This window comes from Ranitomeya imitator, chromosome 1, assembly GCF_032444005.1.
Source record: "Ranitomeya imitator isolate aRanImi1 chromosome 1, aRanImi1.pri, whole genome shotgun sequence".
Classification (NCBI taxonomy): Eukaryota; Metazoa; Chordata; class Amphibia; order Anura; family Dendrobatidae; genus Ranitomeya; species Ranitomeya imitator.
In genome coordinates, this window is record NC_091282.1 from 394041474 (window position 1) to 394185652 (window position 144179).

At 44.5% G+C, this 144179-nt stretch overlaps 1 protein-coding gene across 4 annotated transcripts; it reads right to left on the minus strand.

Moving 5' to 3' along the window:
- Window positions 1-7289: 7289 nt before the first annotated feature.
- On the minus strand, window positions 7290-116222 carry SPIN1 (spindlin 1). 4 transcript variants are annotated; one of them, XM_069762149.1, is made up of 7 exons: window positions 115853-116145; window positions 22406-22616; window positions 19937-19985; window positions 16163-16416; window positions 12435-12668; window positions 10989-11021; window positions 7829-9159 (listed from the first exon to the last, which is right to left on the minus strand). In XM_069762149.1, exons 2-7 carry the CDS (start codon window positions 22455-22457, stop codon window positions 8960-8962), a joined length of 822 nt encoding a protein of 273 aa, XP_069618250.1. In that variant the 5' UTR covers window positions 22458-22616; window positions 115853-116145; the 3' UTR covers window positions 7829-8959. The 4 variants fall into 4 exon arrangements, with proteins under 4 accessions (XP_069618252.1, XP_069618250.1, XP_069618259.1 ...); XM_069762151.1 differs by lacking the exon at window positions 10989-11021 and having other exon boundaries at window positions 7290-9159; window positions 115853-116222; XM_069762158.1 differs by lacking the exons at window positions 10989-11021; window positions 115853-116145 and adding an exon at window positions 115580-115722.
- Window positions 116223-144179: the final 27957 nt, after the last annotated feature.

A 144179-nucleotide genomic window follows, 5' to 3' on the forward strand; every position in this document is an offset into this window, starting at 1 on the left:
TCCACAATTTGTGCACATGCTTTTTTTTTCCCGCGAAAAAAACCGCATTGCGGTAAAAACCGCAGCATGTTTATTAATTTTACGGATTTTTCGCGTTTTTCCTGCTATTTAATGCATTGGGAAGCTCCGGAAAAAAAAAAGTCAAAAACGTGAAAAAGAAACGCATGCAAGTTTCTTGCAGAAAATGTCAGGTTTTGCTCAGGAAATTTCTGCAAGAAATCCTGAACGTGTGCACATAGCCTTAGTGCTCGGAGATTTAGTTTTCCTCACCTCAGCTGAATGATTTACATCTGTCAGCCAGATTGATTACATGTGGGGATTCCTTAGCAAACAGGCAACCGCCACATGTACTAATGCTGGCTAACAGATGTAAATGAGGACCCCGAAGCATGCTCAAGAAATCTCGAGTAACGAGTATATTTGCTCATCACTAGAGGTTATACAAAGTACTGACAAATAGTTATGCACACTGAAGTTTTCAGATATTTTGTCCCATATTGTTTTCTTCACAATAAAAATCAAATGTTAAAACAGTTGTAGGCATGTTCTTTACACGAACTGATACAAACCCTCACAAAAAAAAAAAAAAAAAAAAGAAGTGAAATTCAAGGTTGTGAGGTAGCAAAACAAAGAACGCCAAGGAGAGTAAATACTTTTGCAAGCCAATGTAGCTGCATAGTTCCTGTCCAACCCCCGTCACATGCAAAGGAATTTCCCAGCAGACAAGTAATTAGACCTTATAGCAGAATGGCGTGCCAATATTCTCAATGTTGTATCTGTGGTTGTCAGCCATCTCTCTCATATGTTTTCATATTCATAGACATTTTTCTACAGACATACAGAATTACAGATTGTAACATTAACCTATTAAATCAAACTAGATACATTCAGATTGTCAGCAGATTTCCACACCTTAACATTTTTTGCAGGGAAAATTAAGAATCTGAAAGTTTCTTATAAGACCAAGGTGAATGCTTAATTGATAAACACAAAGTAAGCATATTTGGGGGAATTGCATTCCTAGAAACTCGAATTGCTCAAAACTGTTCAAAAATGTAAATGAAACCCCATTGCAAAATGTTTATTCAAAAAAATGCATGCCTTTAACAAATGTCTTTTAAAGTATTAAAATGCTTTAAAGTAAACTGCATCTTACATAAGTGTTTAGATCAGAGTTCCCCAAACTCCAGTCCTCACAGCCCCCCAACATGTCATTTTCAGGATTTCCTTAGTATTGCACACATGGAGGAAGTATCAAGGTATCAGGAATTCTCTCACCTGTGCAATACTATGGAAATCCTGAAAACATGACCTGGGGGCAGCCGTGAGGACTGGAGATTGGGAAGTATTCGTTTAGACTAATTGTTTCAAAGATAATTGCACTCAACCTTCCACATACTACAAATTAAGGCTACTTAATTCATCAAACAGCTTTATCTCTAACGTGTTCCAGAACTTTATAAAAATGTTTTTCTGGGATTATACATACTGTACGTATATATGTACATATAGTGCATTATTTTTAATCACTGGGCAAAATGCAAAGTGAATGAACAAGAGAGAAATCTCAACCAAGTCAATACTTGGTGTGACCACACTTTACCTTCAAAACAGCACCGTCTCTTTAACCCTGCTGTTCTGTTGGTCAAAAATGACCGACTTTGAACTTCAATATTCTTTAAAATATTCAAGATGCGGCTCTGAAACCCGTGGCCGACCGACCCATCCTCATTTAAGTCAATCAACCACAAGTTTCAGAACCGCATCTTGAACACCCCAAAAAATACCAAAGTTCAAAATCGGTCTCCCCAGACCGAACAGAACAGCAGGGTTAATGCACCTGGGCACAGTTTAAGAAACCTATCAGGGAGGTTGTTCCAAACATCTTGGAGAACTAACCACAGCTCTTCTGTGGATGCAGGCTTGTACATATTCTTTTGTTTCTTTGTGTAATCCCAGACAAACTTTATGTTGAGATAAGGGCTCACAGATTACTAATCATTTCCATAGTAATCACTACCAAGAATTCTTCTTTTTTACGCTTAAGATGGTTATTACTTTGGCTGTATGTTTAAGGTTGTTTCCTGCAGAATAAGTTTGGAGTCAATCAGATGCCTCCCCTGATGGCATTACATGATTTTTGGCCACAAAACATACATCTGACATGGAAACAAGGCCAATCAACTTAACTATGCACGAAAACATAGGAACCAGTGTGCAGAAAATTGGTAGCAGGTGCTGAGGATTGACAAGTCAATATGTGAAATATTTAGCTGTAACAGAAGGTAGTATTTTTTTGCCAAAGCTGTACAATAATGAGTGCCTGCAAGCAACAGTGACACATAGTGGAGGCTCATTGAAAGTTTGTGGCTGCATTTCAGCAAATAAAGTTGGAAATTTGGTCATAATTAATGATGTCCTCAATGCTGAGAAATAAGGGTCGATACTTCGCCATCAAGCAATGCCATAGGGGAGATGTTTAGTTTGGCTCCAAATTTATTCTGCACAAAACTAAAATGATCACAAACATACAGGCAGTTGTTAAAGGGAACCTGTCAGCAGGATTGTGTACTGTCAGACACAGACAGCTTGGGGCCCTTGTTCGGAAAATGTGTCTGGGCCCCCTCCTTTTAAGGCGACAAAGCGATAGAGAATATATATATATATATATATATATATATATATATATATATATATATATATATATATATATATATATATATATATATATATATACACACATACATATACATACACACATATTACAGCCTCTTATGTATATTGCCATCCCTGATGGCTGATGGAGCATGGGAAAGCTTCCTTTCTTAAGGAGGAGCTGATGGACTGGTAGTCTGGTCACTGGCTCCTCCATCAGTAGTCATTTTACATCTAACAAGAGAAGGGACTATGCAATAAAAGAGGGCGCTGTGAATAACAAAAACAACAAGAATACACCATGTAAGAGACAGCACTGTATGTAACAGCAGAGGAAGCTCTATAATAAGGGAAGGCACCATATATAACTAGAGTGGTATGTAATAAGGGATGGTTTTATACATAACAAAAGAGGAAACTATAAGGATGGTGTTATACATAATAAGTGAGTACACTATACACTAAGAGACTGTGTTAGACATAATAAATGAATATACATTTTAGAATGCTGTAAAAGACCCCAACCCGACCCTTTAAGAGAAGAAAAAGAACTGTTATTATCCTCCTCGTTTCGTGTGGATGATGCATCCCTGCATCATCAGCATAGTCTCCCTGGCATCGCGCTCCTGCACAGACGTACTTCTCTGCCCTGTTGAGGGCAAAGCAAAGTACTGCACTGTGAAGGCGCCAGGAAGGTTAAAGAGGTACAGGACTTACGAACTGCAGTACTTTACTCTGCCCTCAGGGCCGTGAAGTACACAAACAAGGACTAGCGTCTATATTGTTCATAAAATTTTAATTCATTTTGAATAAAAATAAAAGTTTTATTAGCAATAGACTAGTTCTCCTTGTTTGCAGAACATGTCGAGTTGCTATATATATATATATATATATGGGTGCGTTATAACAAGATGTTGAACTGGTATTTGTTTAACAAGGCAGAAAAGTACACTTGTGCAGGAGCACGATGAAACCGAGTGTATGACGTAAGGACGCTTCAGCGACACGAGGAGGATGAGTGATTGTAAGAAGAAGGGAAGCGCCGGACTGGACCGCCCAACAAGAGAGAATAAAAAGTAATTTTTCTTCTCTTACACGTTGTTTTGGGGCAGATAAACAGCATTATAGAATGCTCTGAAAGGCGGTCGTCTTATCTCATATCAGCCAAACTTGGTGACAGGTTCACTTTAAATGAATAGAGTAGGCAATCAGTAAAAATGCAGCCGCCAACCACCAAGTCATTTTAACTTCTCAGAATTTGAATGCTCACAACAGAAAACGTTCTTGCAGTCTTCTTGATCTAAGTGTTAAAATAACAAAGCTAGCCATACTCTCATTAAAAGGCATTATTTTGGGTATGTGCACATAATTTTTTATTTTTATTTTTTAAGGGGGTTCATTTCAGGATAAACAAATGAAAAAAAAAAAGCTGAAAATAAAGTGAATGTCACTTTGACAGATGGACAATGCGCTAAACTAGGCACTATACAATCAGAAGGATGAAACTAATTAAAAATTATAAAAAATAAAAAACACTTAAAGAGAACCTGTCACCCCAAAAATCAAAGATGAGCTGCAGCCACCGGCTTCAGGGGCTTATCTACAGCATTCTGTAATGCTGTAGATAAGCCCCCGATGTATTTTAAAAGATGAGAAAAAGAGGTTAGATTATACTCACCTAGGGGCGGTCCGATCCGATGGGTGTCGCGGTCCGGGACCTCCCATCTCCTTACGAGGACGTCCTCTTTTTGTCTTCACGCTGCAGCTCCGACGCAGGCATACTTTGTCTGCCCTGTTGAGGGCAGAGCAAATTACTGCAGTGCGCATGCGCTGGGCCTCTCTGACCTTTCCCAGAGACCTTTCCCGGCGCCTGCGCACTGCAGTACTTGCTCTGCCCTCAACAGGGCAGACAAAGTACGCCTGCGCCGGAGCTGCAGCGTGACTACAAGAAGAGGACGTCATCGTAAGAAGATGGGAGGCCCCGGACCGGACCGCGACACCCATCAGACTGGACCGCAGCTGGGTGAGTATAATCTAACCTCTTTTTCTCATCTTTCAGGATACATCGGGGGCTTATCTACAGCATTACAGAATGCTGTAGATAAGCCCCTGATGCCAGTGGCCGCAGATCATCTTCGATTTTTGGGGTGACAGGTTTCCTTTAAATCTCTTTAAAACCACTTCAAGAAACTAAAAATCTCCCCATAGAGGTGTTTACTGAAGTGGTTTCTATTAGAAAATCCGTTTCAGACAGCCTAAAAATAAAAAATAAAAATTACACAAACTGGGTGCATATAAACATACCTGGTAGTACTAAAGTTAGTATTTTGCATCAGTATTTGTAGACTCCATTCCAGGTTTTTTCTTATAAAGTATAGTGGAAAGATTTTCACTTTTTATGCATTTTGTATTAACTCCTGGTTTTTGCTTACTAATACTGAAGCAAAACACTGACTTAAATACTGATGTGGGCTTAGCTCACCTTCGATTTTGGGGGTGAGAGTCCCTTTAACTCGCAAACTGAGCTTTTGACATAATTAAACCTCACAACAGGCTAGATGCTTGAAAATGGATTGAGAATTTTGATACAGAAGAAAAAGTAATAAATGAAAACTTTCAATATAAATGTAATTAATTTGTCACAGCCATTTAGAGATTGACACCATTTACAAGAATTTGATGACGTGTGATCTGTGGATTTTAAAATCTACATTTACTGAAAGCAAAACAACCTGGCAAGCTAGAAATATCGAAAATATTAGGGGGGCATTTGTTAAAAAAAAAAAAAAAACACAAATTTTGAACAAAATTATATATACGGTATATATATATATATATATATATATATATAAAAAAAAAACTTAACACAAGCACCTTTATTTTGCAACAGTACGCATGCAAAAAAAGAATGGTCTGGTCAACTATATTCTTCATATATATTTTTATGTAATATTACATGGCAGCCTGACATCACGCACACAAAATACAATTATACATCAGGAAAAAAAAGGCTGAAAAATCGGATTACAAACAAAACACAGCTGGTAGTTCAGTCCTGTGAAATATCTGGACAAGACCTTCAAACCACTTGTATCCAGGTATTGAGATGTTTATTAACATTAAATGCAAGCACTGCATGCACATCTAAAACGTGAGCCCTAACAAAAACCTGAAAAGAGAGGCTTGATGAAAGTTCTTTAATGTACATGTACCTGACTTAAAACAGGTGAAATCCAATATAACAGAAACAAAAAGGGGGATACAGGGGGAAAAAAAAAAAAAAAAAAGTATATAAAACCGTAAGTATACATGTAATCAAAAAGGACAAAAGTCATATAGCATCCTAAAAGAAAGGAAAAAAAAAGGCCCAATGTGACAACATACACACGCACATTTACAATGTGTTACAAATAGTGATGAGTGGGCATGCTCGGGCGTTATCAGAGGCTATTAGACAGCCGCAACACACTATCTGCAGCTGTCTAACAGCCGCGAATCATGCAGCTGCGGGGACTCGAGCCCCCGTGATACTCTGATAACGCTATATCCGAGCGCGCTCGCTCACTACTAGTTACAAACTATAGTGGTGGGCTCACGGAGCCAGGCTCTGCTTTGAGATTTACATGCAGGACTCTCCAGAGTCAATAAGTCACTTTAGAGATCTGCAGGATAGAAAGCACTGTTGCAAATCCATGTACTTTGCTGAATGCACAAAAACAAAAATTCAAGACCTTTTTAGTGTGTAACACGAAAAGACTAATGGATAATCTATTCATTGAATACCCTTCTGCCTTTGCTTGCCCAAAAGAACAGTCAAGAAAGTTCTGAAATGGCAATGGACAACTACACTGACATTGAGGAATAAAAATAAAAATAAACTATTACAAGGCATTTGCCAAAAGGCTAAATCGGAAACATGGCAATATAGTATAAAGAACGCCACAAGGTTTTAGGTAACAGTTCAGCACTCTCGTGCGTTTACAGGAGGCAAGTGCGAAAACTTAGCAGCAAAGGGGGACAAAGAAAAAAAAAACTCTTAAGAATCATGACTACGATCTCATTTAAAATAAAAATAAAAAAATTCAACAGAGGACATGATATTGGCGGACATGCGGTTTTTCTGTATATACTTCACATAATGCACACCTTTCCCAATATCTTCTACTATGAGAAATGGCCAACTCGCCTCCAGTAAATGGGGTGCCGAGACGTCAAGTCACATGGAATACTGGAAAGTAAGTCTTCAAACCTTTATTACGGGCGTCTTATTGAGGACTGTGGAGGAATCCAACTATAAAGTGCCTGTGCACAGGATGTTTCTCCCACCAGTGGAGCCAAGTTGTTCTAGGCCCTGACAGTATTTCCTGAAGCGGATTCACATTAGGTTATTTTTGTCATCCTTTCTCTACATTGTAAATTGTGGAGAAGATCAGCTTCCTCTAAAGGAGAACGTTACTTTAAACCACTTCACCGTTTCCAAACCCTGAAGTGGATAGAAGTAGTGACAGAAGACCAAACACGTGCACAGCAATCCCATTTCGATATTGCGGTGCACAATGTCCATTTCTTGAGGCAGTTTGGTGGAGCCTTTTCAGGGAGAACCAGCCTAAAAACACATGGGCATGTACCATAACTCCACTTTAAACATTTTTATTCTATACATTGGGATGCAGGATTAATCAGTGTCAGCGATCCATGGTACACTAGGTTGACAATCTAAGTATACCAGCTTTCAAAAGCTTGAAGTTTATACGTTGACACCAAACACAATGGTTACATGTCATAAGATGATCACAAGCGCAAGAATCTTAGTGCATTGCCTTTTAGATGGTCAAAAGAAACATTTGGGGAGTGTAACTTCAACTCTACAGCTTATACTGACTAAAAATAATCATACAGAAAAATAGATATAAAAAACCTGTGCAAAACAAAGCAGAAGGGAGAAATCAGGTAAAAAAGGCATTAGTAACAGAAGTAAATTTTTTCCATATAAACCTGCTATTATATTACCCCTGTCTGTTAGAGCAGAACACATTCTACACAGTGTGTCAGATCGATTTCTCTAGCCATTTCTTCATAGGAGAAAAAACAAAAAAGGTTTCATAAAGTAATTTGCATCTAACAACTTGGCATCAATATTTTTTCTTTTTTAGTACCACCAAAATGTATTTAGTTTTTTTTTTTTTTTTTCGATTTTACTACTAATTTCAAGAAAGTCACATGCTTGTCTGAGGCTGTAGATTGAAATTCTGTTTTAGGAGTGTGAAAAAAAGAATGAAGTGGTAACTGGAATAATGTCATGTTGTAAGAGCCGTTTATTTTAGATTTTAAAGTATTTTTCTCCACTTTTAGGATCAGAGAATTAAAAAAAAAATAAAATATGAGAAAGTCACAATTATCATAGCACTCGTGATGCAAGTCACACAGCAGCAAGTGACTGAACAATAAAAAAAATCTATAGCCAAACAGATAAAGTGGAGGTCAAATACAAAAAACCCTTGAGTAAAAAAAAAAAAAAAATTATTGTGGGAAGCCGTGACACTTCTCACTCACAAGACAGACGTAACACTGGAAATATATTTTCAACGCACTTGAACTTGGTGCAGAATTGCCCCACAACCTAAGACAACATGTCCAGGGTAAAGCCAAAAGTTAGGAAAGGTTATGCCTTTATTTTGATATCAATACATTTTTCTCTCGTATACACAGCTGCACTAGTGTTGCCATATTCGATGTGGCGTTTCAGGCCAACTTCCAGCCAATGAACATCCCACAGATACTCAACTGAATTGCGCCAAATGTTTGGCAAAATGTTGGTGTGAACCGCAAGTCAATACTTCACAGTGCAATGTTTTGCTGAAACGCACAGCACGAGTATCAATTACCCCTACTGCCTTTAACAAAGACGCTGGAAGCTAAAATAATGGACACCTACTTTACAGAAGTTAGACATACCAAACAGTTCTCTGTAGAATAAGGAATGGGGGCTTAAGAAATACAATTGTCCCAATATTTCTAAATCCGCATGGCTGGCCTCATCTTTGCGCTACGATACCTCCTGCTTTAAAAGATTTGTGTTCAAAAACTTAGTTTGCCCAAATCCAAACGGGCCAATAATGGAGAGTGGTTTGTTCCTCTGTCAGAGAGATGGATGAGAAGGTTGTTCAGACAAAACTTTTCCCTTTCTTTTGGATGCAACGCCAGGGATTGTGGGTTCGCAGGAATATCTGAAAGCAGTGAGTCTTTCTACAAATTTTACATATATTTAGATCCACAAGTTTGGCAAGGGTGTCCACAATCCCACTTAGGATGTCTTCACCAAATCGTAGACATAAATGTGGAAATCGTCATCAAACTTTATGAAGTAAACGGATGGTTTGGCCTCAACTTGATGGATAACCATGCCAGTCCTTTTTGAGCCATCTTCTTTGGCATATTCCACTTGTTTCCCAACCAGACTGTCAACAACCTCGCCTGGTTCTCTTTCAGCTGGAGGAGAATCATCTAAGGGCAAGTATAAATGGAGAAAAAGAACATCACACAAAATTAGTGCAACAAGATTTTTGCTTTCTGAATGTACATTAAAACCTTTTAAGTCATACCTAAACTTCCCATCACCAATTAAAGCAGGGGTGTACAACCTCATTCAATGGTTTCTAAAGGCCTCAAGAAAATTTAAAGGGCATTACCTTATGAAATGTTTTTGGAATATCCGCAGTACAGTGGGGAAAAAAGTATTTCGTCAGCCACCAATTGTGCAAGTTCTCCCACGTAAAAAGATGACAGAGGCCTGTAATTGACATCATAGGTAGACCACAACTATGAGAGTCAAAAGGTGAAAACAAATCCAGAAAATCACCTTGTCTGATTTGGCAATATTTATTTTGCAAATAATGGTGGAAACTAAGCATTTGGTAATTAACAAACATCTCAATACTTTGTAATATATCCTTTGTTGGCAATGACAGTGGTCAAACGTTTTCTGTAAGTCTTGACAACGTTGGCACACACTGTTGGTGGTATGTTGGTCCATTCCTCCATGCAGATCTCCTCTAGAGCAGTGATGTTTTGGGCCTGTCGCTCATAGTGGCAGTCTACCTATGATGTCAATTACAGGCCTCTCTCATCATTTTAAGTGGAAGAACTTGCACAATTGGTGGCTGTCAATACTTTTTCCCCACTGTATAGGCCATAAATGTATACAAGATACAGATTCCAAGACTGTCACATCTGGAGAATGGGGATAGTCTGCCCACAATTAGCCCCCATATAACCCTCTCCATTAATGGTGCATGGGTGTTGTAGTTGGCTGCATTTCACGTTTCCCTCAATATACAGCAGTGTGAGCTACTGCTGTAACTCCTATATGACTTTCTGGAGTATTAAACAGCAGCAAGAGACCCTAGTCTTGAAGTATGCAGGACTCAGGTCTAGTTACAGAGTTTGTGCTTTTCCATCCATGCACATGAACAGTATGTTAAGGGCCATTTTACAAAGTTTTCTCCTACGTTGATTGGCCCCATCGGGACTTGTGTCAAAGCCCTCGCAAAATGGGATTGGGGCGTATGAGTCAACAGGCCATTGACTAGAATGGTGAACATGGTGTCACGTGTGTGCCCTGCTGTGCAGAATTTTCAGCTGTATAGGGCAAATTCTCCTCTTCCCTTGGACATTGAAACTACTGTATACAGAAGGTCGGGGGGGACACACAAAAATGGCATAATGGGACTCATGTGGCCACCCAGCTGTATGTTGTACATCCCTGATCTACAGAATAAGCCTTAGATCCATTTCGTTATCTAGAAAACGCATTACATGACTAAATCTGGAGAGAGAAAAAAAGTGTTTTTTTTGTTGCATTGACTTAAAACCAAATCAAATTCTTACGCAAATCAAAATTCAGACTTATTAAAGAATCACTGACAGATGGAGAGGAAGAGGTTAATAAAAGCACAAAGTTGAAAAAAATGGCAATCTGTGTAAATATAAGGCATAATGCACCCCAAGGAGAGAAGTTCTAGAAAAGCATGAAATAAAGGCCATCATCCATTTCCTTGCAGTAGAGCTGCATACACCTGAAGTGCACAATTCCTTATAATACATGAGTAGTAGTTTTAGGACAAAGAAATAACAGCATCAAGTGTGGTGTATATTTTCCTCTCAAATGAGGTGTTATATTGTAAGAAATATAATAAAGTGGACACCCAGCTTTTCCGCAGATGGGACGCTGCTGACTCTGGGTGCATTTCTCAGTGTAGCACAAATACACGAAATATATCTTAGAATGAGCCTTAATAATGTATATAAATAGGAACAAATGGAAAACGTATTACCTTTGTTATTCTTTGTCATGGATGAAGACTGTCCTAATAGGTATAATAATATAATTAATATATATTTGGAAAGGAGAACAATGAAATAAGATTGTCATCCAGTGATGGTGACAGACTGAAGCAAGGGTGCAGTTCATGGCTGCTTATGTATTTGGACCACTCATGTATTATACCAGGAATAAAAGGATATCCAGACATACGAATGAAATGACAAAATTAAAATAGGTGATTTATTCCCTTTTGAAGTGAACAAAAATGATATACACACACACAAATAGGTTAGATTTTCTGTACTGTTACAGTGCAACAAATGTCTCAGGAGAACTTTCAGCCTCTAGCTCTTCCGCTCTCCATAGACAATGAGGAGCAACAACGGTCATCTATCCCAGTATGGGGAAAGTCTGGATTCACTAAGTTTTGCTCTTGAATTGAAATATCAGGCCACGAGGAGTCAAGCAAAATTCCCTGATAAGAAAATATCAACTGTGGCATCTTATATACTATTGATTTATGCAACAGATCACATAGGCAGCAATCCTATTAAAGTTTTTATCCTCCTAAAATATTGCAATCATGTTATATAGCACTGCGAGAGCAGAATTATGAAGGATCGGGGACCCGGATTACAGTGATGTGTCACTTACTGGGCTGTGTTTTGCCATTTCAAGTGTTTTATGAGAAGACCACCACTATAGGACAACTGGCCTCATGCCAAAGATTTGAACTATGAATTCGATTTTATTCACATGACTTGGGCCAATTTCTTTAAAAGAAAGAAAAATATTGATTTCCAATTAACTAATCCTGATTTGCACTATTAAGAATAGATATTACCTTTTTTTTTTTTTTTCCTTTACAGTGCTAATCCTTTGTAGCCAACGTTTCAGTGGTGAAGAACAGTCTTCAACCAATGATCTCTTTAGTCAATTGCTGGCCTCAGTAGTAATGTGTTATAGACAGAACTTTACAGCTGCTGCCACATCAAGAAAGTGCTCAATAGGCGTTTGGGTAAACTGTGCTTATATGAAGTTTTCGAGTTGTGGCTAGTCCCCCTTTTTCATTTGGACAACCTCTAGGCCCATTCAGAAAATATGCTTACATTAGCCACCTAGGCATATGGAACACTAGATTTGAGAGAGGTTTTCGGAGAGTGTTTTAAAGCTGTTCTATGCCCTATATGTAGTGACAACATCTGCGGCATTCCCAAAGACCGCTTTACTATAATTGATGGCAGAACTTTGTAAATGGAAAGCCAGGCACAGATTTCAATTGCTGAGAGCTGTGCACATATTACTCAAGGGGTACTCAGTCTAAGGATGGCTCATAAGACAACAGGGTTCATAAATTCCCACCGCTCTCCTCTATACAGCCAATAGATTAAGTTAAAACAGGTCTGTTATGCTTACAAAAAAAAAAAAAAAAAAAAAAAGAATACATAGGACTTACTTGAATCCGGCATAATGCGAAGATCCCCTTCTTTGTAGTCATCTAAAAGTTGATACATGTATAAGACAGGGTCCTTTTCATAGGTTATATAAAACCACGTGTTCATTATGGGCGCCCGTGCCAAAACCATCCCTCTCCATTCATCCTTGGAGCCATCTTCTGTTTCAAACATATGCTCTACAGCTTTACCAATCATTGTGTCTGCTAAATGAGCATCGCTGATTCGGGTTGATGCTTTAGTAGAAAAAAAAAATACAAAAAGTCATTTCACAGAGCAGTTTTAGCCATAAGACTACAAGTAAAAATATAAAACCTGTTTTTGTAAATAAAGCCAAAACCAGAAAACGTAATTGAAAGATTTTCAAAATTTGTAGATGGGAGTCACACCACTTACAGCAATAAGGCCGGAGTCACACTACCGTAGAATTCAGCTGAGTGCTATGCAAGAAAACATCACATCAGCCCAGTGTTAATCTATGGGGCAGCTCACATCAGCATTTTTCTCTCAGGCGTATTCGGCCGAGACTCGCCAATGCAAGCCTATGAGTGTGAGGAAAAAAAAAAAACGCACAGCACTAAGACCATGCCAGTGCTGTCCGATTTCTACGCACTGATGTCCTTTGAAAAGCTGGCAATTCATCTTCCGCATACAGTAAAATCACAGAATGAATATAAAAGTGTGGTGTGCTCATTGTCTCCCAATGAACACCTATTCCCTGTCCGACGTCGCCATGAGCGTGAGAAAGTTCTCCTGCTAATGGTGACATTAGGCAGGTCCTGGGAGTTCACAGCCAATTAACTCACTTTACCTATCTAAGGTCATTTGGAGCGCTGTGGGAAATTAGAACTTTCTCACACTCATGATGCTGTCAGACAGGTAATAGGAGTTCACAGGGGGACACTGAGCACATGCTGCTCAGTGCGTCTGCTGGATGGCAGGTTGTATGGTCACATCATGCAACCATGCAGCCTGCCACCTAGATGTAGCAGAGCTAGACCAGTTGTGGGACAAATGGATTATTTTTTCTGCAAAAACATGAGGAATATTGTTTTTTGTATTTTAATTCTCTTGCAGGAGACAATGGCGTCTCTTGAATGAGTGATATTGTAAGTATGTTTAATTAAGATTTATTAAAGGAGTCTATTTTTTCAATTAAAGGACTTTTACTGGGTGTCTGTTTTAAAACAATATGACTATAGGGTTAGTAATGGGGGTGCGTCTCTATTACTATCCTCGGGACTTGATGTCACCTGACAATACAAAGGTGACAATGTGAGCCCTCGTGGGCAGGGTCCTCTCCTCCTGTACCAGTCATGACTTGTATTGTTTAAGATTACATATGTGGAAAGGGGTATATATAAAGTACAGTAAAGCACCATGGAATAAATGGCGCTATAATAATAACCCTACCAACTGTCACCCCACTTGCCACCACTACAGGGAACGTAGGAAAAGCGGGGCTAGGTGCCAGAATTGGCATATCTCATAGATGCGTTTTTTCAGGGGTGGCTGAGAGCTGATGTTTTTTAGTCTGGGAAAGAAGGGGGGGGGGGGCAGTATCCATAGCTCCTTCCTAGGCTATTAATATCAGCCCACAACTGTCTGCCTAGCGTTTGCTGGCTTTTAGTTATACGGGTGAACCCCAAAATTTTTTTTTTCACTTTTTTTTTTTTCATTTTAATAACCGGTAAAGGTTAAGTATACAACTGTGAGCTGGTATTAAATAGACAGGTAGACAGGGAAGCTCCATCTACCCTTAGCAGTCTGCTTTCCCTCTGCTGGTTAAGAAAAAAAAATTTAAGCGGGAGCCCACTCCTTTACTCCAGAAAAATAATCTTTTAATAATTAAACACATGTACAGTAAGCTGCACACGCACTAAGTGTATACATCACTGACATCTATATATCTATCTATTCTATGTGTATATACAGTATGTAATCTCTCTCTGCTACCCTGTCGGGGTCCCGATGTGATTGTACTGTAAGCGGCTGCTGAATTCCCGGCTTCTATTCTAGGCCCACGCCGTATATATACCGTACTTTTTGGATTATAAGACGCACCTTTTCTTTCCCCAAATTTTGGGGGAAATGGGGATGAGTCTTCTAATGCGGATATACTTTACCAGTACCATCGCTGCAGGTCGCAGGTGGTGCTGCAGGGGTGTGCGGCAGTGTGCAGGGGCTCTGATGTAATTTTATGAAACTCCAGAGCCCTTGCAGTTCCATGGTTTCCTATGCGGTTGACTGCGGGAAAATGGCTGCCGGGGGCAGCGCATGTGCAGATGCAGATCTCGGTACCAAGATCTCGAGAGATGAAATCTCATCTCACGAAAACTCCATCTGCGCACGCGCCGGCCATTTTCCCGGAGTCCACCGCATAGGAAACCATGGAACTGCTGGGTCCCTAGCCTTTTCACAAAATGGCGTCAGAGCCCTTGCAGCACCGCCGGATGCCCCTGCAGCACCGCCGGATGCCCCACAGCGGCACACCACATTTATTTGGACTACAACCCAAGACTCACACTCAGTTTACTTTTTGGAGTGAGGGGAGAGCTTGTGCTCATTTAGATTCACATTATGTAAAGGAGAAAAACTATTTATTGAGGCGATACAGGCAACCTTAAACTCTATGCACAAAAGCTATAATTGCCCTCCAACCCCCATTTGGGAAGTAAAAAGTTAGCTCACCTCAAATTATTCAACATTTTCAGACTAAAAAGAGATACACCATAAAAAACAATAATTAGTAGCATAATAAAAAGAAAGCATATGGGAAAGTTCAGTTGCTTACTGCGATTCCAGCCACAAAGTCATATTTTACAGCAATCTAAAAAGTGGCTAATCATGGAGCAGACGTGTCACACAAAACAATAATTCTGCTGTCCGACAACTTCACAAAGATCTTTGATCACAGAAGCTCAGATTCACCTGCTTGTTAACCTCGGCAGCTACCCCTGCTATTGAACGATTAGGTGAACTCCAACACTGCTGGACCGTTTATAAGGAGAAAGCACCTACTAGTATTTAAAATAATATACACTGTTCGGCTTATACATGCAGCGCTGAGATTGCAAGTGTCTTGTGGCAAGAGCCACCATCTCAGTTTTCTATTATATTTAGACATGCTTTTTTCATTATTGGAATATATCACATACAAGGTCATTATCTGGTAACTTCAAGCTGTCATATTCAAATAGAGTTAGTAAAAAAACAAAACTCGCTAGTGGAGTTGGTGGAAACTGACTCAGAAGCCGGTCCAACAGCAATCTATGGCAGCTGGATGGGAGCCCCGATTAATGCCTCTTACCCGACATCCAAGGCTCTGCTTTTGACTAGTCGGCCTGGGGCAGTCACATGTGGGTCATGCTGCAAACAATTATGTAACACCAAGCTGGCTAATCAAATGAGTCGGTGATGCCAGCTAAAGGGAACTTGCGACTTCGGATAACTTAACTTGCATATTCATGGTGAATGAAGTTGGGAAAATACAAATCAGTGCGAGTGGTCAGTCAAAGTGCCATAGAGAGCTTTCAGCTACTGCTTTCAGTGCTGTGAGCGGGGACTGTAGCAGCGTCGACCCTGTATGACCAAAAGCCAGCAGCTCCTGGCAGGAATAAAGTGAGTTTTCTCCCAGGTGATCCACTTTCCTTTCCGATGTGGCAGGTGGAGCAGAACCTGCAGATCGATTCACACCAACTCTATTCACCAGACATTTTACTGCACTTACCAACTCTATCCGGTAGAACTTCGAGAGCAGACACCCTTTCATCTTTGTGAAGCTCAAGTCCATACACACAGTCAAATCCATCATATTTTATAAGATAAAGTGAAGGGTTGACCGGTACTTGATCCAAAACAGTTCCTTTCCATTGAGTTATTGGACCACTGCCCTCTTTCCAGCCATGCTGTATCCTGCATCCTACAATATTTCTTCTTGGTTGAGAGATTGGTTTACTGGGTCCCATATTGCTTCGATGTTTCCTAGAAATGATACAGTCTATTACAACATGACAATATTCTGTGAGACACCATGCATATACCCATCATGGCCAATTTTTGTGTTGGCGCTTTCATTATTTTCCACAAAATCTTCCAAGTTAACTTTTTTTCATGACAACATAGTTGCATGAAGGCTGCTTGTTTGTGGAATGATCAGTAGCCTTGAAGGACACCATGCACTATTATATTATGTACGGGCGGAAAAATAAAATTCACCGAGTATGGTTAGTGTCGCCAATTTTCAAGACTAGTAAATTTATTTTGCCATTGATAGGGACGCATGAGGGCTTATTTTTCCACAGGGCACTTGTGAAGGATGACACCCTAGGCTGCCGTCACACGCTCAGTATTTGGTCAGTATTTTACATCAGTATTTGTAAGCCAAAACCAGGAGTGGGTGATAAATACAGAAGTGGTGCATATGTTTCTATTATACTTTTCCTCTAATTGTTCCACTCCAGGCTTTGTCTTCCAAATACTGATGTAAAATACTGACCAAATACTGCTAGTGTGAAGGCAGCCTTAGAGATCCCGTAGAACCACTCCGCTGCCACTACATGTGACGAACCTGCACCTCGCCTAACGTCACTATTACATCAACAAGATCACATGCTAGGGTCTTCACTTGCACCAAGATGTTCTGCATGTCCTGGGGACATGCAAGGTCAGCTTGGCACAGTTTTACACACACACACACACACACACACACACACACACACACATACACACACACGGGTCCAAGGAGGCTCGGGGAGAGAAAGGATGCGGCCCATGCAGTCACCGACGTGGCACCACACTAGATTACAACCCTGACAGGATTCCTTCACTAGCACTGCCAGCCCGGCAGAACTGCCAACAGTTCCTCAGAAGCCCAGTCATAACAGAATTATATTGGGTCAGAAACCAGTCCTTGTAGCATGGAAAGTTAAACCGAAAAATGGACCTGTGGATTCGGGGATTGAGATGAAAGAGCAGCCCAAGGTTAACCTATATACTTAAGTTACCTTAAGGGCACACTAGACAAACTATATACACAATAGTTACACATATACAATAGTAAGATATGCAATACAGATCGTGGTAGGAAAAAGTATATAAGCAGAATATATTCCAATTACTGGGTTATATTAAAGCATGAATGCACAGGCAGACAGAGGACATGGGCTGCCAACTGTCTCCTCGGTCCCTTCTCACGTCACTCAACGTGGTCCACACTTCCAAAGTGGACCGCATGCATCACAGAGGGACCACATGACTGTAAACTAGCCTTCATCCCCTTTGGGTCTCCTCCTGACCTTTAGGCCAAACATAAATCCCCTCGTCTCTGCAGCTGCAAACTACAAACCTATGAAATTTCACAACTCCTTTCTGGACAGTCCTAGGGCGGCGGTTCTGGCTGCATCGGTTCTAGCCAGGCCCCTGCTACATGACCAAACTAAGCTTTGTTATATGGTTTCTACTGGCTGTTCTATGCAACTCTATACCAGTTTGTTGGGATTTCCATGCATGTGTTGTGACAGTGAAAAAGCTGCAACACATGCAGCTGCTGTGTCGGAAAGCTGATCGGCAGGAGCGCTCCATGTATCCGGGTTCCATCTGCAGCTTACTCGGTAAGCACTATAGCTTGCCGAATATGGAGGGAGCAGAACATATTCGCTAGTCTCTAGTCGAGACCCAGCCGGGCGCTCGCCATGTTCTGGGGATATCAGAAATATACGTGATATATAGCTAGGACAGAGTATCTCCATTCCTTATGGAATCATAGCTGACAAAGCAGTTTAGACTGTGTGGTATCCACATGGCCAGCAAGACTTTTGTTCTGCTCTGACTCAAGGTGTGAGATCTGTCACTAAGGGTACCGTCACACTATACGATTTACCTACGATCACGACCAGCGATATGACCTGGCCGTGATCGTAGGTAAATCGTAGTGTGGTCGCTGGGGAGCTGTCACACAGACAGCTCTCCAGCGACCAACGATGCCGAGGTCCCTGGGTAACCAGGGTAAACATCGGGTTACTAAGCGCAGGACCGCACTTAGTAACCCGATGTTTACCCTGGTTACAAGCGTAAAACTAAAAAAAAACAAACAGCACATACTTACATTCTGGTGTCCGTCAGGTCCCTTGCCGTCTCTGCTTCCCGCACTGTGACTGCCGGCCGTAAAGTGAAAGCACAGCCGCTGTGCTCTGCTTTCACTTTACGGCCGGCAGTCACAGTGCGGGAAGCAGACGGCAAGGGACCTGACGGACACCAGAATGTAAGTATGTGCTGTTTGTTTTTTTTTAGTTTTACGCTTGTAACCAGGGTAAACATCGGGTTACTAAGCGCGGTCCTGCGCTTAGTTACCCGATGTTTACCCTGGTTACAAGCGAACGCATCGCTGGATCGCATCGCTAGATCGCTAGATCGGTGTCACACACACACCGATCTAGCGATGACAGCGGGAGATCCAGCGATGAAAGAAAGTTCTAAACGATCTGCTACGACGTACGATTCTCGGCAGGATCCCTGATCGCTGCTGCGTGTCAGACACAGCGATATCGTAACGATATCGCTGGAACGTCACGAATCGTACCGTCGTAGCGATCGAAATGGTATAGTGTGACGGTACCCTAAGCCTTTGAGGCTTGAGCCCCCTGCTGAGCTAGCTGCACACTGAAAGAGGTTTTATAATCCCATGCCACCAAGGATACAAACTATTGGCATAAAATCTCTCTAATATTATTCACAGCACTATTAATAGTTTTATTCAGATTTTTCATTACTCTTTTTTTATGTTTTTTTCAGTCTCCCTAAAGTACTTGACTTGCAGAACACACTCATATGAAGTCATGATTTCAGTAAGGCTCCTTTCACACATCAGGTTTTTGGCGTCAGGCACAATCAGGCGAATTTGGGAAAAAACGGATGTTGCAAAAGTTGCCACCGGATCCATTTCTTTCTCATAGGCTTGTATTAGCACTGGATGGCCTCAAGTTTTATCCATTTTTTGCTGGATCCGTCCAAAATCCTTTTTTTCTGTCCGGCGGAAAAAACTGATGAAACATGAAGTGAAATGATGTAATCCGGCGATTCTGTTTTCTTTTTACAAAAATCATGGATTATACAGAAATCATGGATTTTACAGCCTGAAATCTCTCGCCCTCAGAGAAAAAAGGAAAAAAAAAAAAAAAAAAAAAAACACAGATCAGTGGCATCACTTTTTCCCCAATTTGCAACGGATCCTTTTTTCCCCAAAATTAGCCGGATTCTGTCTGACTGCTACAAACTAATGTGTGAAAGAGGCCTTATAGGGCAACCACAAAGCCTACAGTAGGCCACCAGTGTTCATGACCATACGATTGCACTCGGTGGTCGATTTTTATAATGTGTCAGTCCATGGACCTCTCACCCATTCCTCAAATCTCATCAACCTGTCACCAGTTAGGTTGCATTAAATTTGAAGCTCTGTAAATAAAGAAAAAGAACCACAAATATTCCACTCTTATTGTATACTCACTTGTGAGAGGTCCTTTTCTTCATCATATTTGCAGAGACGCCTGCATGTGCTGGCAGACAAGAAAAACACGGATGAAGTTTGGAGCAATGAAAAAGAAATAAGTACATTTGCAATTCATCGAATCATACTGAAACAAAACAAATCATTAGAGAAGCAAAAATAAACCCTGCGTGTACAATGGTTAGTCAAGGTTGAAGGGTGTTTGTGGGATTTAACAAAAAAAAAAAGTGTCCAGAATGAAAGAACAGAACTTCAAGATCCCACTGACACAACAATAACTCACATAAGCACGTGCCCAAACTTACAGGCCACTGTAGAGATCTACCAAACCGATGTCACTACAGATCAATGTATAAACAAGGGAATGGCTAACCATAAGGCAAGGACATACATATTATGTATTATTTATTGTATATTTGTTTAGTATTTAACATGCTTAAGATTTTTATCATTTTCTGGGCTCAACATAAATATTTATGCTCCGTGTATAATAAGCACACAGTTAGGATTTCCCTCTCCAGCACCAGCGGGCTGCCATGCGACTGCAATGCGAATAGCATACCTACAGTCATGTGTCAACTAGCAACTGTTTGTGCATCTCTCAATGGTCTATTGAGAAGCCGATGCGAAGGCAGTTGTCACGTCCCTGCAAGTAGGAGAATAGTATACTTTCGGTCTCGTGATCACCTGTCGAGCTGGAAATAAGAGAAACTCCCGAGAGTGTGAATAAGGCACAGAGACTGCAGAAATGTATTTTGAGCCCAGAAAGCACATTTAAAAACTGAACTTGAAGCCTACCAACTCCATCCACAACTATCTCCACAGTTCTGGCTAGTAGACAAATAGAATTGGCAAACAAGTTTTGATTTTCAGTCTACATTTTTTCCTGGTCCTCATCATTTATTTTGTTGACAAACCCATGAGATGCTTGTTTTTCATGTGACGTGTTGCAGTTTTCTATGTCACCATTTATTCTACCTTGTACCACCCAGAAAAACAAGGAAGGGGAGGTTAAGTGTGGACAAAAAAAATAAATACGGTAAGCGGGCAAAAATGTTTCTCCAAGTCAGTATTAGGTCTCGCCCACCCTGGCGTGTAACACAGCTGAGAGCTACGCGATGTTTTATCAGATAGCACTCGGCCCAGCGTTGTTCTATGGGACAGTGCAGATCGGATTGTTTTCTTATGCTGAATGTGCAGAGAAAACAATCGCTGCGTGCTACAACTGCACCAGAGAATCGGGTCGCACGCACCAAGTCTTTGGATGCATGTGAAACATCGGACTGCACTCTGATGTCATCCCAGTGCTGTCAGATTACCGCAGATGCCAGCAATAGAGAAATTACTTTCTCAGTCTCCTCCGCACCTGTGCTGCGATTTGCTCATGCAAGAGAACTGGATCACACTTATGACATGCTGACAGTTTGAACCGAATGGAATTTGCAGAATCGACCCGATCCTCTAGCATAAGAGAACCGATGGTCGTGTGTCCACGGCCTTACAGTGACACCAAAACTATTTTTATTTTTCTTAAATTATTTTAGCTCTGAACAATGCATAAAACTAAAAAAAAGTTTGTCACTAATTTTTAGATAAAATTTTTTTTATTTATCTACTAGTGGAGCTGCATGAGTTTGTGTTTTGGCGCCAGCTGAGGTTTTTATTTGTATTATTTTGGGTTACATACAAGGTTTAAATCACTTCAGACAACATTTTTGGGGGAAGCAGTTTACCCTATTGGTTAAATTTAATATTTTACATTTCTTAACTTTTGGATAACTGGTTTAAGGGGAATCTGTCACCACAATTGACCTATTAATATGGGCATACGGGTTATAGACTGTTGAGGGGAGCAATGGATGTGGATAAATCACCACTTTATATAAATGACTTCTTCTCGGCTCTGGGCAGGACGTTGCCTCCAGAGACCATTTTACATGAAGGAGGAGTTACCAGTGCGATGTGTAAAGGCCGCTCTCCTGATCGCACTGCAGAGCTGTGTGTGATTATACCTGACATCTGCAGGTTCCTCTCAGCTTCCAATACAATACAGAGCTCAGGGAGATGCAAGATGACAAAGTTCATTTCTCCTGTTCTGTGTTAGTTCCTTGTCTCACACTGGTAACTCCACCATGTACATACAAGCGGAAGGAGCGAGGCTGTGTCCACTACAAGGGCTCAGCCCGGGAGTATGTATGTTGCATACATACCCTCCGATACTGGCTCAGAAACGGTCGAAAACCGCAGCACACAACACGCATGTGGGATTCCAAAGTCTGCAGTCACAAATTGACTGCAGACTTATTGATTTGGACCAGACAATCCCATTAATAGATGGAAGTCTAATTGTTACACAGCCGCCTTATGACTCAGAATCTTCTAGCATTACTACAGCTCCAAAGGAAGCAAAGGTGTGAAGGCTGATCAAGAAAAGGGATACTGAAACTTAATCTACAGCCCAACTTTTACCTGCATCAGCTCTTGATCGCTGAGCGGCGGCCTTTCCAAATGGAGTCTTCATTCATCTGTGTGTGCAAGGGCAGCAATGCTGCCAAACTAGGGTGAAAATTAGTCACTCCAAGTTTGATGATGTAGTTGCAGTCTACATGAAAAGATACCCTTCCTTTCCACCTCACGCACAAAGATATTTTCAACCGTGAAGTGCCAAACGGCAGGTTTTCTACAAAACAAAACCAACATTTTCATAAGTTGGCTGAGAATAGAGGGAAACAAAGCACAATATAAAAACACACAACACGTGAGGAAGAGTGAGGGGAGATGATGGAACAACTATCCAGTGATTAACATAATAGGATGCCATTATAATTAATAATTATAGAACTATAATAATTATAGGTGTCTGACACCTTGAGGACATGGGATAAAATACCATACTCACAAGTAAAACATTTTAAGAGCATCTCTGTTAGATGGCTTAGAGGATTGATCCTACAATCTATACAGACATGCAGCGGAATATAATGATATTTCTGATCTGAGGTTTTTCTTATATTTAAGCGAGCTTTTCATGACTATGGGTCAGACACTGATCTGCATGAGAAGATGCCGCCAGAGATCATTTTAACCCCTTCATGACCCAGCCTATTTTGACCTTAAAGGGAACCCGTCACCTGAATTTGGCGGGACTGGTTTTGGGTCATATGGGTGGAGTTTTCGGGTGTTTGATACACCCTTTCCTTACTCGCTGGCTGCATGCTGGCTGCAATATTGGATTGAAGTTCATTCTCTGTCCTCCGTAGTACATGCCTGCACAAGGCAAGATTGCTTTGCGCAGGCATGTACTACGGAGGACATAGAATGAACTTCAATCCAATAATGCAGCCAGCATGCAGCCAGCAGGTAAGGAAAGGGTGAATCAAACACCCGAAAACTCCGCCCATATGACCCAAAACCAGTCCCGCCAAATTCAGGTGACATTGTCCCTTTAAAGACCTTGCCGTTTTTTGTAATTCTGACCAGTGTCCCTTTATGAGGTAATAACTCAGGAACGCTTCAACGGATCCTAGCGGTTCTGAGATTGTTTTTTCGTGACATATTGGGCTTCATGTTAGTGGTAAATTTAGGTCAATAAATTCTGCGTTTATTTGTGATAAAAACGGAAATTTGGCGAAAATTTCGCAATTTTCACATTTTGAATTTTTATTCTGTTAAACCAGAGAGATATGTGACACAAAATAGTTAATAAATAACATTTCCCACATGTTTACTTTACATCAGCACAATTTTGGAAACAAAATTTTTTTTTGCTAGGAAGTTATAAGGGTTAAAATTTGACCAGCGATTTGTCATTTTTACAACGAAATTTACAAAACCATTTTTTTTTAGGGACCACCTCACATTTGAAGTCAGTTTGAGGGGTCTATATGGCTGAAAATACCCAAAAGTGACACCATTCTAAAAACTGCACCCCTCAAGGTACTCAAAACCACATTCAAGAAGTTTATTAACCCTTCAGGTGCTTCACAGCAGCAGAAGCAACATGGAAGGAAAAAATGAACATTTAACTTTTTAGTCACAAAAATTATCTTTTAGCAACAATTTTTTTATTTTCCCAATGGTAAAAGGAGAAACTGAACCACGAAAGTTGTTGTCCAATTTGTCCTGAGTACGCTGATACCTCATATGTGGGGGTAAACCACTGTTTGGGCGCACGGCAGGGCTTGGAAGGGAAGGAGCGCCATTTGACTTTTTGAATCAAAAATTGGCTCCACTCTTTAGCGGACACCATGTCACGTTTGGAGAGCCCCCGTGTGCCTAAAAATTGGAGCTCCCCCACAAGTGACCCCATTTTGGAAACTAGACCCCCCAAGGAACTTATTTAGATGCCTAGTGAGCACTTTAAACCCTCAGGTGCTTCACAAATTGATCTGTAAAAATGAAAAAGTACTTTTTTTTCACAAAAAAATTCTTTTCGCCTCAATTTTTTCATTTTCACATGGGCAGTAGGGTAAAATGGATCCTAAAATGTGTTGGGCAATTTCTCCCGAGTACGTCGATACCTCATATGTGTGGGTAAACCACTGTTTGGGCACTCGGCAGGGCTCGGAAGGGAAGGCGCGCCATTTGACTTTTTGAATGGAAAATTAGCTCCAATTGTTAGCGGACACCATGTCGCGTTTGGAGAGCCCCTGTGTGCCTAAACATTGGAGCTCCCCCACAAGTGACCCCATTTTGGAAACTAGACCCCCCAAGGAACTTATCTAGATGCATATTGAGCACTTTAAACCCCCAGGTGCTTCACAGAAGTTTATAACGCAGAGCCATGAAAATAAAAAATAATTTTTCTTTCCTCAAAAATGATTTTTTTAGCCTGGAATTTCCTATTTTGCCAAGGATAATAGGAGAAATTGGACCCCAAATATTGTTGTCCTGTTTGTCCTGAGTACGCAGATACCCCATATGTGGGGGTAAACCACTGTTTGGGCGCACGGCAGGGCTCGGAAGGGATGGCACGCCATTTGGCTTTTTAAATGGAAAATTAGCTCCAATCATTAGCGGACACCATGTCACGTTTGGAGAGCCCCTGTGTGCCTAAACATTGGAGATCCCCCAGAAATGACACCATTTTGGAAACTAGACCCCCAAAGGAACTAATCTAGATGTGTGGTGAGGACTTTGAACCCCCAAGTGCTTCACAGAAGTTTATAACGCAGAGCCATGAAAAAAAAAAAAAATTATTTTCTCAAAAATGATCTTTTAGCCTGCAATTTTTTATTTTCCCAAGGGTAACAGGAGAAATTTGACCCCAAAAGTTGTTGTCCAGTTTCTCCTGAGTACGATGATACCCCATATGTGGGGGTAAATCACTGTTTGGGCACATGCCGGGGCTCGGAAGTGAAGTAGTGACATTTTGAAATGCAGACTTTGATGGAATGCTCTGTGGGCGTCACGTTGCGTTTGCAGAGCCCCTGATGTGGCTTAACAGTAGAAACCCCCCACAAGTGACCCCATTTTGGAAACTAGACCCCCAAAGGAACTTATCTAGATGTGTGGTGAGCACTTTGAACCCCCAAGTGCTTCATAGAAGTTTATAATGCAGAGCCGTGAAAATAATAAATACGTTTTCTTTCCTCAAAAATAATTATTTAGCCCAGAATTTTTTATTTTCCCAAGGGTTACAGAAGAAATTGGACCCCAAAAGTTGTTGTCCAGTTTCTCCTGAGTACGCTGATACCCCATATGTGGGGGTAAACTACTGTTTGGGCACATGCCGGGGCTTGGAATTGAAGTAGTGACGTTTTGAAATGCAGACTTTGATGGAATGGTCTGCGGGTGTCACGTTGCGTTTGCAGAGCCCCTGGTGTGCCTAAACAGTAGAAACCCCCACAAGTGACCCCATTTTAGAAATTAGACCCCCCAAGGAACTTATCTAGATATGTGGTGAGCACTTTGAACCCCCAAGTGCTTCACAGACGTTTACAACGCAGAGACGTGAAAATAAAAAATCATTTTTCTTTCCTCAAAAATTATGTTTTAGCAAGCATTTTTTTTGATTCACAAGGGTAACAGGAGAAATTGGACCCCAGTAATTGTTGCGCAGTTTGTCCTGAGTATGCTGGTACTCCATATGTGGGGGTAAACCACTGTTTGGGCACACGTCAGGGCTCGGAAGTGAGGGAGCACCATTTGACTTTTTGAATACGAGATTGGCTGGAATCAATGGTGGCGCCATGTTGCGTTTGGAGACCCCTGATGTGCCTAAACAGTGGTAACCCCTCAATTCTACCTCCAACACTAACCCCAACACACCCCTAACCCTAATCCCAACTGTAGCCATAACCCTAAACACAACCCTAACCGCAACACACCCCTAACCACAACCCTAACCCCAACACACCCCTAACCATAACCACAACCCTAATTCCAACCCTAACCCTAAGGCTATGTGCCCACGTTGCGGATTCGTGTGAGATATTTTCGCACCATTTTTGAAAAATCCGCGGGTAAAAGGCACTGCGTTTTACCTGCGGATTTTCCGCGGATTTCCAGTGTTTTTTGTGCGGATTTCACCTGCGGATTCCTATTGAGGAACAGGTGTAAAACGCTGCGGAATCCGCACAAAGAATTGACATGCTGCGGAAAATACAACGCAGCATTTCCACGCGGTATTTTCCGCACCATGGGCACAGCGGATTTGGTTTTTCATATGTTTACATGGTACTGTAAACCTGATTGAACACTGCTGCGGATCCGCAGCCAAATCCGCACCGTGTGCACATAGCCTAATTCTAAAGGTATGTGCAAACGCTGCGGAAAACGCTGCGGATCCGCAGCAGTTTCCCATGAGTTTACAGTTCAATGTAAACCTACGGGAAACAAAAATCGCTGTGCCCATGCTGCGGAAAAACTGCACGGAAACGCAGCGGTTTACATTCCGCAGCATGTCCCTTCTTTGTGCGGATTCCGCAGCGGTTTTACAACTGCTCAAATAGAAAATCGCAGTTGTAAAACCGCAGTGAAATGCGCAGAAAAAAACGCGGTAAATCCGCCATAAATCCGCAGCGGTTTAGCACTGCGGATTTATCAAATCCGCAGAGGACCAGAATACGTGTGCACATACCGAAACCCTAACCCTAGCCCTAACCCTAACCCTACCCCTAGCCCTAACCCTAACCCTACCCCTAACCCTATTCTAACATTAGTGGAAAAAAAAAATTTCTTTATTTTTTTATTGTCCCTACCTATGGGGGTGACAAAGGGGGGGTCATTTATTATTTTTTTTATTTTGATCACTGAGATATAATCTATCTCAGTGATCAAAATGCACTTTGGAACGAATCTGCCGGCCGATTCGGCGGGCGCACTGCGCATGCGCCCGCCATTTTGGAAGATGGCGGCGCCCAGGGAGAAGACGGACGGGACCCCGGCTGGATCGGTAAGTATGATGGGGTGGGGGGAACCACGGGGGGGATCGGAGCACGGGGGGGGGAATCGGAGTGCGGGAGGGGTGGAACGGAGCACGGGGGGCGTGGAACGGAGCACGGGGGGGTAGAACGGAACACCGGGGGGGGGGGGGTGGATCGGAGTGCAGGGGGGGGTGATTGGAGCACGGGGGGAGCGGACAAGAGCACGGGGGGGAGCGGAGCACTGGACGGAGGGGAGCCGGAGCAGTGTACCGGCCAGATCGGAGGGCTGGGGGGGCGATCGGTGGGGTGGGGGCACACTAGTATTTCCAGCCATGGCCGATGATATTTTAGCATCGGCCATGGCTGGATTGTAATAGTTCACCCGTTATAATAGGTGAAATATTACAAATCGCTCTGATTGGCAGTTTCACTTTCAACAGCCAATCAGAGCGATCGTAGCCACGAGGGGGTGAAGCCACCCCCCCTGGGCTAAACTACCACTCCCCCTGTCCCTGCAGATCGGGTGAAATGGGAGTTAACCCTTTCACCCGATCTGCAGGGACGCGATCTTTCCATGACACCGCATAGGCGTCATGGGTCGGAATGGCACCGACTTTCATGACGCCTACGTGGCGTCATGGGTCGGGAAGGGGTTAAATACAAGGGGGTATTAGCAGTGTAACATATAATGACGGACACTTTGCTCTCAGTCACACGCAGCTCTGCAATGAGATCTGAACACAGACCAGCAGAAGTGAAATTTATCACAAAACATTTGCAGTTGTACTCTCCTAGTACTGGCAGTTCTGCTGCACGGCTGTGCCCGATTAGAAGAGTACAGCAGAGTTTATCCTTGTCTCATTATAAACACTCCACTGCCCACGAGATGGAAGATTATACACTAGGAGAGGACAATTGTAGGTGATTACATGTCTCACACTGGTAATGACCCCTTCACATAATATAAGCTATAGAGAGGCTGATTCTCATGCAGATCAGTGTTAGGTCCACAGAAGGTGGTTTACTCTGGAACACCACATTAAATTACAGATATCAAGGTATCATTTTATTCAGCTTCATATGGCTAGTGTGACCATCTGGACGGCTTAGCAGGGTTGATCCTACTGACCGATTCTCTTTAACCCCTTAATGACCAGAGGTATTTTTAGTTTTGCATCTTCATTTCTTGCTCCTTTTTTCCCCCAGAGCCATAACTTATTATTTTTTGATCAAATGGGCATGTGAGGGCTTGTTTTATGCGGGACGAGTTGTACTTTTGAACGACACCATTGATTTTACCATGTCGTGTACTAGAAAACGGGGAAACAATTCCAAGTGTGGTGAATTTGCAAAAAAAAAAAAAAAAGTGCTGCACTCCCACACTTGTATTTGTTTGGCTTTTTTTTTACTAGTTTCACTAACTGCTGAAACTGACCTGCCATTATGATTCTCCAGGTCATTACGAGTTCATAGATAAAAAAGAACCTAGACATATTTGGTGTCTAAGTGGTGAAAAAAAATTCCAAACTTCATAAAACAAAAATGCGCCATTTTCCGATACCTGTAGCTTCTCCATTTTTCATGATCTCAGGTTGGGTGAGGGCTTATTTTTTGCACGCCGAGCTGACTTTTTATTGATCTCATTTTGGTGCATATACGATCTTTTGATCGCCCCCATTATTGCATTTTAATGCAATGTCCCGACGACTTAAAAAAAAAAAGTTATTCTGGTGTTTTGACTAATTCTCACCATGTCGTTTAGAGATCAAGTTAATTTTTTAAATTGATAGATTGGGAGATTCTAAACGCAGCGATCCCAAATGTATGTTTAATTTTTTTTTTTTTTTTAATTGTTTTATTTTGAACTAGATGGAGGCCTGATGCTATTGCATCGGGAGGGAGGTAATATCACGATGGTGGCAGGCTTTGCAGCGTTGAGAATCTCTCCCATCCAAGCGCTCACCCACCTATCTGTGCTCTCTTCTTTGACCTGTCTACCCCATGTGCTATCCCCCTTGTCTGCTGTCTCTCTCCTTCCTGTGCTGTGTTCTCCCCTCATGTGCTGTCCCATTTGAGCTGTCTCCCCCTGTGCTCCGTCTCTCTCCCCATGTCATCTCTTCTTTGACCCGTGTACCACACAGTGGTGGGGTGTAGTGTGTGTGTTGTGACGGTGTTCCGCTGGCGGTACCACGCAAGAGACTGGTACCACCAGCAGTTTCCATATTGAGACATCCAATGAACGGCAGAAAAAAAGGGGTCAAAACGCATAAAAAAAACGCAACGTAGGCACACAGCCTTACTGATGTCATGAGTGGCAGCCTGTTCTCAAAATACAGGGGGGAGTGATTGGAGCACGCTCACTGTAACTGCAACCTGATTGTGAGCCCTCGCGGGCAGGGTCCTCTCTCCTCCTGTACCAGTTGTGACTTGTATTGTTTAAGATTATTGTACCTGTTTTTATTATGTATACCCCTCCTCACATGTAAAGCGCCATGGAATAAATGGCGCTATAATAATAAATAATAATAATAATAATAACCTGCACTGCCTGGATATGTGGAAGTGAGTGACTGCAGGAAGAATAAGGCTATGTGCACACGTAGGAAAAGAGGTGCAGAATTTTCTGCTCAAAATCCGCATCTGATTTTTCTGCACCGTCTGCACAGCTTTTTTTCCCCCCCATCGAATAACATACTGTACATCACAGTGCAGATCTGCAGTGTTTCTGCACGGAAAAATCCGCTGCGAATCCACAGCAAATCCGCATCGTGTGCACATAGGCTAACACTTCCCTCTAGCCACGCTTGCAGTAACAAAGCCTGGTTAAAATGCCTATTACCTGCAGATTACTAGTATACTGTGAGCCTTCGCAGGCAGGGTCCTCTCTCCTCCTGTACCGGTTATGACTTGTATTGTTTAAGATTATTGTACTTGTTTTTATTATGTATACCCCTCCTCACATGTAAAGCGCCATGGAATAAATGGCGCTATAACAATAAATAATAATAATAATACTGCAGATGAATTACATTTTTCTTTTCAAATTGTAACAATCCCTTTGTTTTTTTCTGGCTAGAGATTCTATGAAAAGTTAAACATTTAGCAAACTGTGGATCAGTACGCTTTTTTTTTTTTTTTTTTTTTTTTTTTGAGTGCAGTACATTTAAGTACGGTAATTAGGGATTCATTTGGAAACTTTACATTTGTAGGTTCTTACAAGGGAATGCATATTGTACTAACAAAAATGCCAAAATGCTCTTCCTTTTGAAAAGCTATCCTGCATACTTTGCTGCCCATCAAAATGTAATCTTTTACTTTAGGCTTTTCTTAGCAATGTGGTCCACTGTAGTATATTAACCTGAATTACTGGTTCTTTCTTGAAACGTTTAGGCTGTGTGCACACGTTGCATTTTTTTCACGGTTTTTCCCGATAAAAACGCTACAAAACCGCAAAAAAACGCATACAATAAGCATCCCATCATTAAGGCCATGTTCACACCATCCTTTTTTTAATGCGGAATCGCCGCAATTTTCCCGCTGTGGGTCCGCAGCTGTTTTCCATGCAGGGTACATTACAATGTACCCTATGGAAAACAGGAACTGCTGTGCCCACATTGCGAAAAATCGCGAAAAAAGCCGCGCTGAATAGCCGCGGTAAAAAAGAAGTACCATGTCACTTCTTTTTGCGGAACTGCAGCGGTTCTGCACCCATAGACCTCCATTGTGAGGTCAAACCCGCAGTAAAACCCGCAGATGAAAAAAATATCTGCGGGTTTTCTGCGGTTTGTGGTGCAGAACCGCTGCAGTGTGGCTGCCCCCCCCCCCCCCCCCGTGCCCCAATCCCGCCCTCCCATGCCACCACTCCCCCCTCCCCCGTGCTCCGACGCCCCCCCCCCCCCCCCCCCCCCGTGCCCTCATCTTCCCCCCTTATACTTACCCCGGCCTCCCGGTGTCCGTCCGGCTGTCTTCTCCCTGGGCGCCGCCATCTTGCAAAATGGCGGGCGCATGCGCAGTGCGCCCGCCGAATCTGCCGGCCGGCAGATTCGTTCCAAAGTGCATTTTGATCACTGAGATATAACCTATCTCAGTGATCAAAATAAAAAAAATAGTAAATGACCCCCCCCCTTTGTCACCCCCATAGGTAGGGACAATAAAAAAATTAAGAACTTTTTTTTTCCACTAAGGTTAGAATAGGGGTAGGGTTAGGGGTAGGGTATTTTCAGCCATTTTAACCCTAAAAAACTTCCTAGAAAACACACAGACTCTGCATAGAAAACTGCACCAAAAAACTAACCTGCGTTTTCTGCCAAGAGCTGCGGTTTTTAGTCCTGAAAAAAAAAAGGAGGGAAATCAGGAACGTGTGAACATAGCCTTAGAATGAATTCCGCATGTTTTGTGCACATGATGCGTTTTTTTTCTGCGAAAAAAAAAATGCATTGCGGTAAAAACCGCAGCATGTTCATTAATTTTGCGGATTTCCCACTACAAAATGCATTGGGAAGTGTCTGGAAAAAAACGCGGCAAAAACGCATCAAAACCGCGGCAAAACCGAATGCAGATTCCTTGTAGAAAATGTCCATTTTTTCTCAGGAGTTTTCTGCGAGAAATCCTGAACGTGTGCACATAGCCTTAAATACATTTTCAGAGCTGACTCCAAAGTCGCCATATGCAACATGTACCAAAGTAAAGCATCAGATGTGCAAAAAGGAGTCTCTCAATAGATACTTGGTACACAAAATAAAGAGATCATATTTCAGTTTAATTTGAAACATTATAATGTGGAATATGGCAGATTTTTTTCCGTGACAACGGAAACAGCAATGACAACACTCACAGCTATGGAAGCGAGAGTACGTAAGGCTATTACATGTACACTGCTAGTTATCAATAGAAACTCAACTTTCATTTTTAAAATCCAAATTTGATTTTGAAAGTTTAAAAAAAACAAAACAACAAACAACCGCAACTAATCACCAACGTGGCTGCAACTGGACAAAAAGCCAGATTCTAAATTAAAAGGTGTTGTCCACTACTCGGACAACCCCCTTCTCAATGTTTTTCCCCAATAAAACACCACCTACACTCGCCTCCGGTGCCATTCCAGCGAGGTCGCCATTATCTCTCCAGGGTTGTTGTCACTGGCTCTTCCGGGGCTTGTGCGACATGTCACAAGAGCCCCTCCGGCCAATAAGTGATGCTTCAGAAAAATCAGACATCTGGATGAAGAAAGAGCAGCAGCAGCTCTCAATTCTTTCAGAAGTCAACTAAGGTACATCCAAAGAAGAGTGAAGCAATCAGCCACAGAGCTCATGTGACAATGTGGACCCGGGAAAGCCAGTGCAGACACCTCCGGAACGGTGCCAGCCCCATATGAGTATAGGCATTATTTTACATGAGGACTGAGAAAGGGGTTGTCAGTAGTGGACCTCCCCATTAAAGGTACACATTTATAATACTGGCCAGCGTCCCCAGGATCAAAAACCAGTCTCATTTTTCCTGGAGATCAGCAGTATCAAGAAAATATTGAAAATGTTGGAAACATTTATCATGATTAGTCAAGTTTAATGTATGAAGTTATCCAATCATAACTGCGTTTTTCACTCCCACAGCAAAAGTATGCTTCAATCAAATTTCTCACCCATTCTAGTGTTCGACCTAAACCTTTCTACAGTATGACCATGTATAATTGTTTCTACATGATCAGTTTATAACTCCTTTAACCCCTTTACCCCCAAGGGTGGTTTGCACATTAATGACCGGGCCAATTTTTACAATTCTGACCACTGTCCGTTTAGGAGGTTATAACTCTGGAACGCTTCAACGGATCCCGGTGATTCTGACATTGTTTTCTCGTGACATATTGTACTTCATGATAGTGGTAACATTTATTTGATATTACCTCATTTGAAGTCACTTTGAGGGGTCTATATGACAGAAAATAGCCAAGTGTGACACCATTCTAAAAACTGCACCCTTCAAGGTGCTCAAAACCACATTCAAGAAGTTTATTAACCCTTCAGGTGTTTCACAGGAATTTTTGGAATGTTTAAATAAAAATGAACATTAACTTTTTTTCACAAAAAATTTACTTCAGCTCCAATTTGTTTTATTTTACCAACGGTAACAGGAGAAATTGGACCCAAAAGTTGTTGTGCAATTTGTCCTGAGTACGCCAATACCCCATATGTGGGGGTAAACCACTGTTTGGGCGCATGGCAGAGCTCGGAAGGGAAGAAGCGCCATTTGACTTTTCAATGCAAAATTGACTGGAATTGAGATGGGACGCCATGTTGCGTTTGGAGAGCCCCTGATGTGCCTAAACATTGAAACCCCCCACAAGTGACACCATTTTGGAAAGTAGACCCCCTAAGGAACTCATCTAGATGTGCTGTAAGAGCTTTGAACCCCCAAGTGTATATGTTGGGGTCAACCCCTGTTTGGGCGCACGGGAGAGCTCGGAAGGGAAGGAGCACTGTTTTACTTTTTCAACGCAGAATTGGCTGGAATTGAGATCGGATGCCATGTCACGTTTGGAGAGCCCTGATGTGCCTAAACAGTGTAAACCCCCCAATTGTAACTGAAACCCTAATCCAAACACACCCCTAACCCTAATCTCAACGGTAACCCTAACCACACCCCTAACCCTGACACACCCTTAACCCTAATCCCAACCCTATTCCCAACCGTAAGTGTAATCCAAACCCTAACCCCAACTGTAGCCCTAACCCTAATGGGAAAATGGAAATAAATACATTTTTTAAATTTTTTTTATTTTTCCCTAACAAGATTGCCTTGCGCAGGCATGTACTACGGAGGACAGAGAATGAACTTCAATCCAATATTGCGGCCAGCATGCAGCCAGCGGGTAAGGAAAGAGTGAATCAAACACCCGAAAACTCCGCCCGTATGACCGAAAATCGGTCCCGCCAAATTCAGGTGCCCCTATATGGCACAGCTATGGGGCAATAATGAACGGTGCAGAGCACTATATGGCACAGCTATGGGGCAATAATGAACGGTGCAGAGCACTATATGGCACAGCTATGGGGCAATAATGAACGGTGCAGAGCACTATATGGCACAGCTATGGGGCAATAATGAACGGTGCAGAGCACTATATGGCACAGCTATAGGGCAATAATGAACGGTGCAGAGCACTATATGGCACAGCTATGGGGGCAATAATGAACGGTGCAGAGCACTATATGGCACAGCTATGGGGCAATAATGAACGGTGCAGAGCACTATATGGCACAGCTATGGGGGCCATAATGAACAGTATGGAGCATCTATTTTTATTTTTGAAATTCACCGGTAGCTGCTGCATTTTCCATCTTAGGCTTATACTCGAGTCAATAAGTTTTCCCAGTTTTTTTGTGGCAAAATTAGGGGGGTCGGCTTATACTCGGGTCAGCTTATACTCGAGTATATACGGTAACAGTTTTTAGTAAGTGTCAGGTATTACATGGCAAAGACAAAAGGATTTGTGCAAGCATACATCCACAGAAGATGTGTGGTTAGTTAGCCAAGATGTTTTTGAACAAGCTCCCTTCCAAGTTCCTTCAAAACTGAAAAATTGTGTGCATGTGCACCCAAGTGAATTGGCGCTTTAATGGTTTTGAAGACAGAAGGTAGTTCCAAGTATTGTAAATTTTGCTTTTGTTCACTAATCCATTAACAAAACGGAAAATATTACTATTTTTATTTTTTAAAGCATGCGGTTTTAGGAGGTTTGAAAAAAAAAAAAAAAAAAAAAAGCTGAAAACATTTATTATACATACACACTCAAATGTACCACTTTATATGCTAGTTGTATTTCACAGTATCTGCCTTTATTTTGGATGTCTTAGGCTGCTTTCACACATCAGTTATTCGCCGTCAGACACAATCTGGCAAATTTGGGGAAAAAAAAAAAACAAAAACGGATCCGGCAAAAGTTGCCGCCGGATCAGTTTTTTTCTCATAGACTTGTATTAGTGATGGGTGGCCTTAAGTTTCCGTCGAAAAAAAGTTTCCCAGCGGCCGGAGAAAACGGACAAAGTAAAGTTTTTGTGTCCGTAAAAAAAAAAAAAAAAAAAAAAAAAAATGAATAGCAATGGATCCGTCGCAGTCCGTCGTTAGCTAGAATGGAACCCTATGGCGCCGGATGCGTCAAATGGCTTCCGTTTTTTCAACGGAGCATGCTCCGATTGTTTTAGGATTTAATTAGCTGTATCAGCACGGTGACGCAGTGGTTAGCATTGCAGCGCTGGAGTCCTGGGTTCAAATCCCCCCCAAGGACAACATCTGCAAAGAGTTTGTATGTTCTCTCCGTGTTTGTGTGGGTTTCCTCCAGGTTCTCTGGTTTCCTCCCACATTCCAAAGACATACTGATAGGGAATTTAGATTGTGAGCCCCATTGGGGACAGAGATGATAATGTATGTAAAGTGCTGCGGAATATGTTAGCACTATATAAAAATAAAGATTATTATAAAGACTATTATCAGCCAGTCGGGTCCGTCGAAAAAAACGGATCAGTCACATCAATTTTTCACAATCTGCAACGGATCAGTTTTTGGGGGGTTTTTTTTCCCAATAGTCGACGGATTGTGCCTGACGGCAAAAAACTGATGTGGAAGCAGCCTTAGGCAGCAAGATTTTTATTAAGGGGGAGTTGCAAATGTCAACATTTTGGACTGAATTTTGATCCAGTTCAGAATTTTATTTTTATTTTTTTAAATGAAATGGGATATTGGAAACCCTGGCTGCGATGTAGGATCTTTCATCCAGCTATTTAGACTACAAAACAGACTCCTGCATTTGCACAAAGTCTTGAAATAATATATCCAACACATACAAAGTAAAAAAACACAATATATTAAACCAAAATTCTTTCTCCCCCTTGAGTAGAAGCTGGGTATTATTGGCAACTAAGGTAAGGACATGCTGGTGAGAAAAGGGCATAGAGATGCTTGGTCGTTCCCATTATGCGCAGCAAGTTAGTCCAGTTGCACACCTCTGCACACTGTAGCTTTGAAAGAACAGGCGCCTTAGGGTATGTTCCATGGTCAGTAAACGTTGCGGGTTGGGCGCTGCGTACATCCATACCATCCAGATATTACAGCATGGTGCATGGAATTTCACGAAATCCCATCTCCACCATGCATGCAGGGACGCGTCCGGCTTCCCTGTGGAGACGGACATGCGGTGTGTCTTTCCAGACCGCAGCATGTCAATTTATCTTGAGGAGACGCTCAGTCTCCGCAAGATAAATATCACCGTTCAATGTATAGGATGCGGTGATTCCGCACGGTTCCATGACCACATGCGGAATCACCTGCATTCAAAAGCCGGCAGTGCTTTGGACGGAGTGGATATGTGCTGCGTCCAAAGCGCTGCCGATTTCTGCCTGTGGAAACATACCCTTAGGGTACCGTCACACAGTGGCATTTTGATCGCTACGACGGCACGATCCGTGACGCTCCAGCATCGTAACAATATCGCTCCAGCGTCGTAGACTGCTGTCAAACTTTGCAATGTACGACGCTGGAGCGATAATTTCATGACGTATGTGCGATGTAGAAGCCGTTGGTTACTATGCGCACATCGTATACAATATCGTGCACACCTTTGTTACACCATGCGATCATGCCGCCACAGCGGGACACTAGACGACGAAAGAAAGTTTCAAACGATCTGCTACGACGTACGATTCTCAGCGGGGTCCCTGATCGCAGGAGCGTGTCAGACACAGCGAGATCGCTGGAACGTCACAAATCGTGCCGTCGTAGCGCTCAAAATGCCACTGTGTGACGGTACCCTAACTTACTGCCTAGCAGTGGCTGCAAGTAGAGAGTATTATTGGATACTGATACAGACTACTAGGCAGCAGCACTTTACTGATACTAAATCAGTGTGCAAAGCTAAAATGGCATACAAAGGTATTTGTACAATGTAAATATGGCCATGATTCATCAAAGCGATATAGCCAGAATATGGTATAAAACGCTTAATGAATCAAATGGCAATCCCAACATGCCTAATCAAGACCAGTGTGAACAGCAGCCTTTGTTAATCGGGGCCTATTACAAATAGACCTGTTTTTGTCAAGATACTTGGGGAAAAAATAACGCCCAGGGAAATGCAGTTAGGGAATACCTGACTGTTCCTCCAGTATCATATTTCACATGATAGTTATAAATGTTTTTCCAGCATACAATTCTAGATATCTGCCTCAGGGATTTCAGAAAAAGAAAGGACGAAGGAAATAGAAGAAAAAAAGTCACTGACTACCTATATGGTTTAATTTAAAAAAAAAAAAAAAAAAAAAAAAAAACACATGAAAAGAAAAACTGCGGTCCTAAATGATTGTTTTATTTATTTTTTCATTTGCCATTCATTCCACAATTGCAGATACATTGGCCTTTGTATGTTACACCCCTAGGAAATCCTGTGAGCCACATCCCCAGAGAAAAGACCATAAAAATGACCACTATCTAAAAAGGGCAATATCTCTGGAACAGTATGGTGGATTATTATAAACCAGGATACTCACGGGAGCAGCGGGAATAAAATAAGACAGCAAATATGTTGTTTTACTGAACTGAGATACAAGCGAATAGCATCCACCCCAACTCCCCGACGGGAGAAAATGCAGCACCTGTCCATTCTAGCTGACACCTTACTGCATCTGCCACAATCTGTTTTGGCACCGGCAATGGCCTTTTAACCCGTTACATGCTGCTGCTAATAATGACTGGCATCTAGATGGTTAATGCCCACTTTAACCCCATTGGCATCCTGAGATCACGATTGTGGTCCTGATGGTAGTCATGGCAATTCACAGCCTAAGAATATGTTCAGAAGTTACCACCATTTAGGTTGCGTCCGCATACGATGATTTGACGTGTGCAGCAACTGCATAGAAACACCAAATTTTGTGTTCCCGTGCGGTCGCCGCACATGTCAAATCATCGCATGTGGACGCATGCGCTTACAACGCAAGTCCCTGCGTACCCAATGTTAAAAATAGGTACGCAGGACGCATGGAGAAGTAGGCGGAGCGTAGGCAGGGCTTCAAGGAGGAAGTACGCTGCCATCCACAGCACTCCCGACTGCAAACATGAAACCAACCTAAGTGGTTTATTAGTCAATGAATTTCAAAGCATACAGCTTCTTCATCAGGACAACTACGATCAAGCTTTGGAACGCATTGACTAATAAACCACTTACTACTGGATTGGAGTCCTCCATTCTTTCACAGCATCACACCCATTTGCTCCTTCTTTTACATTATTTAAAGCTGAACACATTAATAAGTCAGATGAAGGCCAGTGTACTCAAAATTATAAATCCATGTTTGGTTCCAAGAGTGCATCTAGAGAGTTGTGGTGAATGATTGCTACTCAGAATGGTCTGAGGTTGTAAAAGTCAGTGCTGGGTCTGCTATTACCGTATTCAACTTGTTTACAGGTGCTTCTTACAAAATTAGATCATCAAAAAGTTAATTTGTTTTCAGTGCAATAAAAAAAGGAAAAAAAAAAAAAAGTGAAACTCGTTCTATAAAGTCTTTAGAGTGATTTAATTTAAGTGTTTATTTCTGTTGATTGTGTCTTACAGCCAATGAAAACCCAAAAGTCACTATCTCAGTAAATTAGAATACTTTTTAACATCAGCCTGAAAAAATATTTTAAAATCCGGAAGATTGGCCTACTGAAATGTATGTTCAGTAATTGCACTCAATACTTGGTCGGGGCTCCTTTTGCATCAATTACTGCATCAATGCGGCGTGGCGTGTAGGTGATCAGCCTGTGGCACTGCTGAGGTGTTATGGAAGCCCAGGCTGCTTTCATAGCAGCCTTCAGCTCATCTGCATTGTTAGGTCTGGTGTCTCATCTTCCTCTTGACAAGATCTCAGATTCTTTATGGGTTGAAGGTCAGGCGAGTTTGCTGGCCAGTCAATCACAGTGATACTGTTGTTTTCAAACCAGGTATTGATACTTTTGGCAGTGTGGACAGGTGTCAAGTCCTCCTGGAGAATTAAAATTTCCATCTCCAAAAAGCTTGTCGGCATGAAGTGCTCTAAAAATTTCCTGGTAGACGGCAGCGCTGACTTTGGTCTTGACAAAAACACAGTGGACCTACACCAGCAGATGACATGGCTCCCGAAACCATCACGGATTGTGGAAACTTGACTCAAGCAGCTTGGTTTGTGTGCCTCTCCACTCTTCCTTCAGAATCTAGGACCTTGATTTCCAAATTAAATACAAAATTTACTTTCATCTGAACCTTGGACCACTGAGAAACAATCTAGTTCTTTTTCTCCTTGGCCCAGGTAAGACACCTCTTGCTTTGTCTATTGGTCATGAGTGGCTTGACACAAGGAATGCGTCAATTGTAGCCCATGCCCTGAATATCTGTGTGTGGTGGCTATTGAAGCAATGACTTTAGCAGCAGTCCCCTCCTTGTGAATTGCCCCCAAATTTTTTAATGGCCTTTTCTTAATCCTTTCAAGGCTGCAGTTATCCCGGCTGCTTCCGCACCTTTTTCTATCACTTTTTCCTTCCACTCAACTTTCCATTAATATGCCAGCACTCTGAACAGTCAGCTTATTTAGCAATGACCTTTTGTAGCTTACCCTTCTTATGTAGTGTCAATGACTGCCTTCTGACATGTCAAGTTATCAGTCTTCCCCATGATTGTGGAGCCTACTGAAACAAACTAAGGGACCTTTTTAAATGCTTAGGAAGCCTTTACAGGTGTTTAGTTAAAGGGCCACTGTCACCCCCCTCCAGCCGTTATAAACTAAAAGAGCCACCTTGTGCAGCATTAATGCTGCATTCTAACAAGGTGGCTCTTTTAGTTTTAGGTTCAAGTATACCCCAAATAAAGCGTTTTTATACTTAGCCACAATTCCTGTCTCTAGCCAGGGAGGCGGGTCCTCACTCCCCAGCCGTCACTCACATCTTCCTGCGCTTTCGGCATGGCCCCCTCAGCGCTGTGTACGTTTCAAAACCGGCGCCTGCGCAGTGTACTGCTGTGCTGCGCAGACGCAGTAAGCTCTGGCCGTCTGACGTCCCAGCCAGGCTTGCAGACTGCGCCTGCATTGCGGCCAGCCACCTTTGGAATCCCCGCCCCGCACTGTGCATAATGCATAACAGTGTGGGGCGGGGATTTCAAAGGTGGCTAGCCGCAATGCCCGCGCAGGCTGCAAGCCTGGCTGCGACGTCAGACGGCCAGAGCTTACTGCGTCTGCGCAGCACAGCAGTACACTGCGCAGGCGCCGGTTTTGAAACGTACACAGCGCTGAGGGGGTGGCGCCGAAAGCGCAGGAAGATGTGAGTGACGGCAGAGGAGCGGTTAGAGCTGGGGAGTGAGGACCCACCTCCCTGGCTAGAGACAGGAATTGTGGCTAGTAGGGTTGAGCGAAACGGATCGTTCATTTTCAAAAGTCGCCGACTTTTGGCAAAGTCGAGTTTCATGAAACCCGACCCCTGTGTGGGGTCGGCCATGCGGTACGCTACTTTCGCGCCAAAGTCGCGTTTCGTATGACGCGCTTGGCGCCATTTTTTCAGCCAATGAAGGAGTGTGGGCAGAGTGATGACATAGGTCTTAGGGGCGTGGACGCCTATCGTCATCTTGTCGCTTGTGCGCTGTAGCGATTTGAAATGTGTAACACCAGCTTTTCTGTTCAGGGACGGAGGGGGAGAGGGAGAGGGAGACGAGAGAGGGAGGGGGAGGGGGAGAGGGAAGGGGGACAGGGAGAGGGAGAAAAAAAAAATCCCATTGACTTTGCATTGGGTTTCGTGCTTCGGTCGATCCCCGACTTTACGCCATAATCGGCCGATTTCACTCGACTTTAGAGATCGTCGGGTTTCGCGAAACCTGACTCGACCCTAAAAAAGTCAAAGTCGCTCAACCCTAGTGGCTAAGTATAAAAACACTTTATTTGGGGTATACTTGAACCTAAAACTAAAAGAGCCACCTTGTTAGAATGCAGCATTACTGCTGCACAAGGTGGCTCTTTTAGTTTATAACGGCTGGAGGGGGGTGACAGTGGCCCTTTAATTATTCTCTAGTTTACGGAGATAATGACTTGGGATTTCATTGGCTGTAAGCCATTATCAACATTTTTGTATTGAAGAACTGACAAATTAACTTGTTAATGATATTCTAATTTAGTGAGAGGGCGTGTTAAAATGGAAAGAGGGCTGACTGGTCTGGGGCAACCAACGTCCCATCGACTAGTCAAAGCTCTCATTAGCATATGAAACTGGAACATTATAAATGCTTTTTTATATAATTTATTTAACTGAATTACGTTATACAAGGCTAGTTCGACAGGGGTTTAACTATACACAGGTGAATGCTGCTGGATTTAAGGGCATGGAGGGGACCTGACATGTGAATGAGCTATTCAGGGCTATGTGCCCACACAGATGTCCTTGAGAATCTGCCTCCAGAGATTATTGTAAATGAAAGAGGTGTCTACCAGTGTGACATGTAGATCATAAGCGTGGGCTCATGTATATCTGTATACAGTGTGTCTATAAAGTCAGGGTGCACTTTTTCACTGGAAAGCAACCAAAACGACAAATGTGAAATCTGCTCCAAATAAAAGAAAAACTCTCCCAGTTTCATACCTATTCAGTGCAGTTTGATGTGGGCTCCATTTGTTGCTCTACACACTTTAAAACGATCATGAAGTTCTTGACACACACGGGTAAGGACTAGTCATGAGCGAATATACTGGTTACTCGAGATTTCCAAAGCACGCTCGGGGGTCCTCCGAGTATTTTTTAGTACTAGGAGATTTAGTTTTCCTCACCGCAGCTGAATGATTTACATCTGTTAGCCAGCTTGATTACATGTGGGGATTCCCTAGCAACCAGGCAACCCCCACTTGTACTTATGCGGGCTAACAGATGTAAATCATTCAGCTGCGGCAAGAAAAACTCAATCTCCTAGTACTAAAAAATACTCGGAGGACCCCAGAGCATGCTCGAGAAATCTTGAGTAACCAGTATATTAGCTCATCACTAGTAAGGACGTCCGGTGTAACAGTGAATAACGTCTGTGATTCTCTGTTTTAAAGAGAGGAGAGGGAGAGAGAGAGAGAGAGACACTTTTCCGGAAATGAAAATCCCTCCGGGCATGCTCAGATATGGAAAACTTGATCCGATTTTCCACCATGCAGAATAAACGTTCCTATGAATGATTTTTTTTTTTTTTGAACGACGTGCACTGGATCAGTCGGGAAATAGCGGTCCGACGGACGCGACAGATGGCCATCGTCACTAATACAAGTCTATGGGAAAATGCAGGATCCTGCATTCTCAAAAAAAACAACGGATTGTGCTGTATGAAAAAAAACGCAAGTGTGAAAGTAGCCTAAGGCGTCCGTCGCTATCCGTCGAGCCGACGCACGTTGTGAAATTTCTGCACGACGTGGGCAGCGGATGCAGTTTTCCAACGCATCCGCTGCCCATTCTGAAGTCCGGGGAGGAGGAGGCGGAGTTTCGTCCGTGCATACGCGGTAGAAAATGAAATGGCGGACGCGACGGACAAAAAAATACGTTACATTGTGACGACGGTCCGCCAAAACACGACGGATCCGTCGCACGACGGACGTGACGTGTGACCATCCGTCGCTAATACAAGTCTATGGGCAAAAAACGCATCCTGCGAGCACATTTGCAGGATCCGTTTTTTGCCCAAAACGACAGATTGCAAAAAACGCAAGTGCGAAAGTAGCCTTAGACGACAAAAAACAGGTGATTGTTTTAACCTCCATCCACGCTGAGGAGAGCAGCTCTCTACCCACCATATCAAGCCAAAGTGCATATACCAATATACGGTAATAGAAAATATGAGAGGCATACACCTAGCTGACCAAATGTTGCAACCTTGTAGCACAGTCACAAAGTAGGGTCTTGCACAAAAAGTTAAGAAATTTGGTCCAATCGGCACAGCATAATAATGAAAATAGAAAAACAATTGGAGTCTGGCTCAACAGGACTGGATTTTCCTTTTCTATTTTTCAAAAGAAAATATAGTGCATACAAAAGAAAAAAATGTATTTACATGGTCAACATGACCCAGTCAACGCGTTTCGATTGCACTAGGCACTCTTACTCATGAGCAAGATTAAAAAATTTTAACCCCTTCACCCCGAATCCTGTTTTTCAACTTCCTGACCAGGCCATTTTTTTCAATTCGGACCACTGTCCCTTTAGGAGGTCATAGCTCTGAAACGCTTCAACGGAGGAGTGTTTTCTCGTGACATATTGTACTTTATGATAGCGGTAAAATTTCTTCGATTTGAATTGCGTTTGTGAAAAAAAAACATGGAAATTTCGTGAAAATTTTGCGATTTTTAAACTTTTAGTTTTTATGCCCTTAAATTAGAGAGTCATATCATACAAAATAGTTAATAAATAACATTACCCACATGTCTGCTTTACATTAGCACAATTTTGGAAACAATTTTTTTTTGTCAGGATGTTATAAGGCTTAAAATTGACCAGCGATTTCTCATTTTTACAACAAAATTTGCAAAAAAATTTTTTTTTTTTTTTTTTTTTAGTAACCACATTACACGAAGTGACTGAGGGGTCTATATGACAGAAAATGCCCTAAAGTGACACCATTCTAAAAACTGCACCCCTCAAGGTACTCAAAACCACATTCAAAAAGTTTATTAACCCTTCAGGTGCTTCACAGGAATTTTTGGAACGTTTTAAAAAAATTGAACATTTAACTTTGTTTCACAAAAGTTTTACTTCAGATCCAATTTGTTTTATTTTCCCAAGGGTGTGTCAATTTGTCCTGAGTACGCCGATACCCCATATGTGGGGGTAAACCACTGTTTGGGCGCATGGCAGAGCTCGGAAGGGAGGGAGTGCTGTTTGACTTTTCAATGTAAAATTTGCTGGAATTGAGATCAGACACCATGTTGCGTTTGGAGAGCCCCTGATGTGCCTAAACATTGAAACCCCCCACAAGTGACACCATTTTGGAAAGTAGACCCCCTAGGGAACAAATCTAGATGTGTGGTGAGCACTTTTAACCCCCAATTGTTTCACTAAAGTTTAGAATGTAGAGCCGTGAAATTTAAAAAAATCATTTTTTCTTTCCACAAAATGATCTTTTAGCCCGCAATTTTTTTTCCCCAAGGGTAAAGGAGAAACTGGACAGCTAAAGTTGTTGTTCAATTTCTTCTGATTACGCCGATACCCTATATGTGTGTGTGTGTGTGGGGGGGGGGGAACCACTGTTTGGGCACACGGCAGAGCTCGGAAGGGAAGGAGCGCCGTTTGGAATGCAGACTGCAGGAGTCACGTTGCATTTGCAGAGCCCCTGACGTACCTAAACAGTAGAAACCCCCCCCACAAGTGACCCCATATTGGAAACTAGACCCCCCGAGGAACTTCTCTTAATGTGTTGTGAGTAGTGTTGAGCATTCCGATACCGCAAGTATCGGGTATCGGCCGATATTTGCGGTATCGGAATTCCGATACCGAATTCCGATACTTCCCGCGTATCGGATACCGGAATCGGAAGTTCCCAGAATTCAAACTGAACGCAGCAGCCAATGAGGAATGATTGGAAGTGTGGGCACATCCTGTTTAGCATGGTGGGCATGTAAGTACTGGCAAGGCTGTGATTGGCTGCTGAAATGATGTCACTCTGCACTATAAAAAACGCTGCCGCCATTTTGCGCTCACTCTGCTGTGCTTTCAGTTAGGGACAGGACGCTGTGTTCTAACTAAGGGCCAGTTGAGCTAGCTAATTGCTTTATTTTCCTTTCCAAAGGCTAATTTAGCAAAACGCTGTGTGTTCTTCACTGTTCACCTTGCTCTTGCCTTGCAGCGCTGTTTTAACAGCGTTCTGCAAGGTGTGTGTGTGTGTGTGTGTGTGTGTGTGTGTGTGTGTGTGTGTGTGTGTGTGTGTGCAGCTCACTCTGTAGTCTGTGTGCAGCCATATACCCGGTTGTATTCAGCTCAGGGGGGGGTTCACACTGCCTCACACAGTTGTCCTTTTTAGCTCATAGTGCAGCCTGCTGCACATTTTTTCTCAAATTTCCTATTAGTGTTTTTCCACCAGTCTCCAGCTAAATTGTGGAAAAACACTACATAGGATAACCTAGAGGGGGGTTTTTGGGCCTTGCAGCGCCGTTTACGGCTGTCTGCACGGTCTCTGTGTGAGCGCAGCTCGCCCTGTAGTCTGTGTGCAGCCATAGCCGATTGGATTCAGCTCAGGGTGTGTTACTGCCTAATACCTTGAAAAAAAATTTCCTTTTTTCAAATAGTGCAGCCTGTTTAAAATTTAACAAAAAAAATCCCTATTAGTGTCTTTCCACCCGTCTCCAGCTAAATAGTGGAAAAACACTAAATAGGATAACCTAGAGGAGGTTTTTTGGGCCTTGCAGCGCCGTTTACGGCTGTCTGCACGGTCTCCGTGTGATTTAAACTAGCTCTGTAGCCCGATCTGCAAAAAAAAAAAAAAGTAAAGTTCACCAAACACAACTTAACACTTGTGTAGGCCACATTTGAAAAATAATAAAGTTTAGTCCACAATTTACAACATTAGTGTTTCTTACACCTGTTAGGAGGAGCATTACAGGAATAAGCACACTAAGGCCTTAGTACTTTTCTGCTTATCTTTATCTGTCAACCAAGATGAAGAGGGCAGGGAGTAAGGCACGTGGGCGTGGGCGCGGAGCAGGGAGAGGAGCAGGGAGAGGACGTGGTGATTCTGTGCCTGCTGCGGGCGCCGGTGACTCGTCGTCACTCAGTTTCAGCAGGGAACAGTCCTTCATGCGCAGCTTTGTCGGAGAGCGCCGTGCACCGCTGCTGCGTGAAGACCAAATTGAAGCCGTTGTCGGGTGGATGGCAGCTAACGCCTCGGCATCGACTTCAGTTAGTGCCACATCCTCTCAGGCACAGAGCACTGGAGAGCAGCCATCTGTCTCTTCACCACCTGCCAAATTGGCCAGGCAGTCAGAGCCCAGGACAGGAGCCGTCTCTACTTCTGTTCTCTGAATCTCTTGGCTTGGAAACAGGGGGCCAGCCAAGCAGCATTGGAGAAATGGAAGAAGAGGCAGTGTGCAGTGATGCCCAACAGCTTTGTCTCTCTGACTCTGAAGAGGCGGGTGGGCCAGTGCCTGCGGTGACCACAGCGCAGTACGCATCTGATGATGAAACTCAGGTGCTGCTTTCTGGTGCGTACTGTGCTGCCGAGACTACCCAGGAGGAGCAGTTGGTGGCAGAGGGTAGAGGAGATGATGAGGTCCTTGACCCATCGTGGCGTGAAGAACAGGAAGGTGGTGGGAGCAGCTCTGAGGAAGAGCTTCCCCTTACGGGCCAAAGAGGGAGAGGGAGGGGGAAGACTGTGGAGCCTGTAGCCTCCACTTTGGCACCCGTTAGAAGCCTGTCTCTTTCCAAAGCCAAAAAGGGCGCTCCCAAGACTTGCAGTGCCTGGTCCTTTTTTGACACAGTTGCAGATGACATTTGTTTTGTCAAATGCAAGCTGTGTCATCAGAAAGTAAAAAGAGGGAAAAATGTCAGCAACCTCAATACCACAAATATGTGGAAACATGTGCGGACCAGGCACGCGGTGGAGTTACAGAAACAGACTGAAGATGTAGGCCAACCAACAGCGGCAGCTACCACCTCTTCAGCTCGTGTTGCCTCTTCCTCCAGCTCACACACAGCTGGTTTGGCTTCCTCCCAGGATCGCCATGGAAGAACCTCTGGCACTGTTGTCCAGAGACCTTGTGTAATTCCACCCACAGCACCACCTTCCCAGTCATCCTCACACTCCCAGTCTACTCTACAGCCATCGGTAGTACAGGCATGGGAGAAAAGGCGGGCATTGTCGGCCAACCACCCCCGAGCACAGGCTCTGAATGCAGGCATTGCCAAACTGTTGTCCCTGGAAATGCTCTCGTTCAGGCTGGTGGAGACTGACAGCTTCCGTGACTTGATGGCATTGGCAGTCCCACAGTACAAGGTGCCCAGCCGCTTTTACTTCAGCAGGCAGGCTGTCCCTGCCCTGCACAGGCATGTTGAGGCAAACATAAAACATGCGCTACTGAACGCCGTCAGTAGCAAGGTCCACATCACCACCGATGCGTGGACCAGTCAGCATGGACAGGGGCGATACGTTTCCCTCACTGCCCATTGGGTTAATGTTGTTGAGCCAGGCACAGATCGTGCGAGTGGCGCAGGACGTGTCCTGCCCACTCCAAGGATTGCAGGAATCCAGTCTGTACGCATCGACTCCTCCTCTTACACCAGTTCCTCAGATTCCTCTCTGCAGGATCCGTCACAGTCCACCTCCACATGGACCCGTGAACGTTTACCTATGACCGACATGAGCACAGCCGTGGCCAAACGTCAGCAGGCCGTCTTGAAACTAGTTTCATTGGGGCATCGAAGCCACACAGCGCAGGAGCTCTGGAATGCCATCAAGCAGGAGAGCAATGTGTGGTTACTGCCAGCGAACCTCCAGCCAGGCATGGTAGTGTGTGACAATGGCCGAAATCTGGTGGCAGCTTTGGCCCTTGGCAACCTCACTCACATCCCATGTCTGGCACATGTGCTCAATTTGGTTGTGCAGAGTTTTCTGAGGGACTATCCGGATCTTGATGCCCTGCTGCACAAGGTCCGCCTAGAGTGTGCTCACTTGCGGCGTTCCAGCTTGGCCAGATCCCGCATTGCTGCTCTGCAGCGCCGATTCCGCCTTCCGGAACACCGCATCATATGTGACCTACCTACCCGGTGGAATTCCACGTTACATATGTTGGAGCGGTTGTGTGAGCAGCAGCAAGCAGTTATGGAGTACCAGCTGCATCAGGCGCAAATAAGTCGCAGTCAGCGCCGATCAGACTTCACAACCACAGAGTGGGCCACTATGAAGGACGTCTGCCAGGTTTTGCGTCCTTTTGATTATTCCACGCGGATGGCAAGTGCAGATGATGCACTAGTCAGCATGACTGTCCCCCTTATCTGCCTGCTTCAGCAAACTTTGCAAGGGTTAAGGGATGATGTTGTGGAAGAGGTGGAGGATGAGGAGTCACCTTTTCCATCAGCTTCTGGAGAGTCAGCGCCACGTGGTTCCTCACAAAGGGGTACGCAGGGGCCAATTTGTGAGGAGGATGAGGAGGAGTCAATGGAGGAGGAAGAGCTCCGTCCAGAGGAGGGAGCGACAATTGTCCAGTGGTCAGTGTGTACAGCGAGGGTGGGGTGATGACGAGCGGGCAGAGATCATGTCTCAAGCAGGGGACAGCGTTTCTGGGCCAGTTGGCACTCTGCAGCACATGGTGGATTTCATGCTGCAGTGCCTGAGAAACGACCGCCGCATCGACCACATTCTCAACATGCCTGATTATTGGGTGTTCACCCTCCTCGATCCTCGCTACCGGGACAACGTCCAAAACCTCATCCCAGCGTTGACCCGGGAGCGTAAATTGCGGGAGTACCACGACACACTGGTGAATTCCATCATCTTCTCCTGTCCAACTGAGAGGAGTGCTGCTAGTGCTTTACAAAGCAGCTCAGTGCGTCGAGGCAGTGGGGGAGGCTCTGCCCAAAGAGGGAGCAGAAGCAGTGCCTCTGCCCAAGGCAAGCCCAGTATGGCACAACTCTGGCACACTTGTGTGCCCGCCCCAAATGTCTACACCATCACCGGCGGCTCCAGTCAGCAGGAGGCAACGGTTCCGTCAGATGGTGACAGACTACATGGCTTGCCCTCTTACTGTACTCCCAGACGGCTCTTCCCCGTTCAAGTTTTGGGTCTCTAAGCTGGATACATGGCCAGAGCTAAGCCAGTATGCATTGGAGGTGCTGGCTTGCCCTGCGGCTAGTGTCTTATCGGAACGTGTCTTTAGTGCCGCAGGTGGTGTACTAACAGACCGTCGCATGCGACTGTCCTCCGATAACGTTGACCGGCTTACTTTCCTGAAAATGAACCAGGCCTGGATCTCGCAGGAATTTGCCACTCCTCTGCCTGATTAAGTAATTGGGTGTCATCCAGGTCTCCTGCTGTGTTCATCTTTCTACGACCTGAACTGTTATTCCTGGGCTCCAACACCGCCAGTTGCGGCTCAGAAGTGCAGGCTGCACAGTAAAAACATACGACCCAGTGTTATTGGGTTTCAGTAACGTCAGCTGATCCCCAGCTGTGTAGCCGGCAATGTGTCCTGCGAACCGCCACGCTGGCACAACAACCTAAATGTAAGGGAACCTGTCCCCCCCGTCGTTTGTTACTGAAAGAGCCATCTTGTGCAGCAGTAATGCTGCACAAGGAAAAGGTAGCTCTTTTGGTTTAGCTCCTTGCACACGCAGAACTTAACACTTATAAAATGTGTTCACTGATACCGTTATACCGTCCCGGAGCTGGGACTTTCCTTCGTAATGTGACGCAGCACAGCCGTCATTCCTACCCCCTTGGTGCCATGTGCTGCCTCCTCAGCGTTGTTTTAAGCTGTCACGGAGCCTGCGCTGTTCTGTTATCCCTTGGGCATGCCCTATTTGCGCTGCCTGTCTTCTGACATAATTTGGTGTCAGGCTGGCTGCGCCTGTGCGGCCGCGCTGCCCGAGATCCCGCCTCGCAGTGTCTTCTGATTGAGTCACACTGCGGGCCTGGGATCCATGGGCATGCGCAGTGCATATACTAGCCTCTCACTCCCCTTCTTCACGCTTCTTCAGACTAGGCGGCGTCAGCTGATCCCTAATAACATGCCACGGCCGTGACGCCGCAGTCTGAAGAAGCAGGAAGGAGGTGAGTGAGAGGCGATGATATGCACTGCGCATGCCCATGGATCCAAGGCCCGCAGTGGGATTACGTTAGACGAGACTGCGAGGTGGGATCTGGAGCAGCGTGGACGCACAGGCACTGACAGCCTGACACCAAATTATGTCAGAAGACAGGCAGCGCTAATTGGGCATGGCCAAGGGCTAACAGAACAGCGCAGGCTCCGTGACAGCTTAAAACAACGCTGAGGAGGCAGCGCACGGCACCAAGGGGATAGGAATGACAGCTGTGCTGTGTCCCATTACGAAGGAAATTTGCACCTCCGGGACGGTTGAACGGTATAAGGGGACACATTTTTAGTGTTTACTTCAGTGTTTGCAAGGAGCATAATTAAAAGAACCACCTTTTCCTTTTGCATCCTTAGTGCTGCACAAGATGGCTCTTTCAGCTACAAACGTCTTGGGGGGGGGGGGGGGTTAAAGGTTCCCTTTCAACTTGCTCCAATCAGGCTTCGGCCTACACTGTTCCTCTGCTCCTCCTGCTGACCCTGGGCTCTAACACCGCCAGTTGGTGCCTGGAAGTGCTGTGTGCACAGTCAGTCGCTCCTCTGTTATTGGGGTGCAGTAACGTCAGCTGATCCCCAGCTGTGTGTGCGGCAATACCTCCAATCTGCTCCTCCTGCTGTCCCTGGGCTCTAACACCGCCAGTTGGTGCCTGGAAGTGCTGTCTGCACAGTCAACAGTCGCTCCTCTGTTATTGGGGTTCAGTAACGTCAGCTGATCCCCAGCTGTGTATCCGGCAACGTGTCATGCGACCGCCACGCTGGCACACCTAAAATGTAAGGGGACCTGTCCTCCCCCGCCCCCCTAGGCGTTTGTTACTGAAAGAGCCACCATGTGCAGCACTAATACTGCACAAGGGAAAGGTCGCTCTTGAAATTATGCTCCTTGCAAACGCTGAACTACACACTCATGTAATGTGTCCCCTCACACCGTCCAACCGTCCCGGAGGTTGGACTTTCCTTTGTAATGTGACGCAGCACAGCCGTCATTGCTACCCCCTTGCCACCGTGCGCTGGCTCCTTAGCGTTGTTTGATTCCGTCATGGACCCTGCGCTGTTATGTTATCCCTTGGCCATGCAGTTTGCGCTGCCCGTCCTCTGACATCATTTGTTGTCGTCCTGGCTGCGCCTGTGCGTCCACGCTGCCCGAAATCCCACCTCGCAGTGTCGTCTAATGTGATCCCACAGTGGGCCTGGTATCCATGGCCATGTGCAGTGCATATACTAGCCTCTCACTCCCCTTCTTCACGCTTCTTCAGACTAGGCGGCGTCAGCTGATCCCTAATAGCATGCCATGGCCGTGACGCCGCACAGTCTGAAGAAGCAGGAAGGAGGTGAGTGAGAGGCGATGATATGCACTGCGCATGCCCATGGATCCCTGGCCCGCAGTGGGACTACATTAGATGACACTGCAAGGTTGGATCTCGGGCAGCTTGGACGCACAGGCACTGCCAGCCTGACACCTACATGATGTCAGAAGACGGGCACCGCTAACTGTGCATGGCCAAGGGATAACATTACAGCGCGGGCTCCGTGACAGAACCAAACAACTTTGAGGAGGTGGCGCACGGCACCAAGGGGGTTGGAATGACGGCTGTGCTGTGTCACATTACAAAGGAAAGTCCCACTTCCGGGACGGTTTGACAGTGTGAGGGGACATATTATATGAGTGTGTACTTCAGCGTTTGCAAGGAGCATAATTTTCGGAGCCACCATTTTCCATGTGCAGTATTACTGCTGTACAAGATGGCTCTTTCAGCAACAAATGCCTGGGGGGGGAGGGGGGGGAGAGGGGGGGGGGGGGGTTAAAGGTTCCCTTTCAACTTGCTCCACTGCAGGCTTCGGCCTACACTCTGCTCCTCTTTGATTCCCTGGGTTTCAACACTGTCAGTTGCCACCTGGAAGTGTTGTCTACACAGAAAAAACACTAGGTGATGTGTCAGTGGGGTTCAGCACCGCCAGCTGTTCCCCTGCTGTGTAGCCTGCATCGTGTCCAGCACAAGCCACGCTGGCACAACTGACCAAAAGCTGCCACCAGTGCAGGCTTCGGCCTACACTCTGCTCCTCTCCTCCTGCTGACCCTGGGCTCTAACACCACAGGTTTTTGCCCGGAAGTGCTAGCTGCACAGAGAAAAACACCAGCCAATGTGTTAGTGGGGTTCAGCCACGCCAGCTGTTCCCCTGCTGTGTAGCTGGCAACGTGACCTGCAAACGCCACGCAGGCACATGAACTGAAATTAAAGGGAACCTGCCCCCCCCCCAGGTGTTTCTATGTATAACAGCCACCTAGTACAGCAGTACTGCTGCATTTGTACAAGGGTTGTACAAGGCTGTTTTTTTATCCTTGCCCACGTAGAATTAAACACGTAAAATATGTGTCTCATTACAGACCATTACAATGTCCCTGAGGTGCGACTTTCCTTTTTAATGACACGCACCACCCCCCTTGGTAGCGCTGCCCGTCTTCTGACATCATTGGTTGGCTGCCTGTGCCTGTGCGTCCGCCCTGCCCGACACAACCCCCCTCGTTTCATATATTTTGGCTGCGAGGGTGTGATTGATGGGCATGTGCAGTGCATATGTTCGCCTGTCTTAACTTATCTCCTTCCGCCTTCTTCAGACTGTGCGGCCTCCTGGCCGTGGTAGGCGATAAGGGATCAGCTGAGGCCGCCCAGTCTGAAGCAGGTGTAAGGACATGTGTGAGCGGCAAACATATTTACTGCACAAGGCCACAAATCCCAGCCACGCAGTGTGATTTTTTGAAAACACACTGTGGGCCTGGGATTCATATCCATTGCTAACCGCAACGGCCAACATGAAATGAGGTGAGAAGACAGGCAGCGCTCACAGCGCATGGCCAAGGGATCACAATAGCGCAGACTCCTGTACAGCTAATAACAACGCTCAGGAATCTGCGCCCACCACCTAGGTGTAAATTTTGACACCGGTGCTGCGTCTCCTTAAAAAGACAAGTCACGCCTCCACTACTGTTTGACAGTATAATGGGCTAAATAGTGTACGTGTTTTATTCAGCGTGTGCAAGGAGCAAACTAAATAGAGCAACCTTTTACTTGTGCAGCATTAATGCTGCACAAGGTGTGGCTCTTGTACCTTGCAACACCTGAGGGGGGGGTTAAAGGTTACCTTTGAAATTGGTTCAACTAGGCTTCGGCCTACACTCTGCTCCTCTCCTCCTCCTGCTGACCCTGGGCTCTAACAACGCTAGTTTTTGCTCGGAATTGCTAGCTGCACAGAGAAAAACACCAGCCAATGTGTCAGTGGGGTTCAGCACCGCCAGCTGTTCCCCAGCTGTGTAGCCGGCAACGTGCCCTGCAAACGCCATGCAGGCACATGAACTGAAATTGAAGGGAGCCAGCCCCCCACCCCCAGGTGTTTCTATGTATAACAGCCACCTTGTTCAGCAGTACTGCTGCATTTGTACAAGGTGGCTGACTTTTTCTCCTTGCCCACGTGGAACTCAACACGTACAAAATGTGTCTCATTGAGACCATTCCACTGTCCCTGAGGTGTGACTTTCCTTTGTAATGATACGCAGCACCCCCCTTGGTAGCGCTTCCCATCTTTTGACATCATGGTTACCTGGCTGCGCCTGTGCATCCGCCCTGCGTGAAACAACGCCCCTCGTTGTCTTATTTATTTTGTCAGCGAGGGTGTGGTTTATGGGCACGAGCAGTGCATATGTTCGCCTGTCGTCACTCATCTCCTTCCGCCTTCTTCAGACTGTGCGGCCTCATGGCCGCGGCATGCGAAAAGGGATCAGCAGAGGCCGCCCAGTCTGAAGCAGGTGTAAGGACGTGTGTGAGCGTCGAAAATATTTACTGCTCAAGGCCACGAATCCCAGCACCGCAGTGTGACTTTATGAAAAGGCACTGTGGGTCTGGGATTTATGGCCATCGTTAACCGCAGAAGCCAACATGAAATGAGGTCATAAGACGGGCAGCGCTAACAGGGCATTGCCAAGGGATAACACAAGAGCGCAGACTCCTGTACAGCAAATAACAACGCTCAGGAAGCTGCGCCAAGCACAAAGGCGTTATTTGGGACACCTATGCTGCGTCTCCTTAAAAATACAAGTCACGCCTCAACTACAGTTTGACTGTAGAATGGGCTAAATTGTGTACGTGTTACATTCAGCGTGTGCAAGTAGAAAAATTAATAGAGCAACATTTTACTTGTGCAGCATTAATGCTGCACAAGGTGTGGCTCTTGTACCTTGCAACACCTGAGGGGGGGTTAAAGGTTACCTTTGAAATTGGTTCAACTAGGCTTCGGCCTACACTCTGCTCCTCTCCTCCTCCTGCTGACCCTGGGCTATAACACCGCTAGTTTTTGCCCGGAAGTGCTAGCTGCACAGAGAAAAACACCAGCCAATGTGTTAGTGGGGTTCAGCACCGCCTGCTGTTCCCCCACTGTGTAGCCGGCAAAGTGTCCTGCAAACGCAACGCAGACACAAAGCTGACTCTAGTGCAGGCTTCGGCCTACACTCTGCTCCCCTTGCTTACCCTTTGCTCCAACACCGCTAGTTGGGGCTGTAGGAAGACAATCTTTGATAGGCAACGCATCCGGGTTCCAGCACCGCCAGCTGGTTCTCGGCAGTGTTTTTGTCACAGGTACTCCCTCGTGCCAAACCTGGTTTCAGCACCGTCAGCTGTTTCCGGGTTGTGTCAAGCTCACTGAGACGCCTATGCTTGCCCCGTCGTGGTGCAGTCGGGTTAGCCAACTCCAGGGTGCCTCCAGTTTAGGAGCTTCCTATGTGGGCTGCGTGAACTGGTAGTCAAGGCTGGTTCTGTAGTGCCAGTAGGCCCAGCTCCCCCTGTAGGACTGTTGGGGTTCGGTAACTGCGGCTGCCTCGCGGCCTAGCTGTTCTCTCCTCTCCTGTGGGCCTTGGGGTCCACCACCTGATTCCAGCACCGTCAGTTGGTTCCGGGCCGAGCCTTTGGCTTAGGTGCCTCCTCCTGGGTATCCGAGTTCCGCCAACGCCAGGCGGTCCTTGGTAGTGCTTTTAACCCCTCTGTGACCTTAGACGTACTATCCCGTCGAGGTGCCCTGGGCTTATCTGACCCTGGACGGGATAGTACGTCATAGCCGATCGGCCGCGCTCACGGGGGGAGCGCGGCCGATCGCGGCCGGGTGTCAGCTGCTTATCGCAGCTGACATCCGGCACTATGTGCCAGGAGCGGTCACGGACCGCCCCCGGCACATTAACCCCTGGCACACCGCGATCAAAGATGATCGCGATGTGCCGGCGGTGCAGGGAAGCACCGCGCAGGGAGGGGGCTCCCTGCGGGCTTCCCTGAGCCCCCCGCAGCAATGCGATGTGATCGCGTTGCTGCGAGGGTCTCCTCACCTCCCTCCCTGCTCGAGCCCCGGATCCAAGATGGCCGCGGATCCGGGTCCTGCAGGGAGGGAGGTGGCTTCACAGAGCCTGCTTAGAGCAGGCACTGTGAAGGCTGCAGCGCTGCATGTCAGATCAGTGATCTGACAGAGTGCTGTGCAAACTGTCAGATCACTGATCTGTGATGTCCCCCCCTGGGACAAAGTAAAAAAAAAAATTTTCCAAATGTGTAAAAAAAATATTCCAAAATAATGAAAAAAAAAAAAAAATATTATTCCCATAAATACATTTCTTCATCTAAATAAAAAAAAAACAATAAAAGTACACATATTTAGTATTGCCGCGTCCGTAACGACCCGACCTATAAAACTGTCCCACTAGTTAACCCCTTCAGTAAACACCGTAAGAAAAAAAAAAAAAAAACGAGGCAAAAAGCAACGCTTTATTATCATACCGCCGAACAAAAAGTGGAATAACGCGCGATCAAAAGGACAGATATAAATAACCATGGTACCGCTGAAAGCGTCATATTGTCCCGCAAAAAAAGAGCCGCCATACAGCATCATCAGCAAAAAAATAAAAAAGTTATAGTCCTGAGAATAAAGCGATGCAAAAATAATTATTTTTTCTGTAAAATAGTTTTTATCGTATAAAAGCACCAAACCATAAAAAAATGATATAAATGAGGTATCGCTGTAATCGTACTGACCCGAAGAATAAAACTGATTTATCAATTTTACCAAACGCGGAACGGTATAAACGCCTCCCCCAATAGAAATTCATGAATAGCTGGCTTTTGGTCATTCTTCCTCACAAAAATCGGAATAAAAAGCGATAAAAAAATGTCACGTGCCCAAAAATGTTTTCAATAAAAACGTCAACTCGTCCCGCAAAAAACAAGACCTCACATGACTCTGTGGACCAAAATATGGAAAAATTATAGCTCTCAAAATGTGGTATTGCAAAAAATATTTTTTGCAATAAAAAGGGTCTTTCAGTGTGTGACGGCTGCCAATCATAAAAATCCGCTAAAAAACTCGCTATAAAAGTAAATCAAACCCCCCTTCATCACCCCCTTAGTTAGGGAAAAATAAAAAAAAATGTATTTATTTCCATTTTCCCATTAGGGCTAGGGTTAGGGCTAGGGTTAGGGTTAGGGCTAGGGTTAGGGCTAGGGTTAGGGCTAGGGCTAGGGTTAGGGCTAGGGTTAGGGTTGGGGCTACAGTTAGGGTTGGGGCTACAGTTAGGGTTAGGGTTTAGATTACATTTACAGTTGGGAATAGGGTTGGGATTAGGGTTAGGGGTGTGTCAGGGTTAGAGGTGTGGTTAGGGTTACCGTTGGAATTAGGGTTAGGGGTGTGTTTAGATTAGGGTTTCAGTTATAATTGGGGGGTTTCCACTGTTTCGGCACATCAGGGGCTCTCCAAACACGACATGGCGTCCGATCTCAATTCCAGCCAATTCTGCGTTGAAAAAGTAAAACAGTGCTCCTTCCCTTCCGAGCTCTCCTGTGTGCCCAAACAGGGGTTTACCCCAACATATGGGGTATCAGCGTACTCAGGACAAATTGGACAACAACTTTTGTGGACCAATTTCTCCTGTTACCCTAGGGAAAATACAAAACTGGGGGCTAAAAAATAATTTTTGTGGGAAAACAAAAAGATTTTTTATTTTCACGGCTCTGCGTTATAAACTGTAGTGAAATACTTGGGGGTTCAAAGCTCTCACAACACATCAAGATGAGTTCCTTAGGGGGTCTACTTTCCAAAATGGTGTCACTTGTGGGGGGTTTCTACTGTTTAGGTACATTAGGGGCTCTGCAAACGCAATGTGACGCCTGCAGACCATTCCATCTAAGTCTGCATTCCAAATGGCGCTCCTTCCCTTCCGAACCCTCCCATGCGCCCAAACGGTGGTTCCCCCCCACATATGGGGTATCAGCGTACTCAGGACAAATTGGACAACAACTTTTGGGGTCCAATTTCTCCTGTTACCCTAGGGAAAATACAAAACTGGGGGCTAAAAAATAATTTTTGTGGGAAAAAAATTTTGTTTTATTTTTATGGCTCTGCATTATAAACTTCTGTGAAGCCCTTGGTGGGTCAAAGTGCTCACCACACATCCAGATAAGTTCCTTAGGGGGTCTACTTTCCAAAATGGTGTCACTTGTGGGGGGTTTCAATGTTTAGGCACATCAGTGGCTCTCCAAACGCAACATGGCGTCCCATCTCAATTTCTGTCAATTTTGCATTGAAAAGTCAAACTGCGCTCCTTCCCTTCCGAGCTCTCCCATGCGCCCAAACAGTGGTTTACTGCCACATATGGGGTATCAGCGTACTCAGGACAAATTGGACAACAACTTTTGAGGTCCAATTTCTTCTCTTACCCTTGGAAAAATAAAAAATTGGGGGCAAAAATATAATTTTTGTGAAAAAATATGATTTTTTATTTTTACGGTTCTGCATTATAAACTTCTGTGAAGCACTTGGTGGGTCAAAGTGCTCACCACACATCCAGATAAGTTCCTTAGGGGGTCTACTTTCCAAAATGGTGTCACTTGTGGGGGGTTTCAATGTTTAGGCACATCAGTGGCTCTCCAAACGCAACATGGCGTCCCATCTCAATTCCTGTCAATTTTGCATTGAAAAGTCAAATAGCGCTCCTTCCCTTCCGAGCTCTCCCATGCGCCCAAACAGTGGTTTACTGCCACATATGGGGTATCAGCGTACTCAGGACAAATTGGACAACAACTTTTTGGGTCCAATTTCTCCTGTTACCCTTGGTAAAATAAAACAAATTGGAGCTGAAGTAAATTTTTTGTGTAAAAAAGTTAAATGTTCATTTTTATTTAAACATTCCAAAAATTCCTATTAAACACCTGAAGGGTTAATAAACTTCTTGAATGTGGTTTTGAGCACCTTGAGGGGTGCAGTTTTTAGAATGGTGTCACACTTGAGCATTTTCTATCATATAGACCCCTCAAAATGACTTCAAATGAGACGTGGTCCCTAAAAAAAAATGGTGTTGTAAAAATGAGAAATTGCTGGTCAACTTTTAACCCTTATAACTCCCTAACAAAAAAAAAATTGGTTCCAAAATTATGCTGATGTAAAGGAGACATGTGGGAAATGTTACTTATTAAGTATTTTGTGTGACATATCTCTGTGATTTAATTGCATAAAAATTCAAAGTTTGAAAAATGCGAAATTTTCAAAATTTTCGCCAAATTTCCGTTTTTTTCACAAATAAACGCAGGTACTATCAAAGAAATTTTACCACTATCATGAAGTACAATATGTCACGAGAAAACAATGTCAGAATCACCAGGATCCGTTGAAGCGTTTCGGAGTTATAACCTCATAAAGGGACAGTGGTCAGAATTGTAAAAATTGGCCTGGTCATTAACGTGCAAACCACCCTTGGGGGTAAAGGGGTTAAGCGCGGGCACCTACAGCTTAGTAACCGGGTTCCAGCACCGTCAGCTGTAGGAAGACAATCTTTGATAGGCAACGCATCCGGGTTCCAGCACCGCCAGCTGGTTCTCGGCAGTGTTTTTGTCACAGGTACTCCCTCGTGCCAAACCTGGTTTCAGCACCGTCAGCTGTTTCCGGGTTGTGTCAAGTTCACTGAGACGCCTATGCTTGCCCCGTCGTGGTGCGGTCGGGTTAGCCAACTCCAGGGTGCCTCCAGTTTAGGAGCTTCCTATGTGGGCTGCGTGAACTGGTAGTCAAGGCTGGTTCTGTAGTGCCAGTAGGCCCAGCTCCCCCTGTAGGACTGTTGGGGTTCGGTAACTGCGGCTGCCTCGCGGCCTAGCTGTTCTCTCCTGTGGGCCTTCGGGTCCACCACCTGGTTCCAGCACCGTCAGCTGGTTCTCGGCAGTGTCTTTTGCTCTTGTACCTTCTGCTCCCCATCCTGGTTCCAGTACCGTCAGCTGGTTCCGGGCAGAGCCTTTGGCTTAGGTGCCTCCTTCTGGGTATCCAAGTTCCACCAACGTCAGGTGGTCCTTGGTAGTGCTTTCAGGCACGGGTACCTCCTGCTTAGTAACCGGGTTCCAGTAACGTCAGCTGGTCCTCGGTAGTTCCATTGGCTCTTGGACCTTCGGCTACCCATCCGGGTTCCAGTACCGTCAGCTGGTTCTCGGCAGTGTCTTTTGCTCTTGTACCTTCTGCTCCCCATCCTGGTTCCAGTACCGTCAGCTGGTTCCGGGCAGAGCCTTTGGCTTAGGTGCCTCCTTCTGGGTATCCGAGTTCCACCAACGTCAGGTGGTCCTTGGTAGTGCTTTCAGGCACGGGTACCTCCTGCTTAGTAACCGGGTTCCAGTAAGGTCAGCTGGTCCTCGGTAGTTCCATAGGCTCTTGAACCTTCGGGTAGCCATCCGAGTTCCAGTTCCATCAGCTGGTTCTTGGCATTTTCTCAGCCTTCTTGTACCTTCTGCTACATTTCCAAGTTGAAGACCCTAAAGTCGACGACCCGGAAGACCACCCCGATGACGGCGGAGACGACGACGGCTGAGACGACGACGGCTGAGACGACGACGGCTGAGACGACGACGGCTGAGACGACGACGGCTGAGACGACGACGGCTGAGACGACGACGGCTGAGACGACGACGGCTGAGACGACGACGGCTGAGACGACGACGGCTGAGACGACGACGGCTGAGACGACGACGGCTGAGACGACGACGGCTGAGACGACGACGGCTGAGACGACGACGGCGGCGGCGGAGACGACGACGGCGGCGGAGACGACGACGGCGCCGGAGACGACGGCGGCGGCGGAGACGACGACGGCGGAGACGACGGCGGCGGCGGAGACGACGACGGCGGCGGAGACGACGATGGCGGCGGAGACGACGACGACGGCGGAGACGACGACGGCTGAGACGACGACGACGGCGGCGGCGGAGACGACGACGGCGGCGGCGGAGACGACGACGGCGGCGGAGACGACGACGACGACGGCGGAGACGACGACGGCGGAGACGACGACGGCGGAGACGACGGCGGCGGAGACGACGGCGGCGGAGACGACGGCGGCGGAGACGACGACGGCGGCGGAGACGACGACGGCGGCGGAGACGACGACGGCTGAGACGACGACGGCGGCGGCGGAGACGACGGCGGCGGCGGAGACGACGGCGGCGGCGGAGACGACGACGGCTGAGACGACGACGGCTGAGACGACGACGGCGGCGGCGGAGACGACGGCGGCGGCGGCGACGACGACGGCGGCGGAGACGACGACGGCGGCGGAGACGACGACGGCGGCGGAGACGACGACGGCGGCGGCGGCGGCGACGACGACGGCGGCGGAGACGACGACGGCGGCGGAGACGACGACGGCTGAGACGACGGCGGCGGCGGAGACGACGACGGCGGCGGAGACGACGACGGAGACGACGACGACGACGGCGGAGACGACGACGGCGGAGACGACGACGGCGGAGACGACGACGGCGGAGACGACGACGGCGGAGACGACGGCGGCGGAGACGACGGCGGCGGAGACGACGACGGCGGCGGAGACGACGACGGCGGCGGAGACGACGACGGCGGCGGAGACGACGACGGCTGAGACGACGACGGCGGCGGCGGAGACGACGGCGGCGGCGGAGACGACGGCGGCGGCGGAGACGACGACGGCTGAGACGACGACGGCTGAGACGACGACGGCTGAGACGACGACGGCGGCGGCGGAGACGACGGCGGCGGCGGCGACGACGACGGCGGCGGAGACGACGACGGCGGCGGAGACGACGACGGCGGCGACGACGGCGGCGGAGACGACGGCGGCGGAGACGACGGCGGCGGCGGAGACGACGACGGCGGCGGAGACGACGACGGCGGCGGAGACGACGACGGCGGCGGAGACGACGACGGCTGAGACGACGACGGCTGAGACGACGACGGCGGCGGCGGAGACGACGACGGCGGCGGAGACGACGACGGCTGAGACGACGACGGCTGAGACGACGACGACGGCGGCGGAGACGACGACGGCGGCGGAGACGACGACGGCGGCGGCGACGGCGGCGGAGACGACGACGGCGGCGGAGACGACGACGGCGGCGGAGACGACGACGGCGGCGGAGACGACGACGGCGGAGACGACGGCGGCGGCGGAGACGACGACGGCGGCGGAGACGACGACGGCGGCGGAGACGACGACGACGGCGGAGACGACGACGGCGGAGACGACGACGACGGCGGAGACGACGACGGCGGAGACGACGACGGCGGAGACGACGACGGCGGAGACGACGACGGCGGAGACGACGGCGGCGGAGACGACGACATGGAAGACCGAGAAGCAGAAGAACAAGAGGCTGCAGAACAAAGAGCAGAAGAACATTAAGCATAAGACTTAATATCAGAGCAAAAGATATTATCTAAATTATATGCAGAAGAAGACTAAGCAGTGTATGGGGGTGAGTCCGTTCCTCCTCGTGGTGCCCCTGGATAAAGCCTGATGCTGCAGGCCAAACTGAACGCGGACAAATGTAACTTTTGTGACTGGCAGAACGGAAGGTGTAATCTTCAAACTTTTATAGATAACAACTACGGGAATGCCTGTCACAAATGAGAATATGATGAAGAAGTAGAATAGGAAGAATAATAATAGTTGAATAAAAAGAATATGTAGAATAGGAAGAATAATAATAGTTGAATAAAATGAATATGAAGAATGTAATCAAAAAAAAAAAAAAAGGTAAAGGATGAAGAAGATGAATAAGGTGAAGAAGAAGTTGATATCAAAGATGCTGATGAAGATGAAAGTGTGGGAAAAGTAAAAAAAAAAAAAGAAAAAAAAGAAGGGGAAGGGCGTGGAATAGTGAAACATCAATATCTGACAAAATAAAAAAAAAAATTACATAGTCAATATCTTTGTCACTCCGAACGTCTTAAAAAAAACAAACAAAAAACATGCTATTCTATTTGATTGGGATAAACCCCTATGACTAATGTCTCCGCCACCTCCCCAAATACATCCGGCATTATTCTTAGTTGTTTTCCTTCATGTAGAATGAACCTACAAGGCAAGAAAGGGTTTATTTTAATTCCGATATTTTGGTCCCATTGACTTGCATTGGGATCAGGTATCGGTATCGGCGATATCCGATATTTTTTGAATATCGGCCGATCCTATCCGATACCGATACTTTCCGATATCGGAAGGTATCGCTCAACACTAGTTGTGAGAACCCCAAGTGTTTCACTACGGTTTATAACGCAGAGCTGTGAAAATAAAATAAAAAAATCTTTCTTTTTTTTCCCACAAAATTTTTTAGCCCCCGGTTTTGTATTTCCCCAAGGGTAACAAGAGAAATTGGACCCCAAAATTTGTTGTCCAATTTGTCCTAAGTACACCGATACCCCATACGTTGGGGTAAACCCGTTTGGGCGCATGGGAGAGCTCGGAAGGGAAGGCTGAATTGGCTGGAATTGAGATCGGACGCCATGTTGCATTTGGAGAGCCCCTGATGTGCCTAAACAGTGGAAACCCCCAATTATGAAACCCTAACCACACCCCTAACCCAAATCCCAACCGTAAATGTAATCCAAACCCTAACTTTAGCCACAACCCCCTAACTTTAGCCCCGAGCCCCTAACGGGAAAATGGAAATAGATAAATTTTTTAGAATTTTATTATTTTCTTTAACTAAAGGGGTGATGAAGGGGGGTTTGGTTTACTTGTATAGCTTTTTTTGGCAGATTTTTTTTTGATTGGCAGCTGTCACACACTAAAACAGGGGTGTCAAACTGCATTCCTCGAGGGCTGCAACCAGGTCATGTTTTCAGGATTTCCTTGTACTGCACAGGTGATAATTTAATCACCTACACACAATGATTGCAGCACCTTGTGCAATGCTAAGGAAATCTTGAAAACACGCATGGTTTGCGGCCCTCGAGGAATGCAGTTTGACACCCCTGCACTAAAAGATGCTTTTTATTGCAAAAAATAGTTTTTGCATCACCACATGTTGAAAGCTATAATTTATCCATGTTTTGGCCCACAGAGTCATGTGAGGTCTTGTTTTGCGGGACGAGTGGACGTATTTATTGGCATCATTTTCGGGCACATGACAAGACATGACCACATTTGATCGCTTTTTATTCCGATTTTTGGGAGGCAGAATGAACAAAAACCAGCAATTCTTGAATTTCTTTTAGGGGGGGGGGGGGGGCGCGCGTTTATACCGTTCCACGTGTGGTAAAATTGATAAAGCAGCTTTATTTTACAAATCATCAAAACAATTACAGCGATACCTCATTTATATTTTTTTAATCTTTTGGGGCTTTTACACAATAAAAACTATTTTAAATAAAAAATTATTGTTTTTGCATCACTTTATTCTGAGCTATAACTTATTTTTCTGCTGATTATGCTGTATGGCGGCTTTTTTTTTGCGAGACAAGATGACGTTTTCAGCGGTACCATGTTTATTTATATCCATCTTTTTGATCACGTGTAATTTTGTTCGCCGGTATGATAAAGAGTTTTTTGCCTCGTTTATTTTTTTTGCGGTGCTCACTGAAGGGGTTAACTAGTGGGATAGATTTATAGAGCGGGTCGTTACGGACACGGCGACACCAAATGTGTACTTTATTTATTTTTTTAATTTTATTTACATAAATTTATTGGGAAATATATATTTTTTTGTACATTCTATTTTTTTTGTGACTTTCTAACATTGTCCCAGGGTGGGACATCACTATATTAGATGAGATTGCTGATCTGACACACTGCATAGCACTGTCAGATCAGCGATCTGCCAGGCAGTGCAGGAGGCTTTCCGGCGCCTGCTCTGAGCAGGCAGCGGCCATCTTGGATCCGGGGACTCCTTCCGGAACACCGGAACAACGCGATCGCATCGCGTTCTGGTGGGAGAGGGCAGGGAGCCCCCGTCCCTGCACGATGCCCCTTTGTGTCGCTGTCACTACCGACAGCGGCAGAGGGGTTAAATGCCCACGATCGGCGCTAGCGCCGATCGTGGGCATTGCTGCGGGGTGTGTCAGCTGTCATATACATATGTATGTAGTTTATTTACGAAGATTTCAGAATAATGCAATTTATATACAGGATTTGGCCGGCCGCGACCAATTAGAGAAGCGTGGTTCAAATTCGGCGCCAAGTCACAGGCGGACTGCGCCTGTCGCTGATTGGTCACGCCCCGCCGGAGATGGAAGGCGAGAATATCACAATTTTTTTGTTATTTTTAACATTATATCTTTTTACTATTGATGCTGCATAGGTAGCAAAAATAGTAAAAAGTTCACCACATAGGGTTAATAGCAGCGTTAACAGACTGCATTACACCGCATTATGCCACGGTGTAACGCAGTCGGTTTAACGGACTGCTACAACGCTATGTGGGAGCTGACTGGGGGGGTATAGAGGGGGCACTGACTGCAGGGGAGTAAGGAGCGGCCGGACTGTACCCGTCGCTCCGAAGAGTGCATTGCGAGATGACGTGTGATCTCGCGAGACCGCAATGCATGGACCCGAGCGTCGTGAGGAGCGGGAAAGGCCTGGGCTGGATCCGGGGGGGCCGACGGAGGGTGAGTATATAATGATTTTTTTTTATTATTATTTTTAACATTAGATCTTTACTATTGATAGTAGTAGTAAAAAGTTGATCACACAGGGTTAATAGCAGCGTTAACGGAGTGCGTTACACCGCGGCATAACGCAGTTTGTTAACGCTGCCATTAACCCTGTATGAGCGCTGACTGGAGGGGAGTACGGATCGGGCACTGACTGCGGGGAGTATGGAGCGGCCATTTTGCCGCCTGACTGTGCCCGTCGCTGATTGGATTCCGTTACAGACAGAAAGAGACAGACAGACGAAAGTGACCCTTAGACAATTATATAGTAGATAATAATGCCAAAGAATAATGGACCATAAATGGACTATCAGGAACATTTTTAGGGAGAATCAACAGAGTACAACATCTGGCAATCTACTTCTGTAGATAGAAGTCACCTTTCAAGGCTTCTTTTTTCAAATACAGAAATAATCTGCATAGAAATCTAATGAATGCAAGCCTAAGCACACCACCTTGCTGAAGTGAAATCTAGCAGCTCATAAACCTGCACATTAAATAATAGAATGACTTAGTTCCACTGGAGTAAGCGCTCATTGGAATTTTCTTGTTTATATAATGTTATTGCAACACATCACTAACCAAGCATGGAAAAATAATGCAATAAAGGGCAGAATGAGGGGAAAAAAGTCGACATTTGTAAAAGGGCTTCACAACACTCGACATCTAGGACATGAATTTGTTTCACAGCTAGGGGTCTGGTTTATGTACAGTCATGGCCACAATTATTGACACCCCTGCAATTCTGTCAGATAATACTCATTTTCTTCCTGAAAAGGATTGCAAACAAATTATTTGGTGGTATTATCTTCATTTAATTTGTCTTAAATGAAAAAAACAAAAGAGAATGAAGCAAAACATTGATCATTTCACACAAAACTCCAATAATGGGCCAGACAAAAGTATTAGCACCCTCAGCCTAATACTTGGTTGCACAACCTTTAGCCAAAATAACTGCGACCAACCGCTTCCGGTAACCATCAATGAGTTTCTTACAATGCTCTGCTGGAATTTTAGACCATTCTTTTTTGGCAAACTGCTCCAGGTCCCTGATATTTGAAGGGTGCCTTCTCAAACTGCAATTTTTAGATCTCTCCACAGGTGTTCTATGGGATTCAGGTCTGGACTCATTGCTGGCCACCTTAGACGTCTTCAGTGCTTTCTCTCAAACCATTTTCTAGTGCTTTTTGAAGTGTTTTGGGTCATTGTCCTGCTGGAAGACCCATGACCTCTGAGGGAGACCCAGCTTTCTCACACTGGGCCCTACATTATGCTGCAAAATGTGTTGGTAGTCTTCAGACTTCATAATGCCATGCACACGGTCAAGCAGTCCTGTGCCAGAGGCAGCAAAGCAACCCCAAAACATTAGGGAACCTCCGCCATGTTTGACTGTGGGGACAGTGTTCTTTTCTTTGAATGCCTCTTTTTTTCTCCTGGAAACTATGTTGATGCGCACAAAGCTCTACTTTTGTCTCATCTGACCAGAGAACATTCTTCCAAAACGTTTTAGGCTTTTTCAGGCAAGTTTTGGCAAACTCCACCCTGGCTTTTTTTATGTCTTGGGTAAGAAGTGGGGTCTTCCTGGGTCTCCTACCCCATACAGTCCCTTATCATTCAGACGCCGACGGATAGTACGGGTTGACACTGTTGTACCCTCGGACTGCAGGGCAGCTTGAACTTGTTTGGATGTTAGCCGAGGTTCTTTATCCAACATCTGCACAATCTTGCGTTGAAATCTCTTGTCAATTTTTCTTTTTCGTCCACATCTAGGGAGGTTAGCCACAGTGCCATTGGCTTTAAACTTCTTGATGACACTGCGCACAGTAGACACAGGAACATTCAGGTCTTTGGAGATGGACTTGTAGCCTTGAGATTGCCCATGCTTCCTTACAATTTGGATTCGCAAGTCCTCAGACAGTTCTTTGGCCTTCTTTCTTTTCTCCATGCTCAATGTGGTACACACAAGGACACAGGACAGAGGTTGAGTCAACTTTACTCCATGTCAACTGGCTGCAAGTGTGATTTTAGTTATTGCCAACACCTGTTAGGCGCCACAGGCAAGTTACAGGTGCTGTTAATTACACAAATTAGAGAAGCATCACATGATTTTTCGAACAGTGCCAATACTTTTGTCCACCCCCTTTTTTATGTTTGGTGTGGAATTATATCCAATTTGGCTTTAGGACAAATTTTTGTGTTTTTTTTATTTAAGACAAATTAAATGAAGATACCGTAATAACAAAAAATTTGTGTTAATACTCATTTTCTTCCTGAAAATTATTGCAATCTGACAGAATTGCAGGGGTGTCAATACTTTTGGCCATGACTGTACTACTGGATATGTAGGTTAGCAACTCTAATGTCGCCATCATCCACTGCATCAATTAAAAAATGGTACCAAAATAAAAGGCTATTTTCCATTTCAAACTGCTCCCAAAACAAGTCACCAATACCATCCCAGAGTGCAGGAACGAGATATGGGATGAGTACAGTATTCATTTACAGCAATTTGTGCACAAGAGCGAGCCACGCTAAATAACGCCATTGTACCAGCTTCACAATACAGACGAATTACGGCTTTAGGAAGATACAACCCAAGTGAAGATTTTACGTACTCTGCAACGGTTTCTACTTCACTGTCACCACAAAGATCTATGGTGAAAGGTATGCAATAATACAAGCTAAGGAGGTGTTCAGGCTCTATTCAATTATACTACTTCTGTGAGTTTAGATTTATTTATTTTTTAAAGGGAGTGAAAATCTAAATTTTAAAAAATAAATAAGCTCTTTTTTTTTAGCCAAATAGGTTCCCTTCAAGAAAAACTGTCACCCCCCTCAGGCGTTTGTAACTTAAAGAGCCACCTTGTGCAGCACTAATGCTGCATTCTGACAAGGTGGCTCTTTTAGTTATGATGCCTGCGAACGCCGAAATAAACGTTTATAAAATGTGCCCCCCTCATACCTTGAAATCGCCAGGGAGGCGGGTCTTTCCTTCCTAATCAGACGCAGCACAGCAGTCACTCCGGGTCTGTGCGCCGCCGCCTCTTGCTGCATTACCGTCCCCGGCGCATTAAGTTTTTTTTTTTTTTTTTCCGGTTGTGCGCAGTTGCGCTGCCCTTTGTACTTACAGTGCAGGCGCCAGGGACAATTAGGAAGGAAAGACCCACCTCCCTGGCGATTTCAGGGTACGAGGGGGCACATTTTATCAACGTTTATTTCAGCATGTACAGACATCATAACTAAAAGAGCCACCTTGTCAGAATGCAGCATTAGTGCTGCAAAAGGTGGCTCTTTTAGTTACAAATGCCTGAGGGGATGACAGGTTCCCTTTAAATGAACAAGTACCGAAGTCAGCAAACAATATCTTGTAGCGTGGTAGTAACGCTTGTTGTAAATATGTAGAAGAACAGACCTCACAAACTGTAGGGATATATTCCAATAGGACTTCTTTTGCAAGTAGAATACACAGCTTTTACATGATCAAATCCCTGAAATTTCATGTGCACAGTTTTTTGTTGGTTTTTATAGCTGTTCCCAAAGGCACTTTTCAACCATTAACCCTATAGTTTATTAAAATCTGACCAGTGTCCCTTTATGTAGTAATAACTCTTGAACGCTTCAACAAATCCTAGTGATTTTGAGATTGCTTTTTCGTGGCACATCATACTTTCTGATAATGGTAAATTTAGGTTGATAGGTTTTGTGCTTATTTATAAGAAATATGAGAAACTTTGAATGATTATCCCTTTAATCCAGATAGACTTGCCACAGAAAAACATGAACATTTCCCTCGTGCCCACTTTACATCAGTACCAATAGCAGAATGTCATTTCAGGAAGTTTAACCTCTTAACATCCAATGACGGACATAGGGTCACCCAGGGACTGTAGCCTGTCAGCTCATGCTCAAAGCACGAGCTCACACGCCTCTTCGTTGCATGTCAGACGCTTCTGAAATGCTCCGCAATGCAGAAGAATAATTGCAGAGTATTAGATCAACGATCTGAAAATATTAAAGAAAAATATTAATCCAATAAATGCATTTATATATTTAACCCCTTCATGACCTTGGGATATTCCGTTTTTCCGTGTTCGTTTTTTGCTCCCCTTCTTCCCAAAGCCATAACTTTTTTATTTTTATGTCATTATGGCCATGCAAGTTGTACTTTTGAACGACATAATTGGTTTTAGCATGTCGTGTACTAGAAAACGGGAAAAAAAATTCCAAGTGCGGTGAAATTGCAAAGAAGTGCAGTCCCACACTTTTTTGTTTGGCTTTTTTGCTACGTTCAATAAATGCTAAAACTGACCTGTCATTATGATTCTCCAGGTCATTACGAGTTCATAGACACCAAACATGTCTAGGTTCTCTTTTATCTAAGTGTTGAAAAATTTTTCCAAACTTTGCTAAAAAAACAAACAAACAAAAAAAAAAAAAAAAAAACAATTGCGCCATTTTCCGATACCCGTAGCTTCTACATTTTTCATGATCTGGGGTCGGGTGAGGGCTTGTTTTTTGCGTGATGAGCTGGCGTTTTTAACGATAGCATTTTGGAGCAGATACGTTTTGATCGCCCGTTATTGCATTTTAATGCAATGTCGCGGCGACCAAAAAACGTAATTCTGGCGTTTCGAATTTTTCTCGCTACGCCGCTTAATGATCAGGTTAATGCTTTTGTTTTATTGATAGATCAGGCGATTCTGAACACGACGATACCAAATATGTGTAGGTTTGATTTTTTTTTATCATCGATTTATTTTGAATGGGGCAAAGGGGGGGGGGGGGGTGATTTAAACTTATATATTTTTTTTTTATTTTTTTTTTGCCACGCTTCAATAGCCTGGGAGGCTAGAAGCTGTCACCACTCGATCGGCTCTGCTACATAGCAGCGATCATCAGATCGCTGCTATGCAGCAGAAATGCAGGTGTGCTATGAGCGCCGACCACACAAGTAGACATGTGGAAAATGTTAGTTATTTTCTGAGACATAACTGATTTAAAAGGTATAAAAATTAAAAATGTGAGAATTGCTAAATTTTCGTTAAATTTCCGATTTATTCACAAATAAATTTAACTCTTAGCGAACAAATTTTTACCACCATCATGAAGAACAATATGTCAAAAGAAAACTGTCTCAGAATCAATGGGATCCGTTGAAGTGTTCCAGAGGTACAGTAACCACAATCACAAGAGACTGATCAGAATAGTAAAATTTGGCCTGGTCAGGAAGGCGAAAACATGCATTGGGGTGAAGGGGTTAATATAGCAAAGATATCCTCAACATCTGGTCTGCAAAGCAAGGAAGAGCTTTTCGGGTTACACAATACTTCTGGACTCGCTCTGATGTCAGAGGGAACCATTTACCAATTTATTAAATCCACACACAGTCTATCAAGATCTTCTAAAGTCATGTCCCACTGGTGGTTCGATATGCAACATGCAAAAACTGGAAAACACCTCCTACTGACAGACCCCACACACAGACAAATGTCAGCCAAACCTGCTGGCATCAGAGAGTCCATGTATGGGGCCAGACAGAGGGTGTGGAGAAAGAACTGGATCTGGCATGCACGATTCCGCACTGCAGATTTTTTTGTTCTCTAGGAGATAAGTGGACATTAAAGGGAACCTGTCACCCCGTTTTTTGAGATTGAGATATAAATACTGTTAAATAGGGCCTGCGCTGTGTGTTACTATAGTGTATGTAGTGTACCCTGAGATGCAAACTCGGCTTTGGGAAAATGGCCGCCGCGATCTCTAATGCGCACGCGCGGCATCCCGCGGCCATTTTCCTGAAGCCCCGTGCAGCAGAGCACTCGATCTGCGCACGCGAGGCCCCAGGAAGATGGCCGCCCCCACCGATGACAGGGGCAATAGCGCAGAACGCGCGCTTTTGCTTCTCGTGCGCGCAGGGGATTCGGAACTTGGACATGCGCACACCACTACGCCACCAACGGAAAGCTGGGGAAGAAAAGAGCGATGTCACCACGCCCACCCGACCTGACCAGCCTGATTGACAGGCGAAAACGGCGACTTTGGTAATGCATTTCTCAGCATAGGTGGGGAATCAGGGTACACTACATACACTATAGTAACGCACAGCGCAGGCCCTATTTAACAGTATTTATATCTCAAAAAACGGGGGTGACAGGTTCCCTTTAAAGATTTGTGGCAGCAGCTCTAACGTAGAGAGCACAGGAGCACTCAGTAAAGTGAACACTTCTGTGTAAGGGAGAGGTTGGCGTCTTTTGGCATCAATAGTTTCAGATGAATACCATATCACAAAAACGTATCATACGAGTCTACTGAGAGCCACAAAAATGGCAGCCCTTGGATCGGCCAGACATGTTTGTTGGCACAAGGAGAGCAAACCTGTAATGTGATTACTCACATCCATCAAGGATCCTCATTTGCTCAACATAACAAGTCAGTCAAATTGTGGTGGGAGACTGGATTCACCACCAATTTCTAGTAATTACAGCCATCTTAAAGGGAACCTGTCAGCAGGATGTTGCTGTGTAACCTACAGAGTCAGGTCAGGATTTTTTTTTGCATTTTTTGCTATAAAAACGCGATAAAACGCATAAAAAAAATGCATACATATGCTTTCTCTTTAGAATGCATTCCGCAATTTGTGCACGATGCGTTTTTTTCCGCGAAAAAAAACGCATCGTGGTAAAAAAGCAGCATGTTCATTAATTTTGCAGATTTTTCGTGTTTTTCCCACCATTTAATGCATTGGGAAAGCTCCGGGGGAAAAAAAACGTGAAAAATCTGAAAAAAAAAAAAAACACAAGAAACGCGAAAAAAACGCATGCAGATTTCTGGCAGAAATGTCCGCTTTTTGTCAGGAAATTTCTGCAAGAAATCCTGAACATGTGCACATACCCTAAAAGTTAGTCATGCTGTTCAAAACAGTTAAAGGCAACCTGTCAGCAGGATTGTGCAGAGTAACCTACACACAGTGTCAGTGGTTGATGAAATCCATCTTGTGGTTGTTGTTTAATCTTTATTTTCAGTTTTTAGTTAATGATCTACTCGTGCTCCGGGGCGGCCTGTGGGGGTCTTCATATTGTGCGCCGATTAGGTAATCACAATGCAGACTGCTGACAGGCCACTGATCCATTTCCACTATCTCCAAGCTGCTACTTTTGGTTCCTTTAACCCCCTTTACCCCCAAGGGTGGTTTGCACGTTATGGACCGGGCCAATTTTTACAATTCTGACTACTGTCCCTTTATGAGGTTATAACTCTGGAACGCTTCAACGGATCCCAGTGATTCTGACATTGTTTTCTCGTGACATATTGTACTTCATGATAGTGGTAACATTTATTTGATATTACCTGCGTTTATTTGTGAAAAAAACGGAAATTTGGTGAAAATTTCGCAATTTTCCAACTTTGAATTTTTCTGCAATTAAATCACAGAGATATGTCACACAAATTACTTAATAACTAACATTTCCCACATGTCTACTTTACATCAGCACAATTTTGGAACCAAAATTTTTTTTGTTAGGGAGTTATATGGGTTAAAAGTTGACCAGCAAATTCTCATTTTTACAACACCTTTTTTTTTTTTTGGGGGGGACCACATCTCATTTGAAGTCATTTTGAGGGGTCTATATGATAGAAAATAACCAAGTGTGACACCATTCTAAAAACTACACCCCTCAAGGTGCTCAAAACCACATTCAAGAAGTTTATTAACCCTCCTGGTGCTTCACAGGAATTTTTGGAATGTTTGAATAAAAATGAACATTTTACTTTTTTTTTTTTTTTTTTTTTTTTCACAAAAAATTTACTTCAGCTCCAATTTGTTTTATTTTACCAAGGGTAACAGGAGAAAATGGACCCCAAAAGTTGTTGTACAATTTGTCCTGAATACGCTGATACCCCATATGTGGGGGGAACCAGCGTTTGGGCGCATGGGAGGGCTCGGAAGGGAAGGAGCGCCATTTGGAATGCAGACTTAGATGGAATGGTCTGCAAGCGTCACATTGCGTTTGCAGAGCCCCTAAAGTACCCCCCACGAGTGACCCCATATTGGAAACTAGACCCCCCAAGGAACTTATCTACATGTGTTGTGGGAACTTTGAGCCCTCAAGTGTTTCACTACAGTTTATAACGCAGAGCCGTGAAAATAAAAAAATCTTTTTTCCCCACAAAATTTTTTAGCCCCCAGTTTTGTATTTTCACAAGGGTAACAGGAGAAACTGGACCCCAAAAGTTGTTGTCCAATTTGTCCTGAGTAGGCTGATACCCCATATGTTGGGGTAAACCCCTGTTTGGGCATACGGGAGAGCTCGGAAGGGAAGGAGCACTGTTTTACTTTTTCAACGCAGAATTGGCTGGAATTGAGATCGGACAATATGTCGCGTTTGGAGAGCCCCTGATGTGCCGAAACAGTGGAAACCCCCCAATTATAACTGAAACCCTAATCCAAACACACCCCTAACCCCAACAGTAACCCTAACCACACCTCTAACCCTGACACACCCCTAACCCTAATCCAAACCCTAATCCCAACCGTAAATGTAATCTAAACCCTAACTTTAGCCCCAACCCTAACTTTAGCCCCAACCCTAACTTTAGCCCCAACCCTAACTGTAGCCTTAACCCTAACGGGAAAATGGAATTAAATACATTTTTTAATTTTTCCCTAACTAAGGGGGTGAAGGGGGGTTTGATTTACTTTTATAGCGGGTTTTTTAGCGGATTTTTATGATTGGCAGCCGTCACACACTGAAAGACGCTTTTTATTGCAAAAAATATTTTTTGCGTTACCACATTTTGAGAGCTATAATTTTTCCAAATTTTGGTCCAGAGTGTCATGTGAGGTCTTGTTTTTTGCGGGACAAGTTTTCGTTTTTATTGGTAACATTTTCGGGCACGTGACATTTTTTGATCACTTTTTATTCCGATTTTTGTGAGGCAGAATGACCAAAAACCAGCTATTCATGAATTTCTTTTGGGGGAGGCATTTATACCGTTCCGCGTTTGGTAAAATTGATGAAGCAGTTTTATTCTTCGGGTCAGTACGATTACAGCGACACCTCATTTATATCATTTTTTTTATGTTTTGGCGCTTTTATACGATAAAAACTATTTTATAGAAAAAATAAATATTTTTGCATCACTTTATTCTGAGGACTATAACTTATTTTTTTGCTGATGATGCTGCATGGCGGCTCGTTTTTTGCGGGACAAGATGACGTTTTCAGCGATACCATTGTTATTTATCTCTCTTTTTGATCACATGTTATTCCACTTTTTGTTCGGCGTTATGATAATAAAGCATTGTTTGCCTTTTCTTCTTACGGTGTTTACTGAATGGGTTAACTAGTGGGCCAGTTCCATAGGTCGGGTTGTTACGGACGCGGCGATACTAAATATGTGTACTTTTTTTTTATTATTTAAAGAAATGTATTTATGAGAATAATATTTTTTTTTCTTCATTATTTAGTTTTTTGGTTTTTTTTTTTGTTTTGTTTTTTTACACATTTGGAAAAAATTTTTTTTTCCTTTTTTACTTTGTCCCAGGGGGGGGGGGACATAACAGATCGCTGATCTGACAGTTTGCACAGCACTCTGTCAGATCACCGATCTGTCTCAGAGCACTGCAGCCTTACCAAGCGCCTGCTCTGAGCAAGCACTTGGTAAGCCACCTCCCTCCCTGCAGGACCCGGATGCCGCGGCCATATTAGATCCGGGCCTGCTGCAGGGAGGGAGGCAAGGAGACCCTCGCAACAACGCGATCACATCGCGTTGCTGCGGGGGTCTCAGGGAAGCCCACAGGGAGCCCCCTCCCTGCGCGATGCTTCCCTATACCGCCGGCACACCGCGATCATGTTTGATCGCGGTGTGCCGGGAGTTAATGTGCCGGGGGCGGTCCGTGACCGCTTCTGGCACATAGTGCCGGATGTCAGCTGTGATAGGCAGCTGACACCCGGCCGCGATCGGCTGCGCTCCCCCCGTGAGCGCGGCCGATCGCGTATGACGTACTATCCCTTCGGTGGTCATACGGGCCCACCCAACCTCGACGGGATAGTACGTCATATGGCAGAAAGGGGTTAAAAATAGGGTGGCACATGTTAAGGAGCTGAAACTCCTAAACCCTTCATCCAATTTTAATGTGGACACCCTCAAATGAAAGCTGAAAGTCTGAACTTCAACTGCCATCTGAATTGTTTTGTTTAAAATTCATTGTGGTAATGTCTATATGTCTGTCCAAATATATATGGACTTAACTGTATGGGGACTATCAGAAGGGGCCCATATATGGAGCATTATATGGGGCCAATTCTATACGGAGCTTCTTAATGGGGCCAATTCTATATGGAGCTTCTTAATGGGGCCAATTCTATATGGAGCTTCTTAATGGGGCCAATACTATATGAAGCATCTTATGGGACTGTTAAAGGGTATTGACTTTTAAGATTGCTACTTCCAATAGGTGGCACTAGGGTTCAAGTCCTCTGACTAAGCAATTTGCAAAACAATAATGTAAAGTAAATAATGTAAATAATGTAAATGTAATAAGGATAAAGTGAAAGTGAAAATCTGCATGTTATTATTTGTGCCTTCTATAGGTTTTTCTATGACTATCTGCAATGTGGCTCTCGACCAACTTTCATAGCAGAATGTGGCTCTCAAGGTAAGAAAGGTTGGGGACCCCTGCTCTAGTTGAATACCTATAATAGCATGTTTTATGTGCCAAATACATTCTATTTTGCTGCAGAGCAAATGTCACGGCTGGCAGTTTTTTTTGTTTTTTTTTTTAAATATGTACAGATATTCATTATGCAAATTAGGAGGCAGGTCAGTGAGGGATCAGTGACCTGTCAGCAGTCTACATTATTTATACCTAATCAGACCACCACAAGAAGGGCCCCCCCCCCTCCAGACCCGCCATGTGGCACGAGTATATCAATTAAAAAACTGAAAAGATTGAAGAACAACCACAAGACGGATTTTATCAACCTAGGCATCATTTAAATCAGTATAACGGTGCCAACTTGACACTGTCTGTAGGTTACTCTGCAGAATCTTGCTGACAGGTTCCCATTAAAGTTCAATTCTCAAGTTGTGCACTGAGCAGCACACTGTTCTGCTTTTTCCTTACTTCCTTGTTGCTGGGGGGGGGGGGGGATGGGCACAACCCCTTAAGTGACAGTTCAGGACATTAACTTTTGTCCCGCTGCTGTGACAGGTTAACATTCTGTTATTGCTTGCTCAGTCTTAATATATTTATATGTAAGGGCCTTTGAACCAGCACAGTGTTCTAGAAAAGTGGAATTAGTGAATAGGAGAACTGCCCAATAGAGTTGAGCGAAACAGATCGGCAAATTTCAAAAGTCGCCGACTTTTAGCAAAGTCGGGTTTCGTGAAACCCGACCCGATCTCACTGTGGGATCGGGTCGCAATCTTTTCTCAAAAGTCGGGTTTCGTTATATACATATACACACACACACACACATATATATATGTATATATATTTATATTTACTTCAGCACAATAATGTTGAAAAGCCGGTAATTCAATTGCCGGCTTTTCATTTCTCCTTCCTAAACCCGACATGATATGAGACATGGTTTACATACAGTAAACCATCTCATATCCCCATTTTTTTTGCATATTCCACACTACTAATGTTCGTAGTGTGTATGTGCAAAATTTGGGCGCTGTAGCTATTAAATTTAAGGGTTAACCTTCCTCTAGTGTTAGGGTCGTGACTGACCCGTTTTAGGTTTTAAATGCATACAAATTCTTCATACATTTGTTTATTGCATCAATACTTTTTGACTTTTTCAGGAACTTATTGTTAAACAAAATACAATAGGATAAAACTATTTTACTAAATTGTAAAATGCTCTTATTAAAATTATAACATTTGTGTTGTTGGGGTCAATTTCGACCCAGGTCTAATATAAGAGTAAAAAAAACAATAATAAGTCCCAAGACTGAACTCAAACACAATATAAACCAACAGCCCACAGCCAGCTCTACCTCCAACAACTTGAGTTAAGGTACCGTCACACTAAGCGACGCTGCAGCGATATTGACAACGATCCGGATCGCAGCAGCGTCGCTGTTCGGTCGCTGGAGAGCTGTCACACAGACAGCTCTCCAGCGACCAACGATGCCGGTAACCAGGGTAAACATCGGGTTACCAATCGCAGGGCCGCGCTTAGTAACCCGATGTTTATCCTGGTTACCATCGTTAAAGTAAAAAAAACAACCACTACATACTTACCTACCGCTGTCTGTCCCCGGCGCTGGGCTTCTCTGCTCTGGCTGTGAGCGCCGGGCAGCCGGAAAGCACAGCGGTGACGTCACCGCTCTGCTTTCCGGCCGCTGTGCTCACAGCCAGAGCAGAGAAGCACAGCGCTGGGGACAGACAGCGGTAGGTAAGTATGTAGTGGTTGTTTTTTTTACTTTAACGATGGTAACCAGGGTAAATATCGGGTTACTAAGCGCAGCCCTGCGCTTAGTAACCCGATGTTTACCCTGGTTACCAGCGAAGACATCGCTGAATCGGCGTCACACATGCCGATTCAGCGATGTCAGCGGGAGAGCCAGCGACGAAATAAAGTCCTGGCATTTCTTCCCCGACCAGCGATATCACAGCAGGGGCCTGATCGCTGCTGCCTGTCACACTGGATGATATCGCTAGCCAGGACGCTGCAACGTCACGGATCTCTAGCGATATAGTCTAGTGTGACGGTACCTTTAGGGACATGTCCAGTCATGTATGGCCAAATCAGCTTAGAGTTGGTACTTTACAGAGTATAGTTTATATTATTCTCTTGAGGTTCATTTGACAATATTTTTAAATTAAAAATGAAGGGTATGCTCTCAAATGAAAGGCCCAGGGGGCCACAACAAAAATATTAAAATCAATCCTTCCATGGATGAGAAACCCTAACAAGGTAACTAAGAGGTAAGAAACAAATTGGATCATAAATAACTGTTTTTAGGGTATCCTAGGGGTGATTTAAGACACGGGTCAAAACCGACCCGTTAACATAAGAAAGAGTAACAGAAAGCTAAACACTAGAGGAAGGTTAAATCGCGGAAAAAATTGGCGTGGGCTCCCGTGCAATTTTCTCCGCCAGAGTAGTAAAGCCAGTGACTGAGGGCAGATATTAATAGCCTGGAGAGGGTCCATAGTTATTGCCCCCACTGGCTAAAAACATCTGCCCCTAGCCACCCCAGAAAAGGCACATCTGGAAGATGCGCCTATTCTGGTACTTGGCCACTCTCTTCCCATTCCCGTGTAGCGGTGGGATATGGGGTAATGAAGGGTTAATGCCACCTTGCTATTGTAAGGTGACATTAAGCCAGATTAATAATGGAGAGGCTTTCCTGAAAAGTTCCCAGGCTCGAGTTCATATGAGGACAACCAGCAGAGGGCGCATCACCGCGACTGAAGGTAACTATAGGTCATTGACCTACATTACCTTCATTTCGCGGGGTTTTACAGGCACGAGCACAGCTGCATTATAGCAGAGCTCCTGCCTGTAAAATATTTTAACCCCTTCAGATGGATTTACATCATGGGACGTTACAGATCAACGGAAGGTATGTATATTGTTGGTTTATTATTTTTTATTTGTTACAGAACGAGGGTCTTCAGGTGGATTGAAAGAGCAAAAAAATATTAAAAACAACCTGTGTGTTTATTTCATTAAAATACTTTAATAATGTGTGTTTTTAACCCTTTCATACAATTGGATTAATAATGGATAGGTGTCAGAATTGACGCCTCTCCATTATTAATCTGGCTTAATGTCACCTTACAATAGCAAGGTGACATTAACCCTTCATTACCCCATATCTCACCGCTACACGGGAATGGGAAGAGAGTGGCCAAGTGCCAGAATAGGCGCATCTTACAGATGTGCCGTGGCTGGGGGCAGATGTTTTTAGCCAGGGGGGGGCCAATAACTATGGACCCTCTCCAGGCTATTAATATCTGCCCTCAGTCACTGGCTTTACTACTCTGGCGGAGAAAATTGCGTGGGAGCCCACGCCAATTTTTTCCGCGATTTAACCCTTAAATTTAATAGCTACAGCGCCCAAATTTTGCACACACTCTACTAACATTAGTAGTGTGTAATATGCAAAAAAAAGGGGGATATGACAGTGGTTTACTGTATGTAAACCATGTCTCATATCATGTCGGGTTTAGGCAGGAGAAATGAAAAGCCGGCAATTGAATTACCAGCTTTTCTGCTATATCGCGCTGAAGTAAATATATATAAAAAATAAATAAATAAAAAATTCCCATTGACTTGCATTGGGTTTCGTGTTTCGGCCGATCCCCGACCCCGACTTTTCAATAAGATCGGCCGATTTCACTCGACCCGACTTTTGAGAAAGTCGGGTTTCGCAAAACCCGACTCGACCTCAAAAAATTAAAAGTCGCTCAACCCTACTGCCCAATTGTTGGGGCTTAGACTTTTCAGAGCTGCTCAAATCATGTTTTGTTAAGAGTTATATTGAAAAATCAATAGGTTGGAGAGAAGTGTCTGGTATCTCAGGAGTAAACTCAACTCTCGGAATGTAATTACTGCGCCTAAAACCACCTGAGCCTTGTGGAGTATCTCCTTTGTAACCAGCTGTACACCATGTAAGATACGGTACTCACCTGTCCGTCGCTCTGGCCCCCGACACTTTCAATATTCACTTGCTCCATGCTCCGGCGCCGCTCCGTCTTCAGCGTCTTCTCCACTGACGTTCAGGCACTAACCACGTCATCGCGCCCTCTGACCTGAGCATCACTGCAGAATATGCTGAAGACCGCAGCACCCTGAACGGGGAGCAGGTGAATATTGCACAGCGCTCCCCATATACTCACCTGCTCCTGGCACAGTGCAGTCCCTGCTTCCCCGGCGCTGCTGCTTCTTGGTGTACTGAGCGGTCACCATTACCGCTCATTACAGTAATGAATATGCAGCTCCACCCCTATGGGAGGTGGAGCTGCATATTCATTACTGTAATGAGCGGTACCATGTGACCGCTAAGTACAGGAAGAAGCTGGGGCGCCGGGAAGCCAGGAACCTGCAGGGACCGCGCCAGGAGCAGGTGAGTATGATTAGACAGCCCCCGCTCCCCCTCCGACTCCTGGGTATGACTCGAGTATAAGCAGAGAAGGGGACTTTCAGCCCCCAAAGAATGGGCTGAAAATCTCAGCTTATATTCGAGGATATACGGTAATTATCAGAGAAGGAGAATGAATGCAGAAAAATCAATTCAATTGCAAACGAATATTTTCATGCAGTCTAGCTAAAGAAGTTTAATAATCTTTTAAGGCTATGTGCACACGTTTCGGATTGTATGCGTTCTTGCTGCAGTTTTTCACTGCGAAATTGAGGTGAAAACTCATACCCCACACAGCTCATTGAATTCAATGGGATTCCACAATACTGTGCTAATGCTGCATATTTTTCCGGGGCGGATTCGCATTGCGGAAAAAAATGCAGCACGTTCATTCATTTGTGCGGAATCGCCACGATTCCGCACACATAGGAATGCACTGATCCGCTTACTTCCCACATGGGGCTATGCCCAACATGCGCAAAGTAAGCGGATCATGCGTGGATGGTACCCAGGGTGGAGGTGAGGAGACTCTCCTCCAGACCCTGGGTACAATATCCCTGTTAAAAAAAAAAAAAAAAAGAAAAGAAAAAATAGTTATATACTCACCTTCTGTTGGCCCCCGGATCCAGCCCAGGCCTTAGCGATTCACCCGGCAGCTCCCATTCCCAGTGACGCTTTGCGACAATGACCTGTGATGACGTAGCGGTCTCGCGTGATGCTAAATCATCCGGGGTCATTGTCACAAGGCATCACTGGGAATCGGAGCTGCCGGAAGCATCCCGAGGATCGGGGAAGGCTGCGGGGGCCGCCGGAAAGCGAGAATCACAATTTTTTTTAAATTATTTTTAACATTAGATATTTTTACTATTGATGCTGCATAGGCAGCATCAATGGTAAAAAGTTGGTCACACATGTCAAGCATAATGTTTGACAAATGTGACCAACCTGTCAATCAGTTTTCCAAGCGATGCTACAGATCGCTTGGAAAACGCTAGCATTCTGCAAGCTAATTACGCTTGCAAAACGTTAGTGTTTAGTGGGAAAACACATGTCAATTGCGCATGCGTTTTATCCGCGGCAGGGAATTGCAGAATGGCTGGGGAAATTTCCGCAGCAATTCAGCAACGTGTGCACATAGCCTAAGGCTAGATGTTGATTACGGAGAACAGTCTGTGACTTGCTTTACATTAGAAGTTCGTAAAACCCAACAAAAGAATAAGTTGCTACTCTAAAAGTTATAAATTGTAGGAAACATGGAAGATATTACATCGCGGAGCCCGCATCAAACAGTACTATTATGCCCAATGTCGGAAAGGGATTAAAAGGGAATCTGTTATCACATTTAACCTAAACTATTGACCTAAGCTATTAATATGGGCATACAGGTTATATACTGCTGAAAATAGTCCTACTTGTGCAACTCATCAGATGCTTCGTTATTAAGAAATCATCTTTTATCACTTTATGTAAATGACCTCTTACAGGCTCTCGGGAGGACACTGGCTGGAAGATAAACTCTGGAGGCAAAGTTATTATACATGAAGGAGGGAGCTACCAGTGTGAGACAAGTAAAAGCAGGAGAACTGAAATTTGTCTTCTTGCAAACACTTTCTTCTTCTCTCATAGCTGTGATGAAATGCAACAATACTGCAGCCCTGTCTGCCTGTGAGCTGGAAGCTGGAGCTAAGAGAAGGGAACCTGTCAGCAGTTTTGGCCTATATAAAAAGGTACAGCCATCACTTTTCAGGCTGATATACAGCATTCTATAATGCTGTATACTGCGTCCAAACCCGACCTGTTAGGCTGTGTCCACACGTTCTGGATTTTTCACTTTTTTTTTTCTTTCACTATAAAAACTGTGGTAAAAATGCTTAAAAAAAGCCCCACATACATATGCATCACATCATTTAGAATGCATTCCGCAATTTATGTGCATAGGTTGCGTTTTTTCCGTGAAAAAAACGCATCACGGTAAACGCAGCATGTTCATTAATTTCGCGGATTTCCCACTGTATTATTGCATCCCAGAACCTCCAGAAAAAGAAAAAAAAAAAAAAAAACACGCGAGAAAAACACGCATGCGGATTTCTTGCAGAAAATGTCCGGTTTTGTTGAGGAAATTTCTGCAAGAAATCCTGACGTGTGCAAATAGCCTAAGAGAAGAAAAATAACTTAATACTTACCTGTGGGGCATCTAGTCCAATGGGCAACGTTCTTTGTCAGGCACCACCCTTCTTGCAATGCCGCCCTCCTGCTTGCTTCGTGTGGATGACGCGCCTCCTCGGCATCGCGCTCCTGTGCAGGCGTACTTCTCTACCCTGTTGAGGGCAGAGCAGAATACTGCAGTGCACAGGTGCCTGGAAAGGTCAAAGAGCCCTGGCGCATTCAGCCCTGAAAGGTGATGGCCGTATCCATCGGCCAAAACGTCTGACAGGTTCACTTTAAAGGTACCTTCACACATAACGATATCATTAACGATATCGCTGCAACGTCACGCTTTTTGTGACGTAGCAACGATGCCGCTAACAATCTCGTTATGTGTGACAGCGACCAACGATCAGGCCCCTGCTGGGAGATCGTTGGTCGTTGGGGAATGATCAGGACCTTTTTTTTGGTCGCTGATCACCCGCTGTTATCGCTGGATCGGCGTGTGTGATGCCGATCAAGTGATGTGTTCACTTGTAACCAGGGTAAATATCGGGTTAGTAAGCGCAGGGCCGCGTTTAGTAACCCGATATTTACCCTGGTTACCATTGTAAAAAAAAAAAAAAAAAAAAAAAAAAAAAACACACACACTACATACTCACATTCTGATGTGATCCGTCTGCCCTGCTTGATTTGGTGCATGGTGGCGGTTTGGCGCCAGCCGCTTCATGTGACCTGTCTTACGTTGCAGACGGATGTGTGGGCATGCTTTTATCTGTTATTTTGCCTGACATTGGGCTTTTCTTGTGCCTTTATGGCACTGATCTCATTGTATGGTTGCTTCTATTCATGCATATACGGTACTTTGCTGCACCTATGCTGAGCACTTACGCTGATGCGATCACTACGATTGGATCGCTTGTACCATGTGACTACACATGCCGGGTATTTAGGGTGGGATGAGTTGCCTCCAAAGCCACATACCCTGAAGAAGGTGGCCTTGCACCGAAACGTGCGTTGGGGAGTGAGTCTCGGGACACCTGCCTAACACGCTATGGGTAAATACTATGTTTAACTGCAGTGCCATTTTTTTATTCATCTTTCTTGCATCAGTAGCTGGCATGATTTGACAAGTCTGGTATGTGCACATGCTGAACTATCTGGCAGTAGGTGGAAGTGGTTGGGGTCCACAGGGATATATGGTAGCCTTTAACTCCTCCATTTCTCTCAGCTTTTCCGGCATGCTATGCAGGCTCTATTAGGAGCTAATGGGAGTGGTTGGCATTCACAGGGATGTATAATGTGCTTCCAAATTTAACCCTTTGTGCTACCAGCATACAGATAGGCTTTAAACTTATTGCTACTGCTGTGATATTTTTACAAATTTACCATGGCACTTTGATTTGGTATGTTTACTATATTGTGCTGGCCCAATTGTGCAGGCGGGACCTACCGGCACTCACTTATTTGGAATTTTTGTCATGTACCCCATTGTTATAAACATTACTGATTGCTCCAAGAACTGTATGCACTTGCATACTAACAGTTCTAGTTTTATGTATATGGATATTTAACCCCTTAGTGACCGAGCCAAATTTTTGAAATCTGACCAGTGTCACTTTATGTGGTAATAACTCTGCAACGCTTCAACAAATCCCAGTGATTTTGAGATTGTTTTTTCGTGACACATTATACTTTATGATAATGGTAAATTTTGTTCAACATTTTTTGTGTTTATTTATAAAAAATATCAAAAATTTGAGAAAAATGTTAAAAAATTTGCAATTTTCTAAATTTGAATGATTATCCCTTTAATCCAGATAGTCATACAACAGCAAACCATTAATAAATAACATTTCCCACATGTCTGCTTTACATCAGGACCATTTGTAAAATGTTATTTTATTTTGTTAGCATTTTAGGAGGTTTAAAAATGTAGCAGCAATTTTTCATTTTTTCAAAGAAATTTACAAAATGTATTTTGTAGGGACTTATCCATGTTTGAAGTGACTTTAGGGGTCCCATATATTGGGAAACCCACAAATGTGATACCATTTTAAAAACAGCACCCCAAAACATATTGAAAACTGCTGTCAGGTAGTTTATTAACCCTTCAGGTGCTTTACAGGAATTAATGCAAAGTGGTATGACAGAAATGAAAATGTGTATTTTTGCCACCTAAATGTTGCTAACTTCTAAACAGATTACTAAAGCCGTCAGACTCTAAGGCCACTATTTGGTCATGAATTGCCATGGCAAACATCAGGACAACAAAATCATGATCTGAGGGCACCAATTGTGACAAAGAAGAAGCCCCCACACTCTGTTAACCATTTATAATGATGTAGTCACTATTGACAGCAGCATCTAAGGGGTTAAACAGATTTAGATGGTGCAAATACAGATTGTGGCTGGTACAGCAATTTGTCAGCTATAGTGTACAACTGACAGATGCTGGATTGTCATCTGTATGGGGAGGCTATTCTCTTATATCTCAGGTCAGTTAAAAGACGTATTGGCGGTCATTAAGGGGTTAATAAAAGTTGTGTACGTTTGTATATTATGAGCTTCTGACTTGTTTTTCTCCTGTATTATTACATATATTTGAGTCGCTCTGCCCTTTATAATATGCAATTTAGCATTAATGCTACTTCATGCATGGTATTTTTGCAGGAAGAATGTCTTTGGGATTATTTTTCAAACCCTGCTGGGAGATCGTTGGTCGTTGGGCAATGATCAGGACCTTTTTTTGGTCGCTGATCACCCGCTGTCATCGCTGGATCGGCGTGTGTGATGCCGATCAAGCGATGTGTTCACTTGTAATCAGGGTCGCGCTTAGTAACCCGATATTTACCCTGGTTACCATTGTAAAAGTAAAAAAAAAAAAAAAAAAAACACTACATACTCACATTCGGATGTCTGTCACGTCCCCCGCCATCAGCTTCCCTGCACTGACTGTCAGCGCAGGCCGTAAAGCAGAGCACAGCGGTGACGTCACCACTGTTACTGCCGGCGCTGACACAGAAAGTGCAGGGAAGCTGACGGCGGGGTACGTGACAGACATGAGAATGTGAGTATGTAGTGTTTTTTTTTGTTTTTGTTTTTTTTTTTAACTTTTACAATGGTAACCAGGGTAAATATCGGGTTACTAAGCGCGGCCCTGCACTTAGTAGCCCGATGTTTACCCTGGTTACCCGGGTGCTGCAGGGGGACTTTGGCATCGATGAAGACAGTTTCAACGATGCCGAAGTCTTTCCCCTGATCGTTGGTCGCTGGAGAGAGCTGTCTGTGTGACAGCTCCCCAGCGACCACACAACGACTTGCCAACGATCACGGCCAGGTCGTACCGCTGGTTGTGATCGTTGGCAAGTCACTAAGTGTAACGATACCTTAAGGCAGTGCAGACTGAAAAGCAAACAAACATTTTGCCTCATTTACAAAAGCAGTGTTCTCCACTGCCACCCAACTTCATTTTTAAATTAAAGCCATGCATTATGGTTTGATCACAAACCTAAATGATTGTTAATGTAGAATTACAAATCTTACATATACCGTACACATTTTCAAAATAAAAGGAATGGATGCTTCAGAAGCAGAGCAGAGGGATCTACCAAAAAACACAGGTAGCCAGGTATACATGCACTATCCAAGACCAAGAGATCCATTTGGAGCTTCCAGAAATCATTAGTAGTGATGAGCCATGAGACATGCAGCAACGGGGACTCGAACATATTTTTCGAGCATGTTAAAGTCACTTGGTTAGCATCAGTGCATGCTCGGATAACACCATACCTGAGCACCTTCGCTCATCACTAATCAGTGCCAAACACAAACCACAGAACACTGCAACTTACAAGAGGCCAAAAACAGAACTCAAGCTAGTCCAAGGATAGATGTGCAAAATCTTACTATAAAAGTAATTAAAATCATTGTCCATAGGAACACACCAAGGAGCAAGATGACCTCTTCAAAATTGCACTGGGCAACCAATTTGATCGCCATCTCCTTCTTGCATTTCAGAGATTTTTACTCTATAATATTGCGTACAGTAAAAAATTGGAAATTCACTTTTTAAGGTTTGGATTGTTTAAAAAAATAAATAAATAAAAATATCAATACATAAAATCTAGGTGCAACTCCAACCAAATCGTCACAACTGAAGTCCAGCAAATACATTTGCAAGACCCTGGGCAGCCTTCTGGTCACATGAGTATTCTGTGGCTGTCGAACAGGAGGCCTGCAAACCGCATTCTAACTGTCAATATCCTCAAGCTCCTCTTTTGATTATTTGCGACTTCATTGTTGTGTTATGAGACACACACACAGTCAAGCTGGCTTATCAGAAGAGGAGTTTGGTTTGACAGGAGACTGTGCAGGGCTCCCGCTGAGCGTACACAGAATAACGATGGGGCCACTGGACCAAGTTTGCATTTCTATGCACAGAACGGTGGCTCAGTGGTTAGTAACATAACCTTACAGTAATGGAGTCCTGGGTTGAACTGCCACCAAGGACAACACCTGCAAGGAATTATGTTCTCCCTGTGTTTGCACAGCTTTCCTCTGGGTACTCCGATACCCTCCTACACCCCAAAAACATAATGGTAGGGAATTTAGACAGTGAGCCCCAATAAGACAGTGATGATGTTGTCTGGAAAGTGCTGTGGAATTAACAGCGCTATACAATTAAAATATGTAAGTAATCGATACACATCTCTAGTAATTTAGATTGTGAACCCCATTTGGGGACAGTGATGATAATGTCTGTAAAGCGCTGCGGAATATGTTAGCGCTATATAAAAATAAAGATTATTATTATTATTACTTGATGTTGGCCCGATTCGAACGCATCGGGTATTCTAGTATATGCATGTCCACGTAGTATATTGCACAGCCCCACGTAGTATATTGCACAGCCCCACGTAGTATATTGCACAGCCCCACGTAGTATATTGCACAGCCCCACGTAGTATATTGCACAGCCCCACGTAGTATATTGCACAGCCCCACGTAGTATATTGCACAGCCCCACGTAGTATATATATTTTTCTCCGCATCGTCAAAACGACGCATGCGGAAGCATCTGCATACAGCCGCACTACCTGTGTACCTAATGTTAAAGATAGGTACGCAGGCCGCATGCAGAAGTAGGCGGAGCTAGCGGCAGAAGTGCGGCCGAGGGCGGGGTTTCACAGAGGAAGTCCGCAGCTCCTCAAAACGCTAGTGTGAAACTAGCCTAAGACAGCTTTTTCAAGACTTTTCAGTGAACAATGAGATAATGAGGCAGGAAGAGAAAGTCACTTTTAAGTGTAGAAAAAACAAGTGCACATCTGACTTAAGATATCACACATTTCTTAGGTTTCATTAAATTATTAATTTATGTAAAGTTTGTCGAAACATTGGCCATAGCGCGCAAGTTTAACCCCTTAACCACCGATACACCTTTTAACAGTAGTAGTTAAGGGTACTTAAACCACAGCGCCGTTAATTAAGTGTATAGCGCCCACAGAGTCGGATTTTCTCTGGGGTCTCGGTTGCCGGGGGTAGCCGAGACCCCAGAGAACATGAATCGGGTCGGTTTTTACCGACCCCCGGGTTGCGATCGCCGGTATTTAACAGTTTACCGGTGGCCGCAAAAAAAAAAAAAAAAAGCGATTTGCCATTTAATTTCTCTGTCCTCTGTGATTGCACATCAAAGGACAGAAATGGGGTCCCCGATTGCCCCCCGTTACTCACCCAATGCTCCTCGTGGTTCTCCATGGGCGCTGCCATCTTCTTCCAGCAATAAAATGGCAGGCGCATGCACAGTGCACCCGCCGGCAACCGGCAGACCTTTGGGGTCTGGGCTACTGGGGGTAGCCGAAACCCCAAACAACATGATCGGTTTTTACCGACCCCTGTATTGCGATCGCTGATAATTAACAGTTTACCGGCGACCGCAAAAAAAAAAAAAAAAGTGGCGTGTCAGAGGACAGAGAAATAGAGGGATCGGGGACCCTGTCATACTTACCGTTGTCCCTGGGTCCTCCTGCTTCCTTTCCTGGCCGCCGGCTTCTACCTCCGGTTAGAAAGTGGCAGGCGCATGAGCAGTGCACCCGCCTGCCGGCAAAGGAAGATCCCTCCTCGTTTCATTTTGGTCACTGTGATAGATTCTATCACGGTGAGCAAAATGAAAAAAAAAAAAAAAAAATAGTAAATAGTAAATACCACCCCCCCCCACCACCACCACCTTTTATCACCCCCTTTCGTTATGAAAAAAATTCTTATGTATGTATTTCCATTTTCCAATTAGGGTTAGGGTTGGGCTAAAGTTAGGGTTCACATTAGGGTTAGGATTGGGGTTAGGTTTGAGGTTAGGGTTGAGATTAGGATTAGGGTTTTGATTAGGGTTATGGTTAGGGTTGGGATTAGGGTTATGGATCGGGTTGGCATTAGGGTTAAGGATGTGTTGGGTTAGGGTTGGAGTTGGGGGTTTCCACTGTTTAGGTACATCAGGGGATCTCCAAACGCGACAGCCAATTTTGCACTCAAAAAGTCAAATGGTGCTCCCTCCCTTCTGAGCTCTGCTGTGCGCCCAAACAGTGGTTTACTCCTACATATGGGACATCACCGTACTAAGTACTAATTGGACAACAACTTTTGGGGTCCAGTTTCTCCTGTTACCCTTGCAAAAATAAAAAAAAATTGGGGGCTAAAAAATAAATTTGTTGAAAAAAAAAATGATTTTTTATTTTCACGGCTCTGTGTCAAGTTACCCCTTAGACCCCAGTCCAGAGCCTCTCACCTAGCCAAATCAGTTCTCATGCTTCGCACTGACGAGGGCCAACAGCCCGAAACACCGTGTCTGCAAATTGAGATACTGATTTGGCTTTTATCCCAAGTCATATTGCACGACTAGTTAAAGGGTTGATTGTGACTTGTAGGATTGCTACTTCCAACAGGTGGCGCGATAGAGTTAAGTCCTCTTTTTTTCAGAAGAGGCAATTTGCAAACTTCTGTGAAGCACTTGGGCGTTCAAAGTGCTCACTACATATCTAGATAAGTTCCTTGTGGGGGGTCTAGTTTCCAAAATGGGGTCACTTGTGGGGGGTTTCTGTTTAGGTACATCAGGGGGGTTTCTGTTTAGGTACATCAGGGGCTCTGCAAATGCAACATAACGCCCGCAGACCATTCTATCAAAGTCTGCATTCCAAAACGGCGCTCCTTCCCTTCCAAGCTCTGCCATGCGCCCAAACAGTGGTCCTTCCACACATGGGGTATCCGCGTACTCAGCATAAATTACACAATAAATTCTGGGGTCGAATTTCTCCTCTTACCCTTGTGAAAGTAAAAATTTTGGGGTGAAAAGATCATTTTTGAGGAAAAAAAAAAGATGATTTTTTATTTTCATGGCTCTACATTATAAACTTCTGTAAAGCAGTTGGGGGTTCATAGTGCTCACCACACATCTAGATAAGCTCTCTCTTTGGGGGGTCTAGTTTCCAAAATGGTGTCACTTGTGGGAGGTCTCTACTGTTTAGGAGGAGCTCTGCAAATGCAACATGACGCCCGCAGACCATTCCATCAAAGTCTGCATTTTAAAACGTCACTACTTCCCTTCCGAGCCCCGATGTGTGCCCAAACAGTGATCCCCCCCACATATAGGGTATCATTGTTCTCAGGACAAACTGGACAACAAATTTTGGGGTCCAATTTCTCCTGTTACCCTTGAGAATAAAAAAAAAAAATTGCGAGCTAAAAAATAATTTTTGAGGGGAAAAAAAAAGTTTTTTTTTATTTTTACGGCTCTACGTTATAAATTTCTGTGAAGCACTTAGAGGTTCAAAGTGCTTACCACACATCTAGATAAGTTCCTTAACCCCTTAATCCCATATGACGTACTATCCCGTCCAGGTGACCTGGGACTTAATTCCCATGGACGGGATAGTACGTCATATGCGATCGGCCGCGCTCACGGGGGGAGCGCGGCCGATCGCGGCCGGGTGTCAGCTGCCTATCGCAGCTGACATCCGGCACTATGTGCCAGGAGCGGTCACGGACCGCTCCCGGCACATTAACCCCCGGCACACCGCGATCAAAGATGATCGCGGTGTGCCGGCGGTGCAGGGAAGCATCGCGCAGGGAGGGGGCTCCCTGCGGGCTTCCCTGAGACGATCGGTACACGGTGATGTGCTCACCGTGTACCGAGCGTCTTCTCCCTGCAGTCCCCGGATCCAAAATGGCCGCCGGGCTGCATCCGGGTCCTGCAGGGAGCACTTCCGGGTCAGGATCAGGCTGCAGCTGCAGCTCTAATCCTGCCCGGCTGTATGTCAGATCACCGATCTGATAGAGTGCTGTGCACACTGTCAGATCGGTGATCTGTGATGTCCCCCCCTGGGACAAAGTGAAAAAGTAAAAAAAAAAATTTCCACACTTGTAAAAAAAAAAAATAAAAAAAAAATTCCTAAATAAAGCAGAAAAAAAAAATATTATTCCCATAAATACATTTCTTTACATAAAAAAAAAACAAAAAAACAATAAAAGTACACATATTTAGTATCGCCGCGTCCGTAACGACCCGACCTATAAAACTGGCCCACTAGTTAACCCCTTCAGTGAACACCGTAAGAAAAAAAAAAAAAAAACGAGCCAAAAAACAACGCTTTATTATCATAACGCTGAACAAAGAGTGGAATAACACGCGATCAAAAAGACGGATATAAATAACCATGTTACCTCTGAAAACGTCATCTTGTCCCGCAAAAAACGAGCCGCCATATAGCATCATAACCAAAAAAATAAAAAAGTTATAGTCCTCTGAATAAAGCGATGCCAAAATAATTATTTTTTCTATAAAATAGCTTTTATCGTATAAAAGCGCCAAAACATAAAAAAAATGATATAAATGAGGTGTCGCTGTAATCGTACTGACCCGAAGAATAAAACTGCTTCATCAATTTTACCAAACGCGGAACGGTATAAACGCCTCCCCCAAAAGAAATTCATGAATAGCTGGTTTTTGGTCATTCTGCCTCACAAAAAAATCGGAATAAAAAGCGATCAAAAACTGTCACGTGTCCGAAAATGTAACCGATAAAAACGTCAACTCGTCCCGCAAAAAACAAGACCTCACATGACTCTGTGGACCAAAATATGGAAAAATTATAGGTCTCAAAATGTGGAGACGCAAAAACTTTTTTGCTATAAAAAGCGTCTTTTAGTGTGTGACGGCTGCCAATCATAAAAATCCGCTAAAAAACTCGCTGTAAAAGTAAATCAAACCCCCCTTCATCACCCCCTTAGTTAGGCTAGGTTCACATTGCGTTAATGGGTTAACGCTAACGGACAGCGTTGCACGGCGAAAATGTCACAATTAACGCCGTGCAACGGGTCCGTTAGCACAACCATTGACAGCAATGTGATTTTCAGGTGTAGCGCATCGCTAGAGCGTGCCATTTTCGGCTCGCGCTAGCAAGGTGCCATTCTTTTGTGGCGCGCCTCAGACGCTGCTTGCAGCGTCCGCGGCGCGCCCGAGGTCCGATCCCCGATCTTCCAGAGCGGGGACGTTAACGCGACCACTAAACACGACACCTAAAAAGACATTGTGTTAGCGCAATCCGCTAGTGCTAAACGGATTTCCCTAACGCAATGTGAACCTAGCCTTAGGGAAAAATAATAAAATTAAAAAAAATGTATTTATTTCCATTTTCCGGTTAGGGTTAGGGTTAGGGCTAAGGTTGGGGCTAGGGTTAGGGTTTGGATTACATTTACGGTTGGGATTAGGGTTGGGATTAGAATTAGGGGTGTGTCAGGGTTAGGTGTGTGGTTAGGGTTACAGTTGGGATTAGGGTTAGTGGTGCGTTTGGATTAGGGTTTCATTTATAATTGGGGGGTTTCCACTGTTTAGACACATCAGGGGCTCTCCAAACGCGACATGGAGTCCGATCTCAATTCCAGCCAATTCTGCATTGAAAAAGTAAAACAGTGCTCCTTCACTTCCGAGCTCTCCCGTGCGCCCAAACAGGGGTTTACCCCAACATATGGGGTATCAGCGTACTCGAGACAAATTGGACAACAACTTTTTGGGTCCAAGTTCTCTTGTTATCCTTGGGAAAATAAAAATTTGGGGGGCTAAAAATCATTTTTGTGGGAAAAAAAAGGATTTTTATTTTCACGGCTCTGCGTTGTAAACTGTAGTGAAACACTTGGGGGTTCAAAGTTTTCACAACACATCTAGATAAGTTCCATGGGAGGTCTAGTTTCTAATATGGGGTCACTTGTGGGGGGTTTGTACTGTTTGGGTACATCAGGGGCTCTGCAAATGCAACGTGACGCCTGCAGACCAATCCATCTAAGTCTGCATTCCAAATGGCGCTCCTTCCCTTCCGAGCTCTGCCATGCGCCCAAACAGTGGTTCCCCCCCACATATGGGGTATCAGCGTACTCAGGACAAATTGGACAACAACTTTTGGGGTCCAATTTATTATGTTACCCTTGTGAAAATACAAAACTGGGGGCTAAAAAATTTTTGCGAAAAAAAAATAAATTTATTTTAACGGCTCTGCGTTATAAACTGTAGTGAAACACTTGGGGGTTCAAAGCTCTCAAAACACATCTAGATAAGTTCCTTAGAGGGTCTAGTTTCCAAAATGGTGTCACTTGTGGGGGTTTTTAATGTTTAGGCACATCAGGGGCTCTCCAAACCAACATGGCGTCCCATCTTAATTCCAGTCAATTTTGCATTGAAAAGTCAAATGGCGCTCCTTCCCTTCCGAGCTCTGCTATGCACCCAAAAAGTGGTTTACCCCCACATATGGGGTATCGTCGCACTCAGAACAAATTGCACAACAACTTTTGTGGTCTAATTTCTTCTCTTACCCTTGGGAAAATAAAAAATTGGGGGCGAAAAGATCATTTTTGTGAAAAAATATGATTTTTTATTTTTACGGCTCTGCATTATAAACTTCTGTGAAGCACTTGTTGGGTCAAAGTGCTCACCACACCTCTAGATAAGTTCCTTAAGGGGTCTACTTTCCAAAATGGTGTCACTTGTGGGGATTTCAATGTTTAGGCACATCAGGGGCTCTCCAAACGCAACATGGCATCCCATCTCAATTCCAGTCAATTTTGCATTGAAAAGTAAAATGGCGCTCCTTCCCTTCCGAGCTCTGCCATACGCCCAAACAATGGTTTACACCCATATACGGGGTATCAGCGTACTCAGGACAAATTGGCCAACAATTTTTGAGGTTCAATTTCTTCTCTTACTCTTGGGAAAATAAAAAATTGGGGGCGAAAAGATCATTTTTGTGAAAAAAATATGATTTTTTATTTTTACGGCTCTGCATTATAAACTTCTGTGAAGCAATTGGTGGGTCAAAGTGGTCACCACACATCTAGATAAGTTCCTTAGGGTGTCTACTTTCCAAAATGGTGTCACTTGTGGGGGGTTTCAATGTTTAGGCACATCAGTGGCTCTCCAAACGCAACATGGTGTCCCATCTCAATTCCTGTCAATTTTGCATTTAAAAGTCAAATGGCGCTCCTTCCCTTCCGAGCTCTGCCATGCGCCCAAACAGTGGTTTACCCCCACATATGGGGTATCAGCGTACTCAGTACAGATTGTACAACAATGTTTGGCATCCATTTTATCCTGTTACCCTTGGTAAAATAAAACAAATTGGAGCTGAAATAAATTTTGTGTGAAAAAAAGTTAAATATTCATTTTTATTTAAACATTCCAAAAATTCCTGTGAAACCCCTGAAGGGTTAATAAACTTCTTGAATGTGGTTTTGAGCACCTTGAGGGGTGCAGTTTTTAGAATGGTGTCACACTTGGGTATTTTCTATCATATAGACCCCTCAAAATGACATCAAATGAGATGTGGTCCCTAAAAAAAAATGGTGTTGTAAAAATGAGAAATTGCTGGTCAACTTTGAACCCTTATAACTCCCTAACAAAAAAAAATTTTGGTTCCAAAATTGTGCTGATGTAAAGGAGACATGTGGGAAATGTTACTTATTAAGTATTTTGCGTGACATATCTCTGTGATTTAAGGGCATAAAAATTTAAAGTTGGAAAATTGCGAAATTTTCAAAATTTTCGCCAAATTTCCGTTTTTTTCACAAATAAACGCAAGTTATATCGAATAAATGTTACTACTAAAATGAAGTACAATATGTCACGAGAAAACAATGTCAGAATCGCCAAGATCCGTTGAAGCGTTCCAGAGTTATAACCTCATAAAGGGACAGTGGTCAGAATTGTAAAAATTGGCCCGGTCATTAACGTGCAAACCACCCTCGGGGCTTAAGGGGTTAATGGGACCTAGTTTCCAAAATGGTGTCACTTGTGGGGGGTTTCCACTGTTTAGGCACATCAGGGGCTCTCCAAACGCGACATGGTGTCCGATCTCAATTGCAGCCAATTCTACATTGAAAAAGTCAAACGGCACTCCTTCTCGTCCAAGCTCTGCCATGCGCCCAAACAGTGGTTTACCCCCACATATGGGGTATCGGCGTATTCAGGAGAAATTGCACAACAAATTTTGTGGTTCATTTTCTCTTTTTACACTTGTGCAAATAAAAAACAAAAATTGGTTCTGAAGTAAAATGTTTGCAAAAATAAGTTAAATGTTCATTTTTTCCTTCCACATTGTTTCAGTTCCTGTGAAGCACGTAAAGGGTTAATAAACTTCTTGAATGTGGTTTTGAGCACCTTTTTGAGCAGGGGTGTAGTTTTTAGAATGGTGTCAAGATTGGGTATTTTCTGTCATGTACACCCCTCAAAGTAACTTCAAATGTGAGATGGTCCCTAAAAATAATGGTTTTGTAAATTTTGTTGTAAAAATGAGAAATCGCTGGTCAACTTTTAACAGTTATAACTTCCTAACAAAAAAAAAAATATTTTTTTTAAATTGTGCTCATGTAAGGTAGACATGCGGGAAATGTTATTTATTAACTATTGTGTGTGACATCTCTGATTTAAGGGTATAAAAATTCAAAGCTTGAAAATTGCAAAATTTAAAAAATTTTCACCATATTTCCGTTTTTTCCATAAATAAATCGCAAGTAATATTGAAGAAATGTTATCACTAACATGAAGTACAATATGTCACGAAAAAACAACCTCAGAATTAGCGGGATCCGTTAAAGCGTTCCAGAGCTATAACCGCATAAAGTGACAGTGGTCAGAATTGTAAAAATCGGCTCGGGCACTAAGGGGTAAATTAACCAAACATGCCCAGAAGTAATCTAGGCCTAGTGGCATACAAAGCAAGTGGTTATTTGTGTATGCAACATGATACAGATGTGACTATTCTGCACAGTATATCAATGTGATTCAGGATGGGAAGACGTTTTTAATACCATGATCAGAAGTTTAGAGAAAAACTTCTCAAATGTGGTTTTACATTTTAGTATTATTAAAAATCACATACTCACCTCTCGTCGCTCAGGCCCCGGGCACTTTCAATATTCACCTGCTCCACGTTCCAGCGCCGCTCCATCTTCAGCGTCTTCTGCACTGACGTTCAGGCAGAGGGCACGCACTAACCACGTCACCACACCCTCTGACCTGAGCGTCACTGCAGAAGACGCTGAAGATGGAGCGGCACCAGAACGAGGAGCAGGTGAATATCGCGCAGCGCTCCCCTCCCCACTATACTCACCTGCTCCTGGCGCAGTGCAGTCCCTGGTTCCCCGGCGCTGCAGCTTCTTCCTGTATTGAGCGGTCACAGTTACCACTCATTTCAGTAATGAATATGCGGCTCCACCCCTATGTGACCGCTCAATACAGGAAGAAGCTGCCGCTCCAGGGAGCCAGGGACCTGCAGGGACCGCGCCAGGAGCAGGTGAGTATAATTAGACAGCCCCCGCTCCCCCTCCCCTGCCGACCCCTTGGTATGACTCGAGTATAAGCTGAGAGGGGGACTTTCAGCCAAAAAAAGTGGGCTGAAGATCTCGGCTTATACTAGAGTATATACGGTATTTTATTTAGTAAATTGCAACTATCCAAATATGAATATTGTTACCTTCATGCAATGACTAAAAACTAAGCAAACCATATTGGTCAGCACAGATTTCAAAGCAGTTTTATGGTGAAATTGTCACTGCATTTTTAAGAATCTTTGTATAAGTCAATAGTACAAGTGAATATAAGAAATCTACTGTAATACATCTTACGAGTAATTTGCTTTGTTCTACAATTATAAGGCTATGTGCACACGATGCAGATTTTGCTGCGGATTCGCAGCAGTTTCCCATGAGTTTACAGTACAATGTAAACCTATGGGAAACAGAAAACGCTATGCACATGCTGCGGAAAAAAAGTGCGGAAACGCAGCGGTTTACATTCCGCAGCATGTCACTTTCTGCGGATTCCTCAGCGGTTTTACACCTGCTCCAATAGAAAACCGCAGGTGTAAAAGCAGTGAAATCCGCACAAAAACCCGCGATAAATCTGCAGCAAAAACGCAGCGTTTTTGCCCTGCAGATTTACCAGATTCGCTGTGGAAAACTCCACAGAGGACCATTCTACTTCTACGTGTGCACATACCCTAAGGCATTGCTTTTCTGTGCCAACTGAACTCATCATCAACTATGGGAGGAGGTGGGGGGACTCAAATCAGTCTTTCATGCAAGAGGGACTGAGAGTGTGGTGCCAAGTTAGGCTACTTTCACACTAGCGTTGGAATTCGGCCCGACGCAATGCGTTGTTAGCGCCGCACAACGGGTGCAGCGGATGCATTCTCCGGCGCATCCGCTGCCCCATTGTGAGGTGCGGGGAGGTGGGGGCGGAGTTTCGGCTGCGCATGCGCGGTCGGAAAAAGCGGTCCGCCAGGAGCAAAAAACGTTACATTTAACGTTTTTTGCTCCCGGCGGTCCGCCACAACACGGCGCAACCGTCGCACGACGGATGCGACGTGTGGCAAAGCGTCGCAATGCGTCGCTAATAATCTATGGGGCAAAAACGCATCCTGCAAACAACTTTGCAGGATGCGTTTTTTGCCATAAACGACGCATTGGGATGTCTGGCAAAAAACGCCAGTGTGAAAGTAGCCTTACACCTATTACAGTGGGGCTTGAAAGTTCAGGAACCCTTCAGAATGTTCCAAATTGTCACACAAGTGCTAAAAATAGAAAACCTAATCAAAAAGTTAGTTATATACATAATAGTAATAATAATTAGCCTGACATTTCTTTTAACCCCTTCATGACCTTGGGATTTTTCGTTTTTCCATGTTAGTTTTTCACTCCCCTCCTTCCCAGAGCCATAACTTTTTTATTTTTCCGTCAATTTGGCCATGTGAGGGCTTATTTTTTTGCGGGACGAGTTGTACTTTTGAACGACAGCATTGGTTTTAGCATGTCGTGTACTAGAAAACGGGAAACAAATTCCAAGTGCAGTGTATTTGCAAAAAAAGTGCAGTCCAACACTTGTTTTTTGTTTGGCTTTTTTGGTAGGTTCACTAAATGCTAAAACCATTATGATTCTCCAGGTCATTACGAGTTCATAGACACCTAACATGACTAGGTTATTTTTTACCTAAGTGGTGAAAAAAAATTCCAAACTTTGCTATAAAAAAAAAATTGCGCCATATTCCGATACTCGTAGCGTCTCCATTTTTCATGATCTGGGGTCGGTTGAGGGCTTATTTTTGCGTGCCGAGCTGGCGTTTTTAAGGATAGCATTTTGGTGCAGATACGTTCTTTTGATCGCCCATTATTGCATTTTAATGCAATGTCGCGGCGACCAAAAAAAACGTAATTCTGGCATTTCGAATTTCTCGCTACGCTGTTTAGCGATCAGGTTAATGCTTTTTTTTTTATAGATAGATCGGGCGATTCTGAACGCGGCGATACCAAATGTGTAGGTTTGATTTTTTTATTGATTTCGATTGGGGCGAAAGGGGGGTGATTTAAACTTTCATTTTTTTTTTTTTTTTTTACCTTTTGCCATGCTTCAATAGCCTCCATGGGAGGCTAGAAGCTGGCACAGCACAACCGGCTCTGCTACATAGCAGCAATCTGCTGTTCGCTGCTATGTAGCAGAAAATTAGGTGTGCTGTGAGCGCCGACCACAGGGTGGCGCTCACAGCTACCGGCGATCAGTAACCATAGAGGTCTCAAGGACCTCTATGGTTACAATACTGAAGCATCGCCGACCTCCGATCATGTGACGGGGGTCGGCGATGCCGTCATTTCCGGCGGGATGCGGTAGTTAAATGCCGCTGTCTGCGTTTGACAGCGGCATTTAACTAGTTAATAGGTGCGGGCAGATCGCAATTCTGCCCGCGCCTATTTCGGGCACATGTCAGCTGTTCAAAACAGCTGACATGTCCCGGCTTTGATGCGGGCTCACCGCCGGAGCCCGCATCAAAGAGGGGCTTCTGACCTCGGACGTACTATCCCGTCCGAGGTCAGAAAGGGGTTAAACAAGGTGAATGATCCAATATCATGCCCGTGAGTAGTAAAAGTATGTGAACCTTTGCTTTCAGTATCGGTGTGACCTCCATGTGCAGTAATAACTGCATCTAAACGTTTGATATTTAGGAATTAGTCCTTGGAGGAATTTTAGCCGACTACTCTCTATAAAACAGCTTCAACTCTGTTAGGTTTTTTTCCCACTAATCAATCTCTTCAAATCTTTCCACAGCATTTCTATAGGTTGATTGTAGGGGCTTTCACATTCCAAAACTTTAAAGAAGTTGCCCACTACGGACAGAACCCCTTCTCATACCCGACGTCTTGGCCGATAGATAAAAACATAAAACCCCTCAAACTCACCTTCAGTGCTGGCCGGCGTCATTCCAGTGGTGTCAGTTCTCAGTCCCAGGGCTCTCATGCCGTTATGACATGAGCCCAGCGCCTAATCAGCGTCTTCACACAAATCAATCAAGAAGTAGTCAGGGAGGCGGCTGCACTCCGACTTCCTCTTGATGTTTGATTTGTCCAAAGGCGGATATAGTGATGCTAGCGCTGATTGGGCACTGGGCTCATGTGTCATAACCATAAGAGACGCTGGGAATGCGAGAATCGACACGATTGAACGGCGCTGGCACGTGAGGAGAGAATAAGCTTTTTTTTTTTTTTTTTTTTTTTTTATTTCATTGGCGCCAAACATTCAGATAGAAAAAGCGCTGTCCTAGTAGTGATCAATCCTTTTAACTGCATTATTTAACCAATCTTTGTAAAAATGATTTTTGTGCATGAACCATTCTCTTGAGTTTCATAAAGCATAATTACCAGATAGACACTAATCAAATTTCAACAAAGTCTGTTATGATGCAATTGTCAACAGACAAAGTGATTCCAGTACAAATAAGAAAAAAATAAAATTATAATAAAAAAAAAACGCTCTTAAAAGTATATAGACAGGGCTATAAAAAAAAAACCTCCATGTGGAGAGACAAGTCACAGATTCAATATTTGTATATAGCAATGTCGGATGTTGAGGCACTAACAAAAGTATTGGTACATTATTCATCCAATAGGATAGATACCCTATCTGCAATTCCAAACTTATAAATTATCCAGATACCAATTTTTAAATATATTAGGAACAGCCAGATACAGATATGTTAAATAATGCATTTGATGCTTATCAGAATGGTAACCATATTACATCCGCATATTGCTTCTATAAGGACAGCGTAATCCCACCAATCACATTCCTATTAGCTACGCACCACCTCACAGGTCTCATTTCAGTGAATACATTAATTACCTGCATTATAAGTTTCTGTGACGTCCTTGGTGGGTCATAGTGCTCACCACACATCTAGAGGAGATCCTTGGGGGGGTCTATTTTCCAAAATGGTGTCACTTGTGGGGGGTTTCAATGTTTAGGCACATCAGTGGCTCTCCAAACGCAACATGGCGTCCCATCTCAATTCCAGTCAATGTTGCATTGAAAAGTCAAATGGCGCTCCTTCCCTTCCGAGCTCTGCCATGCGCCCAAACAGTGGTTTACCCCCCACATATGGGGTATCAGCGTACTCAGGACAAATTGTACAACAACTTTAGGGGTCCAATTTCTCCTGTTACCTTTGGTAAAATAAAACAAATTGGAGCTGAAGTAAATTTTTTGTGAAAAAAAGTTAAATGTTCATTTTTATTTAAACATTCCAAAAATTCCTGTGAAACACCTGAAGGGTTAATAAACTTCTTGAATGTGGTTTTGAGCACCTTGAGGGGTGCAGTTTTTAGAATGGTGTCACACTTGGTTATTTTCTATCATATAGACCCCTCAAAATGACTTCAAATGAGATGTGGTCCCCCCCAAAAAAAATGGTGTTGTAAAAATGAGAAATTGCTGGTCAACTTTTAACCCTTATAACTCCCTAACAAAAAAAAATTTTGGTTCCAAAATTGTGCTGATGTAAAGTAGACATGTGGGAAATGTTACTAATTAAGTATTTTGTGTGACATATCTCTGTGATTTAATTGATAAAAATTCAAAATTGGAAAATTGCTAAATTTTTAACATTTTTGCCAAATTTTTATTTTTTTCACAAATAAACGTAGGTAATATCAAATAAATTTTACCACTATCATGAAGTACAATATGTCATGAGAAAACAATGTCAGAATCACCAAGATCCGTTGAAGCGTTCCAGAGTTATAACCTCATAAAGGGACAGTGGTCAGAAATGTAAAAAATGGCCTGGTCATTAATGTGCAAACTACCCTTGGGGGTAAAGGGGTTAATTAAGTAATTTGTAGCTTCATTAATTAGTATTTAAAAGCTTTGGTGTCGTCATTGCCTTCCTTTATACAGGATACAACTGCTGCCCTACAGAGATTGAATATTCTCTGTTTGGATGATAACATGATTATGGTTACATCTGACGTTAAGACGCTCTATACCTCAATCAGACACCAGGATGACCTTAGAGCGATGGTGTCTTATTTAAGAGCCAGTAACCTCACCCCTGAACTAACTAATTAACCCTTACCCTCCTGGAGTATATCCTAACCCACAATATATTCACCTTTAACAAACAGACCTACCTCCAATTACAGGGTACAGCGATGGGGGCCTCTTGTGCACCCTTGTATGCCAACCTGTTCATTGGAGCATGGGAGAGGGACATTTTCCAGGAGGGTACTATTCCAGAAATGGACAAAGTTCAGGGTTGGATGCACTATATTGACGACATGTGGTTTGTGTGGGAGGGGACAATTGATGAACTTTATAGCCTTATGGACAAATTAAATGATAATCCCCTTAATATCAGATTAACTTACAAATATGGAAGGGATTTCGATTTAAAAATTGGTGTCAGATGATGGAACGCAACAACGGATCTCTATAGGAAACCAACTGCTACAAATTCCCTTCTACATTATACATCATCTCACCCTTCATCTACAATTAAGGGAATTCCTATTGGCCAATTTCTTAGAGTACGAAGAATCTGTTCCCGAGAGGACACTTTTGAAAATCAAGAGGTTGACTTGGCTCAGAGATTCTCCAGCAAGGGTTACAGAGGGGAGGGGGGGTTGGGTGGTTAAAAAAGATAAAAAAAAAAAAAAAAAAAAAAATCAATTAGAAGGGGCTATGAAAGAGCAATGAACATCCCTAGAGAAAAGCTTGAAGAGGACCTGTACATGTACAGACGAACAAGTGCGATTTGCTTCAACCTACAGCAATCAATGGGATGAGCTTCAGAATAACTTGTCTAAACACTGGGATATCCTTAAAACTGACCCCATCTTACGAAAAGTAATCCCACCTACCCCACTTACGGTGGCTAAGCGTTGTCAAAATATTAAGGACATACTTGTCCATAGCCATTATGACCCAAAACGAAACACTGGGAAGGAAGCATTGCACAATGGGTTCTTTCCCTGTGGGCTTTGCAAGGCCCGCCTAAATCTACGCAAGTCATCTTTTATTAACTGGAATGGATCAAAAAGTGTTGAAATAAGGAAGCATCTCACATGCACCTCCCGGGGAGTTATATATTATGCTAAATGCCCATGTGATTTGATTTACATTGGCCTCACTACTTGGGAACTTAAAATAAGGGTAAGAGAACATGTGAGATATCGAGAGATCACAGACGGTAGAAGATTTATCTACCCTCAAGACCTTACCCCGACATTTTAGGACCCATCAAAAATGCAACCCGAGGGGACTTGTAATTTGGTGTATAAGATCAGGTGGATCTTGGCATTAGGGGTGGGGATTTAGGTAAAATCTTAGCCCAATATGAGAGCAGATGGATTTTTCACTTTGGGACTTTTACACCACAAGGCCTTAATGAGAATTTTGGTTTCAATTCTTTTTTGTAGTAATTCTGGTTGTTTTTTTAGTGGTTTTCTCCCTTTTTTTGGTTTGGGGGTCCTTTTTTAATATTCCTTTGATTTTCAATTTTTCCTTTTGTGATTTTAATTGCTCTTTTTTTATTTAGTCTAGGAACTTACAGGACAGTGTTTTTCTTATTGATCATGGAAAGCTACGGGACATGATGAACTTTAAAACCCTCAGCACCAAGCACTGGCAGGGGAATAATTTCTTTAATCACAAAGTTGTTACTTGGAAGGCTGAAGAATGTGTGAGATAAAGATGGGGAAACTAACGGACAATATACTGATACTTCTGGTTTTTTTTTTGTTTGTTTTTTATTACATGTATATACCGTATATACTCGAGTATAAGCCGACCCGAGTATAAGCCGATCCCCCTAATTTTGCCACAAAAAACTGGGAAAACTTATTGACTCACGTATTAGCCTAGGGTGGAAAATGGAGCAGCTACCGGTTAATGTCAAAAATAAAAAAAGATACCAATAAAAGTAAAATTAATTGAGACATCAGTAGGTTAAGTGTTTTTGAATATCCATATTGAGTCAGGAGCCCCATATAATGCTCCATACAGTTCAATATTGCCCCATAGATGCTCCATATAAAGCTGTGCCCCATATACAATGCTCTGCACCGTTCATTATTGCCCCATAGCTGTGCCATATAGTGCTCTGCACCGTTCATTATTGCCCCATAGCTGTGCCATATAGTGCTCTGCACCGTTCATTATTGCCCCATAGCTGTGCCATATAGTGCTCTGCACCGTTCATTATTGCCCCATAGCTGTGCCATATAGTGCTCTGCACCGTTCATTATTGCCCCATAGCTGTGCCATAGAAAGCTGTGCCATTGCTGTTGCAATAAATAAAAAAAATGCCATACTCCCCTTTCTTGCAGCTCCCGGCGTCTCTCCGCACTGACTGATCAGGCAGAGGGCGGCGCGCACACTATATGCGTCATCGCGCCCTCTGACCTGCACAGTCAGAGCGGAGAGACGCCGGGAAGATGGAGCGACGCCCGGCATGTGGAACGGGGATAGGTGAATATGACATACTTACCTGCTCCCGGCGTTCCGCTCCTTCTCCCGGACAGCTGGTCTCCGGGTGCCTCTTCCTCTATCAGCGGTCACCGTTACTGCTGATTAGAGAAATGAATATGCGGCTCCACCCCTATGGGAGTGGAGTCCATATTCATTTCTCTAATGAGCAGTCCCACGTGACCGCTGAAGAGGGTTAGAGCTGCAGCACCCGAAGACCGTGGGACGGCAGGGGGAGCGCCGGAACTAGGTGAGTATGCCTCAGCGCCCTCTCCCCCTCACCCGCCGACCCTGCCACGCACCGTGACTTGAGTATAAGCCGAGAGGGGCACTTTCAGCCCAAAAATTTGGGCTGAAAATCTCGGCTTATACTCGAGTTTATACGGTAATTGGTTTTTATTATATTCTTATACTATATTAGCTCATCTTCGATTTTAGGGGTGACAGGTTCCCTTTAAATTCCCCTTGACTTCCGAGGATGCCTATATGCAGTGCATTCAAACTGGCATCATCCGGAAGTCTCTTTCATTTTCGGGGAAGTAATATCCTGACGCATGCACTGCTATGTCCTGGATTACAACCAATCATTGTCGCGCACGGTCTATTTTAACTATGTCAGTACCCCTCACTGCACATGCCCCCGGAAGAAGCGAGCAGCGAAATGGCGCCCATTGAGCTGGAGGGAGAACACAGCTCCGTGACAAGCGCTCCTGACCAGCACTTTATACTTTGCTTGTACCGGTACTTGGCACCCTTACATATCAGGTAAAGGGAACCTGTCACCCCCAAAATCGCGGGTGAGGTAAGCCCAACGGCATCGGGGGCTTATCTACAGCATTCTGGAATGCTGTAGATAAGCCCCAGATGTATCCTAAAAGATGAGAAAAAGACGTTAGATTATACTCACCCAGGGCCGGTCCCGCTGTTGGTTCGGGTCCGGCGCCTCCCAACTTCATCAGATGACGTCCTCTTCGGGTCTTCACGCTGCGGCTCCGGCGCGGGCGTACTTTGTCTGCAGAGCAAAGTACTGCAGAGCGCAGGCGCCGGGCCTCTCTGACCTTTCTCGGCGCCTGCGCACTGCAGTACTTTGCTCTGCCCTCAACAGGGCAGACAAAGTATGCCTGTTCCCTTTAATGTATTCACTGAAATGAGATACCTGTGAGAGTGGTGGGTAGCTAACAGTAATGTGACTGGTGGGATTACGCTGTCCTTATAGAAGCAATATGCGGATGTAATATGGTTACCATTCTGAAAAGCATCAAATGCATTACTTAACATATCTGTATCTGGCTGTTCCTAATATATGTAGAATTGGTATTTGGATAGTTTATAAGTTTGGAATTGCAGATAGGGCATCATAACAGACTGTTGTTGAAACTTGAGTTTCATGAACAGATGTATTAACATTTTCCTTCAGAATTTGCTGATCCAATTCAGAACTCATTGCTCCAGCACAGATGCAGCAAAGCAGGCCCAAACCATGTTATTACTACGTTTCACAGATGTATGAAGAAGTTTATAAGATTCAGTTTAGCACTTTCTCTCTAAACATAATGCTTCTTTTAACCAAAAAGCTGTATTATTTATATAGCACCATTGATTCCATGGTGCTGTGCATGACGGGGTTACAGCAAAATGCAAATATCACTTACAGTAAACAATACTAACAATGACAGACTGGTACAGAGGGAGGAGGATCCTGCCCTTGCGGACTTACATTCTACAGGATTATGGAGGAAACAGTGGGTCAGGGGGTGCAGTAGCTCTGATGGTGTTGAGGTGGCCGTGTGGTCATTACAGGTTGTAAGCTTCTTTGAAGAGATGGGTTTTCAGGTTCCGTTTGAAGGATCCAAATGTGGTGGATAACCGGATGTGTTGGGCACAGAATTCCAGATGATGGGGGATATTCGGGAGAAGTCTTGGAGGCGATTGGGTGAGGAGTGAATAAGCATGGAGGAGAGAAGGAGGTCTTGGGAGGACCGGAGATTACGTGAGGGAAGATTTTGAGAGATTAGTTTGGAAATATACAAAGGAGAAAGGTTATGGATGGCTTTGCAGGTCAGTGTTAGTAGTTTAAACTGGATACGCTGGGAAATTGGGAGCCAGTGAAGGAATTTGCAAAGAGGAGAAGCAGGAGTGTAGCGAGAAGAGAGATTAGTCGGGCAGCAGAGTTAAGGATGGACTTGAGGGGTGCGAGAGTGTTAGAAGGTAGGCCACAGAGAAGGATGTTGCAGTAGTCGAGGCGGGAGATTATTAGGGCACGCACGAGCATTTTGGTAGAGTGTGGGTGGAGGAAAGGACGGATTCTGGAAATATTTGAGCTGGAGGCAACAGGAGGTGGCGAGAGCTTGGATGTGCCATTTAAAGGACAGGGCAGAGTCAAGGGTTACTCCGAGACAGCGGATTACCGGGACAGTAGAAAGTGTGAATTCATTTATTGTGATAGCTAGATCAGGTAGGGAAGGTGTGTGAGATGGAGGAAAGATAATTAGTTCAGATTTGTTCACATTGAGTTTGAGGAAGCGAGAGAAGTAGGATATGGCTGATAGACACTCGGGGACTCTGGAGAGCAGAGAGGCGGCATCTGGGCCAGAGAGGTAGATCTGAGTGCCATCGCCATATAGATGATACTGGAAGCCATAGGACTTTATTAGTTGTCCCTGGCCAAGGGTATAGATTGAGAAGAGTAAGGGTCCTAGGACAGAGCCTTGAGGGACACCAATAGAGAGGGAGCAAGATGAAGAGATAGTATGGGAGTAGGAAACGCTAAATGTGCAGTTGGTAAAGTATGAGGAGATCCAGGATAGGGCGAGGTCTTTGACACCAAAGGAAGAGAGGATCTGTAGTAGGAGGCAGAGGTCAACTGTGTCGAAGGCAAAGGACAGGTCTAGAAGGAGGAGTATAGAGAATTAGTTAGCTTTGGCTGTAAGCAAGTCGTTCATAGGTTTGGTCAGGGCAGTCTCAGTGGAATGGTAGGGACGGAAGCCAGATTGTAGGTTGTCGAAGAGAGAGTTAGATGCAAGGTGAGAGGAAAGTTCAGTGTGGATGTGCTGCTCAAGTAGTTTGGAAGCAAATGGGAGCAAAGATATGGGGCCGTAGCTGGACATAGCGCTCGGGTCAAGGGAAGGTTTTTTGAGGAGAGGTGTGCTTGTGGCATGTTTGAAAGCAGAGGGGAAGGTACCAGAAGTTAGTGATAGGTTGAAGAGTTGGGTTAGCGATGTGATTAGTGTAGTGGTGAGGTTGAAGAGGAGGTGGGATGGGGTCAAGCGCACAAGTGGTGAGGTGTGATTTGGAGAGAAGATGAGCAAGCTCCCCTTCAGTGATTTTGGTGAGGGACGTTATGGGGTTTGGGCATTGGTCTGGCATGCAAAGGGGTTGTGGTGGTCAGACAACAAAGACTTGCCTTGTTTGGTCTAATTTTTGAAGTGCGAGGCAAAGTCCTTGGCAGAGATTAGGGAAGTTGGAGGGGGCAGTGGTGGGCGGAGGAGTTAAGTGTTGAACAACTGTTAGGGGTTGTGGGATAAGGAAGATGCAAGGGATGAAAGTAGGCCTGTTTAGCAGAGGTGATTTGAATGCGAGTTCTTGTTTGAGAGCAGTGAAATCATCTTGCGAATAAGTTTTCTTCCAACACCGTTCTGCAATTCTGGATACTTGCCGAAGCTTTTTAGTGATGTTATTGTGCCATAGTTGTCTATTGATTCATCGCACTCTGCTATGCATGACAGGGGCGACCTAGTCGATTGCTGATGACAGAGTGGCATTGTAGAAACTAGTGGCAGTGTGTGTAGTGGAGTGAAGCTATGGAGGACAAAGGCTGAATAGAGTCAGTGTGCGAGGGTCTAGATGTGCAAGGTTTCCGCAGGGTGTGCATGTTACTGGACATGTGTGATAGGTGTGGAGGACAGTGATGAGAAAGTGAGTAGATGGTGGTCAGATAGAGGGAAGGTTGTGAAGTTAGATCGGGAGCAGAAACAGGTGAAGACCAGGTCTAATGTCTGTCTGTTTGTGTGGGTGGATGAGGAGGACCACTGATTAAGTCCAAAAGATTAAGTAAGGGACAGGAGTTTGGAGGCTGCTGACTTGTGGGTGTTGATGGGGATGTTGAAGTCACCTATGATGACGGTGGGAATGTCAGCAGAGTGAAAGTGAAGAAGCCAGGTGGAGAATTGGTCAATAAAGGCAGTGGTCGCGCCCAGAGGTCGGTATATGACAGCTATTTGGAGGCTGGAGGGAGAGTAGATGCAGACTTCAAAAGAGGGGAGGATAAGTGAGGGTAGAAGTGGGATTGGGTTAAAAGTACAGTTGGAAGAAAGGAGAAGGCCCACTCCTCCACCATGTCTGTTGCCAGGGCGAGGAGTGTGGGTGAGGTGGAGGACGCCGTAACATAGCGCAGCAGGGGAGGCTGTGTCAGAGGGTGTCAGCCATGTTTCGGTGAGGCCCAGGAAGGAAAGTTTACGAGAGGTAAAGAGGTTGTGAATCACGTGGAGTTTATTGCAGATGGAGTGGGTATTCCAGAGTACTCCAAAGAGAGGGAGCAGGGTGGTAGGCGTCAGGGGCATGGATTTGAGGTGGGCAATATTTCGGGTGTTTATGTTGAGTTGGGAGCGATGGTAGGTATGAGATGTGAAGGTCGAGGATTGGGAGATATGTCACCAGCAGTAAGTAAGTAAGAGGGAGAGAGAGAGAGATTGGGTGGCTTGTTTTGTGTTTTATTAGGAGAGATCTGAGGTTGAGGAGCAAGTCAGGAGGATGTCAGGTGGGAAGGCAGGAGGGAAGGAGAGATTATTGCTTGGCTAGAGGGTGCTGAGGTTTGGGGATAGTGAAGGAGAGAGGAGTAATGGAGCCAAAGCTGTTAGGCCGCTGTCACACTTGCGAGTTTTACGGACGTAAGAGCGCAGAAACTACGTCCGTAAAACTCGCAAAAAATACGGCACAATTATTCTCTATGCCCATGCTCCTATCTGCCGTATTAAACTGATCCGTATTATACGGCTTTCTACGGCCGTAGAAAATCGCAGCATGCTGCGTTTGTCACCGTACTGCGCAAGAAATACGCCAATGAAAGTCTATGGAAGCGTGAAAAATACGGATTACACACGGACAAGCAGTGTGACTTGCGAGAAATACGCAGCGGTGTTAGAGAGAAAAGCCGGTAATTCATTGCGGTGTACAGTAAAATCACACTGACAGCTTCCAGTCCAATAGGTAGAATAAATGTGTACACATATACATATATACATATATACATATACATATACATATACATATACATATACATATACATATATATATATATATATAGAGATCTATAGATCTATAGATCTATAGATATATATACATACATACATACATACATACACACACACGTCAGTGAGACACATATATGTGTATATATTAGTATTTATTCCAGCGCTATACAGCTTGAAAGCCGGTAATTCAATTACCGGCTTTTTCTTTCTCCTTCCTAAACCCGACATGATTTGAGACATGGTTTACATACAGTAAACCATGTCTTCTCTCCATTTTTTTTGCAGATTCCACACTACTAATGTCAGTAGTGTGTATCTGCAAAATTTGGCCGTTCTATCTACTAAATTAAAGGGTTAAATGGCGGAAAAAAATTGGCGTGGGCTCCCGCGTAATTTTCTCCGCCAGAGTAGTAAAGCCAGTGACTGAGGGCAGATATTAATAGCCTGGAGAGGGTCCACGGTTATTGCCCCCCCCCCCCTGGCTAAAAACATCTGCCCCCAGCCACCCCAGAAAAGGCACATCTGGAAGATGCGCCTATTCTGGCACTTGGCCACTCTCTTCCCATTCCCGTGTAGCGGTGGGATATGGGGTAATGAAGGGTTAATGCCACCTTGCTATTGTAAGGTGACATTAAGCCAAATTAATAATGGAGAGGCGTCAATTCTGACACCTATCCATTATTAATCCAATTGTAGTAAAGGGTTAAATAAAACACAAACACATTATTTAAAATTATTTTAATGAAATAAAAACAATGGTTGTTGGAGTATTTTATTCTACGCCCAATCCAGTCACTGAAGACCCTCGTTCTGTAACAAAAAAAACATAAACCAACAATATCCTTACCCTCCGCAGATCTGTAACGTCCAATGATGTAAATCCATCTGAAGGGGTTAAAATATTTTGCAGCCACGAGCTTTGCTAATGCAATGATGCTCATGGCTGCAAAAACCCCGGAAAATGAAGGTAAAGTAGGTCAATGACCTATATTTACCTTCATTTGCGGTGAGGCGCCCTCTGCTGGCTGTACCTAGATCGTGGGAACTTTCCTAGAAAGCTCCCAGGCTCGAGATCATAAGAAGCGCCCTCTGCTGGTTGTCCTCATATGAACTCGAGCCTGGGAGCTTTCTAGGAAAGTTCCCACGATCTAGAAACATCCAGCAGAGGGCGCCTCACCGCAAATGAAGGTAAATATAGGTCATTGACCTACTTTACCTTCATTTTCCGGGGTTTTTGCAGCCATGAGCATCATTGCATTAGCAAAGCTCGTGGATGCAAATTATTTTAACCCCTTCAGATGGATTTACATCGTTGGACGTTACAGATCTGCGGAGGGTAAGGATATTGTTGGTTGATTATGTTTTTTTTGTTACAGAACGAGGGTCTTCAGTGACTGGATTGGGCGTAGAATAAAATACTCCAACAACCATTGTTTTTATTTCATTAAAATAATTTTAAATAATGTGTTTGTGTTTTATTTAACCCTTTACTACAATTGGATTAATAATGGATAGGTGTCAGAATTGACGCCTCTCCATTATTAATTTGGCTTAATGTCACCTTACAATAGCAAGGTGGCATTAACCCTTCATTACCCCATATCCCACCGCTACACGGGAATGGGACGAGAGTGGCCAAGTGCCAGAATAGGCGCATCTTCCAGATGTGCCTTTTCTGGGGTGGCTGGGGCAGATGTTTTTAGCCAGGGGGGGGGGGGGGGGGGCAATAACCGTGGACCCTCTCCAGACTATTAATATCTGCCCTCAGTCACTGGCTTTACTACTCTGGCGGAGAAAATTACGCGGGAGCCCACGCCAATTTTTTCCGCCATTTAACCCTTTAATTTAGTAGATAGAACGGCCAAATTTTGCATATACACACACTACTAACATTAGTAGTGTGGAATCTGCAAAAAAAATGGAGAGAAGACATGGTTTACTGTATGTAAACCATGTCACAAATCATTTCGAGTTTAGGAAGGAGAAAGAAAAAGCCGGTAATTGAATTACCGGCTTTCAAGCTGTATAGCGCTGGAAAAAATATTAATATATATACATATATGTGTCTACTGAGATAGATATAGATAGATTTTTTTTTTTTGGGACACATTGATCACTTCTATAGCGGTATGTTGGTTTTGCAAGCCTGCGAGAAAACCACGCAGTACGGATGACATACGGATTACATACGGAGGATGCCATGCGCAAAAAACGCTGACACACCCTGCCTACGGAGGAGCTACGGACCACTATTTTCGGGACTTTTCAGCGTATTACGGCCGTAATATACGGACCGTATTGTTTTACGCTGTGTGTGACGCCGGCCTTAGAGTGTGTCAGAATGATGAGTGTAAGCCTGTGTGCACACGTTCCGGATTTTTCGCCTTTTTTGCGTTTTTTCGTGACAAAAACTTAAAATAAGCATACATATGCATCCCATCATTTATAATGCATTCCACAATTTTTGTGCATATGTTGCGGTTTTTCTCCCGCTAAAAAAAAAGAAAAAAAAAAAAAAAAAAACACATTGCGGAAAAACCACAGCATGTTCATTAATTTTGCGGATTTTCCACTATATTATTGCATCCCAGAACCTCAGAAAAAAACACGCGCAAAAAAAAAAAAAACTAAATTTACATGCGGATTTCTTGCAGGAAAAGTCTGGTTTTGATCAGGAAATTTCTGCAAGAAATCCTGATGTGTGCACATAGCCTAATTGTGGTGGAAAGGGGAAGAAATTTAGTACATTTTTTAACAGTGGTTAGTCCTACCTTTTGTTCACTGCTGGCTCATTTCTGGCATATTTCTGCTGTTATTTTAGAGCCATCCTTATAAAGACAGACCATGGTCAAGACAGACCTGCGACTGAATTTATAACAGGCTAAGTGCACATAAAATAGGCCAGGTGTGATCAGGAGGGAGGGGCAGTAGGGAGACTAATCACATACAGGAGGGGATTAATTAGAAGTCAGAAGGGAAAATGCAAAAGGAAATAGAACCAAATGGAAAGACTAAGCCAACTGTGTTGGCATCAAAGAATTATGGTGGGAAAACATGCAGGAAGAAAAAAAATAAAAAAAAAATCAATAGCAACCAGTGGACATACCAGGAATAGCAGACGGCTACAGGGTGAGAAAGATCAGGAAAGTTGGGTGATGGGATTGAAGCCAGTGGACATACCAGGAATAGCGGATGGATACAACCATCACATGACAACCATACATAAAATATTTATCCAACAGCTTTTTGACTTGTCCAGGTGGTCCTCAGAAAACTGCACATGGGCGCCAATGTTCTTTTGGGAGAGCTGCAGCTTTCTCCTTGCTATCTTACCATGAACACCAATGTTAATTGATATCTTGATTGTGGACTCACCAACATTCAAATAGTTAATGTGAGAGACCTTTAGTTGCTTAGAGGTTACGTTGGGTCCTTTTGTGACCTCGTAGAAAATTATTTGCCTTGCTCTTGGAGTGATCTTTGTTGGTTGATTGCAGATTGGTAGAGTTTAAACTCTTTAGAGACTTGTTTCATAACCTTTTCCAGCCTACTGAGCATCAGCAACTCTTTTGGAGGTCCTCAGAAATCTCCTTTGTTCATGCCATGATACACTCACAAACACGTGATGTGTGAAGATCAGTCTTTGATAGAGATTTTTTCTTTAAATAAATCAGGCTCAATCACACTTTATTGCCACATCCAGTTGATAGAAAACACCAAACTCCCAATTTCACATACATGTAATATTGGATTATTTTCCCAATTTAAAAAAAAAAAAAAAAAGACAGTAAAATATCTTTTACTATTTCATTTGGTTCTTTATCTACTTTTGGAGCTTGTGTGAATATCTGATGAAGTTATAGGTTAAATTTATGCCAAAAGAAGGGAAACGCTGAACAATTTACAATCTTTCAAGAACCTCTATACCCCCATAGAGATGGAGGAAGAATGAGGTACTCGTTACAGGGCAGGTAGATTGAGCTGAAACGTCAAATAACGGTTTACCTCACTCCAGTGCTGGATTCAGTCACACAGCTCAGTACATTTCTAGCTATATAGTGTCCTCCATTCTGCAGTTTGTCTCAGCTGCTACAGAGCGTTTTGCCAAGTGTTCAAAGGGGTCGGATACGGCTTTAATGAAGGCGATTCATATTATTATAATAATTAAATTATTACAGAAAATAGGAAATAATGTGATATTGCATACGCTTTCGCATAATATAAATCACAAAAGGTAAAGTACTTACATTGCACACTACACAAGAAAAACTTCACCAGGAGTAGCACATCATCTGTCTGGGAACATCAGTTGTGAGAAGCAGAACAGCAAAGACAGGGATCCACACTGTGGCATCCTAATTTAGTCCACAGGTTAACAGGGCTTCTGTCTTAGCTGAAGTCTTCCTCAACTTATATCTTGTTTAGGCTACGTTCACATTTGCGTTGTGCGCCGCTGCGTCGGCAACGCAACGCACAAGGCAAATAAAAACGCACCAAAACGCACGCAAAAACGCTGCGTTTTGCGACGCATGCGTCGTTTTTTGCCGAAATTTGGACGCAAGAAAAATGCAACTTGTTGCGTTTTCTGCGCCCGATGCTTGCGGCAAAAGAAACGCATGCGTCGCACAACGCAGCACAACGCATGTCCATGCGTCCCCCATGTTAAATATAGGGGCGCATGACGCATGCATCGCCGCAGCGTTTCCCGACGCTGCGTCGGGAAACGCTAATGTGAACGTAGCCTTAGAAACAAATGCTTGCGTAACCAAGTATTACACAAGCCCTACTGGTCTATTTGTCTGATATAGCATCCCTCTGGCGAAGTAGCCAACCCTTCAGACGTCAATCAACATCGAACAAATACATCACCGTATAAAATATGCCAAAGGCTCTCATGGTACCAAATGTTATACCAAACTATAAACACGACATTTCTAACTAAACGTGGATAACGAAACTATGCAGTAATTGGATGATACTATAAACATACATTTTCCGACAAAAGATTGATAAAGGAGCTATGCGGTTCAGGCGTTGGGAAAATTACAGAAAATACAAGGCTAAGGCTAAGTTCACAGAGTTTGAGTCCGCAGTGTGGTGCTGCGGACTTCTATCCTTAAGCTCCGCCTACTTCCACATGCATCCTGTGCACCTATCTTTAACATTGGGTAAGCAGGGACGTGGGTTGTATGCGGATGCATTCGCATGCGTCGTTTTGACGTGCCTGCCGACTGTACATCGGTCGGAGGGCACTTCAAAAGAACGCATGTGCAGACAACGCATGTCCATCCGTACCCAATGTTAAAGACAGGTACGCATGACAGTAGGCAGAGCTTAGGGAAGAAGTGTGGAAGTAGGCGGAGCTTAAGGGAGGAAGTACGCAGCCCTACACACTCTACCCAAACGCAATTGTGAACCCGGCCTAATATAAGCTGAACTGTTACTGTCTAATATCTTAAAGGTTCCTTCCTTAAACAAGCCTACCAATATGGATTCTTGATGGCCGTTAACATCTTAGCGCTACACAGAAAGCAGAGCAGGAATGCTTGTCTGTGTGTACGGTGTATGGCAGACATAGCAGTCAGTCTCCACCTACCAGCTCATAGAAACTGAAATGGGCGCAAATGTATAAATTGGACCGCAATGCTTGGACTCGTCGCGGCTCACCCGATCTGAGCACGACAGCTGCATAGAAATATAGAAACCTGTCACGCTTAGTCGGGAGAGCCTCCAGTCAGGCCATGCATTGCTGTCCGATTTATATGACCGTCTATCAGCGCCCTTAAGAGACAAAATCTGCATAGGGGAAAACTAGAGAAAAGTGGTGCTATTCCTCACGTCCACAAAGACATATGCCAATTCTGATAAACTATCTGAAATTCCCTTGAACTATAAAACTGCTTTTAGGCGACAACTTGTAAACACAGATTACAAAGATCCCCAAACACCAATTAGTAGAGCGCGAAAGGAATAAGCCTCTGCCAAGCACCTCTGGCAGCAGATTACCACATAAAAAGGATCAAGCACTAGAAGTCAACAGGCCCAAAACATGAGCGTTGTGAAGCCTTCGTGCCCATTGGATATACAGAAAACCCCACCAGATTCTAAGGGTTCGGCCAACATTAAACATAAAAAGGGTATTGGTGGGGGGGGGAGGATTTCTGCTGAAACAACTTATCGACTCCCTAGCTCCACAGATCAAACCAGAAGTATTTATTGACAGGACGCATCAATAAGCATGGAAGATACAGGGTGGAGCGCTATAACGATGTCTATCTTTACCGTACACTTGGCTGCTCTATGGTAAAACCGCGGAGACAAGGAATGGCGGTGTGTACCCTAGTAAACTGTGTCGGAAAGTTTGGCAACTTACAAGACTATTGACCAGTGTGGACCCAATGCCGCCGCGTATATAGATAGGTCACCATAATGTATGACGCCCACCCTGCAGCCTTTACAAGGTCACGTGGAACTCTTTACTAACAGCAGACAGCAATGACAAAGGCGGCAGGCCATGGCACCCATTCATCCCATAGAGGTGAGGGCTGCCAGCAGACTATGGGGCATCACTGGCCTGCCCACACCCGGGCATTCCTGTGCTGCCAGTGCTCTTACCCTCGGCTGATGGGTCCACAGCCCCGAAGGCGCTGCTAGCAGTCAGTGTCAGCCATGTTGGAGTATTTACAAACCTGCAGCAGCCAGCTATGCAGCCCTGGAGAAGGAGACGGGAGGGAGGGGGAGGGGGCAGCAGACAAAGGAAGCCAAAGCCCGAGACACAGACGAGGCTCCCAGCGAGGCTGCCCCTGTCTGCTGCCTCCCACACACCGGGGATGACATCACACCGGGAAACAATAGCGCTCTGACGTCATGCACTCGCCAGCCACCGTGACGTCACTGACCGGAGGGGAACACAAGGAGGGGAGCGCTGGAAACAAAGGCCCGGGGCCCGCAGCAGCCCTTACCTTCACGGGGGTCTTCCCTCCCGGTGCCGCCCCCTCCTCTCTGGCAGACGCCGGGATTTTGTGGTAGCGCAGCTCTCGCCTCACCGTCCTCTCCCTGTAACTTCCAAGCCCTCCGCTCAGACGCTCCAGCTCTCGCCCCCCTCCCCCTTTCACACACTGCCAGATTTAGAGCTGGCTTCCCGTACACACTGCTGTGTCTCTCCTGCAAAGACCAGGCCTCGCCTTCCTGCCAAATAATGATCCCATCAGAGCGGGGCCCCTCCTTTCTGTGTTGGTGCAGGAGCGAGCTCCGCGCACGCGCACTGGGAGCCCGCTCTCCGCCGCGGTACGACTCAAATGCGCATGTGCTCCATTATCTAGCGCGGCAAGAGCGCGTTTCGTGGAGAATCCTAGCACAGCGTTAGGTCACGTGCGGCGGCAGTTTGTAATTGTCTGTGGTGATGAGTGGCAGCTGCGGAGGGATGGCCGAGGCGTTCACTAGCCTTTGTAAGGCCACATTCACACCATCAGTATTTGGTCAGTATTTTACCTCAGTATTTGTAAGCCAAAACCAGGAGTGGGTGATAAATACAGAAGTGGTGCATATGTTTCTATTATACTTTTCCTCTGGTTGTTCCACTCCTGGTTTTGGCTTACAAATACTGAGGTAAAATACTGACCAAATACTGAAGGTGTGAAAGTGGCCTTAGTGTTGGTCGTTTCCCTGTGAATGGGACGTCTTCTCTGCCCACCCATGTGGAAGGGCCACAGACTGTAGAGGACAGTGATAAATTGCGCTGTTTTTTTGTGTGGTGTTTTTCAGTAAAAGGAGTCTGTCAGCAGGATTTCTCCCCCAAACTCTTTATATGCACACTAGATGGTGGCCCCATTCTAACGCATCGTGTATTCTAGACTATGTAAGTATATAGCAGCCACATACTATATAGTGCAGCCACGTAGTATATAGCAGCCACGTACTATATAACACAGCCCACATAGTATATAACACAGCCCACGTAGTATATAGCAGCCACATAGTATATAACAGCCCACGTAATATATAGCAGCCACGTAGTATATAACACAGCCCACATAGTATATAGCAGCCACATAGTATATAACACAGCCCACGTAATATATAGCAGCCACGTGGTATATAACACAGCCCACATAATATATAGCAGCCACGTAGTATATGACAGCCCACGTAATATATAGCAGCCACGTAGTATATAACAGCCCATGTAATATATAGCAGCCAAGTAGTATATAACAGCCTACGCAGTATATAACACAGCCTACATAACAGACAGCCACATAATATATAGCACAGCCACGTAGTATATAGCAGCCACGTAGTATATAGCAGCCACGTAGTATATAACAGCCCACGTAATATATAGCAGCCACGTAGAATATAACACAGCCCACGTAATATATATAGCAGCCACGTAGTATATAACAGAGCCCACGTAATATATAGCAGCCACGTAGTATATGACACAGCCCACATAATATATAGCAGCCACGTAGTATATAACACAGCCCACGCAGTATAGAACAGCCTACATAATAGACAGCCACGTAGTATATAGCATAGCCATGTAGTATATAACAGCCACTAAGTATATAGCAGCCACTTAGTATATAACCCTGCCCACGTAGTATATAACACAGCCCACATAATATATAACACAGGCACGTAGTATATAACACAGGCACGTAGTATATAACAGGCCACATAGTATATAACACAGCCCACGCAGTATATAACATCCGATGCAGTATATAACACAGCCCACGTAATATATAGCAGCCACGTAGTATATAACACAGCCCACGTAATATATAGCAGCCACGTAGTATATAACACAGCCCACGTAATATATAGCAGCCACGTAGTATATAACACAGCCCACACAGTATATAACAGCCTACGCAATAATAATAATAATAGACAGCCACGTAGTATATAGCATAGCCATGTAGTATATAACAGCCACTAAGTATATAGCAACAACTTAGTATATAACACTGCCCACGTAGTATATAACACTGCCCACGTAGTATATAACACAGCCCACATAATATATAACACAGGCACGTAGTATATAACACAGGCACGTAGTATATAACACAGCCCACGTAGTATATAACACAGCCCACGTAGTATATCACAGCCCACGCAGTATATAACACTGCCTACGTAGTATATAACAGCCCCGTAGTATATAACACAGGCACATAGTACATAACACTGCCCTCGCAGTATATAACACTGCCCATGTAGTATATAACACTGCTCACGTAGTATATAACAGCCCACGCAGTATATAACACTGCCCACGCAGTATATAGCACAGCCCACGTAGTATATAACACTGCCCATGTAGTATATAACACTGCCCACGTAATATATAGCACAGCCCACGTAGTATATATCACTGCCCACGTAGTATATAGCACAGCCCACGCAGTATATAACACAGCCCATGTAATATATAGCACAGCCCACGCAGCATATAACAGCCCAAGTACTATGTAGCAGAGTGGGCACCATATCAGGCACATAGTATATAACACTGCCCACGTAGTATATAACACTGCCCACGCAGTATATAACACTGCCCACATAATATATAGCATAGCCCACGCAGTATATAACACTGCCCACGTAGTATATAACACTGCCCACGTAGTATATAACACTGCCCACGTAGTATATAACAGCCCACGTAGTATATAACACTGCCCACGTAGTATATAACACTGCCCACATAGTATATAGCACAGCCCACGCAGTATATAACACTGCCCACGTAATATATAGCACAGCCCACGTAGTATATAGCACAGCCCACGCAGTATATAACACAGCCCATGTAATATATAGCACAGCCCACGCAGCATATAACACAGCCCAAGTACTATGTAGCAGAGTGGGCACCATACCCCATTAAAAAAAAAAAATTAAACAAAAAAGTTATATACTCACCCTCCGGCTGCCCCCGGATCCAGATGAGGCGTTCAGCAATGCTCCTCGTGACGTTTCGGTCCCAAGAATGCATTGTTGTCTCACGATTGATGACATAGCGGTCTCGCGAGATCGCTACGTCATCATCTCGCAAGACCTCAATTCATGGCCCAGAGCGTCGCGAGGAGCAGGAAAGGTCCCAGAAGGTTAGCATATCACGATTTTTAATTTTTATTTTTAACATTAGATCTTTTTACTATTGATGCTGCATAGGCAGCATCAATAGTAAAAAGTTCGTCACATAGGGTTAATAGCAGCGTTAACAGACTGCGTTACACCGCGTTATGCGGTAACGGACTGCTACAACGCTATGTGGGTGGCAAGCGCTGACTCGGCAGTAGGGAGCGGCCATTTTGCGATCAGACTGTGCGCTTCGCTGATTGGTCGCGGCCGCTGGCCGCGACCAATCAGCGACTTGGGATTTCCGTGACAGACAGAAACAGACAGAAAGACGGAAGTGACCCTTAGACAATTATATAGTAGATGTAGCACTTTAAAAGACAAGTCCAACAAAACCTTTATATGGCTATTCCACTATTACTGGAAAATAATGGTTTGACTTGATATGCAAATGAGGCTGAAGTGCTTCTGGCATGTGGAAGCACTTCCCAAGTGTTTGCTAGTACTATTCCCTAACCGAGCTCTGCCTTCTGCTTTTCTGTGTGACATCACGCACAGGAGCCGTCCGTCAATCATAAGACAGCAGCCTTACTAGGCATAGAGTTGAGTAGAGATAAGCAAACCCGTGTATGTTCTGCTTCGACAAACATACAGTAAAAGATTCAGTTAGGGTCTGCATTTGACCCAGAACCCTATAGAAGTCAATGGAGACCCAATTTTGGTTCTTTAAAATGGTCATAGAGAGGGCAAATGAGCTGGGAAAGGAGGCTAAATCGGGGCAATAGCAGGACAATTGCCCTGCAAAAAAAAGTGATTACGGAAATTACTTAAAGGGAACCTGTCACCCCTAAAATCGATGGTGAGGTAAGCTCACCGTCATCAGGGGCTTATCTACAGCATTCTGTAATGCTGTAGATAAACCGCCGATGTTACCTGAAAGAGGAGAAAAAGACATTAGATTATACTCACCCAGGGGCGGTCCCGCTGCGGTCTGGTCAAATTTGTGTCTCAGGTCCGCTCCGGTGCCTCCCATCTTCATTCCATGATGTCCTCTTCTGGTCTTCACGCCGCGGCTCCGGCGCAGGCGTACTTTGTCTGCCCTGTTGAGGGCAGAGGAAAGTACTGCAGTGCGCAGGTGCCAGAAAGGTCAGAGAGAATATGCATGTCCACGTAGTATATTGCACAGCCCACGTAGTATATTGCCCAGCCACGTAGTATATTGTCCAGCCACGTAGTATATTGCCCAGCCACGTAGTATATTGCCCAGTCACGTAGTATATTTCCCAGCCACGTAGTATATTGCCCAGTCACGTAGTATATTGCCCAGCCACGTAGTATATTGCCCAGTCACATAGTATATTGCCCAGTCATGTAGTATATTGCACAGCCCACGTAGTATATTGCCCAGTGATGTAGTATATTGCCCAGCCATGTAGTATGTTGCCCAGTTACGTAGTATATTGCCCAGTGACGTAGTATACAGCACAGAGCCACGTAGTATATTGCCCAGCCAAGTAGTATATTGCCCAGTTACGTAGTATATTGCCCAGTGACGTAGTATACAGCACAGAGCCATGTAGTATATTGCACAGCGATGTAGTATACAGCACAGAGCCACGTAGTATATTGCCCAGCCACGTATGTCACAGGTTAAAAAATAAACATATACTCATCTTCTGAGGGAGCCCTTGTAGTCATGTCGCCTGTGTGTGGTGCACTAGGCAGCTTCCGGTCCCAGGGTTGGTAGCGCAGAATTCGTGATGACGTCGCGGTCACATGACCGTGACGTCATGGCAGGTCCTTCTCGCACAGGCGCGCAGGACCTGTGATGAGGTCACGGTCACATGACCGTGACGTCATGGCAGGTCCTTGTCGCATACCATCCTTGCCACCGGAACCTGCCGCTTGCATGGAGCGGTTACCGGAGCATCGCGAGGAGCGGGAAAGGCGGCGGAAGGTGAGTATATAATGATTTTTTATTTTTTTTATTATTTTTAACATTAGATCCTTTTACTTTTGACGCTGCATAGGCAGCATCAATAGTAAAAAGTTGGGGACACACAGGGTTAATAGCGGCGGTAACGGAGTGAGTTACCCGCGGCATAATGCGGTCCGTTACCGCTGGCATTAACCCTGTGTGAGCGGAGACTGCGGGGAGTATGGAGCGGGCGCCGGGCAGTGAGTGCAGGGGAGTAGGGAGGGACTAATCGGACTGTGGCCGTCACTGATTGGTTGCGGCAGCCATGACAGGCAGCTGGCGAGACCAATCAGCGACTTGGATTCCATGACAGACAGAGGCCACGACCAATGAATATCCGTGGCAGACAGAAAGACAGACAGAAAGACGGAAGTGACCCTTAGACAATTATATAGTAGATAAACCAATGGAAGACTTAGGCCCCTTTCACACATCAATTTTTTGTCGTCAGTCACAACCCGTTGGATCGACAGATCGTCACAGATTGGGAAAAAACTGATGCGACGGATCAGGTTTTTTTGCCGGATCCATCGCATCAGTTTTTTCATCCGTTTCTTCCGTTTTTCGACGGATCAGTTTTTTAAAAACGCCCAATGGGAGGTTCCCAAACGTTATAGAGCAAGATGCAAAAATGGAAGGTGTGATTGCTAACATTGTTACATGTAAACATTGTCACATGTAAAGCGCCATGGAATAAATGGCGCTATAACAATAAATAATAATAATAATAATAACATTGTGAAGATCTATGTGGATTTTACTTTTGAGGCGAATTGTTTGGAAGCGATCGTTCTTGAAAAGGAGTGAGAAAGACAGCGCATCATGCGTCTGCGCCGGCGTCTTTTTTGGATCCACCCAATCACTGCACTGAGAATGACAAGTGGGGTGTATTCTACATTATATATGGAGTTGAGAGAAAACCCCGAGAAGTTTTTTAACTATGTTCGTATGAAAGCGGAAAACCTTGTTATATTGGTTGCACGTGTTGGAGACCTCATCTGTAGAAATGACACCTTTTGCCGCTTCTCAATTTCACCGGCAGAGCGTTTGGTTGTTACTCTTCGGTAAGCCATTTTAATTGTATCTCCTCCTGTTAAAGCAGACTTATAACTGTAATGTTGTTGCTGGTAGTTTGTAGTAATTATTGCCTTGCCTTTTTTAACAGATTCCTTGCAACTGGTGAATCCCTTTCCTCACTTCATTTCCTATTCCGACTCGGGATTTCCACCATATCGGTGTAAAACACACCTGCCGCGCATTGTGGGACTGTTTACATGGGGAATATATCCCACAACGGAGAGTTGGCTGGACATTGCTGAACACTTTCAAAAGATTTGTCAGTTTCCCAAATGCTTGGGTGCAGTGGACGGTAAAGATATTCAAAACGTCAAACCAGCTGCATCTGGCTCTGAATATTTTAATTATAAGAAATATTTCTCCCTCGTGCTTATGGCCATTGCAGACGCACAGTACAAGAAAAGTTAGCGGTTGATATTGGGGCCTATGGCCGCTCCAATGACTCTAAAGTATTTAAATTCTCTGCAATGGGGCGTCATTTATATGGAAACACCTTCCAATTTCCACCACCAAGACCGCTTCCTGAAACCTCTGGGCCACCAATGCAGTTTGTATGTGTTGGAGATGAAGTGTTCCAACACTCGCAACACCTACTGAAGCTATACACAAGTAGTGGCTTGACCCCAATGAAAAGAGTGTTAATTATCGCTAACACGAGCTCGAAAAATGGTTGAGAGTGCTTTCGGCATTCTCACATCGAAATGGCGAGTTCTGTTGACCGCTATTAACCTGAAGACTCACACTGTGGATGAGGTGGTGAAAGCTTGTGTGGTCCTGCACAATTTCCTAATATGTAAGGAATAGATTGCCATGGATGACAATTTGGTAGAAACCACCTTGTATGATTATCAGAATATTACTTTTCGAAGTCCTCTGGCAGTTTCAAGAATGAGGGACAAATTTGCAGAGTACTCAAAGAAGAGTAGACTGGCAGGATGAGATGGTTTGATATCTTTGTCTTTTGATATAATGTATGTTGTAGTACCAAACTTATTGCAGTTTTCATATTTGTGATTACACCATTAATTTTTTCTATTAACCAAAGTTTTGTACCTTGTTACCCAAAGTATTGTACCTTATTAAATAAATGAAAGATAATAAAGCTTTTTATAAAAAAAAATATTTTTATTTATTATTTATTAAATAATTATAAATTAAGATAGTTTGGGGTGGAGATAGTACTGGAGGGGCTGACAGATCAGACCACTTTGACGGGAGTATGGAGAGCGGATTGTGGTGGTGACGGATCGAAAGGTAAAACAAAAGGTGAAGGGGTGGAGAATAGTGTTGAGCATTCCGATACCGCAAGTATCGGGTATCGGCCGATACTTGCGGTATCGGAATTCCGATACCGAGATCCGATACTTTTGTGGTATCGGGTATCGGTATCGGATTCATAGTGAGGTGTAAAATAAAGAATTAAAATAAAAAATATTGATATATTCACCTCTCCGGCGGCCCCTGGACATCACCGCGGGTAACCGGCAGGCTTCTTTGTTTAAAATGAGCACGTTTAGGACCTGAGGAATGACGTCGCGGCTTCTGATTGGTCGCGTGCCGCCCATGTGACCGCCACGCGACCAATCAGAAGCCGCGACGTCATTCCTCAGGTCCTAAATTCCTAGAATGAGGAGTTTAGTGCCTGAGAATGACGTCGCGGCTTCTGATTGGTCGTGTGCCGCCCATGTGACCGCCACGCGACCAATCAGAAGCCGCGACGTCATTCTCAGGCACTAAACTCCTCATTCTAGGAATTTAGGACCTGAGGAATGACGTCGCGGCTTCTGATTGGTCGCGTGGCGGTCACATGGGCGGCACACGACCAATCAGAAGCCGCGACGTCATTCCTCAGGTCCTAAACGCGCTCATTTTAAACAAAGAAGCCTGCCGGTTACCCGCGGTGATGTCTAGGGGCCGCCGGAGAGGTGAATATATCATTATTTTTTATTTTAATTCTTTATTTTACACATTAATATGGATCCCAGGGCCTGAAGGAGAGTTTCCTCTCCTTCAGACCCTGGGAACCATCAGGATACCTTCCGATACTTGGTGTCCCATTGACTTGTATTGGTATCGGATATCGGTATCGGCGATAGCCGATACTTTTCGGGTATCGGCCGATACTATCCGATACCGATACTTTCAAGTATCGGACGGTATCGCTCAACACTAGTGGAGAACCAAGAGGATGGGTGGACAAAAAACGGGAGTAGGGATGGGATTTGGTAAGGTTTGAGGGGTGGAGTGGAGGGATTGGGAGACAAGAGGTGATGGGTGGAGAAGAGGATTGTATTTAATAATAATAATAATCTTTATTTTTATATAGCTCTAACATATTCTGCAGCGCTTTACAGAAGAAACATGCACCGAACATGAATCAAACCAGAAAAGAAGAAAGATGACAGGGAATATTTAAATATATCACTTTTATTATTGTATAGCAACAGCCGGTAATCAATAAAATATAAGGATAAAACAACAATGTATATGTATAATTATACCATATGTTTTCTTATGTGCACATATCAAAGAGACATACAGTGGGGCAAAAAAGTATTTAGTCAGTCAGCAATAGTACAAGTTCCACCACTTAAAAAGATGAGAGGCGTCTGTAATTTACATCATAGGTAGACCTCAACTATGGGAGACAAACTGAGAAAAAAAAAATCCAGAAAATCACATTGTCTGTTTTTTTAACATTTTATTTGCATATTATGGTGGAAAATAAGTATTTGGTCAGAAACAAAATTTCATCTCAATACTTTGTAATATATCCTTTGTTGGCAATGACAGAGGTCAAATGTTTTCTGTAAGTCTTCACAAGGTTGCCACACACTGTTGTTGGTATGTTGGCCCATTCCTCCATGCAGATCTCCTCTAGAGCAGTGATGTTTTTGGCGTTTTGCTTGGCAACACGGACTTTCAACTCCCTCCAAAGGTTTTCTATAGGGTTGAGATCTGGAGACTGGCTAGGCCACTCCAGGACCTTGAAATGCTTCTTACGAAGCCACTCCTTCGTTGCCCTGGCGGTGTGCTTTGGATCATTGTCATGTTGAAAGACCCAGCCACGTTTCATCTTCAATGCCCTTGCTGATGGAAGGAGGTTTGCACTCAAAATCTCACGATACATGGCCCCATTCATTCTTTCATGTACCCGGATCAGTCGTCCTGGCCCCTTTGCAGAGAAACAGCCCCAAAGCATGATGTTTCCACCACCATGCTTTCCAGTAGGTATGGTGTTTGATGGATGCAACTCAGTATTCTTTTATCTCCAAACATGACAAGTTGTGTTTCTACCAAACAGTTCCAGTTTGGTTTCATCAGACCATAGGACATTCTCCCAAAACTCCTCTGGATCATCCAAATGCTCTCTAGTAAACTTCAGACGGGCCCGGACATGTACTGGCTTAAGCAGTGGGACACGTCTGGCACTGCAGGATCTGAGTCCATGGTGGCGTAGTGTGTTACTTATGGTAGGCCTTGTTACATTGGTCCCAGCTCTCTGCAGTTCATTCACTAGGTCCCCCCGCGTGGTTCTGGGATTTTTGCTCACCGTTCTTGTGATCATTCTGACCCCACGGGGTGGGATTTTGCGTGGAGCCCCAGATCGAGGGAGATTATCAGTCGTCTTGTATGTCTTCCATTTTCTAATTATTGCTCCCACTGTTGATTTCTTCACTCCAAGATGGTTGGCTATTGCAGATTCAGTCTTCCCAGCCTGGTGCAGGGCTACAATTTTGTTTCTGGCGTCCTTTGACAGCTCTTTGGTCTTCACCATAGTGGAGTTTGGAGTCAGACTGTTTGAGGGTGTGCACAGGTGTCTTTTTATACTGATAACAAGTTTAAACAGGTGCCATTACTACAGGTAATGAGTGGAGGAAAGAGGAGACTCTTAAAGAAGAAGTTACAGGTCTGTGAGAGCCAGAAATCTTGATTGTTTGTTTCTGACCAAATACTTATTTTCCACCATAATATGCAAAAAAAATGATAAAAAAACAGACAATGTGATTTTCTGGATTTTTTTTTCTCAGTTTGTCTCCCATAGTTGAGGTCTACCTATGATGTAAATTACAGACGCCTCTCATCTTTTTAAGTGGTGGAACTTGCACTATTGCTGACTGACTAAATACTTTTTTGCCCCACTGTATATATATATAGTGCAGTTTACAATTTGCACTAGGCAGGTGAAAAATATTTTATACATATAAGTTGGATACCCCAGTGGATAAAATAATTACAAGTATAAAAGTAGAGATCATATGTAAAAAATATATAAAGAAATATATATATATATATATATATATATATATGTGTGAAAATACAAAGCAAACCTGAATATAAAAAAAGTGTATGTATAAAAAAGGGTGAATGTTAGAGAGATGTGTATTGCCCTACGAGTGAAATGATGCTATGTGTATAAAATATAACATATAACATGCAGGGAATGCAAACAAAAAAGTGCTATGTGTACTGGAGGGGCTGACAGATCGGACCACTTTGACGGTGGGAGTATGGAGAGCGGATTGTGGTGGTGACGGATCGAAAGGTAAAACAGAAGGTGAAGGGGTGGAGAACCAAGAGGATGGGTGGACAAAAAAACGGGAGTAGGGATGGGATTTGGTAAGGTTTGAGGGGTGGAGTGGAGGGATTGGGAGACAAGAGGTGATGGGTGGAGAAGAGATTGTATTTAATAATAATAATCTTTATTTTTATATAGCTCTAACATATTCTGTAGCGCTTTACAGGTTGCACACATTATCATCACTGTCCCCGTTGGGGCTCACAATCTAGGTTCCCTATCTGTATGTCTTTGGAATGTGGGAGAAAACCAGAGTATCCGGAGGAAACCCACGCAAACACGGAGAGAATATACAAACTCTTTGCAGATGTTGTCCTTGGTGGGGTTTGAACCCAGGACTCCAGCGCTGCAAGGCTGCTGTGCTAACCACTGCACCACCGTGCTGCCCGTATTTGGGGCATGATGGATGTGGAAGGAGACTGGTGGTAGTGGGCAGGGAGTACAGGTTGGGCAGGGAGTGAAGGCACAGATGCTGTGGTTTGGAACTGCTATGGGAGTAGTGTATCATTCAGATCATTCGTCAAACTCAATCTGACAGGTGGACACGACCCTATCAAAGTGTATCAAAGTGTGTAACCCCTCCCCTCCCCTTGTCTGACAGCTGGTAGCCAGCTGTCCCTCCTTGGTTGATTTCCCCTTTTGATATAGTTTGGTATAGTTTGATATTGTAGATTGTGAGCCCTCGCGGGCAGGGTCCTCATTCCTCCTGTACCAGTTATGACTTGTATTGTTTAAGATTATTGTACTTGTTTTCATTATGTATACCCCTCCTCACATGTAAAGCGCCATGGAATAAATGGCGCTATAACAATAAATAATAATAATAATAATAATATAGTTTTATATTAGATTTTGATAATCTCCTATTAGATGGCCCAGTTATATAATTATAGCCTAGGATCTGTACGATTACATACTGCATTCTGTAATCAGGGCAGTGTGTTTTATTCATGTTTTTATAACACACCATGTTTGATATTGTTAATTTGATTCTGGGATAACACCAAGCTGTTTATAATTATATCATAGGATTCTCATTTTATATGAAGTTGATATGAGTTTGTTGCAGTTATCAGAGCAATGTATTTTATGTGACAGCCACAACGGTCACATAGGAAACACATTTTAAGTTAGCTGTAACTAATTTAAAATATTTACTGTCACAGACCATCCGACAAAAAAAAAAATACACGAACAGGAAAAAGGAAACACATTTTAAGTTAGCTGTAACTAATTTAAAATCGGACATTTTACACAAACAGGAAAAAGGAAACACATTTTAAGTTAGCTGTAACTAATTTAAAATATTTACTGTCACATGCAACCCCGACAAAAAACAGATGGTCATTTTACACAAACAGGAAAAAAGACAGTCATTGTATAAGTTTAAAGAACAGGAAAAAGGAAACACATTTTAAGTTAGCTGTAACTAATTTAAAATATTTACTGTCACATGCAACCCCGACAAAAAACAGATGGTCATTTTACACAAACAGTAAAAAAGACAGTCATTGTATGAGTTTAAAGGCTTTATTAAAACATGTATCAGACACAATGCTTAGTTAGCTAACAGCATAATGCTGACAAGTGCATCTTTGCGGAATCTGATAACGACGGTCTGAACAAAGGGTTAAGCCTGAAAATCTTGATGTCACAAAATCTGATACAATTCGATCATTATTCTGCAAGTCAGTCGTGAAATGCTGTAAAACCTTCTTAAATGGTAAGCCTCGCGCTAAATGGTGTAATACATATATGCAATAATGGCCGCTTACACGGCTATACAAATCCTGGATTTGTGCGTTCTGATAACAATAAGAGTCACAATTCTTGTTCAGGAATGTCACAAAATCGCGTGGAAAGGTAATATTGTCCGCACGGAAGCCGTAACTATCAAAAAATATGCCCGTCTTATCATCGCAGACTACGATTAATATCCAGTGGCGTCCAGCTTGATTCGCCGGGTCTGTATTCACAATATATGCCGCGGGTCTCTGAGTCACTCTTTCTTCCGGAAGCAAATCACACGGAAACACATCGGCGAATATGCGGTCTGTATAATTATCGGCCCGCACTACAGCTGTAAGCTGCAGACTGTCCATCGTTGCTTAATTAAAATCATACAAGATCTCTCGCCTGTTATTAATTTCCAGAATGGTGTGGTTGACAGCAAAAACAATCATATTTATCGTGTGGGGTGTCGCTAGCGCAAAGCGGACTTCAGCACGCAGGTTACCTGTTTTAATGAGCGAGAAATGGCCTCCAGGCTCTTGATCAGTCGATAAATCAAAAGCAAATAGCGTGAATCCAGCCATAAATTCTTCACGATCTATCGCCATGGCACAATCAGCCTTTTGCTTGCCCGATATATGGGCAAGCGCCATATACTCTCTGATGGCTAAATCATCATTAAAATTAGGATTATAAGGTCTCGCGGGTATCTGCTGACCATCCAGATATAATGCCGCGTGGTTGACGTGGTAGTGGTGAAAGTCCAGCGGGTTTTTTGTATAAGAACCGCTGAAGGCCTCATTATCTACAAACCCCAATATAACAGTTTTTGGTATCTGTCCTAGGAAGAGGTTCTCTTGGTTCGTGATCCGTGTCCCTGCGGCGATGCTGTACACTTTCAGGCATGTTCGGTCAACAGCGTACTTGGCTGTTGCGGATAGGAGGGCCTGGCTGTGGCTGATTTGGACAGCCGGAGATACCTGCACTCTTTTCACATAGAGAGCCGCCTGCGAGATTTGCACCTTCAGCGGCTCGGCTTCTGCGGACATGAGGCAGAAAGTATCCTTATTTCTTGACAGCTTAACCTTAAGGTCAAGGCCATTCAATATTAACTTTGGCTGGTTAAATATATCCACAAAAATGGGCCCCAAAAGTGTTATGAACTGGTGATTCAGAACCACAATGGACCTGGTGGTTATGAGCACAGAAAATGACCTGATAGTTACTAATCACATAGGACGAGCTCTGAGTCGTGGGAACTCTGCTGACCGCAATCCCTAATCCTATCACACCACACTAGAGGTAGCCGTGGAGCGCTCCTGACCAGACCTAGGCGCCTCGGGCACAGCCTGAGAAACTAGCTAGCCCTGAAGATAGAAAAATAAGCCTACCTTGCCTCAGAGAAATTCCCCAAAGGAAAAGGCAGCCCCCCACATATAATGACTGTGAGTAAAGATGAAAATACAAACACAGAGATGAAATAGATTTTAGCAAAGTGAGGCCCGACTTACTGAATAGACCGAGGATAGGAAAGATAGCTTTGCGATCAGCACAAAAACCTACAAACAACCACGCAGAGGGTGCAAAAAGACCCTCCGCACCGACTAACGGTACGGAGGTGCTTCCTCTGCGTCCCAGAGCTTCCAGCAAGCAAGACAATACAATATAGCAAGCTGGACAGAAAAAATAGCAAATAAAAGTAACACAAGCAGAACTTAGCTTATGCAGGGCAGACAGGCCACAAGAACGATCCAGGAGAGAGCAAGACCAATACTGGAACATTGACTGGAGGCCAGGAACAAAGAACTAGGTGGAGTTAAATAGAGCAGCACCTAACGACTTAACCTCATCACCTGAGGAAGGAAACTCAGAAGCCGCAGCCCCACTCACATCCACCAAAGGAAGCTCATGGACAGAACCAGCCGAAGTACCACTCATGACCACAGGAGGGAGCTTGACCACAGAATTCACAACAGTACCCCCCCCTTGAGGAGGGGTCACCGAACCCTCACCAGAGCCCCCAGGCCGACCAGGATGAGCCAAATGAAAGGCACGAACCAGATCGGCAGCATGAACATCAGAGGCAAAGACCCAGGAATTATCTTCCTGACCATAACCCTTCCACTTAACCAGGTACTGGAGTTTCCGTCTTGAAATACGAGAATCCAAAATCTTCTTTACTATATACTCCAACTCCCCCTCAACCAAAACCGGGGCAGGAGGATCAACGGATGGAACCACAGGTGCCACGTATCTCCGCAACAATGACCTATGGAATACATTATGGATGGAAAAAGAAGCTGGAAGGGTCAAACGAAAAGACACAGGATTAAGAACCTCAGAAATCCTATATGGACCAATGAAACGAGGCTTAAACTTAGGAGAGGAAACTTTCATAGGAATATAACGAGACGACAACCAAACCAAATCCCCAACACGAAGTCGGGGACCCACACAGCACCTGCGGTTAGCAAAACGTTGAGCCTTCTCCTGGGACAATGTCAAATTGTCCACTACATGAGTCCAAATCTGCTGCAACCTATCCACCACAGTATCCACACCAGGACAGTCCGAAGACTCAACCTGCCCTGAAGAGAAACGAGGATGGAAACCAGAATTGCAGAAAAACGGTGAAACCAAAGTAGCCGAGCTGGCCCGATTATTAAGAGCGAACTCAGCCAAAGGCAAAAAAGACACCCAATCATCCTGATCAGCAGAAACAAAACATCTCAGATATGTTTCCAAGGTCTGATTGGTTCGTTCAGTTTGGCCATTTGTCTGAGGATGGAAAGCCAAGGAAAAAGACAAATCAATGCCCATCCTAGCACAAAAGGCTCGCCAAAACCTCGAAACAAACTGGGAGCCTCTGTCAGAAACGATGTTCTCCGGAATGCCATGTAAACGAACCACATGCTGGAAAAACAATGGCACCAAATTAGAGGAGGAGGGCAATTCAGACAAGGGTACCAAATGGACCATCTTAGAGAAGCGATCACAAACCACCCAAATGACCGACATCTTTTGAGAGATGGGGAGATCCGAAATAAAATCCATAGAGATATGTGTCCAGGGCCTCTTCGGGACCGGCAAGGGCAAAAGCAACCCACTGGCACGAGAACAGCAGGGCTTAGCCCGAGCACAAATCCCACAGGACTGCACAAACGAACGCACATCCCGCGACAGAGATGGCCACCAAAAGGATCTAGCCACCAAATCTCTGGTACCAAAGATTCCAGGATGACCAGCCAACACCGAACAATGAACCTCAGAGATAACTCTACTCGTCCATTTATCAGGGACAAACAGTTTCCCCGTTGGGCAACGGTCTGGTCTATTAGCCTGAAATTTTTGCAGCACCCGCCGCAAATCAGGGGAGATGGCAGACAAAATTACCCCCTCTTTGAGAATACCTGCCGGCTCAGGCAAACCCAGAGAGTCGGGCACAAAACTCCTAGACAGGGCATCCGCCTTCACATTTTTAGAGCCCGGAAGGTACGAAACCACAAAGTCAAAACGGGAGAAAAACAGCGACCAACGAGCCTGTCTAGGATTCAACCGTTTGGCAGACTCTAGATAAGTCAAATTCTTGTGATCAGTCAAAACCACCACGCGATGCTTAGCTCCTTCAAGCCAATGACGCCACTCCTCGAATGCCCATTTCATGGCCAGCAACTCTCGATTGCCAACATCATAATTACGCTCAGCAGGCGAAAACTTCCTGGAAAAGAAGGCACATGGTTTCATCACCGAGCCATCAGAACTTCTTTGCGACAAAACAGCCCCTGCTCCAATCTCAGAAGCATCAACCTCGACCTGGAACGGGAGCGAAACATCTGGCTGGCACAACACAGGGGCAGAAGAAAAATGACGCTTCAACTCCTGAAAAGCTTCCACAGCAGCAGAAGACCAATTGACCACATCAGCACCCTTCTTGGTTAAATCAGTCAATGGTTTAGCAATACTAGAAAAATTATTGATGAAGCGACGATAAAAATTAGCAAAGCCCAGGAACTTTTGCAGACTCTTCAGAGATGTCGGCTGAGTCCAATCATAAATGGCCTGAACTTTAACAGGGACCATCTCGATAGTAGAAGGGGAAAAAATGAAACCCAAAAATGAAACCTTCTGAACACCAAAGAGACACTCTGACCCCGTCACAAACAAAGAATTCGCACGCAGGACCTGGAACACCATTCTAACCTGCTTCACGTGAGACTCCCAATCATCCGAGAAGACCAAAATATCATCCAAGTATACAATCAGGAATTTATCCAGGTACTCTCGGAAGATGTCATGCATAAAGGACTGAAATACTGATGGAGCATTGGAAAGCCCGAATGGCATAACCAGGTACTCAAAATGGCCCTCGGGCGTATTAAATGCTGTTTTCCATTCATCGCCCTGTTTAATACGCACAAGATTATACGCACCACGAAGATCTATCTTGGTGAACCAACTAGCCCCCTTAATCCGAGCAAACAAATCAGACAGCAGCGGCAAGGGGTACTGAAATTTGACTGTGATTTTATTTAGGAGGCGGTAATCAATACAAGGTCTCAACGAACCATCCTTATTGGCCACAAAAAAGAACGCTGACCCCAATGGCGACGACGACGGGCGAATATGACCCTTCTCCAAGGATTCCTTTATGTAACTCCGCATAGCGGCGTGCTCAGGCACAGACAAATTAAACAGTCGACTTTTAGGAAACTTACTACCAGGAATCAAATCGGTAGCACAATCGCAATCCCTATGCGGAGGTAGGGCACTGGACTTGGGCTCATCAAATACATCCCGGTAATCTGACAAGAACTCTGGGACCTCAGAAGGGGTGGATGATGAGATAGACAGAAATGGAACATCACCATGTATCCCTGACAACCCCAGCTGGACACAGACATAGATTTCCAATTCAATACTGGGTTATGGACTTGTAGCCATGGCAACCCCAACACGACCACATCATGCAGATTCTGCAACACCAAAAAGCGAATATCCTCCTGATGCGCAGGAGCCATGCACATGGTCAGTTGGGTCCAATACTGAGGCTTATTCTTGGCCAAAGGCGTAGCATCAATTCCTCTCAATGGAATAGGATGCTGCAAGGGCTCCAAGAAAAACCCACAGCGCCTAGCAAACTCCAAGTCCATCAAATTCAGGGCAGCGCCTGAATCCACAAATGCCATGACAGAATAGGATGACAAAGAGCAGATCAAAGTAACGGACAAAAGAAATTTCGACTGTACCGTACCAATGGTGGCAGACCTAGCGAAACGTTCAGTGCGCTTAGGACAATCGGAGATAGCATGAGTGGAATCACCACAATAAAAACACAGCCCATTCTGACGTCTGTCTTCTTGCCGTTCAGCTCTGGTCAAAGTCCTATCACATTGCATAGGCTCAGGTTTATGCTCAGATAATACCGCCAAATGGTGCACAGTTTTACACTCACGTAAGCGTCGATCGATCTGAATGGCCAAAGACATAGACTTATTCAGACCAGCAGGCATAGGAAATCCCACCATGACAGCCTTAAGGGCTTCAGAGAGACCCTTTCTGAAAATTGCTGCCAGAGCACATTCATTCCATTGAGTGAGCACAGACCACTTCCTAAACTTCTGACAATATATCTCTACCTCATCCTGACCCTGACACAGAGCCAGCAAGATTTTCTCTGCCTGATCCACTGAATTAGGTTCATCATAAAGCAACCCGAGCGCCAGAAAAAACGCATCAATATCACACAATGCAGGATCTCCTGGCGCAAGGGAAAATGCCCAGTCTTGAGGGTCGCCACGTAATAAAGACATAATGATCTTAACTTGTTGAACTGGGTCACCAGAGGAGCGGGGTTTCAAAGCCAGAAATAGTTTACAATTATTTTTGAAATTCAGAAACTTAGCTCTATCTCCAGAAAATAACTCAGGAATAGGAATTTTAGGTTCTAACATAGGATTCTGAACCACTAAATGTTGAATGTTCTGTACACTTATAGTGAGATTATCCATCAAAGAGGACAGACCTTGAATGTCCATGTCTACACCTGTGTTCTGAACCACCCTGATGTAAAGGGGAAAAGAAAGACAAAACACAGTGCAAAGAAAAAAAAAATGGTCTCAGAACTTCTCTTTTCCCTCTATTGAGAAGCATTAGTACTTTGGGCCTCCAGTACTGTTATGAACTGGTGATTCAGAACCACAATGGACCTGGTGGTTATGAGCACAGAAAATTACCTGATAGTTACTAATCACATAGGACGAGCTCTGAGACGTGGGAACTCTGCTGACCGCAATCCCTAATCCTTTCACACCACACTAGAGGTAGCCGTGGAGCGCTCCTGACCAGACCTAGGCGCCTCGGGCACAGCCTGAGAAACTAGCTAGCCCTGAAGTTAGAAAAATAAGCCTACCTTGCCTCAGAGAAATTCCCCAAAGGAAAAGGCAGCCCCCCACATATAATGACTGTGAGTAAAGATGAAAATACAAACACAGAGATGAAAGAGATTTTAGCAAAGTGAGGCCCGACTTACTGAATAGACCGAGGATAGGAAAGATAGCTTTGCGATCAGCACAAAAACCTACAAACAACCACGCAGAGGGCGCAAAAAGACCCTCCGCACCGACTAACGGTACGGAGGTGCTTCCTCTGCGTCCCAGAGCTTCCAGCAAGCAAGACAAACCAATATAGCAAGCTGGACAGAAAAAAATAGCAAACAAAAGTAACACAGCAGAACTTAGCTTATGCAGGGCAGACAGGCCACAAGAACGATCCAGGAGAGAGCAAGACCAATACTGGAACATTGACTGGAGGCCAGGAACAAAGAACTAGGTGGAGTTAAATAGAGCAGCACCTAACGACTTAACCTCATCACCTGAGGAAGGAAATTCAGAAGCCGCAGCCCCACTCACATCCACCAAAGGAAGCTCATGGACAGAACCAGCCGAGGTACCACTCATGACCACAGGAGGGAGCTTGACCACAGAATTCACAACACAAAAGGTCGATGGGTTTTGAGCGAGAAGCGGCACTGGCTCTTTTGATAAATCCAGCATTTGCGCCATCCAAGCGCCTGTCATCATGATGCCCCGCAGTGTCTTTATAGAACAAACTGGCTGTAAATTGTGATGCCAGCGTCTGTGAACTGTAATTTAAAAGGGTCTCTATGTACGCTCTATAGCTGTAGAGATTGTCTGATTGTGAGATAAGCCGGTCTCCCAGAGTAATATCAACCTGGTTAAAAAGAGTGGCTAGAGGGTAGTTTATGAGCGCCACACGCGCACCATCGGCGATGGCCGTATTATCCTGCTTCACGATGCGACAGCTTATGTACAGCAGCGTGTTGTTCAGATCATAATAATAATCACCGCTACCAGATATGTGATCTGCCATTGTCTGACAGAGCCGCAACCGGCTGTACTTCTACAAATAGAGATTCTCTATACTTGTTTGGGTCGGTGGTACGGCAAAAATATCCAGTTCAGATTTTGCGCATTCTACAGAAGCGTCATGCAGGAAAGCCATGATAACTGATTAGAAGATGTCGTCCGCAGAGCGTCTTACTCGTTTCTGATGGGGGTGTCTCTTGGATGTAGTTTTATTCATGAGCATCGGCGGTAAAAGCGGGCAAACGCGCCTCTTTCTTTTTTTGGCTTTTTTAGCGACATAGATTATCGCAGAGCCGTCTTGCTGGGGTGGTGTATTTATCCTTTTCATAAGGGCCGTCGAGGCTGTTGTGACGGCGTCTGCCGCGATGTTCCGGGCCGCCGTCCTAACGTGTGGTTTTACCAATTCTAAGCCTTTTCTGAAAAGCGGCACGGCGAAATAAGCCTTTAAATATCCCGGCCAGGCCAGAGCCATACATGTACTTGCTCCCGCGGAACCCCTCTAGCTCGTGCCCCGACTGGGCAGTATAGTAGCGGGCATAAACAGCAGGATCTCCATACACCCTTTGAGACACCATTTTATCGTGTCAATGCTGTCGAGGTCTAAAATGTAATCGCACTATACACTTGCCGTATCTGAATTTAACCGGCGTACCCTGGTCCGACATGACTGTAATGTTTATGGAGTCAAAGTGTTGCTTGCACAGCGGCATGTAATCTGTTGTGAATTCTGTGGCAGAGCTCCCTCCTGTGGTCACAAGTGGTACTTCGACTGATTCTCTCTGTGAGCTTCCGTTGGTGGAGGAGAGTGGTACTGCGGCTTCTGAGTTTCCTTCCTCAGGTGATGTGGTGAAGTCGTTAGGTGCTGCTCTATTTAACTCCACCTAGTGCTTTGATCCTGGCCTCCAGTCAATGTTCTAGTATTTGACCTGTTTCCTCCTGGATCGTTCCTGTGGCCTGCTGCTCTGCATAGTTAAGTTCTGCTTTGCTATTTTGTTTGCTGTTTTTTTCTGTCCAGCTTGTCTATTTGTTTTTTCTTGCTTGCTGGAAGCTCTGGGACGCAGAGGGTGTACCTCCGTGCCGTTAGTTCGGTACGGAGGGTCTTTTTGCCCCCTTTGCATGGTTTTTGTAGGGTTTTGTGTTGACCGCAAAGTTACCTTTCCTATCCTCGCTCTGTTCAGAAAGTCGGGCCTCACTTTGCTAAATCTATTTCATCTCTACGTTTGTCTTTTCATCTTAACTCACAGTCATTATATGTGGGGGCTGCCTTTTCCTTTGGGGTATTTCTCTGAGGCAAGGTAGGCTTATTTTCTATCTTCAGGCTAGCTAGTTTCTCAGGCTGTGCCGAGTTGCATAGGGAGCGTTAGGCGCAATCCACGGCTGCCTCTAGTGTGGTTGGAGAGGATTAGGGATTGCGGTCAGCAGAGTTCCCACGTCTCAGAGCTCGTTCTATGTTTTTGGGTTATTGTCAGGTCACTGTATGTGCTCTGACCTCTATATCCATTGTGGTACTGAATTACCTTATCATAACAGTACTGGAGGCCCAAAGTACTAATGATTCTCAATAGAGGGAAAAAAGAAGTTCTGAGACCATTTTTTTTTCTCTGCACTGTGTTTTGCCTTTTTTTCCCCTAGACATTTGGGTGGTTCAGGACACAGGTGTAGCGATGGACATTAAAGGTCTGTCTTCATGTGTGGATCAGCTCACGGCAAGAGTACAAAATATTCAAGACTTTGTGGTTCAGAATTCTATGTTAGAACCGAGAATTCCTATTCCTGATTTGTTTTTTGGAGATAGAACTAAATTTCTGAGTTTCAAAAATAATTGTAAACTATTTCTGGCTTTGAAACCTCGCTCCTCTGGTGACCCAGTTCAACAAGTTAGGATCATAATTTCTTTTTTACGTGGCGACCCTCAGGACTGGGCATTTTCTCTTGCGTCAGGAGATCCTGCATTAAGTAATATCGATGCGTTTTTCCTGGCGCTCGGATTGCTGTACGATGAACCTAATTCAGTGGATCAGGCAGAGAAAAATTTGCTGGCTCTGTGTCAGGGTCAGGATGAGATAGAGGTATATTGTCAGAAATTTAGAAAGTGGTCCGTACTCACTCAATGGAATGAAGGTGCGCTCGCAGCTATTTTCAGAAAGGGTCTCTCTGAAGCCCTTAAGGATGTCATGGTGGGATTTCCTATGCCTGCTGGTCTGAATGAGTCTATGTCTTTGGCCATTCAGATCGGTCGACGCTTGCGTGAGCGTAAATCTGTGCACCATTTGGCGGTATTACCTGAGCTTAAACCTGAACCTACGCAGTGCGATAGGACTTTGACCAGAGTTGAACGGCAAGAACACAGACGTCTGAATGGGCTGTGTTTCTACTGTGGTGATTCCACTCATGCTCTCTCTGATTGTCCTAAGCGCACTAAGCGGTTCGCTAGGTCTGCCACCATTGGTACGGTACAGTCAAAATTTCTTCTGTCCATTACCTTGATCTGCTCTTTGTCATCGTATTCTGTCATGGCTTTTGTGGATTCAGTTGCTGCCCTGAATTTGATGGACTTGGAATATGCTAGGCGTTGTGGGTTTTTCTTGGAGCCCTTGCAGTGTCCTATTCCATTGAGAGGAATTGATGCTACGCCTTTGGCCAAGAATAAGCCTCAGTACTGGACCCAGCTGACCATGTGCAAGACTCCTGCACATCAGGAGGTTATGCGCTTTCTGGTGTTGCATAATCTGCATGATGTGGTCGTGTTGGGGTTGCCATGGCTACAAGTCCATAATCCAGTATTAGATTGGAAATCCATGTCTGTGTCCAGCTGGGGTTGTCAGGGGGTACAGGGTGATGTCCCATTTCTGTCAATTTCGTCATCCACCCCTTCTGAGGTTCCAGAGTTCTTGTCTGATTACCGGGATGTATTTGATGAGCCCAAGTCTGATACCCTACCTCCGCATAGGGATTGTGATTGTGCTATCGATTTGATTCCTGGTAGTAAATTCCCAAAAGGTCGACTGTTTAATTTATCTGTGCCTGAGCACGCCGCTATGCGGAGTTATGTGAAGGAGTCCTTGGAGAAGGGGCATATTCGCCCGTCATCGTCGCCATTAGGAGCAGGGTTCTTTTTTGTAGCCAAGAAGGATGGTTCGCTGACACCTTGTATAGATTACCGCCTTCTAAATAAGATCACGGTTAAATTTCAGTACCCCTTGCCGTTGTTATCTGATTTGTTTGCTCGGATTAAGAGGGCTAGTTGGTTCACCAAGATAGATCTTCGTGGTGCGTATAATCTTGTGCGTATTAAGCGAGGCGATGAATGGAAAACTGCATTTAATACGCCCGAGGGCCATTTTGAGTGTCTGGTAATGCCATTCGGACTTGCCAATGCTCCATCAGTGTTTCAGTCCTTTATGCATGACATCTTCCGAGAGTACCTGGATAAATTCCTGATTGTGTACTTGGATGACATTTTGATCTTCTTGGATGATTGGGAGTCTCATGTGAAGCAGGTCAGAACGGTGTTTCAGGTCCTGCGTGCTAATTCTTTGTTTGTGAAGGGATCAAAGTGTCTCTTTGGTGTTCAGAAGGTTTCATTTTTGGGGTTCATCTTTTCCCCTTCTACTATCGAGATGGACCCTGTTAAGGTCCAAGCCATCCATGATTGGACTCAGCCGACATCTCTGAAAAGTCTGCAAAAGTTCCTGGGCTTTGCTAATTTTTATCATCGCTTCATCTGCAATTTTTCAAGTATTGCTAAACCATTGACCGATTTGACCAAGAAGGGTGCTGATGTGGTCAATTGGTCTTCTGCTGCTGTGGAAGCTTTTCAAGAGTTGAAGCGTCGTTTTTCTTCTGCCCCTGTATTGTGTCAACCAGACGTTTCGCTTCCATTCCAGGTCGAGGTTGATGCTTCTGAGATTGTAGCAGGGGCTGTTTTGTCGCAGAGAAGTTCTGATTGCTCGGTGATGAAACCATGCGCCTTCTTTTCCAGGAAGTTTTCGCCTGCTGAGCGAAATTATGATGTGGGCAATCGAGAGTTGCTGGCCATGAAGTGGGCATTCGAGGAGTGGCGTCATTGGCTTGAAGGAGCTAAGCATCGCGTGGTGGTCTTGACTGATCATAAGAACTTGACTTATCTCGAGTCTGCCAAGCGGTTGAATCCTAGACAGGCTCGTTGGTCGTTGTTTTTTGCCCGTTTTGACTTTGTGATTTCGTACCTTCCGGGCTCTAAAAATGTGAAGGCGGATGCTCTGTCTAGGAGTTTTGTGCCCGACTCTCCGGGTTTATCTGAGCCGGCGGGTATCCTCAAAGAGGGAGTAATTGTGTCTGCCATCTCCCCTGATTTGCGGCGGGTGCTGCAAAAATTTCAGGCTAATAAACCTGATCGTTGCCCAGCGGAGAAACTGTTTGTCCCTGATAGGTGGACGAATAAAGTTATCTCTGAGGTTCATTGTTCGGTGTTGGCTGGTCATCCTGGAATCTTTGGTACCAGAGAGTTAGTGGCTAGATCCTTTTGGTGGCCATCTCTGTCGCGGGATGTGCGTTCTTTTGTGCAGTCCTGTGGGATTTGTGCTCGGGCTAAGCCCTGCTGTTCTCGTGCCAGTGGGTTGCTTTTGCCCTTGCCGGTCCCGAAGAGGCCTTGGACACATATCTCTATGGATTTTATTTCAGATCTTCCCATCTCTCAAAAGATGTCAGTCATTTGGGTGGTCTGTGATCGCATCTCCAAGATGGTCCATTTGGTACCCTTGTCTAAATTGCCTTCCTCCTCTGATTTGGTGCCGTTGTTCTTCCAGCATATGGTTCGTTTGCATGGCATTCCAGAGAATATCGTTTCTGACAGAGGTTCCCAGTTTGTTTCGAGGTTTTGGCGAGCCTTTTGTGGTAGGATGGGCATTGACTTGTCTTTTTCCTCGGCTTTCCATCCTCAGACTAATGGCCAGACCGAACGAACCAATCAGACCTTGGAAACATATCTGAGATGCTTTGTTTCTGCTGATCAGGATGACTGGGTGTCCTTTTTGCCTTTGGCTGAGTTCGCCCTTAATAATCAGGCCAGCTCGGCTAGCTTGGTTTCGCCGTTTTTCTTCAGCTCTGGGTTCCATCCTCGTTTCTCTTCAGGGCAGGTTGAGTCTTCGGACTGTCCTGGTGTGGATACTGTGGTGGACAGGTTGCAGCTGATTTGGACTCATGTAGTGGACAATTTGACCTTGTCCCAGGAGAAGGCTCAACGTTTCGCTAATCGCAGACGCTGTGTGGGTCCCCGACTTCGTGTTAGGAATTTGGTTTGGTTATCTTCTCGTCATATTCCTATGAAGGCTTCCTCTCCTAAGTTTAAACCTCGTTTCATTGGTCCGTATAGGATTTCTGAGGTCCTTAATCCTGTGTCTTTTCGTCTGACACTTCCAGATTCTTTTTCCATACATAACGTATTCCATAGGTCATTGTTGCGGAGATATGTGGCACCTATGGTTCCATCTGTTGATCCTCCTGCCCCGGTTTTGGTGGAGGGGGAGTTGGAGTATATTGTGGAGAAGATTTTGGATTCTCGTGTTTCAAGACGGAAACTCCAGTATCTGGTTAAGTGGAAGGGTTATGCTCAGGAAGATAATTCCTGGGTCTTTGCCTCTGATGTCCATGCTCCCGATCTTGTTCGTGCCTTTCATGTGGCTCATCCTGGTCGTCCTGGGGGCTCTGGTGAGGGTTCGGTGACCCCTCCTCAAGGGGGGGTACTGTTGTGAATTCTGTGGCAGAGCTCCCTCCTGTGGTCACAAGTGGTACTTCGGCTGATTCTCTCTGTGAGCTTCCGTTGGTGGAGGAGAGTGGTACTGCGGCTTCTGAGTTTCCTTCCTCAGGTGATGTGGTGAAGTCGTTAGGTGCTGCTCTATTTAACTCCACCTAGTGCTTTGATCCTGGCCTCCAGTCAATGTTCTAGTATTGGACCTGTTTCCTCCTGGATCGTTCCTGCGGCCTGCTGCTCTGCATAGCTAAGTTCTGCTTTGCTATTTTGTTTGCTGTTTTTTTCTGTCCAGCTTGTCTATTTGTTTTTTCTTGCTTGCTGGAAGCTCTGGGACGCAGAGGGTGTACCTCCGTGCCGTTAGTTCGGTATGGAGGGTCTTTTTGCCCCCTTTGCGTGGTTTTTGTAGGGTTTTGTGTTGACCGCAAAGTTACCTTTCCTATCCTCGCTCTGTTCAGAAAGTCGGGCCTCACTTTGCTAAATCTATTTCATCTCTACGTTTGTCTTTTCATCTTAACTCACAGTCATTATATGTGGGGGCTGCCTTTTCCTTTGGGGTATTTCTCTGAGGCAAGGTAGGCTTATTTTCTATCTTCAGGCTAGCTAGTTTCTCAGGCTGTGCCGAGTTGCATAGGGAGCGTTAGGCGCAATCCACGGCTGCCTCTAGTGTGGTTGGAGAGGATTAGGGATTGCGGTCAGCAGAGTTCCCACGTCTCAGAGCTCGTTCTATGTTTTTGGGTTATTGTCAGGTCACTGTATGTGCTCTGACCTCTATGTCCATTGTGGTACTGAATTACCTTATCATAATAGTAATCGGGCCGTGAGTAGCGCACCGTGACAATATCATTATCATCGCCGCTAACTTCTACGGTTCGTAACAGTTGAACGTAACTGTCCCCTACAAGCTGATGTTGAATTATATCAGTGTATACAAAAAGCGAATAAAAACCAGCCTTTGAATCGGGGTAAAAGCGGCGATTCCACGGCATTAAAGCAACGGGGGAGTCATCGACGGTCTGCAGGCCGAAAATAAATTTTAGCTTAGTACCCAGAGCAAACTGTATAGGGGCTGGGTCGGGCAGGATCACCTCTCGGCGTAGCTCATCATACCGTATTCTGTAGGCAGGCGTGGATAAATACAGCGCTTCTATTCGGGCATTGACCGCGCTAACTAGCTTAGGAATGGTCGAGTAAAATCCTGATTTTATGTGATACTGTACTAACGGCTCGTCATGTTTAGCCGCCTAGAAGCTCCCTTCAAAAGCATCAAACGTGTTCCACGTATGGGGGTACTGTATTTCCGTTAACGCCACCTCATAATCTGCTGAAAGATGAACGGCCCTCGCTAACTTGGTATTGTAGTCCGATATGGTGTTTTCGGGGTAGATTTTAATTGAGGAATTACTGGGTAATGTGATGAAAAACGAACCCGCTTCCATGGTTATATATCTGTCAACTCCGAAGCCGGGATTCAACTATTGAATTTTTCGGGGTAGCCCAGCCATTTGACAAAGTAGTGACTCACACCCCTGACACGTTTTTTTTCTCAAAATCTTTTCTACTCTGTAGACACGATTCTCATCCATAGGTATTTTTTGCAGCTCTTCCTTATAAAATGACCCCTCTACAGCCTCGCCGGCTAAATCACTGATTTTATAAAGCGGCTTATGAAATTTATTGAAGACGGCGGTAATTAAAAAAATCTCTTCGCTGTACGTTTTCTCATAGCCCTTACAGAAGGTCCCCTTATAGCGCGATATTCTGATATGATCACCAACCTTTAAAGACGGTTTAATCGGTTTATTAGTAATACTAGACCTGTAAATATTGCGCCAGATTTGCATCACGTTTCTCTCTGACACAGACGCGGGACTACAGCGGATCGTTGAGTGGTACGTATGGTTGTAGCTATGCAGCAAATCCGGTAAAATATCAATATACCTAAAGGTATTATGCTGCATACGATAGCGCCACATACGTGTTTTTAATGTGCGATTAAAACGCTCGACCATAGCGGCTTTTACATCATTGTTTGTAAAAAAGTGATGAATATTATGCATATTACATAGTTGCTTGAGTGGTGAATTTATAAATTCTTTGCCGCGATCCGTCTGCAGTTTCTTCGGTATGCGCTTATCATTTTGAAATATTAATTCGAACGATCTGGCGACACTAGCGCCGGTCTTGTTTGACAAGGCCACGCACCAGGCGTATCTCGATAGAACATCAATCACCGTCAGGATGTATTTGACATTATAATTTTCCCTTGAATAGTCAACTAAACTTACGAGATCCGCCTGCCACTGCGCATCAATGTCCGAGACGTAAATTTTATTTGTCAAAAAGCGCTTTCTAGCAGGCTTGTGTAGCGTGTAGGCGTCTTGCTTATTCAGCCAAGCAAGCACATCAGATTTCTTTATTCCGCGCTCTCTCGTCACTCTAAATAATTTGTCAATTCCGCAGAACGATCCGGGAGCTTTGGTTGTAAAATATTGTTTTTCTAATATGTCATCATACGATTTAGACGTCATGATTGATTAAAATGATTGTGTCTCGTTAATCAACAGCCTGCTTCTTTCAGAAATTCAGCTGTATAAAATTTCCGGTTTTAATCCGGCTATATCATGCGTGAGTTAATACATGCAATAATTGCATGTATGGGTGTGTTCTGGGTGTTAACAGAAGGCATGTGGCGGAGGCGTAACTGGGTGTGTTT

Bases quoted from the DNA above. Each gene is read 5' to 3' on its own strand.
- SPIN1 (XM_069762149.1), bottom strand. From the start codon at position 22,457: ATGAAGACTCCATTTGGAAAGGCCGCCGCTCAGCGATCAAGAGCTGAT. The intron at 19,986-22,405 runs GTAAAAGTTGGG...CTTGTCTGCCAG, and splicing joins GCGATCAAGAGCTGATGCAG to CACATGCAGGCGTCTCTGCA. The intron at 16,417-19,936 runs GTGAGTATACAA...TATCATTTCTAG, and splicing joins AAGAAAAGGACCTCTCACAA to GAAACATCGAAGCAATATGG.